The 144,179-nt window shown below is 41.0% G+C and overlaps 2 protein-coding genes and 1 pseudogene across 3 annotated transcripts; all 3 read left to right on the top strand.

Moving 5' to 3' along the window:
- Window positions 1-11,758: 11,758 nt before the first annotated feature.
- LOC147905581 (BTB/POZ and MATH domain-containing protein 2 pseudogene) lies at window positions 11,759-12,928 on the top strand (annotated as a pseudogene).
- Window positions 12,929-42,868: 29,940 nt separating this feature from the next.
- Window positions 42,869-44,363, top strand: LOC147905580 (CASP-like protein 4C1). Its single transcript, XM_087380725.1, has 3 exons — window positions 42,869-43,466; window positions 43,625-43,760; window positions 43,912-44,363. The coding sequence occupies exons 1-3, from the start codon at window positions 43,201-43,203 to the stop codon at window positions 44,137-44,139; spliced, it is 630 nt and encodes a 209-aa protein (XP_087236851.1). The 5' UTR covers window positions 42,869-43,200; the 3' UTR covers window positions 44,140-44,363.
- Window positions 44,364-68,084: 23,721 nt separating this feature from the next.
- LOC147905579 (Peptidyl-tRNA hydrolase II (PTH2) family protein) lies at window positions 68,085-129,938 on the top strand. 2 transcript variants are annotated; one of them, XM_087380713.1, is made up of 9 exons: window positions 68,085-68,273; window positions 68,354-68,572; window positions 80,259-80,319; window positions 92,031-92,067; window positions 127,255-127,332; window positions 127,421-127,493; window positions 127,638-127,677; window positions 129,474-129,532; window positions 129,631-129,934. In XM_087380713.1, exons 1-8 carry the CDS (start codon window positions 68,247-68,249, stop codon window positions 129,521-129,523), a joined length of 585 nt encoding a protein of 194 aa, XP_087236839.1. In that variant the 5' UTR covers window positions 68,085-68,246; the 3' UTR covers window positions 129,524-129,532; window positions 129,631-129,934. The 2 variants fall into 2 exon arrangements, with proteins under 2 accessions (XP_087236839.1, XP_087236830.1); XM_087380704.1 differs by having other exon boundaries at window positions 129,474-129,938.
- The last annotated feature ends 14,241 nt before the right edge of the window (window positions 129,939-144,179 follow it).

The raw sequence follows: 144,179 nt of genomic DNA, 5'->3' as shown, positions 1-144,179 counted from the left end.
TGTTGGTAAATAAATGGGGGCTTCTATCCATTTAGGACACACAAGGCCCCACACTAGTTTTAAAATAGGGCATAAAGCAATTTTAGAAATTGTGAATCCTAAACTCACATTTGTTATGGCAAGAGAAAAATCTACCAGACCCACTAGAAGTCGTATTAGGACTCCAGGTTAGCCTTGTTTCCCAACTCCATGGCATCCTCTGAACACACTTCTAGTGATCCAGGGGGATCCGAAGAGTTCCCCTCAGTAAATCCATGATTCTTCTCCACCATCCCCTAATCTTCATCAGGCATCCCCTAACCCTCATCATCCATCAACAAGTGGTACTTGTGATGATGAGAAATCACACAAGCAAGGGATGATTGAAGGATAGCGATTACATGTCCACATTATCATGTGCACTTCTTGAGTAATTTATGTTTGTGAACACCATTTTCATGAAATCATGCAAAAATGATGACAAAACCTTGTCAATTAAAAAAAAACAAGAAATTGCCTATTAACCATCTGTACTAGTTCCTATACCACTACTACATTAGCCCCTGTTTTGATGCTATTTATCAGTGCTTATTACTTAATTCTTTAATGAAAATGACAGATGTTTAGTGCTAAAATGATGTTATGTTGATGCATCAAAATTTACATTAATAAAAGCATCAAAATTATTATAGTTTGTTCTAGAAGCATCGATATTACCATTGATATTTGTGTTGCAAAGCTCCTAGAAAAAAAAAGCATTGAAATAAATGTAGATAGTTTGAGATGAATAAGACACAACCAAAAATATTTTCTACCAATATTGTCCTCAATTCTTTAATCAATCAAAGCCTCATTAGAATCTTTCTCTCATGAGATTGATACTTCCCTTTAACCATTGTTGAACACAAATCCTAAATGCAACACATGGCATTAAAATATTTGAGCAATGCAATGCAACCACCTTGAAGGAAGAAGATGATAGAATAGGGATGATGTTGGTATAAGGGATGTTGGTAACATCAGGTGTTAACTATTACGTCAACCATAATCACAAAAGATATGGCTTGGTTATGGGAAGGTAGGAAGCCAAAGGACTCAATATCAGTTGCATATATCAGTTGCATTTTAATAGGGCTTCGAAGGTTTGTGTCTAGGTTTATTCTTAGGACTAGGCATCAAGACATAAGTGCAAAAGGCTAGGATGGAGGATGGAGATGGATATGGTAGTGGCTTTGATGGTGATGGTGATGGATATGTCTAGGTTTATTCTTAGGACTAGGCATCAAGATATAAGTGCAAAGAAAGAGGGATATGAGGAGAGGCTAGGATGGAGGATGGAGATGGATATGGTAGTGGCTTTAATGGTGATGGCCAAATTGGTCACCATCGCTACCCTTCCTTCCCCTAGCTAGATTCCAATGCACATTTTGGTTTGTGACGTACTGTTGATGATCTCGAGGCTTAGAGAGAAGGTCATGTCAGTGCATGGATGGGACAAGCCAAAGATATGCTACCTGTTTCGTTCTCTGATGAGCTTGAGTTCTCAAATGAACAAGCTTTTTCTGCTCTCATCAAGGAGCAAAGCCTATCTATTGCTACTGATGCTCGCTTCTTTCATTCATTGCATAAGGGAGAATCATTCTTTGGTAGTCAAGGAGGTAGAGGAGGAGGACTGGCTCGTCCCTCCTACTCCCATGCAGCTTAAAAGGCACAAGTGGCTTCTTTAGCCTCCCCTTGAGAATGCGTTTCACTTGCTAGATCTACCCATCTAGATGGCTCCCTAGCTTCTATACTCTTACACCAAGTCCCACTCACTAGCTCTTCATAATACAAAAGAGGAGATGGTAGCCCCTTTGAAGAGAGAGAACGAACTCTTACAGGAACCTTTGTTAATGCAACTGATGCCTCCCCTGTTGAAGGTCAAGGAGGAGACAGTAGAAGATATAGTTCCCCAGCTAATAGTGGACACCTCCAAAGCACGATGAATGGAAGAAACTATAGCAATAAATAAGGAATCAGAGGAGGGGATAATAGTCAAGGTGGAGTTGGAGGAACCACAACCAGTGGTGCCATGACAAATGATGAATGCATAGGAGAACAAAGAGTCGATTACTGGCTTATTGGGAAGACTCGAATGTGAGCAGGGGGTACCCCTAACTAGCAAAATGAAAGAGAATATGTCAGCACCCCAGGACAATCAAAAAATAGGAGCTCATGCGCAATCAACTACTCAAGGAGCATGCCAAGCTACAAGTGAGGGTGAACAACTTGGTTTTAGTAAGTCAATAATGGCCTTCCTAGATGACAAACGTATCAATGATTTAGTGATGTGGATGTGCACTCATGCACTGTTAGTCTTACTTCTTAGAGTCGGTGGCCTTATTGAGACTTGGATCAAAACAAATTGGGTAAGGAAGGGCATGAATGTATTAAATGTAATATTTTTTAAAGAAAGGATTTTTTTTCTTCTTAATTTAAAGACGGAGATGACAGTAGCAAGGGCCCTCCATCATGGTCTTTGGAGCATTAAAAATCAGCCACTGTACTTGCAATGGTGGTCCAAGTAGTTTTCTCCTGTTGCCCCTAGATCCACTAGGATTTCAATATGGGTAGAGATTGATCTTCCCCTTTATCTGTGCAATCAATTACCTTCCTTATGCTATGGATTAGGAGAAGTCCTTGGGGTTGAATAGGAGAATTTATGAATCCCAAAGGGAACCCCTAAGTGCTTATTGAGATGGACATTGTAGAGGAAATGCCCATGACACTTATAATTCTAAATAAAAATGGTAGTACCTTTGAGGAGCAACCTCTAATGTATAAGGATTTTCCCAATTCTTGTTTCTTGTGTGGACTGTCTACACATGTGATGAAATCCTAGGGCCAAGAAGGGGCAGAAAAACAATGTTAGGTAGCCTCCTTCTTGACCATTAATGTTAGAGGGTTGATGGAACTTGGAAGAGGAGAGGAGATTTATCACTAGTTGAGAGCTAACTCACTCTCCCCTACTTTTATAGCATTACAAGAGGTCAAGGCTTGTAGATTCAATCTAGAGAGTAGATTGAAGACTATAGAGAAAAGAAGAGTCTAGTATTATACTTCCCATGTGGAAGGGAGGGAGGGACTATTGTTGGAGTCCTCTCTCACTTCAATGGAGGTGTCACCTAGATGGTCAAAATAGATGGGTGCTTCTCAAATGCTTCATCAAAGGGAATAAATGTATAGTTATTTTTGTGTATGCCCCAAATGCAGCAGTAGTAGCAGACAAAAAGGTATTATGGGAGCATTTTAAAGAGCACTGGCAGTTTGTGGAGGCATGTTTAAAGGGGGATTTTACTTGGTGCAATAGTCAATTCGGTGATTGTAGGAGAGAAGCCAGGTTAGATAAGTTTTATCTTTCCTAGGGTCTTTTAAGTAATCTTAGCTCTTTTAATACTAAGACTTTCTTCTCTCCAACTATCCAGACGACAAGCTAGTCTTTCTTTGTTGTGCCTTTGGGTTTGCAATGGTAATGGTAGAAGTTAAGGGAGTGAGGGCTGCTTATACCTGTAGAGGAACTTCTTGGTTTAAAATAGACCCAAAACTTTTTGCTTTGAAGAGTGTCCAATCCATGATAAATATAGTTTGGGATAATGCCTTTGTTGAGTGCACTTATGTTGCAGATACTTGGGTTGTTGCAGTTGAGAATACTCAAAAACTTTTCAAGATAGCTAGAAAGAATAGAGCTAGGAGTAGAGCTTAGAGAATGGATAGGATTCAGAGTAGGATTAAGAGTTTAGAGAAGTAGGCTAGATCAAGAGATCTAGATGCCCAAAGTGATTTGCTAACTGCTAAAAAAGAGCCCAAAAACTAGGAGCAAATTAGACTGAATGACACTGAAATGTATTATAGGGACTGGTGGGTAGGTAAGATTGATAGGCCAACCAAGGAGACTTTTAAGCTTATTAGAATGAAAAGATTCGATGAGGACATCCCTTTGTTGAAGAAGGCCGATGGCACTTTGGTCTCATCCACAGAGGAGAATATCAATTTGACACATAGCCATTTCCAGGAAATCCTCTCTTCTATAGTAACTCTAGATGAAGAGGTTCAGAGAGGCAGAGAGTTGTGCCAAGTTGTAAGATGAAAATCTATAGAGAGGTTTGACATAGGTAATTTAGAGAAGCCTTTTACCATTGAAGAGCTAAAGCAAGCAGTTATAGTAATGCCAGATGGAAAAACACCAGGAGAGGATGGTCTTCCCATTGAAGTTTAAAAGGCTTTTTGAGGACATAGTTCGACCCTACTTACTGCTACTGTGGCAAGAAAGTATTTCCATGGGTGCTCTACCCTCTCATGTTGATGGAGGAATCATCAAGCTCATCCCCAAGGAGGTCTCTAAGGATAACCTTAGGAATTGGAGACCTCTCACAATGCTTAACTGTAGATATACGATATTTGCTAAGGTTCTAGCCCTTAGAAATTAAAGAAATATGAAAGACTATATTCTTCAGGAATAGAAAGGCTTCATAAAAGGGCATCACCTTTTGGAGGCAATCACAAATATTTGGGAGGGGTGTGAATATGCTAAGGAAACTAATCAAGATATGTGCTTCCTCAAGATAGACTTTGATAAAGGATACAACAAGCCGGAATGGATATGGAATGGGACTTTTGTATATAATCCTTACAAGATATGGCCCTGGGTTCCTCATGTATTTCTTATGTCAAATTATTGCTCATCCATGCTGCATAAAAAAAGATTGAGGACAACTGTCTTTGTGTAGACTTTGGAGATGGATTGAACATTTAAAGTGGCTTCAAATCTAGCTAACGATTCAATTGAGTATGTTCTAAACCTAAAAGCAAAGTGTCAATATGAAAACTTCCATGCATCGTTGTTTCTTGGGCAATTGATGGATACTACCAATGAAAGATGTTACATTTTTAAAATGTCTATTACCAGCAGGTGTTAATTTGGTGAGGAGGATGCAAAAGGAAGGGGATTTGCAACAATCAAGGGTGTGCTTTGATCATTTGCAAAGGGTGCATGCTTGGTCTACAATGGCAGCTCAAGTGTATGAACCGTGGTATGCAAATTGAGTGCCCTTCAATGAAATTTAATATTAATTATTTGGATGATTCTAAGCAACTCTTTGTTGGTGCAATATTCAAAGTCTACATATAGTAGCCATTTGTGAGATGAAAGTGGAAGATGTCATAGCAAATATTAAATTTGGGAGACATTAAATCTTGAAATGAAAAACCATGGTGTGATGGATGTTCAATTCCATGGATTCATGGTGGCAGATGAGGCCATGGCAATTTGGAATGCAATTTTGCAAGTTTATGGGAAAGGTCAATGTATACCCTTGGTACGTAGGGAAAGAAGCTACTTGTTTCATTTTAAAGATAGTTTAATAAAGCATACCAAACAATTCCTAGTTGTCGAATAAAGAATTAGGCATATAGAATTGTGCGAGTCATGGAGAAAAGTAGAGCATGAACAAGATGCAAAGGCAAATACAATGTTATGAAAGCCTTCTGGCAAACTGGTATTGCATGCCCCCAACGGTTTCCTGCCTTGGATAGTTGGTTGTCATGGTGGCATGTGAGACACTCGCACTAGGGATCATACATAAATGTTGTAAGTATCACTACATATCATGAAGGTTTCTAAGATTACCTTGGTTTAAAATGAGTTACGATGCAAATGTTTCTTTGATCAAAGATGGGAATTTATTTTTGTTTGCAGACTTTGGGAGAAGAGGAGCACACAAACATGCCTATTGTAAACATGGCTAAATCCAAACATGGGAGTTGGTTGGCCTGCTATGTTGAATCATGCTCAGATAGGACTACACGAAGCTTGTGTTGGTAATATGGTTGGTTCAATTCTACAAAGTGCCCATTATGCATCTTACATAAAGGGTAAGCATATTGGGATGGGACCAATCTTGCAAAAACTTGTAAGGTGGGTGGTGTCTGGTAAACTTGATGCAATTTGAGAACAAGGATTTGCAAATATTATTCGTGGTGGCGTATTGGGATGGGACCAATCTTGCAAAAACTTGTAAGGTGGGTGGTGTCTAGTAAACTTGATGCAATTTGAGAACAAGGATCTGCAAATATTATTCGTGGTGTTGTTGATGAAGCTTTCTTAGTTGTGAAAAACAAAGGATTGGGTGGGGATGAGATCACTATAGGAAGAAAAAGACTAGTCAAAGATTTGCTTAAGGCTTCTTTGAACATGGCACATAGACCGGATATTGATTATGTAAATGTGAAAAGGACACCAGAATCAAACATTGGGCATCGTTGAAGATCATCATTACCAAGTAATCATGTCCAATTGGTGCAATTTCTGGTGGAAAAGCATATTCACAAAAGATTTTGGGGAATTACATACATTCTTAGTGGTAGTAAAGTCATATGCATGGGCACAAGCAGTGGCCAAAAAAAATGTGGAAAGGCTATCACCTTGGGTAAGGCAAGGGACTCACATTGTGGCCCCAGGATTCTTTGGAAAGTGGGCTTATAGTGGGGGTAAGGCAATGCAATTCATGTGGTTTTGTACTGATGATGTGACTCATACGTGGCGTCTAAACAAGAACATTGTGAATCCACCCAAAGTGGCACTACAACAATGGCCAATTGATAATGGAACTAACGTGAGGCAAGAGGAAGCGGATGCATTGAAAAAATAAGGGTACATGTTGTAGGCTCACGAAGTGTAGGCCAATAATGTGGTGTTAGATAGTGCTCTAAACATAGGTGAGGTCGCAATAAGGGGAAAAGGAAGACAAAGAAGAACGATTTCTACTACAACAAATGATAGGATCACGAAGGCAATGAATTTGATAGTGGTGGTTGTGCGAGAGCAAGTCATTAACTAGAATAGGAAGGTTGTCTTTCAAATTGAAAACTATGCAACAACTCCTTCACGTAGCACTTACAATGTGACTATAAGTGATTCTCCACAATACACATGTGCATACTTTGTCTAGAGGATTGAGAAAGGAAAGTTCATCGTTTGCAAGCATATGTGCTTTGTTTACATAGTGACATTGGGTCTTGACATAACCCACAACTCTCTCCCACGGAACTCTTCCAAATTTTATCTCGTTCTAGCAACCACAAGGCTATTTGAGGTATCGTGGTGGGAAGTTGGTGAGACAGTTTGATCCATTTTTCTTTTATTGAGAAACATTTTGTTTATATGATAGGAAACGATGCAAATCTTAAATTTTGGCTAATCTAGCATTACACATGGTAGATTTTGGCTTTGAAAATATGAAATTGTTGTTCATATTCTACGTGTCCTTTCAAATATGTTTGGACATCAGCCGGGTTTTTTGGCCTAAGGAGAGCTTGGTTTTATGAGCTTTAGAATTAATCTTTGCAATTGACAGGTCTTGCTATGGGTTATAAATAATTAATGCAAGAAGTCGCAACAAACATTTATGAAATCTTGCTATTTATTGAGATAATGAGGTAGCAAGGGTAGATTATATCTAGGGTGAATATATAGCAAGCCACAAGCTATATATTTATAGGGTTGAAAACTTGCAAAACTCGTTGTAAAAAAACTCGCAAAGTGCTAAGGCCCTAAAAATATGAGGTCCAAATGACGTAGGAAGTCTCATCAATGTGAAAACAATGAATCAGTAGCATTTACATCGACGGCTTCATCTTGAGCCAAGTCTTGCATGCCAAATATGTCTATCTCAAGGTTTACATACAATTGATCACCTACATCATCATCCCCTATTGTATGTCTACCTAAGACTTGATCCTCTAGTTCACCGGTGTCTAGTTCCCCCTCTTCTTCCCCAAAGTCATGATCTCCACCTTCCTCCATTACATTGTCATTATTGTCACCTTCTTCATGGGCCATATCATCATCTTCATCCTCTTCCCTAGATCCATTGGCATCATTATTTGGATCTTCTGTCGGCATCTCTGTATCCACATTCCTACCTTCAAAAATATGTTTGCTTCGAGGAGCAACTTGGACCACATACCATCATCTTCGATCCAAACGATCTGGATGAAAGACCATGTACGTTGAAGATACAAATTAGGTGCTAGTAGTTATATTCATTTATGCTTAAGTAAAAATATATACATATATAAGCATCTACCAACATTTGCTTAAAAACAAAGATATTAGCTTTTAATCAATTCATTTGTCACGTATGGTCCCAAAATAATCTAACTGCAAGGAAAGAAGGATGCATTTTGTAGTGATTGTGATCATAAATACTCAAATAAAGTAAAAAGGTAAAAAACTTACATGTGGCATACATCCGACCACAAGTTTCTGCTCTTGATCAATTACATCCTCTTCATCATCTTCAGCTTCATGAAGAGCTTCTTATAGCCAAGCATGGGACATTGAAGAGGCTATCGATCTTCCATGAGCTTCCTTATTGGGGTCAGTTACAAATCAATCATCTCTTGGATCCCATGCATATCTTCAAGAATGTGGGGGCTACTATTTGGGCACACTTGGTTGGTTTCAAAGACTCGAGAGGAGTGCGAAAAGATTTGCGTGCTATGAATAGGATGTCTCGTTTGTGGCTCCAAGTGCATGCTTCGGGAAAAGTTGTCCTCCCGAAAGCAACGTGGATCCTCTCTACAAGGGAGGAGGCAGTGGTCAAGGTGGACATTGCCTCTTTCCAAACACCGATAGGGTACATGCATTGCTTGAAAGGAGCATTTTCAAAGGACAATAAGCTTAGTGGGCTCAAGTCCCATGATTGGCACAAGTTCTTACAAGTATTCTAAGCTGTAGAATTAGTATACCGATAATCGTGATGCATTAGCATAATTATGATTATGTTATATTATTGACATGACTTCTTTGTTACTTTGATAGTTCATCCTCCCAATTACAATAAAAGGGTGCTTATAAGAAGATGTTAGAAATGCTATATTCAAGATCTATGGTATTGTGAGGTATGCTTACTATCAAATCGCATTAATTGCATTTTCTTCAATTTAAGCTGATTAATCTGTAGACTGATTATGAAAATATCTTACATGGACATGTGAAATAGGTGGATATCTCAAAAAGAGATCTCCATATAGAGAGTCGAGAAGGCTAGGGTGGAATCCATCGAAGCCATATGCTTGCTTGAGAAGCGCTTTTCCTCGAGCATTATGACAACTCAAGTCCACTTGCTTGTGCACATAGTTGATGGGGTGGCTATTGCAGGTACCGTTCATAGTCGATGGATGTTTTTTCTCGAGCGGTTTATGAAAACTTTAAAGGGATTTGTAAGACAAAGAGCAAGACTAGAAGCAAGCATGGTAGAGGGATGGCTTATGCAAGAGTCATTAGTATATATCACGAAGTTTCTTGCATCCACAAATCCCGATATGCCGCAAGCTTGGCATAACAAGGATGATGATTGCATCATTGGCAAGGTTCCCCAAGGAAAAGGGATTGAAAGAAAGATGAGCGAAGAGCAAATGGAGAAATTCAATAAGTTTTGTATCCTCAATAGCCCTGAGATGCAGAAGTGTATTGAGAGATATGAAGTGGCCAAAGCAGAAAGAATAAATGCAAGGACGAGATTCAGAGTAATGTACAGGCGATCGCAACCATATCCACGGGATATGGCTCTTCTCCCAACTCACATGTTACTTGATTGGCTACAACTGGCGCTACGTTAAGCCGAACGCGATGGAGAGACAATAAACGAGCGCGAGCAAGAGTTATCATCTAGATGTAGGGTGCATGTAAGTTTCTTACCTCTTGACATAATTAAGTAATTATTTGTGGCAATATACGTTATAAAATAGATGCATCTTCATTGTTTTAATGATGCTCTTTTATAGTACAAAAAGTACAGTGCATTATGGTCATATGGACAACATTTTCGCATGGAGCGCATCGATTCAAAGAGAGTCACGGTGCATTATGGTCATATGGATGACATTTTCGCGTGGAACGCATCGATTCAAAGAGAGTCATGTATGATTGTGGAGTCATGGCTAACTTCACACAAGATAGCCGAGCAAGTGCTTCTTCTCTCCTCACAGTTGGATTATTGTGGAACCATACGCGAAATCTATGAAGTTGATTTCAGACAATTTAGTATTTTCATTCTTGATGTAAAATGGTTTAGAACTATTTACAACGGTCCCCATGCGACAGTGAGAAAAGATAGTAGCGGTTTCTTTGCAATAGACTCCACCAAACATTAGGCCGATGAAAGTGATACTTTTGTTCTTCCCGAGTACTGTGAGTAGGTGCATACTAATGATTTAATTAATCGAAGCTTTCATTTTTGAAGATCCATTGATACATGTACTTGAGCATAATTTCATGTATATAATTGATGACATTTGGCACCCATCTTCAATATAGGTGGTTTTTCATTCGGATCATTCTGATCCAAGATGGTGGTACGTGATCCAAGTTGCACCACGAAGTAAGCAAAATTTTGAAGATAGAGCTGTGGATATGGAGATGCCACTACCAATGCTGGATCCAATTGATCCCGATGAATCTAGCGAAGAAGATAAAGATCACATTATGAGCCAAGAGGAAGATGCGCATAATGACATCGCACGGGAGGAAGATGGAGATCACAATATTGAGGAAGAAGACAAAAGAATCACCACACTTTATTGAAGAAGATGATCAAGTGTTTTAGGTGAACGTACGATGCTAAAGTACGATGATGATATAGGAGATCAACTCAGTATAGAGTTGGAGATAGACTTGTTTGGCACCTTAGACTTGGCTCAAGATGAAACAGTTGATGTAAATGCTCTTCATTGATTTTTTTCATCTCAAACTTGGACATGAATATACGAGCTTCAAAGGTTTGATGTACATGCTCTCATATTTTTATTCTCTATGAGATCAAACATGTATGAAAATTTAAAAAAATTTATCATTGGAAAAAACGAACTTTTAAGGCCTATATGAGTAAAAAACCTCTCTGAAAAATGTCGCTATAAAATAGTATATCAGTGTCACTATATAGCGACCTTTGTAATAGTCGCTATATAGTGACGTTTGCCTAAAGTCACTATATAGCAACGCTTTATGGGACGCGCTTTTTATACCGACAATTAGCACCCCGCGCACTAAACGTCGGTACGTAAACGTCGCAATAGGATCCGTGTGTAGTAGTGAACCTTATTTCATCTCTTCACAACAAAGAACCATAATACTTGAACCTTACAAAGAGCTTACAAGGAACCTTCACCTCTCAACACTATATCTTGAGCTCCATGAAGCGGAATGGAGAGCTTCCTGCACCAAAACAGAAATGGAGAGGAGCTCTACGATGAGAGCTAGAGAAGGGAGGGCTTGTTCTTTGACGGAACAAGGGCAAGGTCTTTCTCTCTCAAACATAAAACTCTCTCAAAGGATAAACCTCGCTAGAGGATGCCTCGAGGCAGAAGGAGGGCTTGACACTCATGAAGGGAGTGGAGGCACCATCGGCTGTGATACCATGATAAAGTGGGGAGAGAGAGAGAGAGAGAGAGGGGGGGGTGCACACGATATAGCTACATGTAAACTATGTAGTATTGAATATATAAATGAGAACCCCTAAGGCTAGGGTTTGCCTCTACATGCCATTAAGGTATGGTGAGGCAACATTATTTAAGGAGGAGCGTCATTTTAGAATAGTAAGTAGCTATCTTTTGTAAGCCTTTCTTCTTTGAGGGTACATACATACGTAAGTACGTGTATATATATATATATATATAGTACGTACGTGTATATATATATATAAATATATAGGAGAGTTCATCTTCCTCGAGCTCAATTCAAATGGCTTTGGCTAAGCGTAGATGGGCTGCTTTTCGTAAAGCTATTCGTGGAAATTGGCAAGAAGATCCTGGCTTTGTAGCAGAAGAAGATGCAAAGTCGCCTGCCTCAATTTGTTCTTCCTCCTCCTCAGCGTATGACCTGCGGGCTGTCCAAGGCCGCCATGATTTCGAAATCCTTGGATATTCTTTGATTGTCGCCCATGATCAGTATATTTCCAGCGAAGCTTTTATGGTCGGAGGGTACCAGTGGGCAATCCATGTCTATCCGAAGGGTGTACCAACTGACGCTGACTATTTTTCTGTTTCCATCGCCCTTCAAACTGAGAGAGCGGAGGTCCAGGCAGTTTTCGAATTAGCTCTACTCGATCAGAGCGTACTCGATCAGAGCGGCAAAGGCAATCACACAATTTGCGCACGCTCCACTAGCCCTTGCACATTCAAACCCGGAGCTTCCTCTCTTGCTGCTATCAAATTACTCCCTGTAGCTGATCTCCTCCACTCCAATTTCTTGAAGAATGACAGCCTTAAATTAACTTGCACCCTCGGCGTGATTCGTTCTCCTCCCCCCAGACCAAAGCTCTTGTCCATCCGTGTGCCAGAGCCTAATCTAGCGCTTGATTTTGGAGAACTCTTGGACACGGGTGTAAATTACGATATTGAAATTGAAGTAGACTCTCAAATATTCCGTGCGCACAAGGCAATCCTTGCTGCACGGTCTCCTGTGTTCAGAGCGCAGTTTTTTGGTCCCATGGCAGAGAGCGAGTCGTCGAAGATCATTCCGGTCGTAGACATAGCAGCACCTGTTTTCAAGGCAATGCTGCATTATATATACAGGGATGCTTATCCGAACGATGATAGTGGATTGTCAGAATCACCGTTTTCAGATTCATCAATATTGGCTCAGCATTTGTTAGCTGCAGCAGATCGATACGGTTTGGAGCGGCTGAAGCTGCTCTGTGAATCGAAGTTATGCGAACAATTAAGTGTCGACAATGTTGTCATCACTCTTACCTTAGCAGATCAGCATCATTCGTCACAGTTAAAAGCCGCCTGTTTGAGATTTGTGTCTATAAATCTTGCATCGGTGATGGAGAGCGACTGTTTGATCGAACACTTACGAAAGGATTTCCCTTCTGAACTTTTGAAAATTATTCAGGAAAGAATACGTTGAGGAATGCCCGATGGGGTTCATGTCCAATGAAACGGAGTTCTTTAAGTGCAAGGTAGATCTCAATTTTGATAATGTAACTCAAAATTGCAAGACTGCTTCTTCTGAAACTAGTGTAGTTCATGCAATTCTACTTTCTGCTTCTCCTCTTATAATGTGTTGAATCTTCTTTACAACTATGCCTGAATCTCATTGTCTCAATGTCATGGATCCTTTGGAACAATTTTCAGCGTAAATTTTGAGCGATAGTCTCTTTTAAGCAGAGGGAGGTTTAAAAGTTCAATACGTCAATGCTACATCTATCTATTGGTCCAATTGTAGCTTTAAGTAGGAAAGGTATGAAAAAAATTCATCGTAGCTGGTACTTGCCTCGGTGCGTCCTCACAGATCTCTGGAAGAGTCTTTTCGTGCTCCAAAAACATGTCATCAAGAATGGAGTATCGAATACAATTTCTGTAGCTGCATTGATCGGTGCCTTTATTACAACCATCCTTAGGCTCTCTAACGCCCTATGGAAGAAATCGGCAAGCACTAGAGGAGCAATATCAAAGTTCTTTTGGTATGCAGAGATGTCAATTTCTGTTCAAAACTTCACAGACAGCTATTATATCATGTGAACAGGTGATCATCTTCTCAATGATACGTTGCCATCAATTATGCTCTTTCAAAAGTGTGTATTGCTGTTTAATCATTATTGTTAAGAACATGATTTGTTGACAAGATTAATGCGAAAGACTTTGAAGACAACATAGAAATGTACTGAGTTCTTTGAAAAGATATGAATATGTTAGGAATTCATTTTTGTTTGTTCACTTAGTTTGGTGGAAGGGGCTAAGCGGCAAGTTCAGATTTTTGAAGGTGCTCATTAGCTCGAAAATATGAGCTGCCCACCTTCATATGCTTACTCATGCAAATTTGGGCACAAAAGAGCAGCCTTAAGCGAAAGTGTGTTGCCATCTCCTTGTGCTGCCCCCCCCCCCCCCTCTCTCTCTCTCACTCTCTCTCTCTCTCTCTCTCTCTCTCTCTCTCTCGCGTTTCTATGCCCTCCCCTTCCCCCTTTCCTCAACCCCCTCTCTTCCTCTCTCTCAGCCGCTTAGATCCACCATATTCCTATCCCTCTCCCTCCCTTACCATCATGTTGTTAGTTGCTTGACCCCCTCTCCCTCCCTCATCAGTCCATTTAGCCTCCCCTCTCTGACCTTGCCATCCACTCTTCTTCATCAACCCCTCTCTCAACATCTCCCTCTCCCTCCCTCACTCTCACTCTCAGCTTCCCCCTCTCCTCACGTCATTGTTCACCCTCATAATGGCACTCCTGTTGATGCCTCCACCTTGCTCTTGCCATGTCGTTAGCTTAACCTACATTAAAATAAAGTAGGTTGAGTTAAATTAGGTTAGTTTACATTAGTTAAGGTTGGGTTAGATGTGGTAGGCTTAGCCTTAGACTACAGTGGCTAGGGTAGGTTAGACTAGTTTAGGTTACGTTAGACTACATCAACTATCGCTTTGTCTGTGAGAGGGGAGGGGTCTCATAAATAGAGTGACATCTTTACTCTCCTCTTTACCCCTCTCTTTGCCTTTCCACCCCTTCCCTTCTCCCTTTTCAACTAATTAACACACTTGTGAGTTCATCCAATTAAAAGCACCTATTGATCATCACTAAGGTAGTTCTCTTTCTTCAAACAATGCAAATCTTTGAATAGGCTGTGCTCAAACTAGGTTGTATATGCTGGGTGACCCTCCAATCGAAGCCATACATATGCTATGTCAAATAGGAATACATTTCTTCAAAATCCTATAGCTCAAATTTTTGAAGTATTAACCTTGTACCGAATGGTTTTAAATAACCTTTCAAAAGAATCCTACAACTCAAACTTTGGAAGTATTAACCTTGTACTCAATACTTTTAACTAAACCTTGTATAAAGAATCATCCAAAATAATTGTGTTGATTGTGGTTAAGTGCTTGCACCGATCCCAAATTCTCTACACATCCTTGAAATTAAATAGCTTGTCACCTAATGAACTTCACCAAAAGGCCATTTCAGATTAACACAATTACTCTTCATTTTTTGTGGATAGGAGTTGGTACCCATTCTATGAATCTAGTCCCATCTACATACTCAAGCCTTAATTACCTTGATCGATTGGTCACGATGACTTTCTTTTAGGCATGCTTCCATAGATTTCCCTCCTTCTCAATGTGTACTAAATCAATTGCATGAGCATGTGGATTTTGCACTAGAACTTCCTCTTGGGTTCTTCTTGAGTGCAATCTAACTATCAATGACCCCCATAGTGAAAGAAATTTACATGCTCTCTTTGCAGAGGCTAACAACTATAGAGGCCACTTCATAGGAGGTTTTGTGCAAAATTCTTAGATCTTTCACTTCATGATCTTTCTATGTTCTGTGTATTCACATTTTGGGGGATTTGCTACACTCAAGGTCATGACATCAAGGAGCCTACCAAACGTTCCTGGGAGCCAATATCTCATCGATGGCTATGGAGATAAATAGGACAAAAACCAACTTGCTACTCATGATTTCTAGTTCTCGAAAATGTTGTTGTGGTTGTAGACATTGTCCACTCTGGGAACTTCAATGATTATCTTTTCAAGTTAAAAGTTGAACTACAAGAGGGCTATGGCATTATATGTTGCATGCTTGAGCAATTCATTCTGTAGCTATTATCTCTCCTTCTAGAAGAAGAAATCAATTCTAGACTCATAAATCTTATACAATTCTTCCATCATGAAAACATTCAAGCAAATCGTCACCATCTTGTTGGAGTAAAAATACATTTTCCTAAGATGAGCTCTCTCTCTAGAAATCTTCGCTGAACCCAAAGCTTGGTGCCATGTGTCCCAAAGGGACCTTACAGTAGCTGAAGCCCTTTCATAGCTAATTAAGCCCTCTAGGCTCCCCTTTGCACCTCTCATTAATGCCTAAGCCTAGGTACGAACCTAGACTAAAGCTCTGGAAGCCACACCAAAATGCAACTGTTGTCAAGCACTCTGGCTTCCTACCTCACCACCAAAACCAACCCATAGCTTCCATGATTATGGTTGATGTAATAGGTGTTAAGCATGAGCAAGGGTTTGGGGTGCAGTAGGCCCCCCCTAATAGTAGGGGTATCGAGGGGTGGAAGCCCCCCGAGAACAGGGGGTACAGGGATCGGAATCCCCCAAGGGGGTCTGGGAGCATCGCCCCTAGTGGCACAATCTAGGGGGCCATGATGGTAAGACAAATTTGTAATTTGTTGTTTGTTTGGTTGGTCCACACCCCTTGAATTTGATGTCCAACATCATGTTAAAGCTTCATTTTAAGGTTAAACATCAAGTTGAACCTTGAAGTTGATGTCCCCAATGTTGACTTGAAGGCTCAACTTGATGTCCAACATTGAATTAAAGGCTCAACTTGATGTTGAACATCAAATTAATTGATTCTCATACATCAAGTGTGCCAAGGGGATGGCCTCAAGGGGGCCAAGGGGATGTGCTTATGCAAAACTTGGTTGCAAAAGCACTTTATTTTTTACTTTTGCATTTAAAAAATATCAAGTTGGAGGTTAGCTTGATGCAAAAGTGAAAAATAAAGTATTTTCACACTCGATTTTTTCTTTAGGACATAGGTTTTTGCATGCTTTTTGTCTCACTTAAGGATACTTGATTTCTATCTTTCTTATTCAAAACCCCACCCTCCTTACCATCTTCTTTGTGCTTCCATTTGCTCGCCATACCTCCTCCCGCACATTGCCAAGCATCCCCAAATCCTTGTCTTGGTTGCACCTTCAAGTCATGCTACCCTCCATTGTATCAACTTCATTGCCTCTACCTACACTCCTCCCTTGCAACATCTTCTTCACTGTGCTACATCTTCTCCGACCCACACTTCTCAGGGAGCATCTTCTATGTGACGGCTATCCAATGATGCATCTCCATTGCACCTCTCTAACAACACCTCTCCAACTCTCTCCAAGCCATGCTTCTCTTGGTCTAGCGCTCCCGTGTTCTCCACCTTGGCTCGCCTCTTTGCTGTACTTCTTTAGGTTCTCCTTCATGTGCTCTTACTAAGCCCATGCCTACCTTAGGTGCTCCTTCATCTCGATGCACAGAGTGCCATTTTTTTCTAGACTAGAATTAAAAAACTGCTCTTTTTATCATAATCGTGTTAAATTTTTATGTGGAATCGAATTTTAAAAACCCTCCTTTCAAATGCACATGGTACACCAACCTTCTATGAGGTGAACCCCCCTAGGTGCTAGTTCCTTTCAGATATGCATGATATTTCACATCCAAAGGACTACCATGGAAATATCCACACTTGTAGCCTCAAACAAAGAGTTTTGGTCTTTATATCCCACACTAGCTGTCATGCTTGTGTGCTTAGCCTCAAAAGGATTCGTGGTAGGGATAAACACACTAGCTCTCATTGTGTGCTTAGCCTCAAAAAGATTTGTGGTATGGATGAACACACCAAATGCATCTTGTCAAACAAACCAAGAATACCAACAAAAATCTCTTGCATCTGACCAAGACAACCATGTTTATGCTGCCTAAATCTCGCATTGCATTGCATGGCCTACATGCAGAATTTCCTAATCTCATTTTTGCAATCTTGGGTAGCAATTTCGAATGAAGTTTTTCTCCATTTTCTACATAGTGATTTATGTTCTTCCTAAGAAAATGGACGAATACATTTGTGAGAATGACACACCATGATTTGTTTCCAATCAAAAGACAAGTCCTTTCTTTATCAAGCACCCTCAAGCACCTCTTTCTTTGCACCTACAAAATACACAGTGCGCACTGCAATCTAAATAGCACTAGCCTTGTTAGCCATAAAAACCCCTAAGCTCAGGTTTTAGAAATCCCTTTCTTTTATCCACATCATTAAGCAATCTCTAGAATTTGTTTTGTGTAAACCTATATATTCAATCTTGAATTCAAAACTAGAAATACTCAAAAGTTCACACATATAAGGGTCAATACACATGTGCTGACATTATCACACATTTATTGGAGACCCTTGCACATCCATACAAGTTGGATTATGATTTACAATTTAATAGTTTGTTTTGGGAGGGAGTAATGAAGATTGAGTATTATAGATTGAGCAAGTTGGATATAAGTCCCACAAAGGTAGCACAAAGCATAAGCCCCATAGAGGCAGCTTGACTTTCTTAGCATTGAACACATGCTCAAGTTTATGGATGCTCACAAATCGGTATTCCTTGTTTCCACATTCAATAGCTTCCCATAGTGAAGCATCTTAGTGTTCTCGTGTGTAGACACTCTTGAAAGAATATGATTGAGCCTATATCATAGGACACCAGAAGTCTCCAGCAATGATAGAGCTATTCACATTCAAATCATAGTGATGATATTCTAGTCACGACTCTATACTAAATCCATGAGTAGAAAGTGTGACTACTTTGATCTTTGCTACCAAATGGTATGTACTAGTATATAATACTAGTTCAAGCCTCATAGATCTTAAGAAAATGGAAACTGATTCATCATGCTCGCATTGGTCAAATGCCACTTTTCGATCATGTGCATTTGCAAGTAAGCTCGAGGTAAGCCTTCAGCATGAGGCCATTCCATCTACATTAGTATAGTCAAAACACTTATTTCATTAATTTTGGACTCATATATCTAATTTTGGACTATTCCTTAAAATCCTTCCCAAATGAAAAGTTTACTTTCTGGCACTGTCATTTCCACATAATATATTTCAAAATATCTCTCTACAATGTTGCACTAATAATGCAAAAACTACTATTAAATCCTAAATTTGTATTTCTTATTTTTAAGAATTGTATTCTTAAATTTAAAAATCCGAGTTATTAGTTTAAATCCATGAAAGACCATGCAAAATTTAAAAAATGTATACACGAGAGACCTGTAAGACTCTTTTTACTTTCAATGCAGAAAACTATAGCACTCTTGAATATTCAAGAAAGTAAAAGGTTTATATAGACATGAGACATGATGGAAGCCTCTTTTGTACTCCAAAAAATAGCAATAGCTATGCTTGCAATTTTACATTATCATAAGTTTACAAGAAATATTGCTCTGGATGAGTCTTTGTACAAAGGATTTGCCATGGTCTTTTCAATAATTTATTTTTTTCTTTACAGTGAGTTAAGTACAAATGGGCGATCCAAACATTTGCTTCTTTGAATGTCCTTTTCTATCATCACAAAAATGAGCGATCCAAACATTTGCTTGTTCAAATGTCCTTTCTGGTCACTTGTCACTTGGGTGCCATCTTCATTCACTCTCATCTAACCACCACCACCACCTTCACTCTTTCTCGATATTTGAATGGTGTTATCATGGGCATTCTTCATTTGTGCTATCTCCTTCTACTTCCTTATGGGCGAGCATCTTTATGAACTCTATAATGTGCAAAATAATTGGTTGCGGTAATTTTATTTTGTTTTCTACATCATACCCCATGTGCTTCTTTGTTTTCTTTGACCTTGATTTCCAAGATACTATGACTATCTCTGTGGAAAGTCTTGAAATTGCATCATGGTTTCGGACCCATTCCTTTTTCAGACAACTACTATACAATGTATTGTTATCCTAGTTCTCCTTCCTACCCCTTGGCTCATACCATACCGCTGTAAATGTTGTAGCTCTCCCCTAGTCATCCATGCTCATGTCAACTACTTTCGCAAACCCAAACTTCACGTTTTCATGTTCAGTATCCACTGGTCGAACTACAACAAAACAATGGACGACTATGTCTATTTGTGGCATGAACTCTCTCTTATTGGGTCCATAATATGGACATGGGAGTAGCGATTCAAACTCATTTTCAAAGAGACCACATGCTGGGCGCAAGTCATTACCAACATTTAGCCAAAATAAAGGCCATTCTGCCTTAATATCATCTTCTCGCATTTTTGCAAGGTCCTTTATCAATTGGTAGCTCTTGCTAATTACAACAGTAGTGTGTTCCTTCCAAGAGGGCTTCCAATCAGGAAATCTCTGGAGCATTTCCTCTTGGTGTGTAATAAAAGCTTTTAAGCCTTCTATTTCACCTTTGGATTTCTCGCTGAATTCTTTTATAGGAGCCCATGTTGGATGCATTTCTTTGCTCGGGATTGAAGTTAAGAGAGAGTAAGGTTCTTCAAGTTCCCATTTTGTATCAAGAGAATAGTGTTGCCACTGCATCACTGGTTTTTCATCCTTTAAGAAAAAGTGAAAATAGTGTGGAGCGCTATGACCTATCACGGCATCACTACCTTTTTGTATGAAAGGTAGAATAAAACCCTTCTAATCATACATCCTCTCAACCATTGAGCATACCATTCCTTCCTTATGGCCACCAACTTGCCACCCACATTTTCTTATCAAGTCATCCACCGTCTCCATGTCCTTATGTTTTAGTTCTCTTGAAACCATGCTAAATACCTGATCGATATCCTCATGTGTGTGCCCAACCAACAAAAACCCAACTTCAATCTCATTGAAGATTCTATGAGCGATTAGCATTGAGCAAAATGCAAAGAAGAGTACATTCTTATTCTCTCATCCGCAATTGACTGCTTGTACTCTCAAAGTTACTGGTAGGCAACCTTTTTCTGCATGTACATTGTGAATTGCCTTCATAACGGATGTTACAACTTGATTGCTATCGTGTAGATGCAAGGAATCAATCCATATGTCTGCAAAAAACTTAAATCCATGCACTAACACTCCACATAGATGTGTCTTTAAAAAGCATTTTCCTTGTAGCTTAGGTGGAGTGTTAACGAATCGAGGTAATATTATTGTATTTTGATCCATACCATCTACAATAACGCACATGTACTCATTTGGGTGAGAAATAGCTTGCTCCTTCCAAAATGCGTATTTTATTAGAATGTCGAACAAGTCCATGATGAAATTCTCTCTTTTCTTTGTAAGCTTCTTTTTGTTCTAAAGATGTTGCACTCTCAAGTGCTCGCTTTAGATCATCACAGTCGTTGCACTTTGACATTTTTTGACTCTTTGGGATTTTAACATGTCCAAAGCTTTTTTTCCAAAGAGTATACAAAGTATGAAAAGATGTCGGTGCATGCCCTCATTGCCTCTATGTTTCTCCAATAGAGTTAAATACTTCTTTTTTAGTCAAACCTGTTGGAAGATGCATTTCTAATAGATGGGGTTGCAGTAAAGCATTTTCATGAATGTAATCTTTCAAAATCATTGAGGCTCTTGTTTTGGGCCTTCCTATGTTTCCATGGATGTTAAATTTAACTCCATACTTTGCTTTATTAGGCCAAATTCCAATATGTGCCATGTGATAATCCTGTAATAATGCGATATGCATTATTGCAAATACTTTTTCCATTTATAAAAGGCCTTATCTGTTGTCCTGAACTTCACCTTCTCTTATTGTTTACAAGAAAGAAAGATAGTCTCGTGAGTAGGTATTCATTTCTTCTACTCCCTTTCCTTTTCCACACATGTTCTCTACAGCCCTTGATGTCATGTAAGTTAATGGATCGCATACATCTATGCTTACAGCATGTAGATCGCATTGCTTTTAGAATAACATCTTCATTCATTACTCTTATTCTCTTCGGTTGCTTTTTTGGATTTGCCTAGACTCGCTGTCGTTTCATGCATCTGTATGTCCGTTTTGGGACCTTCTGTACATTCTTATTTGGATTTGTGCAGTTCTCCTTGTAAGATTTATTTGTCACGTTATTTTCATGGGATGTTGCATCCTTGATCTTATCACTCTGACAGTCAAATACTGAATAGTCCTTTGTTGATGTCATCCCTGCTTTTGATAAATTCATCAAACCATTTGTAACATTAAGTGTTTCTCAATCAAAGTCAAATACCGAATAGTCCTTTGTTGATCTCATCCTTACTTTTGATACAATCGTAGAACCACTTGTCACAGTGGCAATAGAGTGTCTAGAATGATCTTCAAACTCATCTATTCCTGAGAGAACATCACTCATTGATGTACTTTCTATGGATTTCATAACTCCATAGTCAGTGGGGCAATAGAGTGTCCAGAATGATCTTCAAACTCATCAATTCCTGAGAGAACATCACTCATTGATGCACTTTCTATGGATTTCATAGCTCCATAGTCTTGAATATCCTCTACTCCTGAGAGAACATCACTCATTATATCATCGTGCATGATTTCCATAATTCCATAGTTACTTTGTTTGACTCCAAGAACTTTATCAGTATCCATGAAACCATCCATGCTTGATAAGATATCACTTTTGACATCTTTGCCCAAGTTCTCAATGTGCATGAACTCATCCACCCCGGATGAGGAATCACTTGTGAAATCTTTTTCTTTCTTGGTACCAATGAACTTATCGATCCTGATAAGATGTCAGTGCTATAGTTGAGTGCATTGGAATCATCCATCTCTGAATGAATAGAGCTTGGTACATTGGCATATTCTTTCAATTTGTTGTGTATACATTATGTTTATCATTAAAAACCACATGCCGAGTCTTTCCAATCTTTAAAAATTGCATGCTCCATCTCAAATCCTTACCTACCTCATATTAGGGACCATCCAATGAGATTGAGTTATCATCCATACCATCATCAGTAACTTTTTGAATTCTCATCTACGCAAATGTCCAGTGTTCCACTTGTTCAAATCCCAAGACTTAACCTTCTGCTACATTCTTATTTATGCAAATGATAACATTTGTAAAATATCTGCCACTTTAAAATCCAAAGATATGCACTTTGTATTCCTGATGACATGTGTTGGATAAGTCTCATCTCTATCCCATGCAATAAATGCTTTGTTGGAAGTATTATAGGGCATAACATCCCCAATGATTTCCATATCCCCACACTTATGCTTTAGCTCAACATGTGCACTAAGAATCCTTGATACGATAACCGCCACCTTATCTTCGCCAAGTCTTCTAAAGTGACAAATAGAATTTGGATCACTTTCACGGATTGTAGCAAATGCAACTACTCTTTTGCAACATAGAATTACCTCCATCCCCGGAATAAATTTTGTAGCCATCTCCTTTGTGAGTTTCCTTTGCAAACAAGCTGTAACAACCATTATAAAGAACATTAGTCTCTTCTTAATAATTTACTTTATTAATTATTTAGAAATCTAGATCTTGTTCAAAAAATTAATTAAACCCTAAACCGTAATTCTAGCCCTCAAAACCATAAACCCTAATCCCTAAGCCTTAAACCCTAAATCTTAAATCCTAACCCCTAATTTCTAAACCCTAAATCCTAATCCTAACCCTTAAAACCCTAATCCCTGATTCCTAAACTCTAACCCTTAAACCCTAAGCCCTAAACCCAAACCCTAATCCCTAAACCTAAATCCTAAACCCCTAAATTCTAATCCGTAAACCCTAACCCCTAATCCCTAATCCTAAAACCCTAATCCTAAAACCCTAATTTCTAAACCCTAACCCTTAAGCCCTAGATCCTAATTCCTAAACCTAAATCCTAAACCCCTAAATGCTAATTCGTAAACCCTAACCCCTAATCCCTAATCCCAAAACCCTAACCAAATACGCATGTGGACTTATTTGTTGGTGGGCATGAAAATTTGCACAGGCCTTAGGCTACCCTAGACCTACATCCATGCAAGATTTGGTTGCCAATGGATTTGGTATGTGCCGCGTGGAAGGTATAATGTGTACATTTTGCATGCACTTCCTACTAGTGACTACGTATGAAAAATGACGCACGTACTAACTAAATAGACATGTGGACTTATCTGTTGGGGATGAAACTTTGCACGGCCCTTAGGCTACCCTAGACCTACATCCATGCAAGATTTGGTTGCCAATCAATTTGGTATGTGTCACGTAGAAGGTATAATGCATACATTTTTTCATGCACTCACTACTAGTGACTACGTATGAAAAATGGTGCACGTACTAACCAAATATGCATGTGAACTTATCTATTGGGGATGAAACTTTGAACGGCTCTTAGGCTACCCTAGATATACATCCCTACAAGATTTGGTTGGCCCAAGAGAGAATTATTATACACGTATTATATGATTGTGGACGAATTGTACATAATCATGTATTAATGTTTGACACATGTTACTACCATTGAGCACCATTCCATGCTAAACATTGACATTTTTTTTCTTAATCTACAATTTACAAAAATTAGTGACAATATTGGTGTAATAATTGCAAGCATTCATATATACGAAATTCAATATGATATTCAAAGTGATAAAGTTCATAGCAAGAGAGAGAGAGAGAGAGACCTTATACTTAAACACCTTTTCAATGCTTAATGTTTAGAATTACTTTAGACGGCATTATTTTTAAAATACCTTATATATTGGATGTGTGAATTGAGATATTTGAAATTCAAAATGATACTCCTAATTTTAAATGTTTATGTTAGATTTGAACAAAAACTATAAACTGAGATAAACAAAGTAAGAACAACATCATAAAAGTACCAAAATGCTCATACATCATAAAAGTAAGAACAACATCGTGAAAGTACCAAAATGAATGTGTACATCATCATCATCATCATTGTGTAGAAGTGCATCCCTAAACAAGATATGTGTGAAGCATGAATAATCATCCTGAATCAGAATCTGATAACTCGACTCCCAAAGTCGTGCATCTGCAAATACCCGTGCCTCAAATCTAGCTTGAGTAATCGTCTCTACATGCAGAAGATGCTAGTCTCAGCCCCACCCAAGATGTTGCTCCATCCACTACTACAATGATATTTGAAGCTCTGCCTCTCACTCAATACGATGTGCCTCCTCTGCGTGTGCCTCATCACCTGGCATGAAATCACCATACGAGAAGCATCGCAGAACACACGATGTAACCACTAAAGTATCAGCATCCTCCTACTGCAGCAAAGCTCTCTATGCCTCCTCCCTATAGTGCTTTGTCAAGACCCCATAGGCAAATGGATCAATGGCCTGACGATGACCAGGATAAAATCATCCATGCCTAGTTCTCTGTATGTGGCCACATCAATGTCAGCAAAGCATACAAGGCACACTGATCGTGCCACCATGTGGCAGGTCATGCAATGGAGATGTGCAATGTGGCCGCACCCTAGTCCAAACCACCCTACAGTGTTAAAATACTCATGGAAAAGGATGCAAGTGGCCATAGGAAGCCTGGCTATGACTGGTGCATCTATGGGTGTCCTAGTCGACACATCTACAGGAGGGGCGAGGTACAGGGCCACACTGGGGTGGATCCTGCAGTCTGACGCTCCTAACGCCCCATCCTACCATGTCCTGCTCCTGATCTTGGACGGGTACTAAGGTAGTCTACCCGATGACCAAGCACAAACTTGGCATATAGCTGCATGGCAAATGACCTGGCTATCTAATAGTTGCTAGGCAATCGACCACCATTCGTAGTGAGATATCTCGGATAAATGTGCGCTACCATGCGGGGTGCCTACAACGTAAAATATAAAAGGGCTGCCTTGATCGTGGTCACATCGCCTCAGTGTGACCATCCCAAAACATATCCTCTAAGGCCTACCTGTGAGGTGACTCGCACTCAAACAACTCTCGAATGGCTCTCCAATCCAAGCCATACCACCAATCTCAGCCTGTGCTTGAAAGGTATCCAAAATGTCCTCAAATGTGTCTAATCAATCTAGAGCATCGATGACTGAATCGAGACTCACGACCAAGTGAGGAGGTGCCCCAGCATCCTGCAGTGCCCTCATCTCAGTTCTCAAAATCGCTATCTGCATATGAACAGTGGTGCCAAAACCTACGCGCTGGCTAGAGCATGCACAAAAAAACACATGGAAATTAATATTCTATTTGGGTAATGAAAATTAATACTCTATTCAATGGGACTTAATATTCTATTTGGGTAATGAAAACTTTTAGCTAGCCAATTTTGATTGAATTTTTGCAAAAGCTCATGACAAGGTTTCATGGAATCACATAAGTCTTTGTATTTGTATATGTAACTATATCCATACATAGATCTACAACCCTCCCTAGTTCCCTATTTCTATAATTTCACGTGCCGGCTAAAGGGATTGCTAGCCACATGATCTACCCTCTCCTTACATCAACCTCTCGCACCATATGATTTGAAAATGATGTGTATGCGAATGTGTTGTTCAAATCATCCTATTTGTTTAATTGATTACACTTAGTCAAGTACTCCTTGTTGATAAGGTAGGATGTTGTTGGGATCATCCTATGCACCTAAAGGTAGATGGGCCAAATGTGTGGCTGTGCCTACAATAGTGCTATGTTGCAAGTGCAACACATGCACTCTTGCATGCTCCAAGTTGCTTCACTCTTCAATGGAAGATGCACACACGATAGCTATTGAACGGTGTTATTGACAAAGGGATTTAGATGTACATCCTTGGTCTTATTTCATTTTCAAAGAAATTTCAAACTCTATGTTAAAGATGCTACACTTTCTATTGTATAGTTAGTGGTCACGTACATGGTGATAATATATGCTAAGAAAACAACCATTTTGGCAAATACATTAGAAGGACAAGTTTAGTAGAGCTATGTTCTTTGAAGTTGAACACTTCATCTACAATGTGATTTTGTTGACACAAAAAGAACACAAGTGATGCATTTGTTGGCAACTCAATAATTATTACACATTGAGTTTCCCATTAATACATTTAAAGTTGCATGGCTTGGTAATAGTCCTTTAAGGTACTAGCTTCTATATGAATTTCAATCACGTATTGCTTGGTTCTCTTACAACCCTACACATCGATCGATCGCTCGCATGATGGTTGTAGACTACATGCGATGATTTCTATATGATCAATCGCATGATGGTTGTAGACTAGATCTTTTAAGTATAGAGTCTAAAACCTCACCCTTTGAAAAATAATATAAAAACTACATTAAACTCTTGTTTTCTCTTTTTTTTAACATATGATTTTTAAAAACAAACTATATATGTTTTTACAATTAAATGAAAACTTCCCTAGTTTAAAAAATAATATAAAAACTACTTTAATCTCTTGTTTTTTATTTAAAAAATAGATGATTTTAAAATATAAAATATATACGTTTTGACATTTAATTTAAAACTTCACTAACTTGAAAAATAATATAAAAACTACTTTAAACTCTTGTTTTCGTTTTTTTAATAGATGATTTTAAAAATAAAATTTAAACATTTTTGTATTTAAATAAAAACTTCACTAATTTCAAAAATAACATAAAAACTACTTCAATCTCTTTTCTTTTAAATAGATGATTTTAAAAAACAAAATGTATACCTTTTGACATTTAAATAAAAACTTCACTAACTTGAAAAATAATATAAAAACTACTTTAAACTCTTGTTTACTTTTTTTAAAAAGATGGTTTTAAAAAATAAAATCTAAACGTTTTTTTATTTAAATAAAAACTTCACTAATTTGAAAAATAACGTAAAAACTATTTTAATCTCTCTTTTTTTAATAGATGATTTTAAAAAATAAAATATATACGTTTTGACATTTAAATAAAAACTTCACTAATCTAAAAAATAATATAAAAACTACTTTAAACTCTAGTTTTCTTTTTTTTTTTAAATATGACTTTTAAAAATAAAATTTAAACGTTTTCATATTTAAATAAAAACTTCACTAATTTAAAAAACTACTTTATTTTTTAATACATGATTTTAAAAAATAAAATATATACATTTTGACATTTAAATAAAAATTTCACTAATTTGAAAAATAATATAAAAACTTCTTTAAACTCTAGTTTTCTCTTTTTTTCATAGATGATTTTAAAATACAAAATATATACTTTTTGACATTTAATTTAAAACTTCACTAACTAGAAAAATAATATAAAAACTACTTTAAACTCTCTCTTTTTTTTTTAATAGATGATTTTTAAAAACAAAATTTAAATGTTTTTATATTTAATTAAAAACTTCACTAATTTAAAAAATAACATCCAAACTACTTTAATCTCTCTTTTTTTAAATAGATGATTTTAAAAAACAAAATATATACGTTTTGACATTTAAATAAAAACTTCACTAACTTGAAAAATATTATAAAAATTACTTTATACTCTTATTTTCTTTTTTTTATAGATGATTTTCAAAAACAAAATTTAAACGTTTTTATATTTAAATAAAAACTTCACTAATTTGAAAAATAACATAAAAACTACTTTAATCTCTTCTTTTTTTTAATAGATGATTTTTAAAAATAAAATATATATGTTTTGACATTTAAATAAAAACTTCACTAATTTGAAAAATAATATAAAAACTACTTTAAACTCTTATTTTCTTTTTTTTTGAAAGATGATTTTTAAAAATAAAATTTAAACATTTTTATATTTCAATAAAAACTTCACTAATTTGAAAAATAACGTAAAAATTACTTTAATCTTTTTTTTAAAATAGATGATTTTAAAAAATAAAATATATACATTTTGACATTTAAATAAAAACTTCAGTAATTAAAAAAATAATATTAAAAAACTTTAAAATGCATTTTAAATGTTCAAATATTCTATAATTAAATTACATTTTCCCATAAACTAAAATTTAAATAAATTTTTGTAAAAAAAAATCCTACACTTAAAAAAACCTTACCTGGAATCTCCTGCTCCATCCATCTCCGTTTGTCGATCTCCGTTGCTCCAGCAATTCCGTCGATCTGCCTCCGTCATTCTCCGTTGCTCTAGCAATTCCGTCAATTTAGATCGAGGTTTCAACAATGAGGGGCTCGATCGAGGTCCCTCTCTTTATATAGGAAATTTTAGAATTTCATAATACCACAATCGTGGTATTTCACACGAACATATCATGCCATGCATACTAAGTCTATACATGCATATGTGGCTGTCCATGTGCATTACCACGATTGTGGTATTTGTGCCATGTATAATCCTGGATGTTTCTCCACATAAGGAAATTGTTCCGCATCAAGTTAAGCCACTGGCCACGTAGGATGCTGAAAACCTTGATCATGGTATTTGCCATGCGTACGTGTCAATAGTTCCACATACCTCGATCATGGTATGTCAGCTGCCAGCACGCTACACTAAATACCATGTTGGATGCCACATACCTCGATCGTGGTATTTGCCACGCCTCCATGTCATCATCAGTCCTGCACACCACGATCGAGGTATGTGGACTTGCCATGATACCTCGATCGAGGTATTGTTGTGGTGCCACGACACCACGATCGAGGTATAGGCTCGATTCGGTTGATTAAAATGCAAGACCTCGATCGAGGTATTAGGTCGCTTTGGTTGTCCACATGTGCCAATTTCATTGGACACAATACCTCGATCAAGGTATTGAACACGGAAGCAAAACCTTTGTATTTTCACTCGAGGGGGTGTCACACTCCCCTACGAGTGGTTCGGAAGTGGACACCCTTAGCTTGCTACCTCCCTCAAGCATACTCCTTCCATCTTGCCTTACCTCCTCTAGTTACCTTCCTCGCTCTTGTTACCTTCCTCCTCTCGTTTCCATGGATCTTTTTGAAGTAATCGATTCTGTCGAGCAAGCCATTAGCAACACCAAACTATGGATTGCCGAGAATTAGGGAAAGAGAGAGGAGAGAAAGCGCAATCCAGCTCCGTTAACCTAGTATGAGAAGGATGACTTTGCTTGTCAGAAGGGCTTAGAGAAGGAGGAGAAAAGAAAAATAAGTATGACTACTAGTGAAATAGATAAATTGCAGTCATATAGGAGAGAGCTGACAGACTTTCAAAGTGAGATATATTCACGTGTGGCTCGTTATGGAAGATTTCCATCCCAGGAAGTGCAAGCCATTTGGAATAAACAAAGTGTTATACAGGAGAAAATTCATCAATCCTTCTCTTCTATAATTTTAACTACATCGATGAGGATGAGATGAGCTTAGCTCTTGAATGGGTTGAGTTTAGGATAGAGAGAGAAAATAGATATGCCTTCCAGTGAGAGGCTTATTGTAACTTTTGGTGTTTTTCAACACCTTTATAAATATTGTGAGAGTGTGCTACTTCTACTTGTAACTTTTGAAAGTGTTTCCTAAACACCATTATAAATATTAAGAGAGTTTACAATTATTGAATCTTATTTTTTTGTGTAACTTATCTCAAGCTTATTATAACTTTTGGTGTTTGTCAACACCTTTATAAATATTGTGAGAGTTTCCTTAATACTATAACTTTTGAAGGTGTCTATTAACACCATTAAATATTAAGAGAGTTTACAAGTGCCGAATCTTATTTTTTCATGTAACTTATCTACGCTGCGTTAAATTTTATAATTTTAGTTTCATCTCCTTTAAAAATATTTAAAAAAAAGCTTGTTTTTATAAATTTTATCCGAAAACTAGTCCAAAAGTATATGACATTGTAAAAATGAATTTGTACACTGACAAGTCCAAAATAAATGAAATAAGTGTTAGCTAACATTTGTGATATATAGACATCATATGTTACATGGATAAGACTTCACTTTCTAATCATGTAGACATACAGATAGCTTCCTCAACATTTACATTTCCACAGATTTTGGGGATTAATTCCATTATATAATATTGTTTATAGATTCAAATTCCATGGTTTTACAAGCATCTAGAGGCCAAGTCCAAGATGATTGCCCCACCAATGGAAAAGCCCACTACTAATGCAACTCTTTCACAAAATGTGCAGATAGGCATCCCCCTTCTTCCTTTTTTGGACAAACGAGAATCCCTCATTCGTGTGCAGCCTCTTCATCTCACCTAGATCTCCTCACTCCCTAATCGTATCACCCACCAAATCCCCGTAATCATAGCCATGGTAGGCTCCACCACATCTTTTTGGCAAGAGATTCTACCATGCTAAAGATGGTATTTGGGTGGTTGATTTTTTTGGCTTGCCCTGGTGGGGGAACCTTAGCATCGGTGAGATTTCAAGAAGGCAAAAAATACCTAATTTATTTTTAACGAATTGGTTATTTCTGTGATTGGCTACACGTGGTAGAAAAGCAACGTTGAGTGAGTGTGATTCTTTGCATGCATTGCTAAAATTTGCATGCATTCATTGTCTTTCTTTGTCCTCATTGATTTTGCAGACCTGAATTCGCCTCACGATTTTGGATCGCAAACATGAATTTGTTTGCTGCCCTCCGGACTTGCGCTTCGTCGTCGTGTGCTGGTGTGTCACTGCAGACCTCAATTCATCTTCTGCCCTCCCGAACTTGTGTGTCATCCTGCTCTGGTTCTGCCCCATTTTCCTATTGGCTAGGATATTCGCTTCAGGCACACAACTTTGTCATCTGTTTGTAGGAATATCTTGTAGAATTTTGTGTTTTTGATGTTCTGAGGTTTGGCCTGGTTGTCTCTGGCTTTGTAGTTCTGGCTTGGCGGCTTGCAATTATGTGGTTCATAAATGAAACACATAAGCTGGTGTATCATTAACGAAAAAATATTCGATTCATAGAATTAGCTGAGCAGGTTACAATGCATTTTTGTCTATTGCGTGTTAATTTTTTGTACAGCATTATACCTGCGGTTGCACGAGGTTTCTATGCAAGTTTGGAGGAGATATGTGTGACGAGGACCATCAATACATACGCATTGGAGATGGTTCTGAACAGCGTTGGAGATGGTTCTGAACAGTGTCTTTGAATTCTATAAATTGTGCAAGCATGCACGATGGTTTGCAGATTGCATCATTCGTTTTGCTGTGTATTTGCTTTCAAAATGGCTGGAGTAGATCATTTTGTTGACTACATGGAGACTGACAGTGGGACTTTTGAGAGAGGTCTTCTACAAACATACAATATCTTACTTCTCTTCCTTCCTTCATTCTTTTGTTGATTCATCAGCGAGTTTTATATTCATCGGCGAGTTTTCAAGATCTTCCTTTGGTATTGAATTGACACTGCTTCCTTTTTGTTTTTGTCAAGTATTGATCACCTTGTTAAACTGTTTGCTTCAACTAGGATTGGCAAAGGTTCTTCACGCACCACTGCCTGGGAAGACTGCCCCCTCTGCGTATGAAACTCCGGTGATTGCATGCTCTTTGAAGGCAAATGGTGTGGCTAATACAGGAGTTAACGCTGCTTCTGACCTCCGAAGTAAGTTGCTGTTCAATTTTGTTTAAGTTCGTGAAATGCTTGCAAACTGTCTTACTCTATTCTGTGTTGTAATATTTGTTTGATTAATAGATGCTGCATGCACCTGCGTAGTGTCTTACGTGCTGATTACTTTGTCTCTTCTCTCTTTTTCCCAATGTCCTCTGCTGCTACTCTTATTCCCCCTTCCACTCCTACTTTCCTTGTCCTTTCTTTGTTTGTACTTCGTACTCCATGAACAGAGACTGGGATGTTGTGCCATTGCACCTGACTATGCCAGTGATTAAAACTTCCACACAGAAGCATTTTAGTATATAGACAGTGTCTTCTTCCCCTTTGTTTCTCTGTTCTTCATACTCCATGAACAGGACTGAGCTTTTGTGCCATCGCACCTGAGTATGAACATCGTCAAACACAAGCATTTTAGTACGTATCTATGTAAAAGCTCTGCCGTAGTGTGTTGTCACTCTGCCATAGTCCATCAACTTTTGTCAACAGTATGTTAGGCTATTTAGACTTTGGGATAATTTAATGGTATTAGACTTTTGTTTCGCCAATTGTAGACACTGTGGCATACTAAAATAGCGAGTTGCAGACACTTTGGAATTTTCACATAGTAGACTTTTGGAATTCTAATGCTATGTATTATTTGCTTGCATATAGAGATACCAAAATTCAAAAAACTTTTTCTTTGTTGATATTTTTTATGTGCTTACACATATTTTCATTTGCTATAAAATATTAGGCCCATCTCCTCCTAGGTTTGCATGTTCTTTCATGGAAAATTCAGCTTCCCCACCTAGCCTTGCATCGACACCTTTGTCAATTATTTCTCCAAGCAAGGCCCCAAAAGAAAGTTTGCTCAAATCCTCTGCGATTAGGAAGGCTTCTTCCAAATGATCTTTAAGAGGATCATTCCAAGCTATTGCAGAAGAGGCGTACGCCCAAGGTGCAGAAATCCAACCTATGCCTTTTTTTGGTTTCCACCACCTACAACTCATAATAGTTTTCTTTTTTATTTTCCTCAATGAAGAAGCTTGTGTGAAGACATCCGAAGTATGTGGACTTTAGGTGTAAGATTAGCACCCATGTTGTTTGCTCCAAAAAAAATGAAACTCCTAAAAGTGGCTTGTGCAATATGAAGCCTACTGTTGTTGATGTCATTAATATTGACTCAGACTAAGTAGTTATTGAGCTTTAAATTTATAGTATTGCAACTTCTAGTACTAAGAAATTATTACATGGAAACCCTATCCATTATGCTTGAGAGTTTGTAATATTTTTAAGTTATAATTGAAATAGTAAGACTTTTGTTTTGAGTGATAAGCAAACACTTCTATTCTTGTAATATGAGACATATAGTTGCAAAAATAAGTATTGAATAAATGTATTTTGCAATCGTGGAGTTTCAGTAAAACAAAATAAAGAAGTAAACATGCATTGTTCTGCTGTAATGGCCAAAAAAATTTTGCTACAAAAGTGTTGTAATAAAATTGTTGATTTCTTGTACAATGTATGCAAATTCTCTCCTTTAAAATAGTTGTACTTGTAAATGCAGTTAGCAAACAAATTGTCGTAAAACAAGATGGAGAAGAGGTAAATTCTTACAATGGAGGCAATTACAACAACAACTATCGAGCAACTTCTCATGGCTTTTCTCCAAACACAAAAGCAATTATTCCTACAAAAGAGAATTTTGTAGGAGGTGGCAATACATTGGTGTCACTAGGAATGACCCAATTATTTGAATGTGTGCCACATAGCTTTGTCTTTGAAGGCAAATTATTATGCAAGTATGGAACATACAAGGTTCCAAATCCAAAATATCATGTCTTGTTGAAGGGGGACTTGACCAACAAGCATTGTTCTCATACTATTACATTGCTTATACCCTCTGCATACATTCATCAATTTGTAAACTTCTTACAAATTGGAGAATCCTATAGAATAGAGGGAGCAAGTGTAGTTCCAAGAGGTGTAAGTGAGGGAGGAACATCCAAGTTGTCCTTGCTTGTTGATGCAGCCACTTGCATTATTAGAGGAGAGCCTTTTGATGGCAACCCTCAATTGCTTCCAGATCATCCTCTTTGCACTTACGTCCCTTGGGCTGTTGAAATGGTCAATCTTTGCAACCTCAATGTTGCAAACGTAGTTGGCACAATTGGCATTGTCATCATCAAGGTTAGCAACGACGACGGCAATGTTGATCAAATCATTGTGGCGGATGGGCCAAGAGATCAAGATAGAGCTGTAGTAAGTTCAAATACCACCTTTTTTTACTTTTATAAATTAAGAGAAATAGCAAAGGCTTCAACATGATGATTTCTTTGCATATGACAGTTGTCTTTTGTCATGGAACGCAAGCCTACTCTCACATCCTTGATCCAAGAATTCAATGAGGAAGGAGTTGTTATGTATGTTCTCAAACATGTCTCCTTCCTCAAAGCCAAAGGTACAATATGTGTCTTTGATTTCACCATATTAGCAGAGATTCGAGAAGGTCTAATCAAAGATGCATTGAAGGCAGCATTTTCAAGCCAAGTTGCTCGTTTGGGCTATGAAACAAAGGTACAATGTCCTTCCTCAACAATAAATTGTTACTTGGACAAAGGCAACCACTCACTATTTTTTCTTGTATGTACAGGTCCAAGGAGTGTTGCATTTCACCAACATTAATGCAGACTTGCTAGAGTATGAATGTGACTCTTGCAGTGGCCTACGCGTGAGTCATGATGAGCTTCGACCTTATTGCTATGCATGCAAGAGTGTCCAAACAATTGTTCATGTTCCTTGTTTGACTAGCGATATTTATCAGCGCAATGGAGACCAGGATTCCAGTTCAACTCAGGGGCCCATATGTTGACACTGTGCTGCAATTAAATGTTCCTTTTCTCGACTTCTACAAGGCAAATATCATGTTGGCACGTGACAAGCTCAAGACAACAAACCAAGCGGAAGTTTCACTATCAACAGCTCTGGTTTTGTTATTGCCTTCCAAAACAATTTGTGATTATTGCTTTCATTATCCTTGTACTTTCAATTCATTGTGACAATGAAATAGCTTCCAAAAGACTCTTGGTTTATTATTGCTTTTTGGTTGGGATAGTAAGTGGATCAACTTTGAATCAATGGAGTTAGATAATGCACTTCAATCTAAAAACTTCATTGTTGACCTTGCCTTCTTGCAAAAATACCCTTCAAATGAAGATTTTTTTTTGTGCCTATTGCATTTCTTTCCTTCTTTTACATATCAACAATTGTTGAATACTATGTTCAATAACATTATGGCCATTACATTTTTAGGCAACAATCCATGGCAAATGTTGAGTGTGAAATCAATCAATTGTCCTTTTGATATTAATAACATGCAAGGAATCCTCAATAAATCTTCCTCATCATACACAATTATTGTTGACGTTTTGAAACGTCTCCATAACTTATTTGGACATTCTTTTAATTTGCTACGCTCCAATGGATCAAAAATAACAAAGATGGCCTTGATAGGCAAAGTTGGACAAGCAAGAAGACACTCTCTATTAGTAGATGAGTCCACACCAACTTGGTTGATTTGTCCTTTTCTTGAAGTGATGTCAGGTCGAACATATTGTAAGTGGTCCAAAAAAGATTGGAACTTGCTCAATGAACTTATATTAAAACATTTTGACTTCTCAACAAAAGACATTGCTACAATACATCAATCACTTGAACTTGAGAGGAAGTACACTATGCAAAGCACAATAAACAAAATATACAAAATGAGAAGAACAACGTTCGATGTCAATCAAGTTCCACCTCCAAACAATTTTATAGCCCATATTACAACAATGCAAGAAACAAAAAATCAAAGTTTATGGGCACAAACTCAACAAGAAAAAGCACCCACCAAAAAGAGAAAGAGAAAACATTTTTCATTGCAAGCAAAATATGAAGAAAGAATTAATGACACTCCAAGTTTTGCTTGTGTTTGTTGTGGTTCACTAAAATCTCGTCGAGCATTGAATAAATTGACCCCATCAATGGCCATATTTCTTGAATCAAATGAAATCAAAGTATCAAACATTGACTCTTCGAAGAAGTTATTGTGTTCGATTTGTTCCAAACATGTGAAACAAATGAAAATACCATTGTTTTCTAAAAAGAACATGAAAATGTCTCAAACAAGAAATACACATTAGCATTGAACAACATAGAAGAGCGTTTGATCTCCATTAGAATACCATTTGCACAAATTAGAGAATTATCATTTGATGGGCAATATGGACTCCACAGTAGCATTGTTAATGTCTTTGCAAGTGTGGAAAGAGCACAGCATCTCCTCCCCAGGTTTCTAAGTGAGCAAGACACTATTGCTACAGCCATTAAACGAAAGCTTCCTTACAAGCATAACTACATGAGTTGCATTGTTCGACCTACAATGACAATGCTTGCTCTAAAAGAAATGTTGTTTTCTCCATTATACAAGTTATTCAAAGTCAACATAAATCCATTGTGGGAAATGCACATTGGTATGATACAAGAACAAGAGAAAGAACTCCTTGAAGAAGACACCATACAACAAAATGTTGATGTGATGACGACCAACCAATAACTGACACATTAGTTCATGGAATCTACAATAGCCAACAAGTTGTAGATTTTGAGGACCATACTATCGTGGTTGCACCTTTTGAAGGTTACTCCCCTTTGAGCATGCAAGACAAGTACTGTGAGGAATTGGCATTTCCTAAACTTTTCTATGGCAATGAAAGACAATACAACCTTCCTAAATGCACATCTTACGAAGACATTGCAAAGTGGGAGCTCATAAATGTTGATCGATGATTTGCTCTTTGTAGAGAGAACATTTTCTTCAAGACTATGAAAATCCTAGTACAACAAGTCCTCTCCTCTACATGAGTTCAAATGCGAAAAGGTCAAAACAAAGGACAAACATTGAAAGTGAAAGATGCTCTACTTGACACAAACATAGAGAAGTTATTGCACTCAAACATAGGTTATAGGGACTTCACACATCTACGTAGCTCTGCTGATTACAAGTATCAACTAAAGAAAAATGTATTTGCAATTTTGCGCCAACTTGATCCACCAACTTTTTTTGTAACACTGTCCATAGCAGAAAAACTATGGCAACCACTCCTTCACTGCCTCCACCAACTACAAGGAGAAGGCCAAGAAGAGATGCATGTAAATGAAAAATAGCCACTCATAATCTTATTCACTGTGATCCTATTACAACTGCACAATACTATGTTCATAAGTTCTGATGTCTAAAAACATTGTTGCGCAAAGACACTACTAATTTAGGTAAGTTGACAGATTTCTTCTTTGTTATACGAAATTCAAAAATAAAGGTAGCCAACATGATCATGGGCTTCTATGGATTGAAGATGCTCCTATCCCTAGAATAGCATCAAACAGCGACATAGAATCATTTGTGGAAAAATATATCTCGGCAGACATCTCGTTGTTTCCACTTCAACAAATTGAGATTCAAACACACAAGCACAAAAAAACATGCTTCAAGCACAAGAAAAAATTTAGATTTGGCTTTCCAAGAGCACCAATGCAAAAAACAACTATATTATCACCATTACGAGAAGAACAAAAAACACAAAAAATAAAACAAAACATGAAACGCATAAAGTTAACTCTAGAAGATGAAAGAATGCTAGATATGACATACGAAAATTTTCTTCAAGCAACTTGCCTAACAGAGAATGAATACATCAAAAGCTTGTGCTCAACAATCTCTCAACCTACATTGTTTCTTAAAAGAAGTCCTAACAACATGTTCACTAACAACTTCAACCCTACTATTTCAAAACTATGGTGCGCAAATATAGATATACAATTTATCCTAAACCCACATGGGGCAGCATCATATTGCACATCATACATCACAAAAATAGATAAGGAAACATCGGATGCAAGGCAGCATACAATGAAAGCATTGTGTCAAAAGCCCCACCCAATGAACGTATCAAAAAAGTGGGAAATGCTATTCTCAATACACAACACATTAGCTCACAACAAGCAGTGTACCTGTTATTGTCCTTGCCGCTAACTAGCTCTAGCAAACAATTTCAATACATCAACACAAACATTGTTGCGAACAGAACACTTCTACTAAAAAGAAGAGCACAATTGGAAAAGATGCATCCTGATAGTACCGACATCTTTTTCGATGACATCATTGCAAAATACCATAAGCGACGCCCAACTCTTTCATCGGTTTGCTTAGCTGAGTTTGTCAGTGAATACACAATCAATGGCAATAAAGTAACAAAGAGAAAAAAACCAAAAATCATTAGGTTTAACAACTACAGCGAACACAAGGATCCAGAAAACTATTTCATAGAATTATGTACTCTTTACCTACCTTTTCACAACAAAGAACCTACTCTACAAAGAACTGACCAAACATGGCATGATTTGTACATACAATACAAGCACATAATTGACATACAAAGAAACAAGTTTAACAAGCTCATTCCCAAAAATACCTCGTCCTCTTGTACTACAAATAATACTTCCACCATGACAAAGACAAGCACAAGCATTCCCCATTGTGAAAGATACGATCTTACACTTGACATCCCAAAGCAAATAAGAGCAAACCAATTCCTAAACAATTCTTCAAAAAATTCAAAAATGCTTTCCAATCAAGTATACTACAACACAATTAGACAAATGAATCAGGAACAACGCTTGCTCTTAGATGACATAATGTTAAGAAAAAGAATTGACAAAGAAAACAAATTCCACATTTTTCTCACTGGAAATGCAGGAACTCGAAAAACATTCACCTTGCTGGCCATTGTGCAAGCTCTAATGAGACATTATTCACACAAAGAATCTTCTAACATCGATCTTCCAAAGGTTCTTTTGCTAGCCTACACAGGAAAAGCAACATTCAACATTGGCGGGACAACAATTCACTCAGCCCTGCACTTACCACTCATGGCAAGTCATTACACAAGCTTGTCAGCCGAGAAACTTCAAGAACTATCTCTTCTCTACCAAGATTTGCAACTAATTGTAATTGATGAAATTTCACTCGTTGGACATAGCACACTAGTGGGAGCAGGCATGCATCTAAGAGAGATCAAGCACAATCACTCGCAACCTTTTGGAGGAGTTGATGTACTCTTGTGTGGGGACTTGTGCAAAGCAAGCCCAACAAAAGACTCATGGATATTTGTGAACAATTCCAATACTACATCTTCATTTCATCATATTGGGAGAGTAATGTAAGGCAATATGAATTGCTTACTCCAATGCGACAAACCAACATTCAATATCTCAACATCCTCAATAAAATTAGAAGCGGAGGGACTTCCACCAATCGTAGGCACGGATAAAGTCTGCTAGGCTTGCTTGTAGGGCAAGCATCACCACCGGGAGACATTCACACGAGGCTACATAGAGGGCTAAGGGACCATTGGAGCTGTCTACTTTGACATTTGTAGAAAAATGTTAACCAACTCGTTTGTTCTACACAAACAATGCAAAAGATATTCACAATGAAGAAAATTTCCATTTGTTGCAGGGCGATGAACATGTTCTACTTGCAATAGATAAGAGGCACAAAACATGCAACAAAACATTAACTATCCCAAACAACTCAAAAAACACAGCAAGATTGAACAAAGAATTGCAATTGAAAAAAAATATGATAGTCGAGCTTTGCTCAGGTAACTTAAACATATTGGATGGCCTAGTAAATGGTGCAGACGAAATTTTCAAAGATGCAAACATTCAAGAGTCCCCTCCTTGTGTGTGGATCCTTTTCAATAGTCCTAACACAAGAAAGCAAACTCGACTAGAAAACATAAACCTCTACAAAGAAAACATCCCATCCAACTAGACACCAATTCATCAAATCACAAGAGAATTCCAAGTCCGTAAAAACAGGATAAACACTATTACACGAGTACAATTCCCTATTCAACCAGCTGTTGCAAGAATAATACATCGTTCTCAAGGGTTGACAATGGATGCACTAGCATTCGACCCCTCCAACATCAAATCACATGGCCTTGTCTATACAGCACTATCACGAGTGAGGGATCCAAACAATCTATACCTTATTAACAAGTTGGAAAGTAAACACATAAAAGTAGACAAAATCATTTTGCAAGAGATGGATTGCTTGAGAACATCGCATCAATGGTTGCCAAAGCAAATCAACTTCAATAAACAACACTTATATAAGGTCGCTTAACACTCACATGGATGACATCCTCGCAGATAAAAGCCTACTCAGTGCAACAATTTTGTGCCTCCAAGAGCTTCACACAAGCAATTCCATCCAAAATAAAATTCCTAATTTCAACACAGTAGAAGACATATCTCAAGCTGGAATAACAACATGCTACACAAACAAAATTGTGCTACAAGACACAAAATCAATTGTTCAACAAAAATGCCAAGTACTTCTCACACCATTCTATGACAAATTCAGGAACACTTTTGCAATAATCAATGTATACAAGCACCCAACAACTCCAACTACAACATTGATAGAAATGTTGAACGTCCTCTTACAAAAATTGGACACAAATGCAATTGCAACTATTATCGATGACTTCAACATAGACTACAACTCCAACAATACAAACAATCAAAAAATTCAGGACTTCATGAACCATTACAAAATGATACAAATCCATGGAACAAATTACATATACTGGTTTGACCACTCCATTGTTTACACAACACTATATCTACCCAGTTGGCAGGCCTTTTGAATGAAATTCACCTTGTTTCTCTAAAGCGAGGTTGTTGCACCTGCTTGCATGTTTGTGGAAGCAACCCACCCGTCCACTCATTTTTTTGAGCCACGAAAGTTATACATGGGGACACAAGCTGTTCGGATGCTTGTGAAACCCCCTAATGACATTTGTATGATGAAGAATTCCCTAAGAGGGTTGATCTGCATGCTTGCTACTGACACTTACCCAACCCCACTAGTAGGTAAGATCCCAAGCCCCATGCTAGTCCAATGCCAACCCAACACGGACTCTCATAGTCAAACAATAGTCTGGCTTGTTGAAAATGGACGGATTCAGGCCCAACATTCCATCAGTAGACTGCGATATCTAGTAGTTGGCCAGGTTAGAGACCTTAAAGTGTGTCTCTTGTACCGGTGCAACTCTTGTAGTTAGGACAGGGTGGTGGCTATGTATGAACTCATGACATGTAGGGAAGCAATTTGCCCCCATGCTTCTTCTATGTAGTTCAACACCAATAGAATGGACACTTTTACATCAGCTTTCAAAGGGGCCGAGCATTGAATGAAGGCCATCCACATAGTTGTGTATTCTAGACCGTTGCTCGGGGATGCCATTCTCAAGAAGGTGGCTAGGGGTGCTCCATTAGGGAGGAGGAGGGTGACATGGTGGTCAACACCGCGCTGACACATGAATACTAGCGACATCCTAGGTATACACGCATGAATGCTATGGGGGCTTTTTTATGTAGAGTATGTTCCCTTGTACCTTCAGCTCATAGCACCTGTTAAGAAGGTGTTTCTGCTCAGTTCTTGCATAGTGGGCACTAGCAAGCAATTGCATTTTTGCTCTCCACACATAATCTATATTCCCACTCATCCAGGAGACCTCCATTGTCAGGGATTGGGACCCACTTCAGACCTCTCAAGCAGCTGGAATGGATGAGCAGCCAATGCCAAACTGCCACCATGAGCTCTAAATGAATTAATGTCATCAGTAAGCACTGAAATGCCTGGGCAACTACAAAAAATTTATGTCTCCATGTTCATTTCCAGTACCTGAAATTATGAAGCGCTAGGTGAGAACCAAGGGCAAGCATTTCGTGGCATTTTCGCTCAACATGCGAAACATCGAAGTGGAATGGCATCTAAGAGCTCCCACCACGAGAGACCAAATGGGCATTTTTTTTACTTTCTGCCGATGCCTGAGCAGTTCCCACGGCAGGTCCCTTTGTTCTTAGTGCCAAAAACAAGCATTTCTATAGCTTAATGGAGACGAGAAATATCCCTCTCCTTCGTAATTTGGAGCCAATCCTCTCCTTTCGTTTTCGAACGCAAGCTATGAGCATTAGGTCAATTTCATGGGAATGTTTGCCATGCTTTCCTACTCACAATCGAGAGTAGTATTTTTGCATGTAGCTAGTTGCTTAGAGGGTCCGCTCCTTTGGAACTGAGCATTAGGCAAATTTCATGGCAATGCTAGTTCTTCTCTACATTGGAAAGCGCTCTAAGGGAGATTCCCTGTGTATGCTAGTGGGGCTATCCCAACTCCACTAGCACCCAAGTCTCAAGATTCTAGCTTCAAATGCCCAAACATTCTCAATACAGATATCGATTTGATTTTAGAGATCCACATGGGCTTGGTTGTGAGATCCTGCAAAAGTTGAGTTGAGCCTCATCAAATGAGAGGTTGGAAAAAGGCAAGCCTTCATGGCGCTGCATGTTTTGCTGGGCAGAGGGCTGTTGCGATCTTAGTAGTGGCGGTAGCAGCAGTGCAGGGAAGCACTCTGATGCATCCTCGCAAGCAAGGTCTCCAAGGGCAAATTCAGAAGCACTTGGGTGCACGAACCAAGTTGCTCGTCTGGTGGCCAACCGAATCCGCGGAGGCTCTAATAGGCCGCAGCTTCACACCATCGTACGGGAAGGGCCCTAAAGGTGCCAAGTGGCAGCCAGGTTGGAGAAGCCGAAATTAGCAGGTGGACTTGGGCGCCAACTTTAGAGGGACGAGTGACTCCTCAACTACTTGGCGTAGACTTTAGCTGTCAAGCCCGTGTCCTTCAATCTATCTGACATAGACACAGGTGAGCTGTGGTGTCATCTTTTGCATCAGATTTTACTGCATTTGCTCTCTTCCTCATCATCTCTTCCTACGTATTCGTTTCGCGTCGTCGTTATTGCTCTCATCTTCTCCGGCAATTTCGCAGCGCAATTCAAGCGCAGTAATTGTTTCCGTACCAGAATTGCGCGCCTCTTCTTCACCGCGCGGCAAACTCGACATCGCAGCCAGCTCGAGGTGCGGAAAATTCGAGGCGGGGCGCCGTTTGCCTCGGCTGAGAGGTCAATCGTGTGCTTGATGAGCTCCCAGCGGGTTGCAGCATCTAAGAGCACCCAACTTGCAGTTCGATTAAGCGAGAAATCGCGAACCGTTGAGGAATTCGAAATTAGGTTGGAGGTTGGACCTTGCGAAGTGTGCCGAAGAATCGTAGACGTCGAGCATGGACTCGCCTGAATATTCAGATCGAGTCCTCAACCGCTCAGAGCTTCAGATGTCTACTGAACTTGGCAATAGTAAAGACGTCCACTACTATGGCGATCATCATCCTGACCCCGGAAGGAACTCTGCAGACGCTCGCCTCCTCCTTTTCCGCCTGCTCACCTTGGCCTTCTCGTGTGCATCTTTGATCATTATGGTTACAGACAACCACCCCATCAAGGTCACAAGCGCCGGTAAAATTCGGTGGTTCGATTTTGACGCCTACAGGTGCACCCCCAAAGCTCCCACCAACGCTTCTTTCCATCCTACTATTGCCAGTTGCAGCCACCGTAGATGATAGGACACATCCCCTGACAGTGGAAACGAGCGGTCACCGTGCTGGATTCTTGCTTGACCTCTTTCTCAGGTGTCTGCTGGATTTTCAGGTTTGTCTTTGCTGCCAGTTGCATCGTTTGCATCTATTCGCTCGCGGAAATCGGTTTGGGCATCTGGTATCTGTTTGTTGGGGCAACTCTGATGCCTGATGGTTTGGCCCATTGGTTCGATTACGGGCATGACCAGGTTGGGCTCCTTTCTTTGTGTGACAAAACCACCGAGCTTCCTGAGATAGAGTAGGGATCTTGAATATCCTCAGCGAGGGCTGTATCACGATCGCGTTCACCAGCAAACCTATGTGACTAATTAACGAAGGTTCTTGCGGTGGTTGTTACAGGGGTTTGCGTATCTGATATTCTCAGCCTGCTCAGCGGGCACGGCCGTCGCTCATGGCATGAGGAATGGCCTCATTCTTATCGAGTCCAAGTACACTTGCAAGGAAGTTTCTCCGTTCTGTACCCAAGCAGAAATTGCCATAGGGATGGGCTACGCTGCGTTTCTCTTCATTGCTCTATCGTCTCTGCTTTCCGGTTTGCGGCTAGCGAGATGGGTTATGCACGCTTGAGTTTTATGTTTCGAGCTTCTGCCCAGTAACGAAAAAGATTTTGTTTGAAGTTTTGTTCTTGGCAAGAATCAGGATATGCCCGTTTCTGCCCGAATAGGTAAGCCTTTTAGTAATCGTTTGGCCTCTAAAGAGAAAAATCAAGTATTTAGTTATTTTGATGTTCACTTTCTTTTGGTTGGAGGATTGGAGGAGCATGTGAGTACCCATGAAATTCTCCACCTTTTTGGCTTTTGGGGGGGGAAGGCTATAGAGAATGGTTGGTTTTGGTGGAAATTATAAATTTCTATTTTTGGTCTGCTCGAGTGGCAATATTTGATTGGTTTTGGGGTTGGTTGCGTGGAACCATTGGATTGGTTATTGATTATTGCTATTTTCATCCCATTTTTTTCTACCCCTTTCTCTCTCTTCCTTCTCTCTCTTTCTCTTCCCATCTTTTTCTCCCCCCTCCTCTCTCTCTCTCTCTCTCTCTCTCTCTCTCTCTCTCTCTTCTTCTTTCTCTTCCTCTTCCCATCTTTTTCTTCCCCCCCCCCCCCCCCCTCTCTCTCTCTCTCTCTCTCTCTCTCTCTCTCTCTCTCTCTCTCTCTCCTCTTCTTCTTCTTCATCTCTTGAAATCCTCCACTTTTTTCTCCCCCCTTTCTCTCTCTCTCTCTCTCTCTCTCTCTCACACACACACACACAGAGTTTGCAATTTACCCCCTTTCATCTAGGGCAGGCCACATGAATGAAATTCATCTTGTTAAAGATGCTTCAGTTTGAAGGTTACGTGTTTTGTTCATAGTAGCTTAGCTCATTTTATTAGTCCCCTCATCGCAGTTTTTTTCAGCCAATCAAATTAGGATAATTTCCAAGTCACGCCAGTTTTTTAGTCTCAAAACATATATATTTTACCAGTTTTACACTAAAATATTCAAAATCTCAGTTGGTATTCCTTCCAAAGGCACAGTAAAATTTTAGACGATTTTTTGCAAATTTAGCCAATGCAAAATACACTAAAGGGCAAGTTTTTTCTAGCATTGATTCACACTTTTCACTCCTATTGCACCTCTCTTTGTAGATTTTGTTGCCTCATGAGATAGACTAGACTCTTAGATTTGAGCCTAGCATGCAATTACTTGGAGGCTCACATCTGATGATATAAAAAATTTTCGAAGCTCATGGATTAGAAGTACAAAATGCAGGTAATGTTTCAAGTTCATAAAGTTTAGTAATATCTTTTGAATGCATTGTTCAGGTAGTTTATAATATAACTCAATGTGGTTGAATGATATATATGTATGGTGTATTGCTCTCTTGTATCTACATGAGGATGATATACTATTTGCGTTGATGACTCAGGATCTTGCTTTGAGTTTGATTGAATCATCTATGGGTTGTAAGAGGTGCCTTTAGAACATTTTTCTTCTACTAAAATAGATTCAAAAGGTGTAGCTAAAAAATTATGCTGGGCCCCTCCTAGTTTATTAGGTGTAGTACAAGTGATGGGTTAGTGCAAAGTCCACAGGAACTTGATTTGTAGAACAACAAACATTTGAATTTGTACAAATGAATATATTCTACTCTTCCAAAGGTATATATGGTGCAAAGTCCATGGGAACTTGATTTGTAAACTAGACCTCATACTAAAGTTTCTTAACCAAGGTATGATGTACCGCAAGAGGTCATGTATTTTCAAATCCTTTCAAGAAAATTCAACCTCGTGCTATCATAGGAATAATATATCATCCCCCTTGTTAATGCCACCTCTCGTTGAGAATCTCTCTCCCTTTCTTGGCCCAATAGCCCTAGAGGTTGAATCGTTTAGAAGTCAAATAATATTTTCCTCATAAGAGATGACACCTAGAGAAGGGGGTAGAGGGGTTCTTTCTAAAGTTTGAGGATTTTGTGAGCATCAACTCCCGAATGTAGTGGAAAGTGATGGAAGCTTTTATACATTACACCATGTCATTGATTTTCATAAAAAGTGAGAAGAAATTGAATGTGGCCTTGAGAGGACTTCCCAAGGAGAAGCGATTTAGATTATTTGACATGTGATAGTCTTGGCATTGGAGCAACATATTACGTTGATTTGACGTTGCAAAGGTTATGAATGTTAGACTAATGTCACCATGCAAATCACTACAAATATCACTCCCTTTTGAATGGCCTTGGGATTGGAAGTTGTTGTCCAAGTGAAATTTCTTGTTTTGAGATTGCACGTGGTTGCAAAATATCGCCTTGGTGAACGTAAAGTAGTTCATCTCTATTTGGAGCAACTCAATAAATTGGATGAATTGTGTTTATGAGCTGTGTGGACACAACAAGGAATTCCAAGGAGAGGAAGGCATGGCATGGTAGTTATATTGTGCCCAAAAATTTGAAAAGATATGCTTGTGTTGTACATAAGCAAGGGATGGTATGATGAAGCCTAGTTTCAAAGTTGGATGGGATGGTCCATACAAACTGATAGTGGTTCATGATAATGGTATAGTTGAACTAGATGATCTAGAAGGGAAGGTGAATCCCGAATTGATTAACGAGAGCCAAGTTAATCCATACAAAAGAGTCATAGCAAGTTTGATCATAGTAGACAATTCACAATGACATGACAAAGTGCCACATGGCATTGAGTCTCTTAAACTCACTATTTCTGTTACTAACCATGAGAACTATAGCAAGGGGGTTCTGGTTGAGAAGTCACATGGGATGTTGAAACTAGCAGCAAATCATTAGCAAAATGAGCCATTGTCTCATGCAACATCTCACACTCATTCATCTCTATACAATCTACTCCTCGCCTTCGTTTTACAACTATCCTCACAGACTCAGCTGCCATCCTATTTGCATTCTCGTTGCCTTCATGATTCCCATCCAAGCCATGGCTTCTTTTGTGTCTGGTAGAGGGGAAAGAGCCACAAAATGATACAGTGTCTTCTCTCAATGGCAATAAAGATGATTAAGTGCAACAAGTTGCTAGACGTGGCAAATCTACCATGGTTTGACATGTGGAGACTTGAGGTGGTGTAGGAGCTCCTCAACTCATACAAGGCCAATGCACACATCATTGAACGTGCAATCTAAGTGGTTAAATGAAAAAACTTCACATTGGAGTCGATGCCCATTGACCATTCTAAAAGGAGTAGCATGCAACCGTGCCCCACTATGATAGGCAGTTCAAAGTCAATACCTTCCATCAGTCACAGGGATACCTTATCAGCAAGGAAAAGGACGTGGATTCACAACCCTTCTTTAGATTCTTCCTAGAGTATATTGGGTTGAACAAGAGTCTTGAGTATATCCCACTTGGAAAAGTTCATGACTAAAGCCCTAGCAGCATACGACGACAAGGTACAGATTTCTTGGCTAGAGATCTTTACGATTAGGCACCATCTCAATTAAGATCACTAGGATGGTTAGCCAACCTTTGAATGGATACAGCAGGTGGATGGATGAGTCTTTGACTGAAATAGAGAAAGAAGTGAAGGAGGTGGTTTGGGTACAATAGTTGGAGCACCTACTCTATGACAAGTGACTCGTAGGTCATTATTGTTGAATCCTGCTCAGGGCCTCCACCTCATTTAGTCTCGAGTTTTATTCAAAAAAATCGGTCTACCATAGCCTATCTTCATAGATAGACCCTAACTCCTATCCCAGTGAATCCACTTCCCCCTCCCTCCACTACTGTGATAGCCTCTTCCCTAGATGCTGACTCTGAACAAGCTCCTCTCACTCCTTTTAACTTTCTTCAACAACCCTGACACTCATCCTTCTCCACCCCATACCCAAGGCTCACCACATGGCCAGGAGACCATAGCACAAGAGAGAGATGGTATGTCTAATATGCACTTGGGTGATCAGATGGCAAGGGGAAACTAATAAATAAGTCACAGAGGAGTCTGCCAAGGAAAGTGCAAAGAAGCAACCCACCCTTGAGCTAGATACAACAAAGAATCAACCCAACGAGACTTCCTAGGACATGGAGGGAGTGCCACCATCAAGTCAAAGCTTGACTCCATCAGTTAAGAGTATGGAAGAGGTGAGACCTATCACCTAGCCCAACATAGAGACCACTCAAGCCAAGGCACCTGTTGCACCCACAAGATTGGGGGAGACTATAGTTGAGATCTGAAGGATAGCAACTGACATGGCAACAGAGAACGTGGGAATCTATTGTAACTGCAAACTCTGTCGATGGGACCCACCCAATCTTTTCTCTGTTCTCCCGTTGTGTTTCTATTTGTCTCACAATTTGAAGCTGTTGCAATCTTATGTCTTGTATCTCTTGTTGTCTCTCTGAACCTCGATAATAATCTTCTATGCTTCTTGTCTGCACATCCTTTTCTCTGCCCAAGCACAATATGGAACCACCCGTCAATCTTCCCTACAACCATGGCCCCGTTGATGAGGTATGCATAGTTTCTAATATGTAATGTGTAAGATTTTATGGTATCTTCCCCTCTCTCACAGTCTTCTACATCTATTCTTGCCTGTGCACCTGTAACTCACATGGTTTATGGAACCTAGTAACATTCTAATGTATATTGTTCATTGCAATCCGAGCCTTGTCGAAGATATCTCGCCAGAATCATAGATTATACGAAAATATGAATGTGGCAGGAGATGGGAGCAAAAGAAAAGAAAACTAGCAGCACAAATCAATGACCTTTCAATGGACATTGAAGCAAAGAAGAAAGAAACTTCAGGCAAAATAGCCAATAGTATTTTGTAGTTGTCACTTGCTTTTGGTAGGAGAGACAGGTCAGAAATCATTCAATCAGTGATGAATGACGAACACATTCGGAAATGTCTTGGTGACCAACACGTTGATAATTTCACACTTCTATCAACATTAAAGAGGTCCTTACAAGAACTAAAGAATCCCATATTAGACATAGAACTCTTTGTGAAGCGAAGCATACAAACCACCATGGTAGTGGCATCATTAAATGAGGATGAGATTTCTATTTCAAGAGCTTCAAGAGTGCTGAACATAGACCCTATGAATTTATACTTACCACTTAATAGGTTTTCAAATGATGAGAATGGAAGAAAGCTGTCTTTCTATCTTTGCAAACGCGTGTTGAGCTTTGAAGTAAGGGAACTCGTCGTCAAATTTTGGACAAAACAAACAACGGTGACACCAAACAAGGACATTTGTTGCATCGAATTGCAAAAAATGAATATGAGAAGGACCCAATACATTTCCTTGATGATTCCCAGGCTATGTGCTATATAGGTGGGAAACAAACTTCTTCAGGGTGTTCAAAGTTGCATATCCAAGTATTTGTATAGGGCTGAGGTCCTTTGAGAAGCTGAAACCTTACTTTGTACGCAAGCTTAAGGATAGAAACACATGTTGCTACTTATATCACATTCAAATGATATACTTGAAGGAAGCTCTTCGCCTTGTTCGCAAGGCTATATTTGGTTTACATGGAGTGTCATGCTCATCTTTGTAGTATATGCCTTTCATCAGTAGGAGTAGGCAAATGTGGTGCAAAGGAGCATGCCTTTAGTGGGGTCACACAATTGTGGGAATCTTGTGTTTGTGCTAAAGGCAAAGATTCAACATTCCATGATTATGAGTACCTCATGGGAGAATGTGAAAGGTGTGGTGTACAAAAACTTGCAATCTGCCCAAATGAAGTAGCACATGAGCAAAAAAACATGATGGTTTAGGTGTTTGAGGACGTCGATGCTAGGCTGAACAAGAAAGGAAAAAGCACAAAGTTTTATCGGTTAAGGAGATGCCAGTCAATGGCATGTTATCCCATGTTAAAGAAACACACAACCACTTTCATCAGACACAACTTCATATCCAAATGGTAGGTGGACCACTTTAGGGAGTGTTTGAAGAATTTCCCTTTAGATGTCATTGTGTCTGTTATAGATTTTGCAAAGAATTACTCGTTCAAAGTCCAAAATGAAATTCAATTCATGCATTCGCATTCGGATCAGTGTACAATCCTTGTTCATATTACTTATCACTGCAACTTTGTGGATGACCAAATTATCAAGAAATTTCATTTCTACGTTTTTAATGATAAAACGCACGATACTCTTTTTGTACAGCATTGTCAAGTTTGCTTCACTGCAAGTGGCTTGAAGAACAAGGGGTACAATTCAAAAGACACAGGGTGTGGTCCGATGGAGTAGCATCTCAGTTTAAGGCAACAAGACCCATTTACTTTGTTGCCAGATTTTTTTTGCACTGACCAATGTTGAGATGACCTGGAACTTCTTTGGATCAGGCTATGGCAAAGGAGAATATGATGGTGTAGGTGCATTGATTAAAAAGGCCCTTACACATGAGCATCTCAAGACTGATGGTGTGGTATTGAAGCAGGCAGCTGATGTAGTGCAATTTTTAACAAATTTGTTGAGTACTACTGCATCTACTAGTTCCAAGCATAAGGAAGCACCATCCAAAAGAGTTTTTGGGGGTTCAAGTTGGGTGAAGTGGATAGAGCTAAGACATGGGGTTGTGCAAGGGTCTTGAGGATTGCATAGCATTTAAGGATTTTGCAAGCATGATGCAACACAATTCAAGAAAAGGGAATTGCCTTACTATTTCCATGCATGCATGCACAAAAGGTGGAGATCGTGTGAGAACAAGTCCTATGTTCAAGCTTGGGCATCGGGCATTCTTTCTCCAACTGATGAGGTATCAAGTGAATACAACATAGTTGAAGAACCTATCTATGTGGGCTGTGAGGACTTGCTAAGTGATCTACTTGTAGAGGGAGAAAATTTTGCAGTGAATGCTAAGGAGGGAAAAGACGAGGGTGTAGACTTCTTCATTTTGAAATGCAGCCATGCAAAGCAAATAGTCGGGAAAGTTACTATTGACAAGTGGGGCACTAAGTGTGGCAAGGGCTCACACTATGTTATTGGATGGTATTATGAAAAACACAGTGACCATCAATATTGTTTGCTCGAAAACAAGTTAGCCTCTATTATCTTTCTCATCTTGTTAGAGCCATGAAATTTGACATGGAATTGGTGGATCCCAAAAGTAACATAACCTATCCTCGCAGGTGCACAAATCGATCTAAAATGCATTACCCTACGAGGCCTAAATGTGAGGCAAATATGGCCTGTGAACTCCGAAACATTTCATCAACCTTTTTAGTAACAACCAATCCAAACCTTTTTTTGTGCATGATTCATAGGGTTGTGCAAAATACTGTCAAAAGATGATCTATTGTGTTTTATTTTAGACCTATTTTGTTCTACTATTATGTTCCATCTCTTCTACTCAATGCACAAGCAGCCAAAAAAAATAACAGAGCCAATGTAAAAAAACCAACAATATTGTCATCCTCCAATTTCATTGCTCTTCTTTTCTAAAGACAACCATCTACACAATAGCCGTGAACTTATCTTAGTCTACATGATCATAAGGTCAATCAACATGAACAGGAGAATTACTCCCAAAGTCCCTCATGAACAACCGGTAAAATAGCAGAGTCTACAACTCAGCACATGGGTATCCTTAAAGAAAAAATACCAACCCAACCCACTATTGCAACCAAAATTTTTGGGCTTCTTATATTTGATTATGGGTTCAATATGTTTGGGCACAAAGGAAGAAAGTGTTTTAATCGTGGTGCAACATAATCATGAAATCAAATAGTCAAATAGGCAGCAACAAATTCAGTGCTATATAGCACATATACTAACTAATTTGTTGCTATATAGCTGATCTATTGACAAATAGTAACCAATTTTGTGCTATATGGCATAGACAATAACCAATTTAGTGCTATCTAGAAGATATACTAACTATTTTAGTGCCATATAGATGATATATTGATAGACAATAACCGATTTAGTGCTATATAGCACACACAGTAACTTTTATCCATGTGAAAGAGAATTCATACAACTGCATAACATTAAGAGAGAACTTGTGTATGTGTAATGTGCTTTATAGCATAGACAAACAACATCAGAAGATCACAATTGAATATATGTTTAATTATAAAAAATTACTTGGTAGGTGCACTGGTCTTACAAAAGCTCCTTCACAATATAGTTTTTTACATCATATGAACCATAATATATGTACAAGACTGATGACGAGAGTGCCCCTCAGGTTGTGTACTCACAAAATGGTGATAATATTGCTTTGTGGGCATGGATATCTCATCCTTTGGATTTCTTAACTTGTTCATTCTACAAATAAAAGGGATCCTATTGATTTTCTTCGGGTTCTCAAGACAAATGCATACATCAGGGTCATTCAAGATGGACTTGTATCACGTCATCAACAAGCAGCGTGTCAGGGTTGAATTCAATATAGAGCCTCCAAATGTATTCAAGATTCTTGAAGAAAATGAGTTTCTGCCAGTTACTTGTAGGAACGCCAGGCACATCCCTAAACTAAAGGGGCTGACGTCCCCCTTTTAATATAAGTCGGCTCAGTCTATTATATACATATTTAAAGCTCTTTATAGTTTACCCCAAAGCTTGATGATTATATATTCCATAATTGGTAAAATCCTTGCTACTAATGAAGGAACTATACATTGGTTCTTCATTATTTTGGGAAATGTATGATCCCCATTGTTTAAGGAGTAAGGGTCCCCCCTTTTTTTCAAAATCCATATCAAAAGATATCAAGGCAAGGGGAGGTGTGTGCGTGCATGCGTGTTTAATAATCCCATCAGTAAATGAACCATACAATCGATTCAGTCATAGAATAGCTTAACAACATTAACTAGAAATAATTCAGATATGGGGAATAAATACTTGAATAACTCAAATTAAGTTTAATTACAAATGCATTATTACAAACAAACTCTTGGTAGGGTTACATAAAATGAGTAAATAAGTGTCAAATCCGTCAGTTAATCCAGGCTCCAAGGTCAGTGTCCACTTACCTACCACCATCTAAATAAACCATATGTTAGAACAATATAGCTTAATTTGGGTAGACAAGTAATGTATGTGTCCCCTAGCTTGTTATTGTTGGAAAGGTCACCTCCCCATCTGTAAGCCCCCATATAAGGAGAGCATGGGGGAGGGAGACCTAGGACAGTACCCAACAGGAAAAGAGAGAAAGGGGCTGCCACATAGACAGCATCATGGCTGGCATGTGGGCAGCACATCTAGAACTGTTAAGGGCAGGACAGAGGGCCAGGAAAGTACAGAGCAGAAGCAAGACAGTCTGGGACAGATTACGGAGGATCTAGGACATGGAGGCGCACTGTTTGCAGAGGCGTAGACATGGCAGGGAGTGCAGGCTCAGATCTACAGCAAGGAATGTGACTGTCAGTGGGTAGGTTGCAGGCCTTTTATAGGCTGCATATTTGCCTTGAATGGAGGGCCAAAAGCCCTGGAAGTTTGGGCCATAAAAGGCCTGACTTGTGAGCCCTTTAAGGGGGGTTTTTACAGACTGGTCGGTTTTTGGGTGCAGGACTTGGGGCCTATATAAAGAGGCCATTCAGGCCTCATTTCAACATCATCTGGAGCAGCAATTCCACTAGCAGAAGGAGCAGCAGCAGGGCTATCTTTAGGCCTACAGTCAGGAGGAGAAAGTAGTACCTTGTGCTGTAGACTTAGCTATCAGGAAGCTGCCCACCTAGACTGGTTTCCAGACAGCATGGTGGAGAAGATCATTCTAGACGGAAAGTCTACTCACGCTCGAGGTGGAGCACGCGGACTCTAGTCTAGAGATAGCCAGCAGATAGGAGAAGGACTTTGTGGTAAGATCAGAGGACCACACCATTGGTGGGACTCTGGATCTGTCTCTTTTGTATTGTGTCCATAGTTGTGGACGGAAATATATATTTTGGTGGTTTCTCTATCTGATTGGTTCATTGTCTATTGATGAGTCTGCACACCTATTGAATGCACATAAGTAAAGAAGTTTGTGATTCCACACCCACACCGCACACTGTGTGAGCTCCTGGGCATTATTTCCGTTGCGTGTACCCTCTGTTGGGTATTTTCTAACATGGTATCAGAGCCCAAGTAGGAGGCTCACAGGTGTGGGAGCCTGAAGGCAGGGACCTTGCTGAAGGACGACCCTGATTCAGAAGCTCTAGGGAATCGACTTCCACGACTGGAGGATTGTGCCCTTGCGAGAAGGAGGGTGACTCAGGTTTAGTTAGGTGCGTTCAGACTTCTGGTTTACTGCATTTGAGTTTGGTTGACTTTGCTGTGCGGTATATACAGCAGAGATGTCGACAGCCTCTTCAGCCCCTGCCATCCCTTCCTCCTCCTCTAGTTTTCTCTCTTTCACTATCCCTAACTTTGGAGAGTCTGGGAACCTGGATGGGGCTAATTACCCGATCTGGAAAGTGAAGATCCAGAGTCATTTAGTGGCTCGGAAGTTGTGGAAGCTGACCACGGGAGAGGAGTCGAAGCCGGCAGACATGGTGGACAGTAAAGGGAAGGTACTCATGGCAGTAGACAGAGAGGAGCTTGAAGCTTGGGAAGAAAGAGATGCCCATGCCCATAGGGACTACGGTGGACTCTGTTCTTCTGCATATCCAGTTGGCCGAGACGTCAGTAGAGGCGTGTACGAGATAGATAATACATCCCGGATCGTGTTTCTTCAGCATCAACTCTACAATCTTGATATGGAAGAAGGCGATACGGTACATAGCCATTTGACAAAGGTCAAGGTGGTGTGGGATCAGTTAGCAGCGATTGGTCAGAAGATAGACTCATGCCATCTGGCCTTGATGGTACTGAGGAGATTGCCTCGGAGTTTCAAGAGCTTTGTTATGGCTGTGACAGCAGGACAGCGGACCAAACCTCTGACATTTGAGGAGTTGTGTCCATTACTACTACAGGAGGAAGCTCGGGAGAAGCTCTACAACGAGGACAAAGACGATAAGGCGATGCTGGTGAAGGATTCCGCAGGTAAGGGAAAGGGCAAGCCTAACAATGGCAAGTCCAATAATGACTCTGATGACGAGGGGAGTTCGAAGAGGAAACACAAGAAGTGTTTCTATTGTGATACACCTGGACATTTTGCAAAGGATTGCAGAAAGAAAAAGGCGGATCTGAAAAACAAACAGGAGTCTGACCCAGATTCAGAGGGAAAGGCCAAAGCTAATGTGGTAATTGAAGAATTGTTCCTGGTGACATCACCGAGTGTTACCGAGGTCAGGTATGTTGATCCCGAAATCACAGTAAGGATGTCTGACATAGAGATGTGGGTCGACGAGGAGTCAGATGCCTTTGTGAAGGTGAAGGACAGTATGGAGCGCTTGGTACCTTCCAGGGGTGTAGCTGTTGACACTGACACGAGGGTGGATTCCATGGAAAGCCCTAGGGTCTCATGGTCAGATGAATGCTGGACTTCAGAAGGGGACAGTACAGGATTACACAAGATCTTGGCAGGTGCCTCATTGAGGTACAGGGTTTGCTTTCAGAGCGAACATTCAGGCAATACAACAGTCTGGTATGTATTTGATATTCTGCATTTGAGCCTTTATAGCATGCTGTGGAGAGATTCTGCTCTTCATTTGTCTCAGGTGATAAGAGATTGGAAGGAATTGGCCTTCTTCGAAGGCAGAAGGGGAAGTATTGGTGCCTCTTCAAATCTCAGACGCAGATTGCTAGAAGGTGGTGGACAAAGAGTACTGAAGCCAGAAGAGTACCTGCTTGAGAACTCAGCGAGAGTTCATGGTCTAGGTTATCTGGAAATATTCATTGGTTGCAGACCTTGCCAAAAGAAGGACAGGTTGAAACAGACCCTCAGAGCATGGTGCCTAGAAGACTCCAGGTTGTTCACTCATTATGAGGGGGATGACTGGAAGATCGTGATGGCTGGATTGCTCGAGTTTAGAGGCGGGAATGCGACTGAAGGAGGTGGTACCAAGAGGTGCTACCAGAGATGGACCTATGTACCAGGATGGTGTGCAGAAGCGGAACCGGACCTGGTGGAGCAGGAGCCACTGGATGAAAAGCCAGGAAAAGATTTCGACACCGAAAGGTTCCAAAGGACTACGACCAGGGAGTTACTGGAGCATCTTCATTGACGTATTGGCATTGGGCTGAGATGTGTCGGTGAGAGGGGGTGTTGGAAAGGTCACCTCCCCATCTGTAAGCCCCCATATGAGGAGAGCATGGGGGAGGGAGACCTAGGGTAGTACCCAACAGGAAAAGAGAGAAAGGGGCTGCCACATAGACAGCATCATGGCTGGCATGTGGGCAGCACATCTAGAACTGTTAAGGGCAGGACAGAGGGCCAGGAAAGTACAGAGCAGAAGCAAGACAGTCTAGGACAGATTGCAGAGGATCTAGGACATGGAGGCGCACTGTTTGCAGAGGCGCAGACATGGCAGGGAGTGCAGGCTCAGATCTGCAGCAAGGAATGTGACTGTCAGTGGGCAGGTGGCAGGCCTTCTATAGGCTGCATATTTGCCTTGAATGGAGGGCCAAAAGCCCTGGAAGTTTGGGCCATAAAAGGCCTGACTTGTGAACCCTTTAAGGGCGGTTTTTACAGACTGAGTCGGTTTTTACAGACTGGTCGGTTTTTTGGTGCAGGCCTTGGGGCCTATATAAGGAGGCCATTCAGGCCTCATTTCAACATCATCTGGAGCAGCAATTCCACCAGCAGAAGGAGCAGCAGCAGGGCTATCTTTGGGCCTACACTTAGGAGGAGAAAGTAGTACCTTGTGCTGCAGACTTAGTTATCAGGAAGCTGCCCACCTAGACTGGTTTCCAGATAACAAGGTGGAGAAGATCATTCTAGACGGAAAGTCTACTCACGCTCGAGGTGGAGCACGCGGACTCTAGTCTAGAGATAGCTAGCAGATAGGAGAAGGACTTTGTGGTAAGATCAGAGGACCACACCATTGGTGGGACTCTGGATCTGTCTCTTTTGTATTGTGTCCATAGTTGTGGACGGAAATATATATTTTGGTGGTTTCTCTATCTGATTGGTTCATTGTCTATTGATGAGTTTGCACACCTATTGAATGCACGTAAGTAAAGAAGTTTGTGATTCCACACCCACACCGCACACTGTGTGAGCTCCTGGGCATTATTTCCGCTGCGTGTACCCTCTGTTGGGTATTTTCTAACAGTTATTGCTTTACCTAGAAACAAGAACATCCCTCTAGCTTCTAACGTATAAAAGTATAATGATTTCACAAGGAAAGCACTAATAATAATGCATTAACTCAGTTTTAAAGGAAATGTACCAATAGACTAAAGTTTCATTCAAAGAATGAGGAAATTAAGTAAAGAAGAAATTAATTTTTTAAAAATTGTGTGTGTGTGTGTGTGTGTCCCATCCCCAACCCAGAGGGTAAGACCCCATGGTGGGGAGTAAGCCCACCATGTGGAACTTACTCCCCACCTTATATAATGATAAGTGACTTCTATACGATAGAAATGGATACGTATGATAAGTGTGAAAAGTGTTTTTATAAGTAGTTGCATACTCCAAATTCACAAGAGGTTGGATCCAGTGTTTTTGCAAAAAAAACCAATAGTTGGAAATCAAAGGAAAGAGTATCCATTACTAAACTAAAAACCAATTGTATGGTATTAGCCCAACCAAGGGCTAGTTGGGAGATCAATGTATGTGTTTAGATTTAATAATCCCATCAATAAATGAACCATACAATCAATTTAGTTGTAGAATAACTTAATAACATCAATTAGAAATAATTCAGATATGGGGAATAAATACTTGAAGGACTCAAATCAATTTTAATTTCATTTTTTTAATTACAACCAAACCTCAATAGGGTTACAAAAAATGAGTAAATAAGTGTCAAATCCGTCAGGTAGTCCAGGCTCCAAGGTCAGGGTCCACTTACCTACCACCATCCAAATAAACCATATGTTAGAACGGTATAGCTTAATTTGGGTAGACACATAATGCAAGCACTAATAATAATGCATTAACTCAGTTTTAAAGGAAATGTACCAATAGACTAAAGTTGCATTTAAAGACAGAGTAAATTAATTAAAGAAGAAATTAACTAAAGACAATATCAATTAAAAAAGTTTGTGTGTGTGTGTGTGTGTGTGTGTGTGAGAGAGAGAGAGAGAGAGAGAGGGAGTTTTGCGAGAGATAAAGAGAGAGGTTGGAGAGAAAAAAGGAGGAAAGGTTTCTCAATTTCGGTAAAGAGAGGGATGACAAAATAGGAATTGAGAGGGGGAGAATAGAGATGAGGGAGCACACCACAAGTGACTAACTGTAAATTAGGTTAGTTGTCAATAATGTTTATATATTAGGATTTCCAACTCTTTCTCCTTTTTAGCATGCATTGTCTATAGCGTATGAGATGATGTTGAGAGTCCTCGACACCCTTCCCTAAGCTCAACATCATGAAGTAGGCCTTTCCTTAAGAGGCAACTAAGAGACTTCCCATGGCCTATAAAGAGGTCTTGGTTTTGCCTCAACAAGATGAGCATGGTGCCCCAAGCCAATAGAAAATTAAAAGATACATTTATTAGTCCTCATTCCAGCTAAAAACTTAATCCAACAACCTAAGTTATGAGGGTCTCCAAACTATTAAGCTGGAATTAAGTAAGTTAATTAGCCTCCCTCCCAGAAAAATTGCTTCGCTCTTCATGCCCCCCCCCCCCTTCAGCTAAAAGATTTATCTCCGCTCTTCTACCTCACCCGTTTTTCCTTGCCTCTTTGGCCATTTTTTTACCTCCACCTCCTTCCATCTACCTCCTTCCATCTTCCCTTCTATCTACAAGGAAAAGCTTCCCTATTAGAAACATATCCAAAAGGGAAAGAGAGAGAGACTTGTAGATAAAACTAGAGAAGCCAAGTTCAAGCACCAACTCAAACCATGCATCTCCCAGTACTCTAAAAAAATTGGACATACAATAAAATAGGTGGACTTCAACATTCACCTCAACATCTCTCTTCCACCTTCTCTAACATCCACTTGCAAGTGGACTGCTATTAACCGATTTCATTAATAATATGCCACCACCGGTTGATAATGTCATTTAATTAATAGTGGCAAGTCCGTAGAGCTAGGATTGTGCCTTAGAGGTAGATGGGCCCAAGATGATTGTAAAAGAATGAGGAAGAGAGTGGTAGAGACAATAGGGTTGGCCCTCCCTTCAAAAGGTGGCATGTATAAAAAGGCAGAATGGTTGACTTTGGTCTTCACTTGTTGGTTGCACACATTGGATACAAGCTCTCTTTCTCCTCTATGGAGTTATCTCATGTTCCCTCATAGTGCCTTTTGAGAATGCCATGTTCTCTTCTCCTCTCCCCTTCTTCTCCCCTCCTCCCTTTTCCACTCCCCTCTTCGAGAAGCCTCAAGGAGTTGTTGTCCTTCACCCCACGTTGAAGTAGAATCAACCTAACATTGGGCCTCAAAACTGGCCGTACAACCCCGAGGGGTCCACTAGGGTTTATCGTATGGTACCACGTGAGTGTAAGGGAGGGGGGTTATATAAGGGAAGGAAGGTACATTTTATAAGGTAAGGTCCTGTAAATAGGGGGTAGATAAGGGGAATTTTCATAAATTTATTGTACGCAGGTGACGTCTCCTTATTACTACTAGTGAATCCCCCGTTCGTACAACACATGCACTTGAGATTAGGAAGAATCCTAGGAGCTAGCCCTAAGCCTGAGTTAGTGCCTCAAATACCCTCTTATCGACCTTTACACCTAGCTTTGCATCCTTAGGGACAACAAGCTCAAAAGTTGGTTCTTACGCCATGCATGAACCACCACAAGGTGACTTGTCTAGCTCAAAAGAGTCCATGAGCCTAGACGGAGACATGGGAGAATAGTCCAATGTTAGAGTCTCAATGGCTCCAAACACAAGCTTTAATGTTTCTCAATCTCCTACCCCTTCTACAACAGCTAGATTAAGGGAAACCTTCTCCAACATGATGGAAATGACTGAACTAATTGAACCTATGGGCATGTTAAACACATTTGCTAGGCAGAACAGGGTGCCAGTAGAACATCAAGTGTTAGCCAAACCATTGGTGTCAAAAGCAATCTTTAATGAACCAAGTCCCATTGTATCTTTTGGCAATCAATCGCCTCCATATCCATCCTTTGATGAGAGCCAATTATATACGGGTGAATTTGTTCCTAGACTCCCTCAGAGCTCCCTCAAGAGTTTCAAATGTCAAAACATAGTGGACAAAGGAGTAATCCAGATGGTCCACAATGAAATCCCCCTACATCCAAAGTTACATCATTTCCTACTTGGCCACAAAACATGAGAGGTATGCCATATCCAACAACTGCCCCTTAAGGTCTATGCTTGGAGTAAGCTGCCACTTCCCAGAAAGCCTCCAACCCAAACTGTTAGGCCCAATAGACCTCAAGTCAAAATACAAAATGCCTAATGGGTCAAAGTCATCAAATCCTACATTTCTACAGCCACCAATAATTGGAACCCTCCATCGGGACCACCAATATATATATAGCAGGGTCACTGTATCTTCAAGTTTCTCCTACTCCGCAAACGATACTTACGATGAGGCAATGAGGATCCTAGTGCAAACACTAGGAAAGGGGCTCATGCCTCCAATATCTTTGGGAAGAGACCAAAACCCCTCTAGAAGTAAACCCATCACAATCTCCAAGTTAATCACAAAGTTCCTAAGAGAAGAAGACCCAGTCTCCCATGTACTGTGAGACCTTTGGTGACATTAGTGATTTAGACAAGGTCAATGCTTTGGCTTAAGCCTTGATGGCAAGGATGGACAATGGTTTAGAGGACTAAATTTGGAGGAGAAAATCAATTGGGATACACTACGTAAGTCATTTATAGTGGGATTTGCCCCTAGTGGACCAAAATAGAGTCCTATCGACTAGCCATATGAGGTTAAGCAAAAGGAGATAGCGTCTCTTAGAGACTACATTGCCAATACTAAACACTAAAAAGCACGATGTGAACCTGATGAGAGAATGAGTGATGCACAATTGTTGCCACGCTTCCTCATAGGTCTATGCCACGATCATCTGCTTGCAATGAATTTCACATCGTTTCAGCTATGCAAGAAGACTGCAATATGTCTAGGCAATAATATGAAGGAAAAGACACAAGAAAAAAAGCCTTCATCAACATCATTTGAGGCATCACAAACTTTGTAGGCCACCAATCTAGGTCAAGACAAGGAGACATCCATGACTGCTAAAGGAATGATCATGGAGGACTTGGCCACTAACCTGTTAAATTAGCTAAGCCAATAGTTAAACGGCAAAGCCCCTAGTAATCCTAATCTATTTCCAAGGCGCAATAATGTTTGGTGTGAAATTTGTATAGGAAAATACCCCACAAATGAGTGCCATTGCCTTAGGCAAGGCCGGTACTCTATTGCGACATCACAATGTCAATATCCTAAGAACACTACCCAACCCATGTACCAACCAAGGCCACCATTGACACCGTTCGTGCCTCCAAATCCTTTCAACTAGGGATAATTAGTGATACAAGAGCTAGTCCTACTATCCAAGGGTGATTCAGGGGTCAAAATCTCCCACCTATACTGTGACCTCAACCACCTCCACCACGAATCACTCCTATGAACCAAGTGTTAGTGGAGGAGCTACCTACTAATTAGGAAGAACCGAATCATGCCCTTAGTGGAAATGCTTATTCTCAATCCAGTAATACTATGGGTCAGTCCAACTATATAATTCATTATGTCATGTAGGACAACAAATATATCCCCATCTACGATATATCCCCATCTACGAAGGGGCTCTTATCCCTCAACCGATGAGAGATATGAACACCTTGACAAGGACATTGTTGATTTAATGCAATGCATGTCAAATACCCCATAGGGCTAGTGAGTGACCATACAAGATGACAACTAATTATTAAGTGTTGTGTTACAAGTGCCAAGGACCTCACTTCTTGAAGGATTGCCCATACAAGGATGACCAAGCCATACCAATTGAAACTGCCTCTAGTGCGGGTACACCATTGTGTGTGTGTGCTTTCTGGCTGTGGAATGGATCACCGTTACAAGGACTGTCCAATGCGAAGGCCACATAGAACTACCAATGACCCTAATGCCAACACTAACTTGTTGAGTGTAGACAAAGACCAATTATATTTGGTGTCCTTGAATGTGATAACTAGAGCCTTTAGCAAAGAGGTCTGCAAGAAGGCCAAAAGAGATGAAGCTAGTACATCCCAGCCTAAAGAGGCACACAAAGAGGGTGCAATTAAGGTGGAAAATGGTTCCAACAAGGTGATTATCCAAAATGAGTCCAATGAGGACAACCACCTTCTCCACCTCATCCTCCTCTAGTCATATTCGCCCAGTTGAACCACCCAAAAGGGATGATACTTGGGGAGTGTTGACTTATAGGAAACCTATGACCCCTAAGGTCTAAGGAGAATACCCAAACCCTGTCATTGAGATAACAATGCCTTGTCGAGGCACAATAGCTGGTGCATGACTATCAGGAAAGATTTGACCAATGGCTCAAGGCCAGCAAGGGATTAGACACCATCCATCCTAATACTAGACTTTTAGTAGAGTCCCTAAAGCCTCTCCTATACTTGAAAGAGTGGACGAGGAAGAATCACACGGTTCATTAGCAGGGCATTCACTCCTCAGGCATAAGATGTTTGAGGGGGGGACCAAGCAAGAGAAGATGACAACATGTCCTTTATGGGTTTGAAGAGCCATAGTCAGTGAGCTGCAAACCAATCATACAACCCAACCCAAAATGTGGCTGGACTTCCTATCCACTGAGGTCAAAATGCCCATTGCAACTCTTGCGGGGAAATCCCACTATGGAGGAACCTCTATTGGATGAATGAGAAAATAGTAGCTCTTTACCCCACTAATCTTGAGATGGTCAAACCCCCAAATGACCCCCAACAATTTCCCAAGATACCCATTAAAAAATTGGGCTAGTACTTCAAAAATGACAACACCAATGCAATACTTCCCATCTCCTACCAAGGTAAGAGTGTGACTACAATTTTGGATGGGGGAGTGGGTGTAAGCATAGTCACACTAAGCAGTGCTGAGCCAAGTGGGGATGACCTAACATGGATAACAAAAACCTTTTAGTCAAATTGGTTGATGGAGAAATAGCCCAGCTGGTAGGAGTTCTAGGAGACATCAAGATTAAGACCTTTGATCTAACCTACCAAATGTGGTTTGTAGTAATGGACTTCCCCAACCAACCAAACGGTTATGACATCATATTGGGTAGACCTTTCATGAGTACTGCAAGATTGGTCCACAACTAGAGCTCAAATAGAATATATTTACGTTAGGACGAGCAAGTCATGAGGGTGGATCTCCAAACTTGAAAGGCTCACCCTATGTCCGAAAATCTATTTGTAGTTAAATCTAATAGCACCAATAGGTCAACATCAGTAAATGTGTTAAAAGCTTATAAGAAAGAGGACAACGGGAAGATTCTTGAAGACTCTTAGTGTACTCCCTTGCTCGAGTTAGAAGACTCACTAATTTGGATACATACTGCTAAAGGAACTTAGATTATGCACCTTGATAATGACAAACCTACCGCCATTACACTTTTTTATACCATAAGAGCGGTACTACCTAACAAAATTAAAGCTAAATTTGCTAAATCAATTGATACTAAGGAGATAGATACTACTCCATCTCAAATTTGGGTAGAGCTGATATCAACAGGGGCAACATGTCGCATACATGCCTTGGAAGATAGTCGAGCAAGCAACAACCTCATCTTCTGGGAAACATTAAAACATCTCGGCTAGGTACTCCTTGAAGTGTGTGATTCTAATATTCAATGCATAGGAGGTGCCTCAATTGAGGTTGTTGATTCTTTAATGCTGAATGTTTCCATGGACAAACACGTGGTGCCTTGCAAGTTTTTTGTAACTCTGACAGGTACCTTAATAAAAGCAAAATTTCTTGGATCCAAGACACTTACAAAGGGTTGTTTGGTGAGTACCAATTGACCCGAAATTCAAGAATCAACATCAACTCTACTTCCACCTCCCAACCTCTACAAGAGCCTCACTAACAAAGACGACAAAGCAAAAGAGCAACCAAGCAAGTGTGGGCTTGAAAGGATCTACTAGAGGCCCAAGGTACTTTGAAGGTGAAAATACACCCCATCATGAAATGATAAGCCTCAACGTCAAAGAAAAAAATGATGCCATCCAACAAGGAAGGGACAACACCGTTGGGTTCCCACAAGACTCCTAGAGGCCAAGGGATATTACCTTGGGAATAGTTATATTTGGGTAGCCAAGGTATTATGTGTAACATGATCAACTCCATCATCGTCAAGAAGCAATGACAACGTGCTCAATAAAGAGAAAAAGAAAGAATGGAGGCCAAAGCCTCTAAAATCGTCATCTTCAACAAATGAGAGGCAACCATCAAATTTAAGCCTACCGATTATATGAAAAATCAAGGCAAAGATTGGAGAGCAGAACCACAAGAACCTATTCGAAAAGCATCAATAAAGGAGGATCACACACAAAGACCATCCTCTAACTTGTCTCAAAAAGAGAGACTGTAACACAAAAACGCACTCGACCAAATGTCCATCGAAATGCCATTGAACTTACTATATCATCTTCAAGGCAAACGGCATTTACTCAAGGACTTGTCTCCAAAAATAGACACTAACACAAGAACCTTTGGGAACTGCACAAGAACCTTCCTTAGTAAAAAGTTTAGCATTAATCATCATGGCAACTACACAAGAACTTGTCACACCAACCATGCTACACACAATGGAAGTCACACAAGAACCTTCCAATGTGAATGACGAATTATTTTCACTAGCAACTTTCTCAAAAGCAACTTGGGCTCAACAAAAGCAGAAGATCTTTGAGACATTACAATCCTACTCACATTTGCTACAGAGAACATAGATCACTTTATTATGGTGATACAATGGGAGATGATGTACTTGATAAAGGCATAAGAAAATTGAGATTAGGTAAACTACTGCAAGCTCAAGGATAAGTGTAATCCATACAATAGGCCACCTTCTCTTGCTTGCCTCAAGGGCAATGTCACCCCTCTATATCCACAATAGTCAAAGTGGAGACCCTAAAAGTTTGAGCCTATAACATCAACAACAACGAATACGCCGGCAAGTAGCTACACAAGAACCTACTCCTAAAAATGGTGTAGTGATACAAGAACCAACTCCAAGGTCCACAAAGGGCAAGGCAACGATATTTCAAGGCCGTGATGGGTTTTCTCAGGAGGAAATACAAAACCACTCCTTTAATGCAGCATACAATCCAACTCCATAGTAGTAGACCCACAAGAATCTCCTCCTAACAATGGAGTAGATCCACAAGAACCTGTTGCAACGGATGATACTAGAAGCCTTAACGAAATGTTGCTATCATAGAAAGAAACTCCTCACCAATCCTAATTACTTCATCAAGGTCTAGGGCTAGTAAAGATATATCAACCCCCCGGTGCCCCAAGGCATTTCTCCACATACGAAACAACAACTGGTCCTATGCCAACAACTCCAAGGGATGAGTTGGATTGAAGAGTGAATTTGATGACATCAAAATGGGTATGGATGGGTCTCTTGTGATCCTCAAAGCTTTTGTCACTTTCATTTACTAACCCTTCATTAGCTAACTCCAAATCTTTCGCCTCTTTTATTTTTGTCTTACCTTTTTCTTTTTTCTTTTTGCTGCATAATACTAGTACCCACTTAACCATTTGAGCTTCCCACTATAATATCAGATTTAACTCAGAGGATTCATAGAACCCAAGATGCTATAAGTTTCTTCAACCATAGTCCTCATTTTAGGAGTTTGAATGGTGTATTATCAGACTCCTCTAGATTTGATGAGTCAGATAGGTGAAGCTCCAAACCGCACCACAACCTTCTTAGGCTTAAAAAACTTCCAAGCAAAGCGCTCAAGGAAATGTATCCATAAAATGGATTTCAAAGAACTTCTTTGTAGAGAAGCAAGAGCAAATGTCGTGCACAACTCCAGACCTCCAAATATGGCATATCAAAGACATAGTCTGATGAAGATGATCCCATAAAGGACCCACTCAAAGCAAATATGGGACTTAAGGAGGAGCATGATATTACACTATACTTTCTAACACTAACACCACTAGGATCTTACATCAACCCCTATGAACACCTTCCTCCTACTAACTTACACCTTAGGTTTTTTTTTTCATTTTCATTTTCTTCGTTTTTCTTTGAAAGGTTGCAAGTACTCAGCTTCAATCCCATCCACCTAATGTCTAGCCATTGCAATCAAAATCTGGTGCTCAAACCAAAACATCACTATACGAATATCCATCCTACTAGCAATAATTCCACAAGATCCACTGAAGCCCTATGAAGCAATGCAACCAAGGAAGGTTCCACAAGGATACAAAAGGAATGATCTTCATCCGACAATACTCTAACAACCATGACCCTTGCATGATCCATGGAACTGGATCAAGTACAGGAAGGAGGGCTGCTAACCGAGGTTAACAATAAGCCACCGCCGGTTGGCAATGTTACTTAATGGATAGTGGCACGTACGTAGAGCTGTAGATGGGCCCAAGATGATTGTAAAAGAATGAGGAAAGAGAGTGGTAGAGATAATAGCATTGGCCCTCCCTTCAAAAGGTGGCATGTATAAAAGGCTAAATGGTTGACTTTGGTCTTCAGTTGTTGGCTGCACACATTGGAATACAAGCTCTCTTTCTCCTCTACAGAGTTATCTCTTGTTCCTTCAGAGTGCCTTTCATGAATGCCATGTTCTCTTCTCCTCTCCCCTTCTTCTCCCCCTCTCCCTTGTCCACTCCCCTCTCCTCTCCCTCTTCTTCTTCTTATGGATTCACAATCACAACAAGCTGGGAGTCACTAGAGTGACACTAGTGGATGGCATTTGCATGCATTGCTCTCAACCCAGAGTAGCTTGGAGGAGTCGGCGTTCCTACAAGATCCCCGCGACCTGTGAGTCACCACAAGACGACACAAAAGCCCCTCATAATGTTAAGATGCCCCTCCTATGATACTACTCCTATGTTAAAGATATCATCCCTATGTGCTTAACTCCACCATCCTTCAACTTTATGCCTAACTAATGGACATAGAGGTATGTTTCCTACATTGTTTCAACATCCAATACGCTTTCATAATTTAACAACATACACAAATTTGATGCACTTTGGGATAAATTCCAAGACAACGTCACTCATGCACTTGAGTAGTATACACAAAGAGGCATATTTGTATGCAAATCAAGGATGCTTTATTGAGCGACTCCACTAGTTAGATGCCCCCATTGCTGCACATTCCGAAATGTTTTGTGCATGCATGAAGCAACCAAGTGAAAGGACCTACTATTTGAGGCCGGAGAGAGTGATGAATGCTCGGAGATATGCCAGCATTGCCTTGAGGATGGATCTGACACCATCAAGGCTGATGGTGCATGTCGGCAAGCGTAGCCAAGAAATGTCGTCTGGTGCCCCTAACCTAGCATGTCCACAACATCTCTTCCGCGGTTGATGATGATCTCTTCTATGATATGGAGGATGAGTACCTTGCCTCGACCGATATGGGAGATATTTTTTTAGACATTTCGATCGCCTCTAGCTTCACATCGGATTCACCCCTAGTTGTGCTGATGCCCTTGTATTCCAGATGATTCAAAAGACCATATTGTACCCCTCTTGCCCCCTGACGCTCAGTTTCCCCTACCCTACCCACTAGGTTATCACATGCATTACGATGCTTTCTCCATCATTTCGGCATCCTTGGGTATGGCCCTATTTTCATTACTTAGACATAGAGCGTTTCGGGAAAAAACCCAACACATTGCTTGAAAATCATCAAAACTCAGTCGATGAAACTGTGCGCAAGGGTCACATTGAATTAGTCTTAATGTAGCGCAATTACTAATTCAGGGCAAATTGAATTAGCTCTGGCACTTTGAATTACTAATTCTGAGTTAGCTTTGACACATTGCAGGCTCTGTCTGCGGCGCTACGCACACCGGTGTAAATACACGGGTGTACAGCGGCGCTACGCACACCGGTGTAATTACATTGGTGTATGTACACCAGAGTAGACCGTTTGCATCCGTCAGGCATCCGATTGCCTTCATCACACATCCAATGATTGCCTTGCTTGCTTGAACTAGAAAAAGCAGGCTCTCAAAACAAAACATTTGAACATAGACAAGAGGAAGAGGTGTCATGTAATGGCGAGCTTTGCAGCACCATCCAAGGTCACCATAAGCTCCCTTCTCACTTTCTTCATCTTCCCCCACACTTCTTTGCTTGTTCTCATAACCGGTTTTCTTTGCAGGGTAAAGCTCTGTCCAACTGGTCGGCTTCTGGTCTCCGTCCAGAGAATTTCCTTCCAGGTTTCATCGTCGGTTTCCTCCTTGGTCTCCTCTTAGAGTTGCCAAAACGTAGCGGTAGGACTGCTAACCCCAACCTCAGCATTCATAATACCTCCAAAAAACGACGAGCTGGACAGTCGAGAGCTGACTTGGCGCCAGCAAATGGTGAAGAACTGAAAATGGTGAAGCATCTCTAACCTCCCCTATAAGGACACTCTTCAGTATGATTGAAGAGAGTCGTTATGTCCAAGTGAAAAATGATACAACATGGGTGTTTTATTTGGCAACAAAGTTCAGCTCTTCATCTTTCATTGAGAGGGCAACTAGCACTTTCCAGGTGCATTTAGAAGTTGCACGACATGTTTCATACCTTTGAAATAATTTGCGAGCGGAATATGCATAAGGAAACTGAGAGGGCTCGATTACGAATGGAGAAGTTCTTACAACGGATCTCTTCTTTAAGGTTCCGAACTCACCTTCGTTCAGACATCCAACCAGTGAATTCGATTTCATCCTCGAGCATTCAACCTTTGCAACAATAGAACCAAGGTTATGAAGCTTGAGAAGCGAGCTGTAAATTCGTCATTCCATTTACTGCCTCTACGCGTCTGACAAAATTACGGGCACAGCCTCGTATACCGACTAGTTTGATTTTCAACAATAACTATGAACTAACCGATGCAATATAATTTCATATGGGCCAATTGTTGGTTATGAATCATTTCTAAAAAGGTTCTAGCAAAATTTTAAAACCGGATTTTCACCAAATTGATTTGCCTTTTGTGATATATCTCAAGGGGCCATCTTGTAAGTAAAGAAGGCTTAAGGGAACCATTCCTCACTTGTTGCATATTGCTAACTACTTGGAACATCGTGGCTAATTGGCTTAAGGATGCGTCTGTGTGTCTTGGGGGTGAGCCAGATACATGAAAACATAATGGAAAGACAAGGCAATATAAAAGGCCGCAAGTTAATGGCCTGGCTCACTTTAGGGCATCACAAAGTGGGCAATAGCCGGCTACTTGTTGTATATTGCTAAGTATGTACCAACTTGAAATCGTCGTGGCTAATTGGCTTAAGGATGCATGTGTGTGTCTTGGGGGTGGCCTAAGGATGCATAGCTATGTCTTGGGGGTGAGCCAGATACAAGAAGAAATATGGAAAGACGAGGCAAAATATAAGTCCACGAGTTAATGGCCTAGCTTAGTTTAGGCCATCACAAAGTGGGCAACGGTTTTGACAGCCAGGATAGTTCAAGTGAGACCTTCATGTTGATTTTTGAATGTGGTTTAGATTGATATTGGGCTAAAACAGTCTAACTCAATTCGAGGAAATGGATGAATAAACTGCATGGTTTTTGGGCTGACTGTGACTTAAGAATTTTTGTAACTTACAGGTGGCTGATAAGGATTCACCTTCCTAGGGTGCCCTCTTCTCAACTTATAAAGCAGCCGTTCTGGCTCACTTTTTCCTGACTTCCAAAGCTCCACTATACTTCAAACTTTAACAATGCTTAGTTGAAAGGGAATGCTTGGAATTTACAAGCACTGAATGCAACTGCCCACTCACCTTCATCCTTTCTGTAAAGAGTAAAGTCTTATGTGAGCTCATGCCCGGTCTCTGCTGCTTCTAATTGCCCTGTGCTAGTCAGCCAAATGGCTGCTGTAATGCCCAACCTGTTAGGCTCTTTCGAGCCCCCTTACGTGGCATTTCTGGGATTGCTGCTTTTACCCGTTTTGGCAGCGTTGGGCTGCCCCTGCTTTGCTGCCCTGGTCAATGGCCGATCATCAGATGCTCACAGCTACGAATGCGTGTGACATCTCCTTTTGCTGAAGCTGAAATGCTACCAAAGTTGAAGGCCTCTTTATAATCTTGAAGGTGATTTAGATAACCAGTCAAGAAATCCTCATCCAACGTGCTGCGCTTCATAGGTGCCACGATGCTTGAACTTCCTTGAGTACAATCTTTGTTGGTTGCCATAGACCCTTCTGAAAATGTGCAACAGGATCTGCTCTGGTTCATGACCAGCTCGTATGGTGTTGCTAGAACTACATTGCTCATGGGTTGTGTACATGTATATAGAATGCTAGGTGTGTGTGTTACACCTTCACTGAGTTTAACATGGTATCAGAGTTCAGTCGCTCACACAGATTTTACAGCCTTGCAAAGCTCGTTGGGTGCGGCTTCCTGTCCAACTAAATTTGCATTTGGATTTTGGGGGGGGAGAGAGAGGTCTCCTCTTTGGAAGATCTTGCTTCTGTGTGAGCTTACAATCTCCTTATATGTTGGTTGATCTCCTTATGCAAGAAGAGCAATGGAATGAGAATTGGTGAAGGGTGCTGACAAATGCAATGATGGATCAAAAGAGTTTTTCAAGGGAAGGTTTCTTAGGTAGTACAAGTAGAAGAGGTCGGATTGGATGCTAAGCTGAAGCACCCCTTACAGGTTAGCCAAAGCTAACCTACAGGTTCAAAATAATCCTCTATCCAAAAGCTATCTGCAAACCCAACAGGAGTTAGAACAGAAACACAAGGACACACTTGGTGTAGATTAGCGTGTCACCACCCAACCATAGATCCTCGCAAGGATCACCCCCGAGCTAGGGGTGAGGCAACCCTAGACCAGTGATCTTCCAGGTAAGACTACACGCCCATACCATGCAGCCCCATTTGCGCACAGATGTTGATAAGGATCATTGGCTTGGACTGGCTCCATCCTAGCTGGGTATTCTCAGGAGGCTGCCCACTCCCAAGAATGTCTAAAATGAGCTGAGGTTCACACTTATATAGGCATAGGGTGTCCTAGGTGTCTCGATTCTAAGGCCACCCTAACTGTTCGGTCACGTCCTAATTGCTGCAATGTTAGGTGACACGACCCTAGGTTGGCGACCTCCATAATACTAGCCATGTTATGTCCAGACATGGACTAACATTCTCTGTGAGACATAAACTTTGGAAATTAGCACCAAAGAGGATCAACAGTTTCCCAAGTACTATCCTCTTTTGAGCGATCTTTCCACATAACTTTGAGATAGTTGTTGGTCCCTATAATCGAAAGGGCATTCCTGTTCATGGGACACATAAGTGGTTAGACCTCGAGTTGTACAAATTCTTCCTCAGAGACTTATCTTCAGCACCCAACTTCTATTCATTCTGCTGACATGAAAGGTTGGTCTCCTCGAACACCACCACATAAATGCAATTTGTAAGACAATTCATTGATCTTTTTAAGAATCAAGAAAGGACCACCAAAACATGAATATATTTTATGGAGTGACCAGTATGCATTACTCTGGAATCTATAGGGATTTTCAAGTAAACCCAATGGCCCTTTGAGAGAACTCGTGGTGCATAAAACTGCACTTTATTTTGATCAATTCTTAAGCTTTCCCTTGCAAAGTGCAGCATACATCAACATAAACGCACTGATTTGGGTGGCTGAATGCTTAGTACTATTGTAAGCAAACTCCAGTAAAGGAAGACACTCTTCCCAAACAGATTGCCTTTTGGGAGACATAATCTCTCAACATATCTTCTAGAGTCTAATTCATCCTCTCAGTTTGTCCATTTGCTTCAAGATGATCAGCCAAACTTATGCCAAGCTGAGTGTTCAATTACGGTGAACATAACTCTCCAAAAATGCTCACTAAACTTAGCATCTTTGTCACTAACTATTTCAGCCGATAAGCCATATAGACTATACAACTTTTCCACAAACAGGTGGGCAAGCTTCGTAGCTGAAATGTTCTCTCTTGTATGAATTAACGATGACAATTTGGTGAGTTGATTAATGATCACCCAAAATTATAACTTTACAAAGATGAGCTTGAGACCTTTATTGGGACCTTGGGAGGGATTGGTTACTCTCTAGCTGGATCCTTGCTTCAGATGCTCCTATACACAGATGATGTGGTCCTACTATCTTCCTTTGCAGAGGGACTCCAGCGACACCTAGATGCACTGCAGGCCTTATGTGAGACACATGACTTGAGGTCAACCTTGGTAAAACCAAGGTCATGATCATCAACACATCCGGGGCAGCCATGCACAGAGAGCAGTTTACCTTGGATGGATTGCAAGTGGAGCTAGTTGCATCTTCACATACTTGGGGGTCCTGTTCTACGGCCCGGTTTTCACGATGCGACTAGCACTACAGGCTCAACTAAGCAGGGGGTACGCCACGTTGGCCAGACTTGAGTGACAATGGTTTCATTGTCACTTCGAAAACCCTTAGACAAAGACTCTTCTCTTCGACTCCTTGGTTCGACCAACAGATATGTATGGCAGCCCTTGCAGGGGACTTGACCTATCAGAGACAGAATGGGCTCGAGTTGAGAGGCTTGAGGCTCTCATGGTTTCATGGATGATCTGCAGTAAGCCTCCTGTACCACATTAGATAGTTCTTGCAGAGTTCGGGGCATCCCCACTACAGCTTGACGCAACATTCTAGGTCACCACATATCTCTTCCGCACTTAGTATGGGTCTTGCTCCACAAGGCGACACAAACTTTCTTGGTTGTCCTCCTCCATGGAACCGGCAGCAGAGGGTTACCAGAAGTGTTGGTATGCACATACTTGCAGATAGTTTTGAGAGTCATGGGTTCCACATAGATAGGTTACCTCCCTTCCAGTATAGTGTTGAGGTCCCCTCTATCCTGCTCACATATCACGAGGTTAACCAGGTCATCCAAGATGATCTCCTATAGCTACACACATTCAGGGCTTGGTTGGCACCTCGTGAGCTCCCTGTGAAGCTTAGCTTCTATAGAGACCACTGCCTATGGATTTCAGAGGGCTTCATCGACCCACTAGGATACACACATATCCACCTCCCCCATTCCATGAGGATTGCAATCGGGCAGTTTCGGATCTCATCACACCGTCTCCGTATAGAGAGTGGCCGAGCAGAGGGCATACCTAGGGAGGGTCGCATTTGCACCTTGTGCGATTCCTAGGAGATCGATTCAGAGGGGCATTTCGCTTTTAGATGCCCGGTATACTACGAGATCAGAGGTCGATACCCAAGCCTTTTCAGAGATAGCTTTGGGTCCCTACCTAGCTTCATGTATCCAGATTGGAGATGCTTGGCATGAATCATTCCCATGATCCGTGTGACATAGGGTGCGGCTGCTTAGGGCACGTAGGGGAGATCATGACACACAGCTAGACTCCACACAGAGCATGATCACCGAGCTTTTCCAGCTAGACAGTACTGGCCCAGCAGGACTCATGGAGGCGGCAACATATGCGATTGAAGGTTGCTAGCATCCTCCTAAAAGCAAAGGGCATAACAATGAACTCCTTGTGTGCCTTCTCCGTGCGAAAGGCTGACCTTGGAATATCCAGCTCATGATTCTTGATTTGATGGTATCCACTTTTCAAATCAATTTTGGAGAACATCTTGGTCCCATTCAGGGGCTCCAAAATGTAATCAATCCGCAGCATGGGAGATCGGCTCTTCATTGTTAGTTTCTTGAGTGCACTGTAATCCACACACATCCTGGCAGTGCTATCCTTCTTCTTAACAAAGAGGATCAGGGTTGCATATAGAGTATTACTAGGTCTAATTAAACTACTCCACAATCCTCCAACTATTTTTCAAGATCCTCCTCCATCTTCTTGCTGAGACGGTAAGGATGCTTGCTCGGGGTTGATGAGCCATGAGCTCAATCTAATGATCCTTCGATTGAACTGGTGGTAAGGATCGAGGGAGACTCGACATGAGGAATATGTGCTGCTGTAAGAATGCTTCCGGGTGGGCTATTGTGATTGGAGTGGATGCGGTCGAGTTGATGTAACCACATACATGTAGCCACCTTGGTGGATCTCTCGATACATGTGTATTACTGAAATCAATGGTTGAGGAAGAGTATCCCGGAGCCAAAGAATAAAATTTCCCCTGTATAATAGTCCAACTGAGAGCACCCTCTACATCAAGAAGGATGGGGGGGATATTTTAGTCATCATTCTTTTTGTAGATGACATGCTGCTCACAGGGTCAAATGAGGAAATAATTGCAGATTTCAAGGCTGAATTGAAAGCTGAATTTGACATGACAGATTTGGGCATGTTAAATTTCTATTTGGGGATCCAGTTCATACAAGACAAGCGTGGCATCGTTATGTCTCAATCCAAGTATGTGCAAAAGCTCTTGGATAGATTCAACATGCAAGATTGTTGGGCGCTAATGACGTCAGTGGGGATGTCATAGTAGCTAGTCCGTGCTATGCGTGATGGAGTTTATGGTTTTCAATCTTATGAGTGACTCTCGTGAGATTGAAACTGCACTATGTTGTGTTTTTAGAGGATGAGTTTGGGAATGTTCCTGGATTCATCTAGGTATATGCAAGATTGTAAGCCCACAGTCTTGGAGTTACATTGTGCCCTTTGTATGTCCTTAGTAACTCAGAAGGGATAGCTCCAACGAAACTCAAGGTTGGGCTTCTTGGGGTCTTGTTGAGAACACTTTTCCAGATGTTTCTGTAAGATTTGTTGGTCATGCCATGCTTTCCTTGTTTTAGAATCTCTGTATTACATGTGTGACCAAGCAGCTTGGTCACGTACTCCATTGAGTTGGATGTTGGTGTATTCCTTTTGGTCTCACTGAGGTCATGCTTGGTTGCTACCCTTAAACTTGGCACCACGAATTCGAGGTGTACCATACTAGCCCACAATTTTGCATTCACTTTGTGATTCCAATGTGTACGACTATTGTTTACCATCTTGGTTAGTATTGCCTTCAATGTTTTGTTCATCAACCTGCTTACCAATTGCAGTGGGCATAATATGTAGTAGGTGTTTTGTGGATGATCATCAATATAAAAACATTACTCATGAAATGAATTCCTTCATCTCTTAAATTTGATTTGACTATTGAAGAAAATAAATTTGATGGTGCTCTGTGCAGAGTTGTCTAGGAGTGCTTTCACATTGGCCCATTTGGTTTGAACTTCTTCCAATGACGGACTCGGTTGAAGGGCATACGATCTTGTGGTACGGGCTGATCCATTCGTTGTTGCGCACACCACATTGCTGGTCGTACTTGGCAGAATCGTGGAATAAGTTGGCCCACCATAAGCAAGCTTTCTTGACTGTTAGATTGGCTCTAGAACGTTCTCCTTCTCTTGTTTCACCTTGGTGTGTTGCCTCGAAGACCAATCGCCTGTGAAACATAGCCAGTGGCAAATATTGCGTCAACCTTTGTGCTTGGTGTTTACTACTTTAACCTCAAATACCGATTGTTGGGTAACTCACCTTTCTCAGGATTAGGTAAGAAGAATTGCACTGACATGTACATGAACACAGAAGGGGTAGCAAGAAGAGCTTGCAGAAGGAAATTCCGTGTGAGTATCAAAGTTCCAATGGCAAAGGAAGCACTGAAACGCAAAAGGACCTTGCAAATAGGATAAGAATGCTTATTACGGGCGACTAAGAAGGGAATGAATAGGATGCTTTTGCCCATATGCATGGGAACAATTCAAGGAACTCAAGGTTTTGTTGAGCATAGGATACATATTGCAGAGAGTTTTTCAAAGAACGATTCCAAGAAGGAACATAGATTGTCAATAGCTTGGGCACTATACCAGTCATCGAGACACCTTTGGTATATGATGTTATACATGATACTTGGTCAAAGTAAAATATACCACTATTAAGGGAGTAATCGTCCGAGTTGATATAATCTCAAAAGAGCTGGCCATCAACTACAGTTGAAGCCACTGTCTACACCCAGTGTTGGGCGCTGATGACGTCAGTGGGGATGTCATAGTAGCTAGTCCTTGCTATGCATGATGGAGTTTATGGTTCTCAATCTTATGAGTGACTCTCGTGAGATTGAAACTACACTATGTTGTGTTTTTAGAGGATGAGTTTGGGAATGTTCCTAGGTATATACAGTTGAAGCCCTTGAAGCCATCACCCTTTCTAGTTCAATTGGTAGATCAACTGATCATCCTAAAGGAGATGTGTGCATCAGCATCAGTGGGTGTAGTACATCGTCAACCTCATAGTAACAACCATAGAGGAGATTGGATCCTTTGCAACTGCGTAACGGCTATTGACCCAAGGAGATGGAATTGGAGGACTAGTTTCCTCAAAACATTAAGTCATGACTCATGGAGGTGACTATCATCTCCATGAGTCATGACTCAGAACATTAAGTCATGACTCATGGAGATGAATATCATCCTTGTAAAGGAGATAGATTTGTTCCAAGCAGTGGCTGAGCTGATAGAAGTACGGAAGGCTGAGAAAATAAGCAAGCAGTAAAGTATGTTTCCACCCAAGTTCACTGAGGATTGAGAAGGAAAGTGCACAATGCAAGGAAGGCTGTGCATCCAAATCTATCGATTGGGAATCTATTCTTGAAGTAGTGCATAACATATGGGAACTGAGGAAAAGCCTCACATAATAAAGATAAGTCAAATTCTATCAGCCGACTTTTGCACCAAGCTTGAATATTGTTCTTGCAACGATGCGTACAATACTAAGACGTGTATTCTAAACTGAGCTTTAAATTGTGGAACCTGATATTTGCCAGCAGTGTATTCCTTTGATACCCGATGCCAAACCCCTGATATTTTCTTTGATACCCAATACGAAACCCATCTAGACATTTAGTCACTAAATGTCCGGACTTGGAGCAATTATTGCACCATTGCTTAGTTGAATTGGGCTTCTCTTGTATGTCGAGTTCTTGAGCGCTTTCTTTATCTCCAAGCCTAAGCGGCTCTTTTTTGTGTGTGGGAGGTATCACACTCAGTTTTTCCTTCCGGCTTCTCTTTTTCTTGTTTGTGGTGTGGTCTACTCTTACAATTGGTGGGTTGTCTTGGTTCTCCTTGTGGATGTGCAATTCGAACCTGTGTCCTTGTCATGCAATTGCTTCTATAATCTAGCTATTGCAAAGGAGTCATCAAGAGCTCATGGGGATGTTGCACTGACTTCCAATTCTCCTTGGGACCATCTCATGTTCACCAGAGCGGGGGACCGACCCATAGAAGTCACAGTAGCACTTGTTCGTCGCAGGGCTATAGCTAGCAGAACACAACGGACCACATGTGTTGATAGTCGCCAACGACCTATCACAAGCTATATGCCACCACATCAGCTTCACACATGGACTCCCCCCTCCCAGAGTTGATGCCCCTATTGGCTCCCACTCCGAGAGGCTAGAGAGTTAGGTTCTATGCATCGATGCTATTATGTTCAGGGCTTTGGGTTTCCATTTGTATTCATCACGGGTGTTGATGCTCGTCTAGTGGCTCCCTCAACTCATTGTATCATTCCCTTTTTTAGTCTCATAGACCCTTTGGTCTCCCAAAGAAATTTCTTTCATGCCCTCTTCTTGGGGTTGTGCGTGGATCTGTTTCTTGCTCTTGTTGGTTCCTCTAGCGACCTTGGGGACATCTTGAAATTCTTGGTCATCCAAAGGGGCTCGTCCGTTCTCCAGCCACTCAGCATGTGGAGTGTGCACATTTGCCTTCTTTTTGTATGCTCATCGCTCATGGGTAAGAAGGGCTAGCAAGCTCGAAAAAGTGCCAGTATGCATGTCCATCCATACTCTGTCTTCTTGAAGAAAGCTACAAGGATTTTGAATGTCACAAGTGACAATAGGTAAGCAACGCCCACAATCTTGAGTTAATGTGTCAAATTTTCCCTATAGGCACCATCAATCACATAGCTCATATTTCACTCGTGATTGCCAAGTGCTTTTCATCCACCCATTTCGTTCGATTTGGCCTAGTGATATATGGTCCGAAGCTTGCCACATTCACCTTGGCCTTTGGGTTGTTGGGTTGTGTGTGGGACTGTTTCTTGCTCTCTTTGGTTTCTAGTGAGACTACATCCTGGGAGAAATCTTGAAACTCGTGGTCATCCATAGGGGTTCCCAGCCACTCAGCATGTTGAGCAGCATATTTTTACCTTCTTTATGTACACTCACAACTCATGGTAAGAAGGGCTAGCAATCTCGAATCAGCACCGGTATGCATTTTCATCTATTCTCCATCCTTCAAGAAAGATACAAGCATTTGGACGTTGTGAGTCACATAAGGCAACCGACACTCGTAATAATCCATAATCCTGAGTAAATGTGTTAGTTCTTCCCTTGTAGGCACTATCAATCACAAAGCTCATAGTCCACCTGTGATTTCCAAACGTTGATGTGTTTTTTATCCACCTAACTTGTTTGGCTTTGCCTAGTGATACACGGCCCAAGCTCCCACAATTGTCTCATTCTTGGAAAGGCATAGAATCAACATATTAATAGTTCATGTTGTTGGATAAGCTCGATTACATTGTGCCCTTTGGTTGAACGCACTTCGGGAGAGGGACCATACTCACTATGATACACAAGTGTAATACGGCCTGGTGTTTGGGTCTCATTATTGCATCTCATGGTTGTGGTATCCATGTAACCTTGTAGGCAATCAAGATTACAGATCAACGTACATAATAAAGGCCTATAACACTATTGTGGAGAACATGAGTGAGATTGTGTTCTAATTGTTATTTTACCAAGAATTGCTAGTTGGCTTGAATCAGGTTTTACTCCTAACTTAGAAAAGACACTCATTTCATCAAAGAGTAGCTCAATACAACAACACAAGAACCTGTGGCAAGCCATTGATTTTGAGCACAGTTTCCATTCTGATAATCTGAAACACATATACACATGGTTACTAGTACCAAAATTCCAAACTCCTTCAGCTCACAATAAAACCTGTGCTCAAGATGTTTGGAGCTTGTATAACGTTTTTATTGTGAGTTGTATGCCTTCAACAAGCTGTTAAACACATTTTAAATTACATGCGCTAGTACCAAAACTCGTTGAAGTCAGCTTTTGCTTGGTCGTTAGTGGGACTTTTGGGCACATGCTACCCTTGCAATGCCTTGTCCATCTTTGGGGTGGAGGGGTCTCCATGTGACAACAAGAGCTATATCATTTTTCCAAGAATCTTGTGTTTCATGCTCAGAACAAACATACTGGAATAGATCTGGGAGGCAGTTAATATCTTAAGTTGACATTTTCGCAAAGGCTTTAAGTAAGGACAAGAAGTTTCAGTACTTCAGATATGCATACGGTTAGTTCCATGTTGATTAAGAATTGAGAAGTGATTAATGAGTATGTTAGTATGACAATCTAGTAGAGTTTCTATACTTGCATCACATTGTGGATGATGTTAGTCGTAGTTAGTACATGCTTGTGTGGTCTACTTCCTTACCCCTTTCTCGTGTTCATTAACCTGACCATTGTCACTTAGTTTGACATTTCTGCTGACATCCTGTCTGTTTCATAGACTTTCTGTGAGGCTGAAGGCTGCTTTGTATGCTTGAAGAACATACATGGTTGAAGGTCTCATTTACCAAAGGAGATACCGCTCTTATGAAGCCTTTGACTCACATATTATGGGTTGTCAAAATTTAATGAGCTCCTCTGGCCTCAATCCGGTGAAGTTCATTTCCTTTTGAAAACAGTGCAGCCTTTTCCTTTTGCTTAAAGCGGAGTACAAGGTTTTATCAACATATTTAATCTTCAGTGTTCTAGATTGAGGTTGCATGCATAAAGATACTAAGATCTCCAGTAAGGGCCTTTGGTAATTTAGAACTACCTTACAGCTGCTCAACAGGTTCTCAAGTTGGGCATCCCATATTGTCTCTAAAGTCTGCGTTAATGAAGAATCTTAATTTGTTGACAATCACAGATGTAGATCTACAATGGAAATTGGTATGATTGATAAGCTGTGAAGCAGAATCACTTTTGAAATATTGAATTCTAGTGGCGGAGATCATGATGCATGACTGTATTACTTTATAGAGTGGTCTGAAATAAGGTGAGTGTTCTTATAGGATATATGCATCTTGTATACAGGTTTTTATTGTGCGCCAAGATCTCAAGATGGGTGGAGGGAAAATAGCTTCACAGTGTGCACGTAAGCTTATGTCTGGAATTGTTTATTATTCCTGCAATTGCTTCATTGAATGTAGATGCATTATATGCAAACTTTTTTCTTTACATATCATCCTGTTTATTGTACAGGTATTTTTGAATAAAAGAAATAGAAAATGTAAAAGATATATTTTCTTCCCATACATTGGATGTTTTCATATTAGAAAGGTGGGACCTTATTTGATTAGCTCCTGTTGGTGCTAGCACTGTTGTTAAGTCTGTCTTTTTATCTGGACAATTGATAAACACTCTATTTTTGGTCTGTTCTTGGGTGTCTTAATGGGAAGTTTTTATATATGCTGAGCACCTATTTATGGGTGCTGATAAAGGGTCTGTGATAGCAACATAACTCACAGAATGGATTGCAACCCAAGTGGTAGAAAGCTTTGCGAGTGGACTCTTTGCCGTTGAGCTGTACGTGAAACTTGAGTGTACCATTATGATAGCTCTGTCCAGATATTGTTTGGGCACGCTCATTTGTGTGTATCAATGCACGAGGGTATGTGTTAAGGTCAGGTTGTGATGTCAGCGCAGCAAAGCACATGTATATAGTACTATTATTATGATGTGCTTGAAGTGTAAGTTGGTCTGGACTACTCAATTGTCAGTACTGGATTTGTTTTGGTGGAGTTATAAGGGTTCTTCATGTAGACTATTCTAGGGTTTCTGTGTGGCTTTTCTGGAGACTTACGCCGTATACAATTTGTTTACTTTATAGTAGGCTATGTGAAAATGCCATATGCCTTTCATGATTTTTCCTCATTTACATAAATGTAGTTGACAGCCAGTTCTGGGACTGTTAAAGCTAATGTTTTTCCATTATTTAGTGACCTTTTACTCTTTAGTCCAAGACATTTCAAGCTGCACTTGGATGGTGACCTTTAACTCTTTAATCCAAGACATTTCAAGATGTCCCATTGCCCAAGCTTCTAGTACATGAAGGATACACTTCCAGCCTGTGCATGTGTGGAGAATCCCATCTTCCTGTGTAATACAGTCCATGAATCAAGTGTGTACACTGCAACAAGGTGCCTTTGTTTCTGACTCAGCCTATTCTGTATGCTTTTTTTGGTTCCATAATTCATTCGGCTCTAGGCTTAGGTGTGTATGAGATCCCTATATTACATGGCTATAGTAGTATCCTTTTCTAGTTAGTGGTGCTGCCACTGTTGCATTGGTTTTAGTGAGCATCGACTCTTTAATGCAAGACATTTCAACCTGAGCTATGCCAACTTCCAGTACAAAAAAGCAGATGCTCCACCTTATGCTTGTCAGTCCATCCACTATTCCTGCCTATGAATTAAGTGTCTGCACATTAACAAGTGGCCTTTATTTCTAATGCAGCCTACTCTATGCTTTTAGCTCTAGGATTGGTGGTTGTATGAGACCCTAGATCAAACTATCAATTTATAGGATAAAACAGGAGCCATTTCCATTTAGTAGTGCTGCTATTATGTCAGTACCTAAAATCATAGGCATTGTGGGAAATATTTATCCATTTGATTTGAAACTTTGTGCATTTACTACTGAGTCTTTTGGCTAGTTAAGCTGTAGCCATAAGTATCCTTGTAGGAGGCTTGAAAATTGAAGCTGGTCCAGACTGGCTTTTGACAGCATCTTTGGAATCATAATCTCATTCAGGATTTATATCTGTGCTTATTTTGAAGAATATATAGAAATGGTGTTAAATCTGGCCATCTCAAGCAGCCTGTTTCTCCCTGAAGTCTCTTAACAAATTGAAAACTATCGGAGAGTTTGATGTTGAAATTGATGAAGGCCTGCAATGTGGAAATTTTGGAGAAATGGAGCACATTAGGTCTTATGATAGGCTTTGTCAACATGTCCCAAGCTAGTATATTTGCTCAGTCAATTATCAAATAAGTTTCCACTTAATGCTATTCGCTTAGACACATACAAAGGCATTTACTCCACATAGTCCACCACCATAATCATGACATACGCATGTAATCACATGAATTTTAAGATTCATGAGAATATAAAGATATAGTCGTGTCGCCTTGCTTTGGTCGCTCAATCCTAGGATCTTTCTATCTTTTTTAAAAAAAATAGGAGATATCCTATACATATACATATATATGACTCTTGGGCATAATTTTAAGACCCTTACTCTCTCAGAGTCTGGAGTGTCAGTGGAGATCCAGATTCAAGCACAACAGATCCATTGTAATAGACCAGTAGGGGCTCCCAAAAAGAGTGTCCAGGTTGTCTGAGAATCCTCCAACATCTAAAGAGGTTCATTCAAAACTGTAGAAAATGCACATAGGGTCAGGACAAGTTAAAACATCAAATAATAAAGAAGCGCAGCTATTTATATGGGTGCAGGTCTAATTTGATACGTAACTCTAGAGGAGAAGCTGAGAATAAACACCCTGCAACTTAACTTGACAATTGACACACTTGTTTGAATGTGAATCACATTTCTTCTTGCAAAGGTATTTGTCCTTTAGATGTTACAGTGCATCTTTAGATCCTTGGTTGAATTGAAGTCACCTTTCTCTCAAACAAAGGCCTTTACCTGCAATCAATGATCTCCAGTGTCAATCACTTGGACTTGGATACCTCTAGCTGAATTGAAGTCACCTTTTTCTCAAGCAAAGGCTTTCTCTTTCAATCAAAGATCTCTAGTGTCTATCACTTGGGCTCTGATACCATGTTAAAGAGTTGCTAGGGACTTGCTGTGGCATCACCATAGAATGGTGATACTAGAGACCAAAAAAAGGTTTATGTTCATCCTGTCGGATGACAATGTATGCATACATGCAATATCTGCATGAGGACCCTCTAGCGAATGATCACCATGTGCAAGCCTTGTCACACAAAGGGCTCATCATACTGGGATTTAACCAAATTTGGCAATTTTGGGGTTCTAATAATTAAGTATACTGTTTAGTGTGTTCGATCTGATCAGTAGGGTCTACACTGACCAGAGTGTGAGAAGCATCTATACACATAACTAGATATGGCTTTCTTTCTATGAAAACACTTTATACTCTTTGTTGTTTAGGTCACAATGCCTAATAAGAGAGGGGGGAATGAGTTCACGAAGCAGGGACCAAGAGGATGGTAGATCCTTATAATATTATGATGACAGAAAGCTCTTAGCTTTTGACAAATTTAGCAGAGCTTGCTGAGTATTGTAAAAGGACAAACACAATTGAGGAGCAGGCTGAAGGTTGTAATAAGGGGCAGGACAGGAGGCAACATTTCTGTAGAATTGGAAAGGGCCTGTAATGACTTAATCCATCTTAGAAGCGGACTCTTAATTGATGTTTGTGACCTTTATATCTCCTTTTATATGGATCAGTACACATGCAGATGGCATGAACTCTCACAGCAGGATAAAAGCAGGGTGAGTTTATTCATGGTTCCCACCCCCAATTATTTGTCCTCATGTATTGGTTTGACTCTAGATCTTGCTAATCTACTCAAGCTCCTTCTAGCGCCATTGCTAGGAGACCACAGCGGACCACACATATTGACAGCCATCAGCATCTCATCACAGGTTTTATACCGCCACAGCAGCCTCACACATTGCGGACCGCCGCTTTCTCCACCAGCCCTCCCAAGATGGTGATCACAGTGCCACCAGTCCTCACCCTCTCTATGAGCTCAGAGAGTTCTCTCTCTTTATGTATCTCAGACATATCCTATCTCTTTGACATGGGGAGACAGACCACTGGAGTGACGACAGCACTTGTTGGATAGCTGGCCAAATCACGGACACTACAGAGGAGGACCCAGACAGACACCGAGCGACAGCAACGTTCTATCCCTGATTTTCTCCCTCGATGCAAGCCTTTGCCAGATCTTGAGCCATTGTCAAACGAGCTCTCTCCTTAGTCGTCCAGTCATGTTGGTCCTGCAGGCATCATACATAGGTCCAGCCACTCATGGATAGGTGATGGATTGATAAACGACGAGGGGATTTTTCTTGGTGTTTGCTCCCCCATTGTGGGTTTCTCTGGCAGTGATAGTGCGATGTACTATTATTTTCTCGTCACATGCATCAGCCTTGGGTAGAGGTGCCCATTTTAGTGGCCCCCATTCTTAGGTTTCATTGTATTTGGTTTCTTTTCAGACTCCTAGACCCTTTGGTCTTTTGTAGACATTAATAGACTTTCTTTCTTTCTTCCTCTTTCCCTTCACTTTCAATGTTTCTCGGTCTGTCTGTCTGTATTGTTTCCTCCCTCTTCATGCCTCTCTTCCTCAATTCCTCTACCTTCTCCTAAGCTACCCTACTTCCTTTTCCCCCTTGAAAAAACCAGAGAGGGCCAAGCCCTACTCATGAAAAAATCCCGTGAAAATATTGCCGTTAGTGAACTCTGAAAAGACAACCTTTGGAGTCCCTGAGGAGGAAAGTACTCCTGTTGGCAGAGGCAGCCCTAGAAGACCCCTGCATACTCAACCAAATGAGCATTAAAGTGTGTACAATGTCTGTCCGAATACTGGCCAAGGTGTGAGAGAGGTGGACTTGTATGCCTGTGGGTCTCCATATATGCCAGGCTGAAATGCTCTTCCAATATGTGTCCACCGATGTGTGTTGGAGATTTATATGGAGAGGGGGGAATAACATCGAGCATGGCTCAATGAAATGATGTTGAACCGAAAAAGTCCTAGAGGAGTTATGCAGCTCATAAAACACCTGAGGTCTGACAGATAGAGCTTTGTCATTGAATCTCAGGTGATGAAGAAAGGCGAGGGAGCGAATCTACCCAAAATCCTGCAATTCCTTCCAGATAAATGTGGCCCGTCTGCAATCCCATAAAACACAAAGAGGCAATGCAGGCAAGTAGTAGGTGCTCAAACTTGGACCTCGGCTGGTTTACTGCAATCCCTTCATGAGTAGCAAGCCAATTTTTTAATTCTTGAGAGACTTTCAGTGCCTTCTCTAAGAAAATTATGCAAATCTGCTTAAATTTGAAACTTCTCCCAGTGAGAGGGCTTCTAGCCCCTAACACTGAGTGGAAACATCATGGCATTGCTATCAGGACCACATTGAATCTAACTTTGAAGTCCTCTTCAATTGATGCTGCAACTCTACATCGATGAGCTTGAGGAAGTGATGCAGACACTAGGGGGAGCTGGCTGCTCTCTTGCTGGCACTCTGATTCAGATATTGCTTTATGCAAATGATGTGGTATTCCTATCGTCTTCAGCAGAGGGGCTCTAGAGGCACTTAGATGCACTACAGTCTTTTTGTGAGTCGCATTTGTAGGTCAACCTTGGCAAAACCAAGGTCATGATCTTCAATACAATTTCAGACAAAGGGTGGGACAGTCATTGATAGTTATACAGATAGGTTCTGATAGTGTAGTCGAATTCTTGCAACAAAAGGATCCACCCTGCCAATCGCCCCATCGGCTGGGGTTTGTTGACTAAATACACTAGTGCCTGATGTTCGACATGAAAAATAATCTTGTTACACATTAAGTAGTGTTGGAACTTTCCAATGGAATAGTTCATCCTGACGCATTCTCTTTCTATCACTGAGTAATTCCACTTTGCTTGTGGCTGAGTGCGGCTTGCATAATATACCGATTGGTACCATGATTTCTCACTTTTTTGCATCAATATAGCTCTAATGGCAATGTCTTCCGGTGGTTGCAGTATTGGAGCTACCTCTTCTAAAGGCTTGGGGTAGTGTTGTTGACAATTTCAGCCCGCAGGTTCCTCTCACAACTTTATCACACCAAAATTAGCTTCATCACTCCGTATAGTGCAACAAGAAGCTCCAGAGATATGCCTAGTTCTTCGCTTCTTCCGATTGGGAGCAAGCTGAGAGTTCATTTATAGGGGCATGTGGACCATTTGGATTTTTTGGTGGGTCCAATGGTTGATGTGGATGTCATTTTGGGACAACCATGGCATTATCAGACACATTTGATGTATGATTATCGAAAAGAGACGGATGTCGTGGACGTGACGTAACCATTACAATTGGAGTGATGGGAAGTCTTATTCCTATGATGAGCCATGTTCAAGTAGTGAAAGTTTTTAAGAATGCTATTTGTTCTTGATATACATAAGGGAATCATATGAGGAAGGAAACGAAGATAGCCTGACAACAAAGACGAGACGATTCCCAGAGGAATATGATGATTGCTTTCTAAGGAATCTGTATAAGACTTTACCATGCGAGAGACCTGATGACTTATCCATAGATCTCATTACATGGAGCACAACACCTAAGAGACCTTTGTATAGGGTGAATAAAGCACAACAAGACAAAATTTAGAAGCAAGTGGGAGAATGGCTTGATAAGACCTAGTAGTTCATCTTTTGTTCACTAGTTTTTCTACCTTTGAAGAAAGACGGGTCTTGGTGTATGCGTGTGAACTGCAGAGCTCTAAGCAAGATTACTATCAAGAATATGTTTCCAATCCCGCAGATTGATGATATTCTTGAAAGCTTAAGGGAGCACGTGTTTTCAGCCGCATTGATTCGAAGAGTGGTTATCCTTAAGTAAGGATAGCACCCGAAGATATTCATAAAACTGCCTCTTGAACATCACAGGGTTTGTATCAATATCTAGTAGTATCTTTTGGCTTAAGTAATCGGATGTTGAGCTGATTGTTTCAGAAACATAGGTATTTTGTAATGACATTCTTGATGATATCATTGTTTTCAGCAAGGATGAAGAGGAACATACAGGGCATTTGAAGGTTGTTTCTGATCTCTTGAAAGAGAATCAAATTACTCATAAATTCTAAGAAGAGTGGTTTTTTTCTATTTGAGATATGGTTTCTTGGACTTATAGTGTTGATGGAGAAATTAAGATGGATCTAGAGAAGAAGATGAATGGCCATAATTAAATGAAGTGAGATCTTTCCTAGGATTTTGTTCATTTTACAAGAGCTTCATCCATCACGTCATGAAGCTTCACCTTTGCATGATTTGACACGAAATACTAGGCTTTTGCTTGAAAAGAGAGAAAATGCAGCTTTTGAAGAGTGGAAGAAGGATCTTACTTCATCCCCAATCTTTCGAAGAAGGTCATGCTGTAGCATATGAAAGTAGATGGTTGAATGATGTTGAGCTCAATTATAATGTCTATGAAAAAGAATTACTTGCAGTGATATATGTACTTCGAGTTTGGAAGCATTATCTTTTGGGAGCTGGTTTCCTTATTCGGATCAACCATCAGAGTGTGCTTTACTTTCTTACACAACCATTTGTAAGGGAGAAACACATGAGTTGGGCAAATTTTCTTGCTGCATTTAATTTTCAGATTCAGCATGCGTCTGGTAAAAATAATGTTGTAGTAGATGCTCTATATCGAAGACCACAAGTTAATGCCATCTTGGAAGCTCATCATGAAGAATTGGCTGCCATGAAAGATGCAGACAAAGATCTAGATTTCTCTCGTGTATGGACAGATTTCAGTGAAGGCAATGGGCATAAAGATTATTATTTTGCGTGATGGATATCTTTTGGATCAAAATCATATCTGTGTTAACAGAAACAGCAAGGAGAAGGTAATGGAGGAATGCCATAATCCACCCTTGCGCTCAACGTGGATGTTACTTATATTGGCCTCAGATCTGGAAAGACGTTTTTCGGTATGTGATCTCTTGTCCAATTTGGCATAAGGCTAAGTATGATTGGATAAAACTTCAAAGGTTATTACAACCATTGCCAGTTCCAGAAGTGCCTTGAGCGGACATTGCGATGGACTTTGTCACATGTTTTTCATGACCTCCCCAGGGACATGGCATGATATGGACTATTATTGACAGGTTCACTAAGCAAGATCAATTCATTTCATGTAAGAAATCTCTAAAAGCTATTTTTATACATAGTTTTGTAGATCATGGAGTTCCGAAGGCCGTAGTTTCTGATCGTGACAGTAGGTTTACCAGTAACTTTTGGCAAGCATTATTTGAGAACTTGTGGACAAAGCTAGAACGTTCTTCTCCTTCTCATCCTAAGACTGATGGACAAAGTGAGGCAGCAAATAAAGCGTTATTAGACTTAAGTAGCTATGTTATGATCATCCATAATTATGGGGGAAGTGCTTGCTCATGGTTGAGTTTGCTTACAAGAATACACTAAATTTGACTACAAGCAAAGCACCTTTTAAAACTATCTCCATGGTCCTCATGTCGTCTTTAGCAGAGGGTGTACAAAGGCATTTGGAGGCTTTAGAAGTGTTTTGTGACAGTATTTGCTGTTGATCAGCTTTTTGAAGATCAGAAATCAGCTTATGATTATATGAGACAGCATATTCTCTAGTCATCATAGGAATGCCAAAGGGAGTCCACTAATAAGCGACGGTGATTGGGTTTTGTGAGATTCAACAAAGCAAGGCTAAAATTAAAGAGGGATAACCGTATCGTTTATGTAAAGCTTGCTCTGTGGTGTTATGGTCCTTTCCGAATTGAGTACAGGACCAATGAAGTTTTATTTCGTTTGTATCCTCCTCCCCATTGGAAGATACATAATGCTTTTCATGTTAGGTTATTAAAGCATTTTGAGGGATCTACACTCACTTCTTTTGTTGATGAGGTTCAGCTAGAAGTGGTCAAGATGAGGTTGTCATACCGGAACAAATCCTATGCGAAGAGGATGGTTTGGGCGCAAATATCTTCTAAAATTTCTGAACTACCTTACTACGGATGCAAAGTGGATAGACCTAACACACCTACACACTTTCCTATGGACATTATTACTGGAATTTCTATTTGTAGCTAAGGTTTATTTGTTTCTTGTGCACATGTTATTGATCAAATGTGTGAGTTCTTTCTTTAACAGGAATTACACTTTCAGCTAGACACCATCTACAAATCCATGGGATTGGTCTTCATCAGTTCAGTGATATCAGTATATCCATGGTTCCATTTTGACATGGTAGTGGCAGCTTTTTGCAGTAGGATCGGCCACAGTTGAGTACATCCAGTCACATTACGGTGACAGGATGATGGAGCTAGTGCATGGGTTGGACTTGAGAGTTATTGCCACAACCCATAGGGTTGCCTTGGTCCTTATGACTCGATGATCATCTATCAGATCACCCTCCAGCTGCTCACGAGATTGGGCCTCATCAAGCAGTAATGATAAGTCTTACGAGGCCAGAATGGAATTACATAGGTTTAAACTTGTGAGCAGGATGTAATTGCTGGAACCACTAATCTTTGATTGTAATCATCTATACCTTGATCACTTACATGCAGATGTACACTACAAGCCGTAACTGTTGGTCTCAATTTGGGTAAATTTTGGTAAGTCTAGCTTAAGTTATGGCCTTAGCAAGCCTAGGATACAATTAAACATTCTAGGTCTAACTGTGCATTAATTATGTGCATGAGTAGAGGGGTCATGGAGGTTGGAGAAAAACTTTAAAAAGATAATTTAAATTTATTGAAGCTGTTTCCGACAATTCAGGTTAGGAATATTTGGTTGAATGAATATAATTATATTTTAAATTATATAATTATAATTTCGTTAAAAAAAAAGATTTTTATAGCTATTTATTAGTTTTAGGGTTAGACCCAGCCATATCAAGCGTTGGTTACTTTTCTCACCTCATTCTTGCATGCTTGATGTTGACATCTTGGCTGCTCCCTCCGAGCCATGAAGGAAGGCGGTGGACCTCCCAATGCCTGTGGGATGTGAGAGCAATGACACACCGAACGGTCGTGATGTGAGAAGTGGGAGCGAATGTCTCCTCAAAGTCAATGCCATGTTGTTGCACAACCTTTTGCAACAAGGTGGGCTTTGCTTATTTGGCCCCTAGAATGGCACCAACATGAACACACAAACCACGCCTTGGCCAATGGAACTCTGTTGACCAAGAAGCAAGGTCAAGTTTGGTTGAGCTCTAAAACGAGTTTTCTTGCACGGAGGCTGACACTCTCGCTTCCATTTGGGCGCAGATTATCTTCACTCTCAAGAGTCAGTGGGAACGGTGTAGAGGCACCTCTTTGGCAGCTCGTGGGAGACTTATATCCTTCATGAGGACATGGGACTGCTCATTATTTTTTCATTTGACCCCTTTTGGGATGTCGTGGCATTTTAGACCACCTCCATGGCCTTTTTGCCACATTGTTGAGGCTAGGGATAGAGTACTTTCTCTCCCACCTGTTGTATGATTTGTTTTGAATGGAATATATCACTCTTTCTTTTTCAAAACGAGTTTTCTCCTAATAATCTCCAATACTGGGGCAAATTGTTGTGAATGAGATGCCCACACTGACCTCACGGCCCAAATATCTTACAAATAGACTCCTCTAAATCCAAGCAAACACCAAAATCATCTCCCCAGGATGGGGTGTCCTCATTATTGATTCAGCTGATGAAACCTAAAACAACAACCTCGCATTGAATTCTTGCCTCCTATTGACCCCTAGGCTCCTGTTGCAATCACTAGGCACCTCTAGATAAATTGTGATCTATTTTACAGCTTGCTGCTGCTATGCTGGTGTCTTAATTCAGTTTGAATTGAGAGAACACAGCATGGACGATGTTTGCATGCAATTTTCTTCCTCTAGATTAATTATGATTTGAGAAAGAGACTCTTTTGCTTGACGTTTTTGGCAGTTTCCTGCAGTTTTCAGTTTCAGTGTTGATCTCTTGCTTTCACTGGAATCAGTTTCGTTCCAGTTTCTCAAAGACAAGTGGAGTTAGAACAAGTTTCATTATTTTTCTGGAAAGTTTGGCACCTTTTGAAGGCGAATTGGGATTGATATGAATGGGTCCCTGATCGATTGTAATTTGAATTAGAGAATTGTTAAAGAGTTTTGAATGATGAATGACCTTTTTTCCAATTTCGGGCACAGTTTTCTGCTAGGATCGAGTTAGGAGGATGATGGAAGCATGAAGACTTCGATTTCAGATCTATTGGCTTAGTTTTAGGAATCTAACAGAGATTCCAGGGTTATCACTAAGTTTTGGCTACTTGTTGTTTGTCTACTTCTGGAAGCATTGCAACACCCTCCTACATCTATAAAGGAGTGGTTTTTAGTTTCACGTACTTCTAGAATTTTAGATGTTTGATCCTAAAATCTGAAATAGTTTTGTATTAAGATTCAGCATTCAAAAATATGTTAGATGCTTGCTTTGGCAGGGGGTGATCTTCGTTCGCATTCCACACGGCCTCGCTTTTCCTGTGTTTCATTGTTTTAGTTATTTTCAATTTAGTACTGTGTGATGGCATTAATTTTCAATTTATGGTTACAAGTTTCTTATTCTAATGCATAAGCAGGTCTCTGACAAAAGTCATGGAATCCTATTGTGGTTAAATAACTTGTCCCTTATGTTAAACTAGAGGCAAAAAATGGAAGCTAGTTTGAGTCGGTAGTAAGGCTATTGCTATAATCAGGCTTAATGGAACATATAGTTCTGTGTACAGATGTGTTGGAGAGATATAGAGCAGGTATATCAAACTATACTTATCTTAAGTGTACACAAGTCTTAAATAGTTGTCAAAGTAGGTGGGGTGCTTTCGATTTGGATAAGGTCTGCTATTAGTGAGCGAAGAATCTTTTGCCTATTTTGAAGTTTGCTGGAATATTTTTTGTCTGTAAACAGGGTCACGTAATTGTAATTCTTATTGCCAATTGATGAATAGCTTCATTAGTTTTTGTGAGTCCCTATGGTTTTGGTTGTGGGTCCGCTTTTTGTACGAGAATTGGTTACCTCCATATCAACTTATTGATAAAATATTTGTAATTGCAGATGCAGCTGTTGGTATTTACAACGAACTTATAAAAAGGTAGATGCTTGAAGCTACGATGCTCATTTGAAAATCTCAAAACCCTTCCAAGGAACATTGAAAAGGAATGGACCAAGACAAGTTTATAATAAAGTAGAAAGATTTGTATGGCATAATCCAGACTTCGAGAAGCTGATATGCTTCAATATATCAACAAAGGTAAGAGTGTGTTTTCTTTGGAGCTTGACATGGCACATCCAACATGTATATATGTATATATGTATGTACGTATACATACATACATATACATATACATATGTACATGTACATGCACATGCACAAGAACTAGTATATGTACACACACACACTCTTTTTTGGGGGGTGAAATTCATGTATGATTATATTACAAAAAGCAGTCTCCAAAGAGCAGATATGCAATTACACACACTTTTTTTTTTGGGGGAGGGGGGGGGGGTTTAAAACCTTTCATTTAGAAAAATTTACATTCATAGCTGTCTCAAAGAAAGACAACTACTTATATTTCTTTGCAAAAAAAGTCAACTACTAATATGCTAAAAAAACTGAAAAGAAAGCATATTGTAGCTGCTCCAGTAAAGAACAGCTAGTACAAGAAAACTAAAAGCAGTGAAAGAACACTTGTAGTTAGGCCGCAGGAAGATCTCCCATGAAATGCACATCCTTCAGGGAGCAAAGCAAGTAGGAACGGAAGGAATGATAAGCATCCACAGTGGATTGTCCATAGAGCTGAGAGTTATGGACATGATATAAATACCATAGAGCCCAATAACGACACACACACCCAAGTGAAAAATAATAAATCAAACTCCTATCTAGGTGGGTGAATCCCAAAAATCCAGAAAAACTTCCCAAAAGTAGCATCTGGAAATCTGGTTCTCAAATGCTACCCAAGGAAGCCCAAGAAATCACGAGTGTGGGAGCAATGCCAAAGAAGATGAGGCATTGATTACTGTGGAGCCAAACATCAGTGGCAAACAGCTGGAGCAATATGTCTACGTGCCAAAAGCTGCCGTGACGGAAGAACCCCTAGCAAAACTCTCCACAAAAAAACCTGTTGTCGAAGGGGAATTTTAGAATTCCAAATCACTCGCAGTTTCTTTCGCTACCACTTTGCAGGACGATTCATTTGCCAAATATGATTTGCCCTATGTGAAACCCAGGGCGAGGGTAAAAAATTTTTAAATAAAGAAGATATAGTATTGTGGGACAGCCTCAAAGGATGGCATGTCGACCCTGGCGAATGAAGAGTCCAATCTTGAAGCTGGTCCTCCATCTCTGGTGGCGGTACTGGTTGAAAATGTTGAAGCATATGAGTAATAGTGTGCCATATAGGATGATAATGCATGCCAAGACCATATTTTGCAGCAGCCAAAGGAAAAGAAAGAAGGGCTCCATGATCATGAATGACATCCGAAACCGAGTGGATCCCTTTCAAACTAAGGAAGTATGAACGTCTAGGCTCCTGCAAAGCCAACGAAGGGGCAAAAACCCCTAAGAGAATTTCCCTGCAAGGAATCCCGGCCATGGCATTCCAAATGCGAGAGGATATGCTTGCAATCCATCAACATGTTGGAGATCAGCGGATAGCCGTTGATCTTATTATCAATACAACCCAGTAGAAAATCCCAATGAGTGGGCTGCTAGTAGCCAAAGGCAGGGGTCGTGAGTTGTAAAAGCAAATGGCGCATCATGGCAGCCCAAGGCTGAGAACCCTACATGAATTCCTGCATTATTTTCCCTTTATGAGCAAGAATATGCACATGAATGTTAAGAATATTCAAACCCCCATGCATCTTTGGCGAATAGAGATGCTGCACTGAAAGAAATCTCAAACTTTTCTTGCCATGTTTGGAGCGCCAGAAGGTTTCCATAACTATAGACATGCCTTAGCAATGTCAACCTGTAGTAATAGAACATCCTGCTCTGTATAGTTGGCATATTATATTCCAACATAAGCATTTGCAATATTATCTGTGATATGCTTGTGAGGAACAAACCCATATTGTGCGGGATGAAGGCCATCATGTAAGTACCCTTTGATACGATCAACCACCATTTCAGTGATGATCTTGTAAATATTTGGCATGAGAGTGATAGGCCTCCAATCAGCCAAGGATTCACATATTTGCTTCTTGGGAAGAAGTTTCACAAGCCCTTTTTTCCAAGAATCCAGCATGTGTTGATTTTCCTAAGCAGAATTTTTCATACGCAACAAAGTTGATTTAAGGATATCCCAGAATACAAGAAATAATTCAACAGTGAGACCATCCCATCTTGGAGATTTCCATTTGCCACAGGATCGCATTAAATAATTCTCTATCAGTGAAAGGACTTTCTAGCTCCAGAGCTTGTGCAGGAGGGACAATGGGAGAGACATGCTGTAACAATTGGCGCTGTGCTACGAGAACCTCTTGTGAAGGGAGATCTGCAATCCTAAATTGTCTAAGATTGCCTAAGTGACATCAAGGAATAGTGAAACATGCAAAAAGTAGAATCTCCAAAGACTCTATGATGTCTTTCCACAGAGTCCAGAGAGTCCAATATCGAACCCAAGTGAAAAAAAGGTCGAACTCAGGCTTCCATGGGTAAATGCCAAAGAGCAACTTCTACTAAAAAACACACACAGTCACTTTTTTTGTGGGGTGAAATCCATGTATTTTTAGATTACAAGAGGCTGTCCCCAAAGTGGAGACCAGCAAATACAAGTTCATAAAATTTCACTGTAAGACAAGTAGACATTGTAATTTATCTATTTGACGAATAGACAAGCAATCATTAAAGGATTGCCTGCGAAAATGAAAGAAGTATGCTCTTGAAAGACTCGGTGGTTCCTGTCTTTCCACAGAGTCCATAGTAGTTGGTTGGCCTTTGTTGACTGTGAACCAGCTAGCTTGTTGATTGGTTGGATGTAACAAGTGTGCTGGTTGAACAGTTAAAGTGGAGAGTTGCCTTGTGTGTGCGGAGAAGCTAGTGTGTGGATTTAGGCTGAATGGAAAACCGGCAAGCTTGCTGAATATAAGTAGCTTACTGGTCGTTAGGTAAGGTAGTTCTATGTGAAGAGCATCAAAAGATGTATTGTAGGAGTCTTGCGGGACTGTGACAAGCTGGCTTGTTGCTGAAAACGAATTAAATTGCCATTCAGACCGGCTAGCTTGGGGGCTTAAGATACTGTCTGAGCTGCAGTTTCATTGTGCCTAAATGAATTGGTTTTACAACAATCTAGCATTGGAAAGGCTTTGTGAGTATTTTATGCTTCATGGCAGCTCTTTTCATGTCCATGTGGAAGCTTTCTCAATCTCTTGTATCTAGGTGTCTTGTTCCTTTGTGCTCAATTTTAGGCTCACAAGTAGGGCAATGACCCTCTTATCCCAACTTTGTGTGTGCATATAGAGTGGGTTATTTTACTCTAGTAGTTTCCAAGGCCTTCTCATGGTTTGTAATATCGTTTTTCTTAGTTCATGTTTCAAGCTTCCACTATCTATTTGTCATGATAAGTTGCGAGAGAACAAATGACATATGAATACTGCTCTTATGCTACTTGGCTTGCAAGGGGCATGATAGTCTATTTTATAATATCTTTGAAATTTTAGATGGACTTGTTTTTGTTACATCACTAGCTCAATGGATTTGGTGATTGGATGAGAAGAGTGCATTGCAATTCAAGAGTGACACTATGGGGAACATGTGTTTGTATTGGATTCACGGTATGTACCATAGTAAGCCTTTCAATGTGCAAAGACTTTTGGGGTTGATGTGGGGCATTGTTATTTATAGCCCACCATGTCCGCTACTTGAGCTTGAGATTCTCAATAAATGGGATTTTACGTTTGTGTTTTGTGAAGTTTATATATCACTCTCATCATCGCATATGGCTGTAACATAAAGCAAGTTCTTTTTGGGATTTTCAAAAACTTCACACCTTTTTTATGCAGAGGCAACATTGGAATTGTGTTATTTCCAGCTTGGGACTGATTTGATGATTTAAACCAATCCCCTTAACCTATCATGAGTTTGCCAGCACTTGAGTTTAGCAATCATTTGTTTGAAGTAGTAGTGTTTGACAGTAAATGACTCTCATTTGCTACCATAAGATCATCGTGCACAGGCTGCTTTTGAGGAGCAAGTCGATTACCAAAAGCTTTGACTTCATCAACTTGATAGCCACAACTTGCAAATTTTGTGGTAGGTCATGTGTGGACTGCTCATCACATTCAAGAGTATCAAATGGAGAGTGCATCAAAGCTATTACATGGTTGTACATCAAATTACAGCATAGAACATTCATTTGAAAAAAGCATCATAGCTTGTGACTGCAAATAAATATTAGTATCTTAAGGTGCATATTCATCACGAGCTTCCTATGATCACATTGGGATCATTGCCCATCTATAGGCTCAATAATCTCTATTATGAAGGGACCTTCTGAACACATTATTGTTGTTTTCAGCATAACTTTCTCTCTCTGAGGACCGCACCCCCAAACAGCAAGAAGCAAGAAGGAAACAATATGCAGAACGGTTGGCAAGACAAGGCAAAACACTTCTTCTCGGGAGGACACTCAATAGGGAAGCGAGACCCATGGGACATACACGCCTTTGCAAGTAATGTTTTGGAACTGTAGAGGTTTCCCTTGGAATAAGGGAGTCAGCATTAATGCTTTCATATAGGGAGCAGACATAGTTTTTTTGGGAGAAACATGGGAAAGCGAGATATGCCGAATCCCAGAAATACCAGGATATGTTGTACACACAGTGTACCAAAAACAAATCGGAAAGAGAGGGCAAGGAGGAGCAGCATGCATGATCCAAGAATACTTAGCAGGAAAAATTAGCTTGTACAAAGCTGCTGATAAATACAAGAGGTTTATGTGGTTGAAAGTGGAATTTGGTGAAAGCCCCCTCTTCCTTGTAGGATGCTATATACCTCACCATAAATCCCGTTTCTATGCCCGGAATGCCTAGACATTGCAGAACTGAAAGAACTAGGTAAGGTAATAATCATGGGAGACCTCAATGCTAGAATTGGATAGCTGCAATTTCAACCTATCATGCATGATGAATTGGACAAAGAAGATGCAATTGAGATAGATGCCTTATGGCACAGGACTTCGGAAGATGATACCATCAATGCACAAGGAAGAGCACTCAAATGTATGATGAATGGACTGCACATGCCAGTTCTGAATGGGATGCAACTCTTTCCACGGACTAACAGGATGACATGTTTCTCCGCTAGCGGGGGAAACAGTGTCCTAGAGTATGCCCTTGCACATGTCAGCAACAAAAATAGGACCAACAGTAGCAAAAGTAGAGGGAACTTTGCTTGTAGAAGCTTGAGGTGTTGAAACTGGGGAGGAGGGAAGGAGTTCACCAGACCTTCTTTGAAGAAAGGGAGGAATCTTCGCACGCTCATCTGAAATAAAACAGGAAAGCTTGTGTCCAGCAATATCTGCACTTAGTCTTTAATGCTCAAGATTGGATGCACTAATGATGAAGTCAATTCTCCTTTTTTTCTGTTCCACCATGCAGCAAGCATAGCATCAGTAGCAAAATCTTTATGATTAAATTAGAAATCATTTCTAGATATCCATATGAACTAGAGTGCATGGGCCCTGATGATAAACCAAGGCTCATGCCTTATCCTACAAGCATCTCCTAATAGAATGGCTTTCCAATTAACAGCTTCACCACATTCCATTTGGATAAATTTCCATACTTTCCTAGCATGAGGACAGGCAACAAACAAGTGGAAGACATCTTCAACAAGGTTAATGCATCTCATACATTTGCCTTTCCCTTTGCCAATGCTGAGATCTCTTGAGTTAGACCATACAGATTTATGCAGTATTAGCCATGCCAGACAAGACATTTTCTCAGGCACATTTTTAGTCCAAATTCTATGGAATCTGTAGTACCATTGGGTTCTATCATCATTCAACTTCCATCTACTGTTGAGAGTTTTGAATAGATCCTCCATATTAGTAGTAGGAGTTGGGATGGTTAATAAAGAAGAGCAACCCACCCAGCTGAACTCCTTGTGTATGCACAGTACTGAACCCCCCTTCCAAGACACCTCCCCTTGCCAGAGTTGCAATCTTGTCATAATCAATCCTTGCTGTTGGTTAGATAGAGAAAACTATCTTCTGATTTCAAGCCAGGTTTTCCATCTGATATGTTCTCTACTCCACAGCTGGCCCCAAGTTTGAAGCCCTTTCTTGAACAGCTTAGTTGCAATTGTAAATTGCTCATCTGTCAAAGTAGCACATCTTAAAACGGAGGACACCTAGATAGAGTCAAGCAACATGAAGTTGCCCTTGCGAGTGAAGAGAATGTAGGCTTTTATCTCTTCAAAGGCACCCCAAATGGACTTCCATAGGGGACTCCCCTTGGGTTTACAAGGTTCGAGGTTAAAAAGAGCAAAAACAAAGGGATACTTTTTTCAATTGGGTGGTGTGTAGGGTCTGATGTAATTCATGTATCTCAAGAGAAGTTGTGCCCAATCTTCCTCAGGATGAAGAGCAGCTTTGATGATGCAAGGTGGCAGACAGTTTTTTTGCAGCAGAGGAGATGTCAATCATCCCTAACCCCCCCTCCTCTTAAGGTTTAATACAATAATCCCATCTAACCTTAGAAATCTTAGTGGAACCCCCCCATAAGAAAGATCTACATAATTTGATAAATCTGTCCAAGGCATTCTTGGATGGAGACCAACAAGATAAATAGAAAATGATAATAGGATAGAGAAAGTGATTAAGAACCATTTTCCTTCCTGCCAAATTTGCTTGGAAGCTTCTCCATTTATCTAGTTTCTTTTGGAATCTGTCCAGTATCCAGTTCCACCTCTGCTTCATTGTGACATCAAATCCCATTGGTATCCCCAAGAGTCTATATACTGTACCTTTTTGTAGCTTCTTGCATCTTAGCTGTTGAAGGATCCCCTGATTTTTCCCACTGAGTGTGACATACCCTGTCTTGGAGTGGTTAATAGATGAGCTTGAGGCTTGACAGAACATCTCTAGGCAGTCCATTACACAAATGACATCTTGATCAGTGTTTCTAGGAGTCAAGGTAGTGTCATCATCAAACTGCTGGCATAGCAATTGTTTACCATTACTGAGTTCAATCCCTTTAAGAGCTCCCTCTTGTATCTGACTTTTAAGGAGCCAACCTAGAGAGTCTGCAGCAATTGCAAATAAAAGAGAGCTAGAGGACACCCTTGTTTGATTAACGTTTTGAGAAAAAAAGAGTCACTCATAATGCCATTAACATTGACCCTAGGAGTAGCATTGGTAACAGCTTAACACTAGAAACATATGAGGGGCTCATACCCATATCTTGCAAAGATTGTATGATAAAATCCCATTCCAACCTGTCATAAGCTTTATCAAAGTCCACCTTAAGAAAACATATATCCTATTTGGTCTCTTTAGCATACTCACACCCTTTCCAAATGTTGATGATAGCTTCCAAAAGGTGACGTCCCTTGATGAACCCTTTTTGTTATGGTAGTATCCAATCCTTCATTTTGCTTTGAATCCTTAAAGATAAAGCTTTGGCAAAAATCTTGTAGCTGCAGTTTAACATTGTGAGGGGTCTCCAATTTTTTAGTTCATCCTTAGAGTCTTTCTTAAGGGATCAGCTTTATAATTCCTCCATTTATATGAAGAGGAAGACAACCTTCCCTGACACTTTCCTACCATAGGAGTAAAAGATAAGGCCCAATTATTTCCCAAAAGGATTTGTAAAACTCAATGGGAAGACCATCTTCCCCTGGAGTCTTCCCATCAGCCATAATATTTACAGCTTCTTTCAGCTCTTCAAGATTGAAGGGTCTTACTAAATAGGGGAGGTCAAAGGATTGAACAGCTTTATCCCTTATTATTTGGCAGAGTTGCCTTGCCCTCTGGGTGTCCTCATTGGGAGGGGAGGTGTTAGAAAGTAAATCCTTGAAGTGATTCTGAATATACTCAATATTTTTCTTGGGTTGCTTAGATGAGAGCCATTTGGTCCTTTAAGAAGAATCTCCTCTTGACACCTTTTTCTTTTGATAATTTTGAAAGTTTCCTTGGTAGGCCTGTCAATCTTTCCTGCCCACCAGTCTTTGTAGTACACTTTAGACTCGTTAAGTCTAATTTGTTCCTGTTTTCTGAGCTCTCTTTTGGCCTTATTCAATTCTTCATGAGCTTATTCATTACCCTCTCTGGCTTTCTGCTCTAAGATGCTGATGTTATTTTGGATATAATCCATTCTTTGAGCCCTTATCTGTGCCCTTTTTTTTCTGGCTGATTTTAAAATAATCTGAGAGTCCTTGACTGCCAATTCCCAAGCTTGAGATGCTGTTGTGTGCTGAGAGAAAGCCCTATGCTAGGCCACCTTAATTAGTTTTTGAACACTCTTAAGATGAAAGAGTTTGGGGTCAGCTTTGAACCAGGAAGAGCTCCTCTCCCCAGTTCCAAAATCACATCTCAGTGAGACAGGCTTGTGGTCAGACAAGCTGAGAGAGGAGTATGTTACAATTCTTAGAGAAAGCTGTCTGTTCAAGAGATTTTGGGAAATATAGAATTTGTCAAGTCTAGCCTCCCTTCTGCAATCCCCTATCTGACTGTTGCACCAAGTAAACTCTCTATTATTATTGACATCCACCATCTGGCAATGCTCTTTACATTCTTCCCAAGCAAGTAATTCAGAGCCTCTAATGCATGTGCCCATTCCCTTCCATTTGTCTGACTTGCTCTCGACCATATTGAAATCTCCCATTATTATGCAATTGCCATCTAGGTATTGAAAGGATTCCCATAACTCCCTCCTCTCTGGAGCTGAGTTGGGAGCATAGACAGAAATGACAAAAAAGTCAATTTCTTTAACACAGTACTGCAGCATTAACTATCTGTTGTGAGCATGTGTAATGACTTGAGAAATACAATCCTTATAGTGAGACAAAATTCCTACAGCTGTCCCTTCTTTGCCATCCTCATGAGCAGTAAAAAACCAAGTCCTTCTATCTATGACTTGAAGCCTGTCTTCAAGAATAGACCTACTTGCCTTGACTTCTTGCAATGCTAAAAAGAGAGGTGAAAGTGAATTAGCTCTTAGTCAAAAAGCTAATTCTTCACTCCTACCTGGATCCATTAAACCTCTGACATTGAGAGTCAAGAAAGTTACTGATTTATCTGACATTCTTCTTCTGCCCCTTTTTAGCCCTGGGGTTGGGGCTGTTCACTGGCATTGAGGTTAACGTAGATTGTCTTCTCTTATGTTGAACTACTGTGAAGGACTTGTCTTGATTAGTGACTTCCTGAGAAGGTATAGTATCTTGAGTTGCCTTTCCTGGCTCATCCTCTAAGTGTTCTTCACTAGCTTCTGCCTCTTCCATGGCATCTTCCCTATTAACATCAGGGAGACAGAGGTTGCCATGGTTGGCTCTCGATTCCTCCATGAGGTTGGCAGCAGAGGGAGACGAGCGATGCTGGTATGCACGGACTCACAGATGGTTTGTGAGACTAGGGTTTCACATCGATAGGATACCTCCTTTTCAGTACAGTCTAGATGCCCCTCCGGTACTCCCATCCACCATACCGATCGGGCCACACACCAACCAGGTCATTCGAGAGGATCTCCTGCAGCTACACACCTTCAGGACCTGGTTGAAGCCGAGGGAGCTCCCAATGAAGCTGAGTTTCTACAAAGATTACTGTCTTCGTATTTCGGAGGAGGGATTTATCACACCACCGCCGAGGTACACTGAGCTTCATATGCCTCACTCACTATGGATCTCCATCGGATAGTTTCGGGTATCATCACACCGCCTCCGCATAGAGAGCGGCAGAGCAGAGGGGATCCTGAGGGAGCATCGCATATGCATATTGTGCGACTATCAGGAGGTTGAGTTGGAGGAGCATTTTATTTTCAGGTGCCAAGTGTACTACGAGATCCGAGGTCGCTACCACTGTCTCTTCAGAGACAGCTCCGGGCTCCTTTCCAGATTCCTAGCCTACCTAGATCAGAGATGTCTCGCGGCATTCATTCACGAGGGGGTTTGACACAGAGAGTACTTACTCAGGCGACGGGGCTTGGCCACACCATCAGACACCTCTCAGAGCAAGATCACAGAGTTCTTCCCATCGAGTGACATTGATCGTCCAGTGTCTAGCTGCAGACGTGATAGAGACCCCGACCCGACGACCGCAACATGACACACGAGACATCAAGGGGACACACAGATCACTCTGGGGGACCTCTCGTCATTGTTTAGACCCGGGATACACCCCACGGGAGTCACGGTAGCTCTGGTCTTACGTTGAGCCTTCTCCAGGAGATCGAGACGCACGGGATCCCTTGACGGACGCCAATGTCTCATCACTAGCTATGCACCAGTTAGGGCGACATGACATATGGAGGATCTCGCTCCGCTCCAGTCCTTTTTCTTTTCATTGTCATACCTAGATGTATTTAATTATGTATGATCAGACTTAGGATTCAGCACGGGTGATGATGCTCGTTTCAGTAGCTTTACCCTTACTGTGATTTGTATTAGGTTTTCTTTCAGTCTCATAGATCCATCGGTCTTCTGAAGACTTTAATAAAATTTTTTTATTTTCTTTCTTTGACCAACCAGACTCTATGACCATGTTGTCCTCTTGATTGACAGTGGCTTCCTTATCCACACTTTCTTCTTGCTCCTTGAGTGGATCAAATAAATTTTTGCTAGATATTTTTGTCTGTTTGTTGTCCCTTTCACTCCTCTTGTCAGAAACCTGTCTAGTAGTACAACCGTAATTGACGAAACAGCCGTAATTGACGAAACAGCACTGAGAGTGGAAAAACAGCAATAGCTTCACGTGTACGACGGAATTACATGCTCCAAAGGCTCTCCCTCACTCCCTCTCTCTGAACATACACTAGGGCCCAGGACAAATTGTCGGGCTGGACCCCCCGGAAGGTCTTTATTCATTTCAGAAAATCTATTACAGAAGTTCAGCTTCAAGCTGTCTCGTAAGTCTCTCTCCTTACAACCGTAATTGAAAAGAATTCTTCTTTTACAAGAGCTTCAAGCCCCCTTTCAAATTGGCAACATGCCACTTGTCTAAAATCTAGACTAAAACCCTATTACAAGCCTCTAAGGGCCATTCTGGAGTCTTCAAAGCTCTCGGTCACACGAACCGCCTCCTAGATGCTTGTCAGGCTCCCATTTCGCTTAGGAAAAATAATCCTTCCTAGTACCTGCAACAATTAATTAAAAGCGCACCACCATGGTACCCATTAATTGTTAGCACTTTGCATGCAAATAACACACTGTGGACTAATCCTAGTCACGGTGGGCGTCCCCACTGAACACATGTGCACATCAAAACAAATATATATATATATATAAATAAATATATATATATTTTCTTTGATTGACCGGAGTCAACACTCTTGATTATAATTAAAGAGCTTCGACCCAAGGTCAAGGCGCCTTAATTATAGCCAAGTCTCTCCAACCGAGGTTGGCACATCTTGGTTAACCGGGGTTAACCCCTCTTGGCGCATGCCAAGTCTTGTTGACCGAAGTCAACACTCTCTGACCGTAGTCAGGTTTACTTGACTAGAGTCAAGTATCTTTGACCATTAAAATAACTCTTTGACCGTAATTAACACATATAAAACTCTTTAATTATGATCAAATAAATGGTGAACTGTACTTTGACTTAGGATATTTACATTGTGGTGACATCCCCTCGGCTTCTATTCAGTTGACCTCAACTGAAAAGCTTCCTTGTAAACATCCAAAAGCTGTGGATGATCGGATAACATGTCTTCGTCCATCCACTTGGCATCTAATGCCGTATAATTCTTGAATTTTACAAGATACCTGCAAAATTCCTTACCCTGAGGGCCTTTACGTACAGTATGGTACACAATTTGCTCTGGCTGAAGGACTTCCTCTAGCTCATCCACTTCTGGTGGATCTTCTGATACTGGTTCTGTAGGCTCTGGTCCCTGAAATTTCTTTAGAAGACTCACATGGAATGCATTGTGAATCCTCCAATGCTCTGGCAATGCTAATCTGTATGCAACCTCATTTATTCTTTCTGTAACCCTGAAAGGGCCATAATATCTGGGAGATAACTTTGCATACACTTTCTGTTTGCCTTTAAACTTGCGGAGCCTAGCTTTTTCAAACCTCAAAAGTATCCAGTCCCCTTCCTTGAGATCTAGCTGTCTCCTATGTTTATCTGCAGCCCTTTTATGTTTCTCTTGAGACCTTTCAATTGCTGTCCGGACTTGGCTGTAAGCTGTCTGGAGGTCTCTTACAAACTGATCAGCTGCAAATATTTCATCTTTAGTCCTCAATATAGGTGGCAAAATCACCTTCCCATATATGACTTCGAAAGGGGCTTTCCCTGTAGAGCTATGTACTGTATTATTGTAAGCAAACTCTACTAAGGGTAGGTACTTTTCCCAGTCTGAACTCTGGTCACCCACGTAGCATTTCAGCATATCCAAAATGGTAGAATTTGCTACTTCACTTTGACCATCTGTCTGGGGATGGAAAGAAGAAGAAAAATTCAGATTCGTCCCCATGTTATCAAATAAAGCTCTCCAGAATAGACTGGTCATTCTGGGATCTCGATCACTAACAATGGACTTAGGCATACCATGATGTTTAAAGATCTGTGCCATGAACAGCTTAGCCATATGATCTGCCTTTATGGTTTTGCGAACCGGAATGAAATGAGTTTGCTTGCTGAATCTATCAATGATAGTCCAAATCCCATCATTCCCTGACTTTGATCTCGGCAAATCAAAAATAAAGTCCATTGTAATATTTTCCCATGGTGCCTGAGGCACGGGAAGAGGCATAAGTAGGCCAGGTGCCTTCTGTCTATCATACTTCATTTTCTGACACGTAAGGCATTCAGTAACAAACTGATGTATATCTTTCCGCATTCCTGGCCAAAAGAAATACCTCTCTAGTGCTAGAGTTGTTGCTGTAATTCCTTTGTGTCCAGCATAGGGAGGTGCATGGCATTCCCCCAAAATCTTTTTCCTGATCTCCTGGGTGATGCATAGGCAATCATCTTTCATTAAATACCCATCTTTCAGGGAATAGTGACTGGTAGATTGTCCTTCTTGCATCTGCTGTAAAATTTCACCAAAATCAGAATCATGAGCATATTGTTCCCTCATGCCTTCCAGGTCCTGATGATATGCAATAGTTACATTATTGACCTGGGGTCTTCGGGACAAGGCATCTGCCACTCTGTTCCGAATTCCTGGAGTATGGACAATCTGAAAATGATACATTGACAGCATGTTTGCCCATTTCATATGCTTCTCTGAAAGCTTGGTCTGAGTCAAAAAGTATTTCAGACTTTGGTGATCTGTTTTGACAGTAAAATCTGCACCCAAAAGATAATGTTTCCATGTATGGATGGCATGAATTACAGCCAATAACTCTTTCTCATAGATTCCTAAATATCTTTCCGCATCCCGAAGTCGTCTGCTTTCATAGGCTACTACATGACCATTCTGATGCAATGCAGCCCCAACACATTCTCCACAAGCATCACAATCAACATCAAAAGACTGATAAAGATCCGGGACTACCAGAATAGGCTCTGTAGTCAACTTTTCCTTGAGTGTGTTGAATGCTTTCTTCTGTGATAATCCCCAGGTGAAGGCTGTATTTTTCTTAGTAAGGTCATGTAATGGAGCTGCGATATCAGCAAAATGTCTGATAAATCTTCTGTAGTAAGAACACAAGCCTAAAAAGCTTCGAACTTCATGCATAGTTTTCAGCTCTGGCCATTCCTGGATGGCACGGATCTTCGCTGGATCCATTTGTATCCCATTCTTGGATATTATATGCCCCAGATAGTGGATTTCTTTCAGGAAGAATTCACTTTTCTTGCTGTTTGCATAGAGCTGATGATTTCTCAGCTCTTGAAACACTATAGCAAGATGTTCTCTGTGCTCTTCCTCTGTCTTAGAAAAAACTAAGATATCATCAAAGAAAGTACCAGTAAAATGCCTGTACTTCCGGAAGATGCGATCCATCATTCTATTGAATGTGGCTGGAGCATTTGTCAATCCAAAAGGCATCACTAAGTATTCATACAACCCGAATGTAGTACGGAATGCTGTCTTGTGCACATCCTGAGGCTGTATCCTCACTTGGTGGTAGCCACTCTTTAAGTCTATCCTGCTGAAAACTGAAGCTCCATTTAACTGATCCAGGACATCATCAATGCGCGGAATAGGGAATCTATTCTTGATGGTCATTTTGTTCAGTGCGCGATAATCGACGCACATACGGAATGAACCATCTTTCTTCTGTACTAACAGTACAGGGGAACAAAAAGGAGACGAGCTGGGCTGAATCAACCCTTTGGACAGCAAGTCTTGTACCTGAGCCATAATCTCCTCTCTCTGAGTCGCACTGACTCTATAAGGGGGTCTGTTTGGTGGCTCACTACCAGGCATTAACTCTATCTGATGATTTTCTGGTCTCTCTGGGGGTAACTCCCCTGGCAAAACATAAGAAAAGCAATCTTTAAAGTTTACAAGAAACTGGAACTTATTTTTGTCTGCATCATTCTTTTCAGCATGCATATCATTCTCTTTTTCTTTTACAAAAACCATGTACGCAGAAATTGCAGACTTTATTGCTTTACCGCATGAAACATCAGATACAATGGGGATAGTGTCCCCTTTATTCATGGCAATTACACGCTGATTTTTCCCCCTATGCACAAATTCCAGCACTCTTTCAGGAAGAGTCAACTTCACTGCCTTGCGGTGAAACCAAGGCATCCCCAAAACTACATCATAATGTTTCAGTGGAGAAATGAAGAAGTCTTCCTGATCCACATAACTCTGAATATGAAGACGGAGCTTCCCTATCAAGGGAGTAACTGGCACAGGATTCCCACAAAACATTTGATCAGCATCCAAAGCCCTGCCTAACTCTTCTGTCTTAATTCCCAGCCTCAGGGCTAGATCCTCTGATATGAAATTATCAGTAGCCCCTGGATCAAATAAAATTAGCGCTTGCTGGTCTCTAACTTTGCCCCATGATAGCAGCAATTCTCGTTCTTCTGGGTTCAAAGCATGACCCAGTATATCAGGAATACCCCCCGCCATTGGCTTTTGCGGTCCTCGTGGCTTCTCTGCCTCTTTTCCCTTCGATGATGAAGGCTTTTCTGGGCACTGGGCAGCCACATGCCCCTCTTTACCGCACCTGAAGCATTTCCCATCTCTACGGAATTCCGCTATCTGTTCAGGGGTGAATAGAGATTTGCCCTTATAGGTCTTTGAGAACTGAGTACCCCTCGGCTTCTGAGGCTGAAACCCTTTCTTTTCAGCCTTAGGGGACTCTTTCTTTTCTGATTTTTGAAAATCAGTTTTCTTTTTATTAGCACGTCCTGCATGCAAGGATGGCACTGTAGATGGATCTTGTAGCGGCACAAGACTCGCTACTGAGGCTGAATGCATAAGATCTTGAATATTCTTTGCCCCCAAAGCATTCACTACTGCCTGAATTCTTGGAGTGAGACCTGCTATGTACTTCCTCATCTGGGTACCTTTGGAGATCTTTTTGAACGGTGCAACCTGCAAATAAGCATCCCAAAACTTTTGGTTGTACCCATCCACTGTATCTCCTGCATCCATGTGCAAGCTGTCCCAGTCTTGAAGAACATGGTCTCTAAACTGTTTAGGCATGAACTGCTGGTAGAAGGCTTTCTTGAAGCCCTTCCACTTTCTTGGGGCTGATCCATCTGTGGTCAGTGCACTCCACCATGCACTAGCCGTTGCTGTTAAGTGTAGGCTGACCATTCTTAACTTGGAGGATTCTGAAAATTTCTCAGTACCGAATGCAGCATCAAACTGTCTGATAAACTGCAATGCTTTGTCTGTATGACCATACTGTCCATTGTAGGTCATAAACTTAACAGATTTTCCTCCCTCTTTAAATTCCCTGGTCGCTTTGGAAGACTTTCTCTTCCCAGACTTCTCGTGTTTCCTTCTTTTCTTGGATGGTTTATCTGATAAGGAAGAAGAAGACACAGAAATCGAACTCGAGGTAGACGGTGATGGACTAGGAGATCGGCGATGACGCCTCGATCTCTTTTTACTATGGGACCGTCTCCTATGAGATCTATGAGATCTCTCTCTCTCAGACTGTACACGAGAGTGTGCCTCTGGCATTGGCACGTCATATACTGGATTAGGCATAGCTTCTGCTGGAAACAAATGCTGAGCCCTGGGATCCCTTTTAAGATTTTCCAGCTCTTGTATACGAGTGCGTACCATTTGTTCAAATTCTTGTTGAGTTTGTGGCACATTCCTCTGTCTTGGATGCACATCCCTATCTTGAGAATCCCACTGGATAGGTGATTGATCCATATTCTGAGATCTGCAGATTTTCTCACACAGTGCGGGTAACTGATGCACACTACTTTTGCTTTTCCAACAGAAAAAAAAAAAGTACCTCAACAAGAGGTGTTTTGCATTCACAATCTATGCCAGTACTGGCTGTCTGTTCAAGGCATATACCCACACAATTTCCAAAGCATCAACAATTTATATTCCCCTTTTTCTGGCTGCTGCAGATGGCTTCAAAAGGCATCTGTTTCCCCTTTTCTGTGCACAAAGGCATGCATCTCTTTTTTCTGCAAATCTCTGTTTTCTCTGCTTTTCTCTGGTTTTCTGCTACTTTTCTGACAGTAAAAGTCTGACAGGCAGGAGAAAATTGATAGCCAAAACTGTCTCTGCAACTGTCTCTTTTTTTTTTTTTTTTTGAAAGAACAGTAACCAGATGGAGTAACTGCTAGTTAGTCTAACCAGACTAACTGGTTCTGGTCTGGTTAGTCTGTGACTGAATAGTTACTGTCTGGTCAAACTGACCAGACTGGTTCTGCTCTGGTCTGGTTTGGTTGGGCCAACTAACTGGACATCTGATCAAAGTCCAGCTAACCAGACTTACACTAACCACAGTTTTTACCACCTGTCTGCCACGTGTCAGTGCTATGTCAGCTCTGGCTGCCTTGCCTGCCACATCACCCTTGCCAGGTCATCTGCCATGTTAGCTTACACTCTGTCACTTGCCTAACATTTCCTCTTAGGCCGCGCTTGCGTGAAAGCCTCGATGATCTCTGTTGGCGTCTCTGTCAGACAATGAGCCTGCGCCTTCGTGAAAAAGTCGCTACCCATGAAGGTGTCTTCCTCTGCGTTAAAATCACCAACTCTATCCTCCGTCAGACGCACGATTCTCTCAGGGACTTAGCACATAGGTTGCTGCACAGAGTATTGAGGTCGGTGGGTGGTCTCCGGTCGCTGAGATCACGAAAACTGGTTACTGAGGTTAAACACTAGGTGGGATCGTAGAAAATAAGGGAACTGCGCTTCAACGCAACTTTCCAATGCCCCCTCGTTTCTACACCTTGGGGTCAATGAAGCCTCGGCGCCTATGCAACTGGCTCAACTCCTGGTTGACGCTACTTTGACAATAGAGAAATCAAAGGCGTCCATCTTCGGAGCGGCACCATTAACCGGTCTATTCTCACGTCGCCAATTTTGTGCACAAACTATTTCCACGTCAATTGCTTGCGATCGCACGAAAACAGGAAGCGCTCCTTCCAGTGCACCGGTCCTTAGCATAATTCGTAACTCCTATACTCACAGCGTCAAGTGACGCGTCATCTGGAAATCTCTATCAGAGGCGTCACGTAGGCATTTTCTTCGTCGTTAGCACGGCCTTCGTGCAAACTTTTGGAACGGAATTCATTGCTGTTGCTTCAGCCTGTTCTCACGTTTTCCTCGGATTGTCACTGCCATGAAAGACAGCGAGCCAAGGCTCTGATACCAATACAGCCGTAATTGACGAAACAGCCGTAATTGACGAAACAGCACTGAGAGTGGAAAAACAGCAATAGCTTCACGTGTACGACGGAATTACATGCTCCAAAGGCTCTCCCTCACTCCCTCTCTCTGAACATACACTAGGGCCCAGGACAAATTGTCGGGCTGGACCCCCCCGAAGGTCTTTATTCATTTCAGAAAATCTATTACAGAAGTTCAGCTTCAAGCTGTCTCGTAAGTCTCTCTCCTTACAACCGTAATTGAAAAGAATTCTTCTTTTACAAGAGCTTCAAGCCCCCTTTCAAATTGGCAACATGCCACTTGTCTAAAATCTAGACTAAAACCCTATTACAAGCCTCTAAGGGCCATTCTGGAGTCTTCAAAGCTCTCGGTCACACGAACCGCCTCCTAGATGCTTGTCAGGCTCCCATTTCGCTTAGGAAAAATAATCCTTCCTAGTACCTGCAACAATTAATTAAAAGCGCACCACCATGGTACCCATTAATTGTTAGCACTTTGCATGCAAATAACACACTGTGGACTAATCCTAGTCACGGTGGGCGTCCCCACTGAACACATGTGCACATCAAAACAAATATATATATATATATAAATAAAAATATATATATTTTCTCTGATTGACCGGAGTCAACACTCTTGATTTTAATTAAAGAGCTTCGACCCAAGGTCAAGGCGCCTTAATTATAGCCAAGTCTCTCCAACCGAGGTTGGCACATCTTGGTTAACCGGGGTTAACCCCTCTTGGCGCATGCCAAGTCTTGTTGACCGAAGTCAACACTCTCTGACCGTAGTCAGGTTTATTTGACTAGAGTCAAGTATCTTTGACCATTAAAATAACTCTTTGACCGTAATTAACACATATAAAACTCTTTAATTATGATCAAATAAATGGTCAACTGTACTTTGACTTAGGATATTTACATTGTGGTGACAAGTAGACTGGCCCTTAGAAGGAGGGTTCTGTGTTTTAGAGACCCACTTTTCAGTAGGGGAGTGCTGTTTTGTAGTATTAGCTTCTGGCTCCTTAGCCTTGGGTCTCTTTAAAGGACACTGCTTGACCACATGTGTGGATAGACCACACAAAAAGTAAGAATGAGGGAGATTTTTATAGGAAAGGGGTTGCTCCCTGAATATCCTACCATTTCTATTAAGAATGGTAAGTGTACCTGGCATCTCTTCTGCTATGTCCATTTTGATGCAGATCTGAGGATTCCCCGTGGGGTTAATAAAGTTTTCCTGTTCTACTCCAAGAACTTCACCTAGCCCACTACATAGGGAGGGGAGCTGGTTACATAAGTACAAAGGCAAGTCTGGGAGCTCTACCCATACAAGAATTTTAGTAGATCTAGGAGAGTCAGGAGAAAAGTCTTTGGACCACCACTCAAGATATAAGGGCTGATTTCTAATAGTCCAAAGGCTGTTTTGCATGGCTTTGGAAGCCATTTCTGGTTCTCAAAAAGAAAGACAAAAAAGCCTTTCTTGAGGAATCTTACATTTAAAACATTTATACCTTTCCTAATTCAGTTCATCCTGATCCAGGATTCAATGAAAGTGAGAGGGGGCCTTACTCCATGCAGAAAGCCTACTTATGCATGAGTTCTAAGCCAGACTAGGCAATCTTGAAGAAGATTGTCATCTAAGAAAGCTTTAACTGACTTACCTTCTCCATATGCTGTATCCTCCCCATTAGGATGTTATGCTCCGTCCTCATCTGGTTGTGCAGCATGTCGGGGTTCTGAGATGCCCGATGACAGGTGGTCTTCAACTTCTTTCTCATAGGCTGAGGGTAGCCTCTTGCCTCCCGTAATCTGCTCAAAATCTTTTCTATCTCCTCTTGTGTCCTGGGCTGAGGAGCCTCCACTAAGAGAGGTAGCTTTGTCTGCTGTCTTTGGTCGGGATCCGTTATCTCTTGTTTTATCATTTCGCACGGTTCGAGTTTCACGTGCATGCTTAGAGGAAGAGCTGGTACCGGTGTTTGTAGCTCCTCCTTCACCTTTATCATCAGCTCACTTCGTTGGAGGGACTACATGAGATGCTCTTTGTGTATACCTCTGGCCACCAAGGGCCCGTCTGCACTGGAAGGGCCAGCAGAAGAACGTGTTCCGGGGGGGGACTGAAGAAGCCACTCCGTGGCTTTTGAGCTGCATGCGCATAAGAGGGGCGCACAGCTCCTCCTTGTCCTCGTCTTCGCGGACAGCCGAGCTAGTTCCATATCACAAAGGTGGCATCTCTCATTCCGGAGTCTGTTTGACAACAAGCGCAGGGAAGCGGGTATCATCAGCTAGATTGAAGCGTTCTGGCAGATGAGGTAAGCGACTGTCTACGTCTGCAAAATCCGACAAGAAGTCACTCTCAAAAGGTCAATGAGGTAAGTCGAAAGCGACATTTAGAGGGTTGATGGAAGTGGAGGCGTACGGGCGGAAAGATCTAACATCCCCCTCATGGCCTCTATCGTTGTCTCCATCTTCCTCTGTCTCCATCGCTCCCTCGAACTCTTTAAGTTTTTCTTTGGCCTTCCATCCACAAACCATGGACAAATAGAAGTTACCAACAACACCCTTCTGGATTTGCTTAAAATTTATGTTCAAAACATTTGGGAAAAGTTTCTCCCAATTGTAGAGTTTTCTTACAATTATACATTCATTTTTCCACAAGAAAGACCTCCCCTTTTGAGATTATTTATGGAAGATCCTTACCGATTTCTCTGATGCAAGGTAAAGAGAAAATGGAGTATGACTCTGCTTATACCACGGTCCGTTCAGCCATTCAGAAAGCCCAAGAAAAACAAAGGGCTGCTGCCCAAAAGAAATAGAGAGCTTTTGAAGTCAAAGAGGCCAATGGGTATTTTTGAAGTTTCGAGAAAGCCAAGTTGAAAACAAAGGTGGGACATAAAAGAATCTATTATAAACTCTCTTTCAGGCATTATGGCCCTTTCCAAGTGTTGCAGGTGATCAACAACGTCACAGTTTGGTTGAGCCTTCCACCTTATTGGAAGATACACAATGCTTTTCATATTAGCCCTATGTTGGGGATCCACCTCAAGAGCCGAGTCTTGAAGATCTGCCTCAAGTTTAAGACAATGAGATCCTTTTGATCTAGGAGCAGATTATCTTCCATAACTTCATCACGGGAAGATGCAGAAAGACTCGAAAGATGTATCTTCTTAAGTAAGGGATTGCCATCCACAGGACGGATAGAGCTATGTTTCAAGCATTTCCTAAAATCTTGGATGCTTATGAAGAAGCATTCCAGTTGAGGACAACAGAAGGAAAGACGGAGGGAATGTCACTCCTCAGCAAACTTTTATCCACTTGCTTGGTAATTTTTCTTTCACATTTCAATTTTAATAGCATGTTTTGCAAATGTGATGAAAGTTTTCCTGTAGTTTCAGTTAGGTCATGGGGGCTAGGTCTAGCATTTGAGAGTGGACCCCCTTGCTTGGGGTTATGGGCATTAGTGACCCACAAGAGTGATGCCTTCTCTTTGAGAAAGGACATCGGGAAATCACACCTGATCTGAGTACCCATCTTTGGGACCAATCAAATGCACAGATTGTAGACCGATCTAGCAACCCTCCAAGAGAATGTCTTAGGGCTTTGGGGGTGAGCCAGGAAGCATTCTAAGAGGCATGGGGATACAAGATAAGATGACAAACAAATAAACCTCTTACCTGAGGTCAATTAACTTCAAACATGACTTTAGAATAGGTCAATGTGTAAGACTACTTGTTAGGAACCCATTTGTGAAGTCAGAATTTAATTCTGACTACTTTGAATTTTTAGGGCTTTAGGTGACATGTGGAGGTTGCAGGCTGAGCTGGCAGCAGGGCCAGCTGGCCTAGCCACTTGGCAATGGGAGGGGACAAGTGGCACGAGAGAGGGGGACAAGTGTGGGGGCCAGCCCACCTCAAAAAGAGTATCATGGAAAACTTCACAATAAAGCTTCAAAGAATCTAAGAATTGAGTGGTTCTTCTCTTGACTTGATTGTGTATGCAGCCTACCATTTGGAAAAGCTTGCCACCATTTGGTGGGCTGGAAAAGCTTGCCTCTTTGAGACAAGTGTGGGGGCCAGCCCACCATTTGGTGGGCTGGAAAAGCTTGCCTCTTTGAGACAGCCAGCCCCCAAAAACCTGCCATTTTGGGCAGAGGGTGGGCTCTACAGTAGACTTTCTCTCTCTACAGTTTCAGCCTTCTCTCTCTGCAGAAATCTCTTCTTTTCTTCACCTTTGGAGCAGCATCAGTACCCGTTTCTCTTCCCCTTACCTTGGAACAGCTTCAACACTCTCGCTCTACATCATTACTCTATTCCAAGGCTTTCTCTCTCTTCCTTGCATCACTCTTTCTGAGTTTTTCTCTACAGCCCCAAGATCTCACTTACGCAAGCAAGAGGGGCTGCAAGTGCGCACCAAGAGCTCCATAACCAAGGGAGCAAGAGCAGAAGGGGAGTTTAAAATCTGAGTTTTGTCTACATTTTACATTGTAAAGTTCTCTTTTTCTAGTGATCTAGTGCATGCAACTAATGTGGGATGGAATTTGTGATTATGCAGGCATCTTCCTTGTGGGTTGAGTTGCCCACGGAGTTCAGCTTCCACTAGTTCTCAGCTTTTGAGTCATGCTTTGTCTATAGCTCAGTTTGAGCACACTTGCTCTGCAATTGTAAATATGTTCTTGTCTATACCTTGGTCAAGGGTTTGAGTCCAGGTTTGTAAGGGGCATTGCACCTTGGACTTGTATCTCCATTTTGAGAAATTAAAAGAGCCTGGATAAGGGGGGAGCCCCATCTTAGCCCCTTAACCCAAATGCAAATGTAAATGGTTCTGCAAATGGCAAATAGTGTATTTCTCTTTGTTGCTACTCTCTATTTATCCAGTTATGTAAGCTCTTATTCATGCAATCTCCATTCCAACATGCATCCATGAGCATTTGAAAAAGTCTGCAAATCTATAAATTCCTTGGTCAAAAGTTGTTGAAAAAGCACAGAGGGGTTTCATCAGAGGCTCAAGTGTGAGCATGGTTCAGAGGTTGAACTGAGGGCTCTTATGGCTTGATGTTCAAACGTGACCAGAGGCTCAAGTGTAAGCATAGATGCATGACCGGCTCATAGGTCTAGGGAACAAATGCACCAGCATCTTGAGACTTGGTCAGGCGTGATATGGGAGAACGATGAATACTAAAAATCGGTTTCTCCATGATAAACCCCTTGGCTTCTAACTGGGTACAAGAAATGATAGAGCCTTTTATGAAACAACACACAAACACACTCAATTTCTTACAATCATTTCCCCCAAGACATTTACCCAATTGAAACACACATAAAAACATAATAATATAGATCTCTCAAGGTGAGGGATGTTTCCCTTGCAACTGTTGCACATATATGCACATTCATGCTCTTTCGATGATGTGACAATGAAGCGTTCAACAAGAAGGCCCTTGAACATGATGTCAATGAAGTCTACGGGGATAGGTGCTTAGGGCATTTAGTGGAAGACTTGGAAGACTCGGTAGGTAGACTCTCAAAGCTGTAAGCTTAAAGCCTTCAATGTCAAATTGGAGGCTCTAGGTGTGACCAATTTGTTAGAAACATGGTGGAGAGAGAGAGAGAGAGAGAGAGAGAGAAAGAAAGAAAGAAAGTGTATTATTGTCCACTAAAGGCCAAAATGGGCCCATGGGACATCAAGAACTCTGCATACAAGATAGCACAAAATTAACGTGCCACAAAGAAGAGGCATCGTCGAATATCATCTAAGTGCTACGCAATACAATGCAAGTGAAAGTACATAATGTCAAATGTGAGCCTAAATATAAAGTAAACTAGATGCAAGGAAACCGCCCCTGGGTGCAAAATGGGGGGATGAGTACAATATGCCAATGCAAAGATACAAGTCCAGGTGTCACGGAGTCTGAGAACCAAAATAATACTGGAAATCCTGTCCATCGACTCTGCCTCCTGCTATGAGAGTACAAATCTGAGCAAAGGTGAGGTGAGCGGCTTTCGTTCATTCATCAATTATGACAAGATAAGTGAAGTACAAGCCTTATGTAGGCTACTCACTCACACACTAGCACCTAGTGCGTATGGGATAAGTCCCATAATGACACGTGGCAGTCATACATGACTCACACACATGAACTAGTACTAGATTACCTAGTACTACACACCAACACATCACACCAACACACTCTTTGGCTATGATATCTCCCACACCCCCCTTCAGAGCAAAGAGTGGGAGACCCAACACGGACCGATCCCCCCTCCACCGCAATACTGCAAAGAGCAAGTCCAACTATCCAACACCTCTCGTGTGATAGGGACTTCTCAGTCAGCTTGCGACCGACAAGGACAAATAATCACTCGTCACCTCCTTTACTGGATGGTCAATACCATCAAACCAAAGTAAAAGACAATACATTCATTTTTGGGGGACAACCCAGGGCATAATACCTCTTATTGACTCCAAATACATTCAATCTAGAGGGACAACTCAAGGCTGAGTACCTTTATTGACTCAACACAAACACACATAGCATAGGGGCCTAAAATGTCCAACCCTTGTCGTAAGGGTCCTCGTCCTCAAGAGAGAGGCCGTGAACCTCTGCTGTAGCTGCATGTATCTCCTCCAAGGGCTCTTCAGGCTCAGCTTGTTCTTCAGCAAGGAGATTGGCATGGTGCTTCTCTTGTTCTTGTTCCTTCTTCTTGAAGCAGTGAGCTTCAATGTGTCCTTTTCTCGTGCAAAACGTGCAAATAATATTCATGTTGGTCTTCCATTTGCTTATGGAAGCAAATGCTTGATCAACTAGGAGAGGCAAGAGAGGCTCCCTTTTTGCGACGGTCCTTCTCATGAGGAGTGCCACCATATCATCAAATGTGGTAGTGGCAAGGTGAAGAACTTCAAGAGTTTACTCAAAGCGAGAAAATTCCATGCATACTCTTCATAAGGACAACCATCTTATCTTCATCGTTGGGCACACTTTTCAAACTTGAGAATTGTTGAACAAGAGATTGAAACCGGGCTAGATGATCACTCGACTCATCTTAGGGTTTTGAATTAGGGTTAGGGCTAGGATGACATGGCTATCGGACCTGGCTCTGATACAATGTTAGAAACATGGTGGAGAGAGAGACAGAGATAGAAAGTTAGGGTGTGAGGAAATGATGCTCAAATGAAGACATGAAGAAGGCTTTCATTCATTCATCAAGTATGACAAGATAAGTGAAGTACAAGCCTTATATAGGCTACTCACTCACACACTAGCACTGCTATATGGGATAAGTCCCATAATGACACGTGGCACTCACACATGACTCACACATGGTTTGGCCGTGAGGGTCTGGCTAGAGGAAGTGCACACTTCCTAGAAGTTCCTAAGGGCAAAGTCTAGGTGCACCACTAGGTCCTAGGGGCAAGCAAAGGCTTTAAAAGAGAGGTCTAAAAGTTGGGTCCAAGGACAACCAACGTTGTCCTTGGTATGGGGGTTAGGACTTTAATGAAGGGGCAAATGGCAAGGAGGAGATGCCATTTGTCATGCATGTGTATGCATGCCCTTCCCCCACCTTCCATCTCTCTCCCCTCACTCTTCCAGAGGTGTTGGACGTTTTCACTTGTTCTTGTGCAGTTTTTGAGTTGTTTGAGCTGTTTCAAGCCTGTTTTCAGCAGATTTTTGATTTGGGTTATGAACACCTCCGCTGTCTCTCCTTCATTAAACTCCTCTGCTGCGAGCTGATTCTCTAGGTTCTGGATCCTTGTCTGATTCCGCGTCTCATACTGACTCTTCAATATGTTCCAGGCCACAATTGCCTTAGATGTATGTTGAATCAAGGTCAAAACACTATCAGTAGTACTTGTAACCAAGGCACATAGAGCATGTGCGTTCCTGTGTTTCCAAGCTCGTAGAAGGTCGGCATTAGGAGGTATCATACTCCCCGGATTTGCTGGGTTGGGGGTTCCTTGTTGTTCTGGGTCAGTCCCCAGTATTGTCTCCGGAAGCTCATATGAATCTAGAATAGCAGTAATTTTAAACTTCCACCGAGTGTAGTTCGTACCATCTAGCTTGCCTTCAGTAAAGGCTGGTGGGCGAATTCTCAACGCCTGGATTGTTGGTGCAGCAGCAGTTGCTGAACTCGAGCCGCTTCCTGTTACCATCACTCCGTATGTTGTTGAAGCCCTCGCCTCTTTTTTATTCTTTGATCCTTAGAGCCGCTTGGGGCTTTGATACCATGTTAAATTACACGGCGCAACGGAACAGAAACTGAACAAAGAATAGAGAGTACACAACAAACTGGAGAGGAACAAACTTTTCCTTCAATACTGATGTAGTACAGATGATGGCTCCGTCCACTGGTGTGCTCCCACAGTGGAGCTTAGATGGCAATCTAGACAGATACTAGGTGAAGAGCTACTAGCTGGAAGATCTGATCTGATCTGAACTGGTCTGATACAATGGATTGGGGAGGTCGCCTCTTTATAACTATGAGGGTGGTAGTCGGATCAACGTAGTCGGTGGAGTCGACCAGTCGACCTAGTCGGTTGAGCCGACCAGTCAACCTAGTCGGTGGAACCGACTAGTCGTCCATGGAATATTCATGAAATATTCCCTATACCGTCGCTTCGGGGGCTTCCGTCCCCGAACACCCACCAGGGGGGCCGTTGGCCTCCCTGGGATCCCCCAGGCCCCAGCAAGAATAAGGGGCTCCCACACAATCACCTTTCTACCATCAACAGTCTCACTGATAGACCTCATCTGACATGCAAGTCAGGATCCATCCAGTGTCCCGGGCTCACACACGGCTTCTCCTCATATGGGGGCCTTACAACTTGAGCACCTTGGACCACCGGTGGTTACTAGGAGGGTGGGGCATTGAGCATATCTAACATATAAGACAAGTTAAAAGGAGAAAAAAGGTAGGACAAACATACATAGAGGATGGTTTGCAAAAGCAACAAGTGTTTGAAGAGCATTTGAGATGGATGATCCTAGTACTACACATCACACCGACATACTCTTTGGCTATGATATCTCCAACAGAATTTTGCCTAAATTGGCAAACAAACCCCCCCCCAAAATTTTTATGGGTTTACAGGAAAATAAATTTGATGAAGGACATGAGCGATTTCTAGGTGCCAATAAACATTTAAACCATTTGAACTGACACGATAGTGGTCATTGGTAGAAAGTTCTTCTACAACCCACATCTCTGCTGTCCTTTGATTCCGTCACTAAGAATTTTGTTCACTGCAAGTCGCTAACAAATAACAAACTCTTTCATCCCATTTGTTCTTGCAAATACAATAGGTACTTCGGGTTTGCGGCAAGTGCATGGCTACATTTGTGGACGAAGAGAACCCTCAGTGTTTCGACGTATTGTGCCTGGTTCGAGCTCTCTGGACAAGAGATTAGACTATCGTGAATGCAACGATAGAGTCGACAGTAGAGTCCTAGAAATATGGCGACAAATTTAGATGGGGCAAGCAATGCATCTTCTGCATGATCGTTCTTTTGCTGAGCGACGATGTCCAATTCTTGTTTCTGTATAGGGCGTTATTTTGAAAACAATGATGACCTGTGTTGAACGAATTCAGAACAAGCAGCTTACTTCCTCTAGGATGCATAGATTTGGCAGCATGAAAAAATTCAATTTCAACATTGTAGCAGCGATTTAGTATAGGCAGCCAAGAACTCCTCCAAAAGTGTGGCAATGCCTCTAAAAATAAAGGGGCTATAGCGGCATCAAGGATAAGAAGTATAGAGTGCCAGGAGCACCAGGGTCCGATACCATGATAGAAATCATGGTGGGAGAGGATGAGAGCCACAATCATTCGCTTGCTTGCCTTCACTTGGTTGCTTGCTTAGCTTGAACTTGTTGGAATGCTTGCTTGCTTGGATGTTTTGGTAGGGGTGAGGGTGACGAGCATCCAAAGCATGAGAAGTTGTAAAAGCTTTTTGAAACTCAAACCAGACTCTGAGGCGATGCAAAATTCGGTGGGAAGGGTTAAGGCGGTGGCATGTTTAAAAGCATGTCAAAATTCTGCTAGATGCGCTTATACACACGGTTATCATGCACATAGATGCATTTTAACACAGGGTAACCACGCTTTTAGATGCGTTTTTACATAGGGTAACCGTGCTCATTTCTTTGTGGAAAGAACAAATAAGGGATGTGCTTATTCAAAAGAAGCAGATTAAACCCTTGGCAGGGATTGAAGCTAAGCCTGCAAATATGTCTGAGGATGATTGGAATGAGTTGGATGCATTAGCAAAGTCTACTATTAGACTTCATCTTGCAGAGTCAGTTTATTTCACAGTAGTAAATGAGCAGACTATGGAAGATTTGTGGAAGAAACTGTGTGCCACTTATGAAAAGGAAACTGCCTCTAATAAAGTTTACCTCATGAAGAGGTTGTTTGAGCTGCAAATGAAGGAAGGGGTCTCCATTGCTTCTCACTTGAATGAATTCAATATTATTTTCAGCCAGCTTCAGGCTCAGAAAATGAATTTTGATGCGGAGACTAAGGCAATATTTCTCTTATGTTCATTGCCATCCTCATGGGATACCTTCCGTACAGCTGTCAGTAACTCTGCACCTGGTGGAGTACTGAAATTTGATGATGTTGTGGGTAGCTTGTTGGCCGAGGAGATTAGACGGAAGTCTATGGATGGCAACAAGCAGGATGCAGCCTTAAATGTGCAAAGGGGCAGATCACAGTTCAGGGGGAAGTCCCAAGAAAGAGGGAAGTCTCGTAGCAAATCCAGGGCACGGAACATTGAGTGTTACCATTGTGGCAAGAAGGGCCATATGAAAAAGGATTGCTACAAGCTGAAAAGAGAGCAAAAGGATAAGAAAAAGAATGCAAATTGGGGTGCAAATCAAAAGGAAGAGAGTCCAAGGGAGGACAAAGGAAAAGTGAAGATCGAGGAGATCAATGCAGTCACACATGATAGTGACAATGACGTTCTCTTCATGTCTAGTTTATCTGCAGAGTTGCTTGCCACTTCAGATGATGCATATTCCCAGGATTGGATTTTGGATTCTGGTGCTTCCTTCCATGTTACTCCCCATAGGGAACAAAATCCTCTTCTGATGATGGTAGAGGTAACCAAGATTCAAAGGCATCAAACATGTCAATATCTGGCTTTGCTTTGTAGTCCACAAGAGGAGAAGCTGAATGTTCAGCAAAGATCACATCTCTACTGACAATAATCTTCCTAGTATTTGGTTGATATAACCGATACCCTCTGCTCTCTTGGCTGTAACCAATGAATATGCATTTGATTACCTTGTCATCAAGCTTATGTCTCAGTTGAGATGGTACATGAACATATGCAAGAGACCCAAAAACTTTCATGTGTGAAAGTGAAGGCTTCCTGCCTTTCCATGCTTCATAAGGTGTAATAGTCTTTAATGCCCGTGTAGGTGATCTATTCAGCACATAGTTGGCACACATTACTGCACACATTCATCTGGCCATCTCCATTGTGGACCTGTTTTTCCTTTCAGAAACAGGATTCTGCTGAGGAGTGTAAGGAGTAGTGCATGAGTGAATAATGCCCCGTGAGGATAGAAATGCATCAAACTTCTTTGACATATACTCACCCCCCCTATCTGTGTTGAGGGTGACAAGCTTGCACCCTGATTCATTCTCAACCATATTCAGCCATCTCTGAAAGCATAAGAAAACTTCAGATTTGGCCTTTAAAGGATATACCCAGCAATACCTTGTGAAATCATCAATGAGAGTCATGAAATACTTGTATCCTCCAATGGCATTTGTCCTCGTTGGGCCACAGACATCACTGTTTACTAGCTGCAATTTCCTTTGTGAGAGTTTTGGACAATTCTTTTGAAAAGGAAATCGATGCATCTTACCCAAAAGACAACCCTCACACACATGTTTAGAAACTGTGTGAGTTTGAGGTACATCATTTGCCATCTGCTATGAATGTAGCTTTGCAAGAGCTCTATAATTGAGATGGCCCATTCTCTCATGCCAAAGATGAGTTTCAACAAGCTGTGAATCTGAAATAGCCAATGCTTCAGTAGAAAGTGCAGCTGAATGATGATGAAGGTGATAAAGCCCTTTTTGCAAAGTGCCAGTGAGAACTATGACATTGTCATCACGAAGATCATATACTAGGCATCTGTAGCCATCAAAAATTACTCTGAAACCTGAAGTAGCAATTGCTGAAATTGAAATCAAGTTGACTTCAATGCCAGGCACAAAAAGAACATTTGTCAGAGTGATAGGATGATTGGAAATGGATGTGAGCTGCACATCTCCAACTCCTTTTACAGCATATGAAGCATTATTGGCACATGTAACAGTCCCCCCTCGAGGTGCATCAGCTAGAGAATGAAACAACTGTCTGCAAGATGTGACATGCTTGGAAGCACCACTATCAAAGTACCAGGACTGAGCATCATTAGCAGTAAAAAGTGCATCAGCTTTGGAGGGATCAAATGAGCAACGGACAGCCCATGCCCAATCATTCTGAAGAGCATGTGCATGTGAAGCATCTGCTGGCTCATGGGATTCAATGGCATGTGAGGCATTAACTGTCAATCCTGCTTTCTTTTTCTCCGAAGCAATGCGCTTCTTGCATTCTGTCATGTCCAGGCTTGCGACAATAGTTGCATCTTTTCTTCTTTTTCTTATTTGCTGTATTTTTAGACGCATGGGAGGAATTGCAGTTGCTATGCATAGAGGAATTGCAGCTGCTGTGCGCAGATTTTGGCTTGCCCATAGGCTTGGAAGCCTTGCCTCTTCCTGTCTATTGTGAAGCAAATGCATGATCAGGAATAATGGCTTGTCTGTTAGCTCTACTTTGCTCTTTCTGCAAAAGCAAAGTAACTAGCTGATCAAAAGAATAGTGGTCTGGATTACCCATGGCCACTAATCGAAGGGTTGTAGCAAACCCTTGATATGTATCTGGTAGTCCATTCAATGTAGTACTGACAAGCTGTGAATTTGGCACCACCTCATCAATGTTGGCAAGCTGTTCCATGAGGTCCTTGACCTTTGTCAAATATGCATCCATTGACTCACCTTCATTCATATTCACTTCCTGTAATTGCCTTCTCAAATATGCAACACGAGCTTCATTGCGAATCTGATATAGAGAAGCCAATTTATCCCAAGCATCCTTTGCTGTCTTGCAAGACCGGATGTGTGGAATAATGATTCTCTTGCATGATAAAGCAATGCATGAATGTGCATTTGCATCTCTTGCATCCCATCTAGACTGTTCTTGAGTTGGAAGAGCAGCAGCAGGAGTGCTAGAGGAAGAGGCATCAAGAGGAGTACCACCTGCAGAAGGTGCAGCAGTAGAACCAACCACTATAGCATTGGCTGGCCTCAGATCAGACCTAGAAACAATATTCCACAAATGCTTTGCAACAAGAATATGTTTCATGAGATAAGACCACATCGGATAGTTGGTGCCATCCAACTTATCATCTTCACGAAGAAGTCCAAATAAATCTTGATTGTTCCCAGCCATAGCAACTGTGATAACCTGTAAAAGACTTGAAAACCCAAAAACCTCAAGGCTATCACTGCAAAAAGCTGGCTGTCCCAAAAATGACAGCAAATATCTGCAAATTTCTGACCCAAATCAAAGGGCAAATGCAGATCTGACCCAAATGTGATTGTGACAGGCAATGTTCACTGCAAAAACAGCAAATTTGGCAAAAGCCCCAAATTTATTGAGGGCAAATAGGCCAAAAAGAGGGAAAATTCAGAAAAGCCCCAAATTTTGCTGAAATTTTGCAAATGTGACCCAATGTATGCAAATCTGACTCAATGTCTTGCAAATGTAACTGAATGTCTGCAATCTGACCCAATGTACTGCAATCTAAACAAGAAGTTGCTGAACAAATCCCAAAACTCTAATTTCTTGCAAGAAATTGCAATTAAAGGAGGTGAAAGGAAATGAAAACCCTAAATTTTCCAATGTCCTGCAAAAGCCCCAAATCTGCAAATGTCTGTAGATGACTGCAGTGAGACCAAGGACCTGATTCCAGCGAAGGTACGAAACGGCGTACGGTACAGTACGATGTACGGATGGAGTACAACGCAGCGTACGGTACGGCGCAGGTACAGTTGACGATTGAAGGTACAGTCGACGACGGATGTACGGCGTAGGTCTGCTCACGTACTGTACAGTACGACGGCGCAGGTCTAGGTGCAGAGTACGGCGATGCAACGGCTAGAGTATGGCGTCGAACCAGATCTGGGAATGTGTCGGCCAGCAGGGTAGAAAACTCTCCAATGAGCAATGGAGGACTCGGGGCTGAGGAGGGCTGGAAGGCTAGAGCAATACCTGCTCTGATACCACTGAAGGTACGGATCAAAGAGAGAGAGAGAGTGCAGGTACAAGACGAGTCGAAAGAGAGGTCACGTTAAACTTAGATAAGGTTGAAAAACACAAGTACAAAGTACTTGTACCTAGGCCTAGGACTAAGTGTCCTAGGTGTCACATAGGACTAAGTGTCCTATGTGGCATAGAAGGCACTAACACTATAAGTGCCTACACTTATGCCTACAAGGCACATACCATGGCCTATAGGGCATCACTAGAACCACCAAAAGATGGCCTACAGGCATCTGGACAAATATGCAACCATTGGTGCAGTATTAGCATAGATTAGACAACTAAAAACTGTGATTTGGTTGCATCCTATTTACTTGGCAGCCCACATCACAGATTTCCATCCTATTGCCACCCCCCAGAGCGACCATACCTATTTGTTTTTAGCTTGTCTATTGCACAGAATTGGTCCTATGCAATAGCTGGTATAATGATGAATGTAAGGCATTGCACCACCAACTACAGTCAGGACATAATGTGGGCAATCATGACACTCTACGAGCAGGTATCAAGCATGGCAACTAGGTGGACGGAGGAGGTCATGAGTACAATTGAAGTGGAGCAAGGATCTTCCAATACTCTCTCAAGTATTAATTGTTGTGAACCAATAGTGAGGTGCTGGACCTTCCTGTCCTTTGTAAAGGTTTTTAAGGTGACGCGAGTAGAGAAACACTAAGGTAAATCTCCCCTTTTCAGATTTCCTTCAGACACTGTGATGTGGGCTGCCAAGTAGCAAATGTGTCCAACACTATGCAAATGAGTTGCAACCAAATCACAGTTTTTAGTTGTCTAATCTATGCTATTACTGCATCAAATGTTGCAGTTTTGTTGAGACCCCTATCAGCTAATGTTGCATGACTGAACATGCAATGCTTATCCCCTTCAAAATAGAACCTAATGGAGCTTTGCTTTGAGCTATGCTGGAGCAAATTTATGTAAATATTTTATGGGAGCATTTGGCTGTTGATCTTGTCCATGCTTCCATCACTGAATAGTGATTTCATATTAAAACTCATGCGGGTGTCTTGGTGTGAGCATAGTATACTCACATGAAAACCCGTTTCGTCCTCTTCAAAACCTTGAAACGTGAAACAGACGAAACGTTTTGAAATAGGATGAAACACTCTCAATGAAACCTTTGTTTCGCCCAAATCAAAATATTTTTGCCCCTGTTTTTTCTAGAATCCAAGGTGTTTATGTTTTGAATTTCCTTTTAGTATCTTGACTTATATTTCTCTTTGTTCACTCTAACTTAAATATAACATATCTTTTTGTCCCTATAAGGGTATATATTAAGTATCAATTCGAAACCTATCCATTTCGTATGAAAAGCCGAAACGAAACAAAGCGAAACTTGTCGAAACGACGAAACAATGAAACAGATGAAACGTTTCTTGTGACTATGGGTGTGAGTACATATTTTGGTGACATATTGGTGGCTCAAGATGGACCCTACTTCCAACACTCTCTCAGGTATTAATTGTTGCGAATCAATACTGAGGTAACTTGTAAGCTGGACCTTCCTGTCCTTGTAAAGGGTTTTAAGGTGACGTGAGTGGAGAAACACTAAGGTAAGCCCCCCCTTTTAGATTTCCTTCGGACGGAGTTATACTGAACCTGGCTGTGTCTAGATATGGGAAACATGGTGTTTCTTGGCAAATGCAAAGCAACTTTGTTGGAGAAGATCAGGCTGCTGATTTTATGTGTGATTTTTTCTTCGTCTGCCAAAATTGTCTCACCGAAACTGCCTCATACATAGGTGCTATGACTGCTTTGTACTGTTCCTTGTCAAAAGAAAGCCAAAAGGGGCTGCTGCTTTTCTGCTTCAGGAGAGAGCTGGCACACAGTGAGAAACTGTCTCCTGTGGTCAACTTTTGGGCATTCTGATCTTCATAGAGTCACCACACCCCTCAAGTCTCACCATGTCGCATCGACCATAATTGAGGTAGAAATCTATTCGGCCAAGAAAGGCAACGAATCCTAGTGGGCTCTGCATTGTGACTCAAGGACTCCGCTGAGCCTTGGCTAATAAGTTCTATTATCAAGCTGATGTGTGACCATGCGATTGGTAAATGGATATACAAAATTTTATACAATATGGTGTGAGAAAGTGCGAGTTGTTCTGTTATGACAACTTTTGCAATCCTCCATCTGTAACTTCTTGGGAACCACCATAGCATACTTCACCAGAGAAAAGAGTAGTCTGTCATCTCTGAGTCAGCAGATTTTGATGCTTAGGAAAAGGTAGGAAGCCCAGGTCTGCTATTTTGAAGTGCTGTACTTCACCTTGATCTTTCTACTGGCCTCCTTGATGAGATTATGAAGGAGGCCTTTAAAATCACATCGACCATAATTGAGGTAGAAATCTATTTGGCCACGAACAGCAATGAATTCTTGCATGCTCTATATTGTGACTCAAGGCTCTACTAAGACTTGGCTAATAAGTTCTACTATCAAGCTGATGTATCACCATGTGTGATTGGTAAATGGATATACGGAATTTGATGCAATATGGTGTGAGAAAGTGTGAGCTGTCGTGTTATGACAACTGTTGGAACCCTCCATCTGTCACCTTAGCTTACTTAACCAGAGAAAAGAGTAAGCTTATCATCTCTGAGTCAGAAGATTTTGATGCATAGGAAAAGGTAGGAAGCCAGGGTCCTTTATTTCAAGTGTTGTACTTCACCTTGATCTTGGTACTGGCCTCCTTAATGAGATTATCTATATCATCTTCCCTTCATGTGAGTAGAAGTAAGAGTTCGATGTCTATCTCACATCTGGTCAACCCTATGTCATGAAAACTATCCCTCATAACCAACATATCGCATGTCTCTGTTGTAATTCTGTGCAAGTGTAGAAATGAGAAAATTTGAAAGCCTAGAACTGGAATGAGGATTTTTGTATGCATGACAATTTGTTCCCAAATGGATTTCAAAAATTCCTGTTATGCTTTATAATTTCTTTGTTGCTTTCGCAGTCAACACCAGCTTCTACACAAATGGGTGCAGTGTGGACAGCCTAAAATTGTGGTGACCTGCAAAAACCAGCAAGAGATGTGAGTTATTAAACCAAGCTATTGATTTAGAGTGCTGACGGAAGGGAGCTATAATGGGATCAAATGGTGTGTCTGTGTTTGTTTCCAGGAATGATATAAGAACAAAGGCAGATAGGGCTGGCCTTCCCACTTTCACTGTAGCAGATGCAGGACGCACACAGGTTTGTAGTCATGACACCTTTAATTGGTAACACATATTCTTCCTTTTGTTGGTCTGTGGAATGAAGTTCTGCTTAATAACCCAGTCCTATTTAGTTTATATAAATCAAGGTCACAAGATCATGGGTTTTGATTGACTTTCTCAGGTCGCAGCTGGCTCAAAGACTGTGCTCGTTGTTGGCCCAGGTAATTTAGATAGCTCCATGCAAGCAAACTTGTACGAAAAGTTCAGATTTCTTTTTTTCCCCCAGAAAATTAAAATTTTGAGAATAATACCTAAGGTTCATATCTGTGAGTGCTGACGAAGAAATGCTGGCTGTCCTGCAGCCTTCTTCTAAGGGTCCCAGCTCAGTGCCTAGGTACCTTAGAAGTAGACATCACAGCCAGTGTGGAGGAATATTCAACCAACGAGTCCCTCGATCTGTGAATGTATCAAAGATGCTGCAGGCCAGGCCTCGTAAAAAGTTGAAACAGACGTACTCTTTGTGTGGCTGGGAACATGTAAATGTAAATGATGCGCCGTGCCAAATGTTGATAAGGGTTTCCACAGGCCGAACGTGCTGTCCCTTGTTCCAGCATTGATGCTGGCAATGGTCTCCCTGACAATGTTCCCCTGTGAAGTCTGTGGGTGATGTTGGAAAGGAGGCAATGACTCTTGGATATTTTGACTGTTGGCCCCCTCTCCATCTCTGGTAGGACAGGGAGGTTATATCTATGGAACGGACATATTGGCCCTCTGTAAGCCAGGCCGCCATACCCCAAATGACTACCTGTCGGATCCTCCACGTCATGGCAAAAACCTTGAGGGCACACTGCCATATCCTCTGAACTCCAGGGGCAGCGCACACTCGTCTTTGGCCCCTTGCCTCACACTACTGGCATGCCCCGTCTCTCTTTGTGTGCTCCAGCCACTGGCCAACACAAATGCATCTGGGGGCCAAGAAGGATGATATCTTTGTTGAGCTAGTCCCAAGGCAAGACCAAAATCTGGTGAGGACCTCATGTGGTACCTGTTGCTCCAACTACTGGTGCTCTCCTGAAGACTCCGGGATGAGGCATCCAGCTGTAAATGTCTATCAATGCGGGTGGTGTTGGAGAAGAAAGGTACTCCATTGTCGTCTCCAGCTGCTCCACCAGAGATGGAATAAATCAGTCTCGTGCATCCCACTGCACCTCTCTCAGTGGTCAGATCATAGCCTCCACTATGTGTACTTCTTGCTGTATGGCCTGGTTTCTATGGCCGAGTGCCTCTTCCAGTCATCCCACCACTGTAATCCTTTGCCACTTGAGGGAATCTAAGGCATTTTGGGTCCCTGTTCTCTGATGCTAACTCAAACTGCAGTGACCCTCCAGTGCCTATACTAAAGAAGATGGGTAGAGTAGATCGAGGTGGTATGCCATGAATAAATCGTTGAGTGGAACTCTGGTCCGGGAAAATTGACCTAGCTAACGGGGGACATTTATGGCATATTACCTCAGACCCTCTCGTTAAGCCTCCTGGATGCATACATCACTCTCCTCCGTCATGCAGCCAGCCCTCCTCAAATGTGCCAGTGCTCATACTTGCTCCTCAAACTGTGAGGATGTCGGCTCCAAGCCCCTGTACATTATTTGGATTCACTATCCCACTGTGCCCAGCTGATAGGCACCCAGTGCCCTAGCATACAGCCCTCTTGGTCATGTACCTTTGGATGCCAAATCAAGCATCAGAATTCTATACTTCAAAATGGTTGGTTTCATGGATTTTTTTGGGTGGTCTGCACTCGTAAATTTTTAACATAAGAGCTGCTTATGAGGCCATGGAGCTCCTTGTTTAACATAAAGGCCTTTGAGACTCTGCTTTCAATTTGGGACAAGCCATGCATCTTGAAGCAACTAGTTGACAAGTTTGTGAATTTTGGAACTTGGGTGTGAATGTAGGTCAGAATCACGTATTGCACACTTGCAAATAATTACTGTTCTTAATTATATTGGTATGACAGGCACCAAGACTGCAGTTGATTCTATAACTCGCCATCTTCGGCTATTATAAAAACTCAATGTGAGTCCAGCTTTTCCAGCATAAGACACTGGATAACTTGTTGCCTTTCGGTTTTGATAAAGGTCTACCATGTTTCTAAACCAGCTGCCTCTTTCTAGGTCTAAGCTGAAAATGTGAAGTCTTCTGCATGCAAATTTGTTAAAAGTTCCAGGTACTTTGCTTCAAGGTTTCGTTTATTAATCTGGAAGTAAATCTAAGGTCCGGATATTGGGCAGACAACATGTGGATTTGTGAAAAGGCATCCCATTTCAGTTTGGATCCTTTCTGAAAGTCAGGGAGGGGTGTTGATTTGTGATGCTTGTGGAATCTGCCAAGTATATGCTCCTGTAATGAGTCATTTAAATTTATAAAAAGGTGTTGCTTGAGATTTTCAAAAATCTGCTTGGCAAGGTTTTCTGTGGATTTCCATTTATGTGTCAGAGCAATGACAGGTACAATTGCTGTTTGAATTGTGGTGGCATCCATCTCACCATACTTGCATCTGTACTCCCTACCATGTGAAATTAGAAGCCTATCTATAAATTGTTTTGATAATAAAGGTGGTTGTTAGAAGCTGGAGCTTGTTCTTCACATGGTGGATGACACTAGAAGCACGTGTGATATGTGTTTTGCAGAGTGATTGTGTGTGGCTAATGATAAATCTTACAATGGAAATCACAACATGCTAGAAGCACTTGTGATATGTGTTTTGCAGAGTGAGGTTGTGCAATTGTGGGTGGGCAACTTTGCAAAGCTTAGAATGCGAATCCAATGAGATATTATGTGGGAGAGGACCTTATGTGGAAGCATGACTGCTTGTACTGTTTAAGACGCCCTAGACACTTGATGGCATGTGGTGTTAAGTGTTATGCTCTAGACATGCTCCTCCTATTGAGTGGTCTGTTTGCTACTTAAAGATGAACGGTTTAATTGTTCGAGTGCTAGACCAACATATTGATAGAATGTATTTAGAGATTTGGCTACGTCACACCACTAATAGTATTTACTCTCTATGAATTCTTCACATGCATGCATGGTGAAACATAAACTGAAATTGAAATCTGTTCTAACATTGTTAGCTCCGCCATTATGTGTTCGAATCATCTTGAGAGACCTGCCTTCTGTATTTCATGTCTGTTGTTGTTTACTCCCATGGCCTTAGTGTGGATTTACCATGTTACCTCGTGTGCAACATATCCGTCATACAAAGACGTAACCTTATGAATAAGTAGTGTGACCTCTTGATTGTGATGTCCCTTCTCATGGAAGAATGTGGTTCTCTAATTCAAGCTAGATCACAGCAACAAGAAATAATCATACGAAGTTCCTTCTTATGCTCTATCCTTCCTCCATGCAATTACTAGATTAGGGGTAGTTCCTTGTGATATTAAAGCATTGCCAGTCATGCTCAAATGGAGGCTTTTTAGTATTTGATTTTTTCCCCCATCTATGTAGCCATCTTTTCACATTATCGTATGCTTGAATGCTTATTGCAACAACAGTACCAAAGGTATTGCCATTTTCTTCTTTGCATCAATAATGGACTTCTATATATTTAGTTGCTAGCAAGCTATTCTTTCACGATATTTAACGCATCATGACCATTTCGTTTCCCTCAAAGGGGTACACAAACTTTCAAGTACTAGTAGAATATATAAACATAAATACCCTTGAATGAGTGCAGAAAAGTGTGCATCTATTAGTATCAACATATCGTTATTAGCACTGCCTTGTGATTAAAGCAACAGCTTCATGCACTACAACATGTAGAACAGCAACTCAAGGAAATGGCCGACGAGGTAGTGCTCTCCTTACTCTTTTTCTAGTTATTTTAGGTAACGTTTTAGACTTTCTATTCTTAGTGACATCTCTCTCTCTCTCTCTCTCTCCCCTTCCCTCCCTCTTTTCTCTCCCCTATCCAAATCAATGCCTCCCTCCCCCCCTTCCCCTCCCCCCCCCCCCCCCCCCTCTCTCTCTCTCTCTCTCTCTCTCTTCTCAAATCAACTCGTCCCTCTAAGGGTAGTGCTCACGAGTACTTGTACTCTTGTTTTTTAATGGTGGCTATAGCGAGACATCACAACACCTCCAATGGGTGTATCGATGGATTGTTATTTCTCTATTCAAGTACATTGTGACATTTTTTTCGTTTTACGGGCAATAATTATATGACAGTTACCTCCTTGTTGCTTATACAGCATTCTCAATATGCTAGATATACAGAACTCCAATAAATAGCCACTCACTAATTTTAGGCTACATAAACTTATGTTTGCAATTGTGGGTTCTTGAAATTGGCAATTCTAAAAGTACTTTTTACCACAAGTATTGTAGTGCATGACTATTTTTTCCTCCTTGACGTCACAACGATAGAGTACATCAAGTACAAGCACCCAAATGAATCTCTTTGTAATAGGATGAAACTCATCAAAGACGGGAGAATTGTTTATTGTGACTTCATCTCTCTCTAGTGGGTGTCTCATTGTTTGCATTGTAATTTGGTTGGAACATTCTTGTTTGCTACTCATGGTTGTCAGCTCTAAACTTCTTGGATAACATGCACATAATTGGCCTCCTTTGTCTATTAGTGTATTATGGGCATTGTATTTGGGGGATCCTTGATTGGAAGCCTCAAATAATACTATTTCATCCCTATGGAAATGGAAGAACTAAAGCACGTGGAAATCAAGGCAATGGTTAATAGATCCACAATTTGAAGAAACATTAGGCACTCGTGGTTACGAAGATATCGAAGCAGATTAAGCAATTTTCATTTCTTGACTTTGTGGACGAAAGGGCTAAGCCCACTTGTGAAGCATGTAGTATTAGCAATAAAATAGATTCCTCATCCAACACATTTTTGGAAATTTTCTCCTGTTTTGGACTTTCTTTACAAACCAATCACCTTGGCATAGTAGACTTAAAAAAAATGAGTCTTTTTGCAACACTACAGACATTCCTCTCCAGACAATTGTGGCTTGCAGAAACAGAATAGAGGGATGGTTGGGGAAGAGAATGTGAGAGAAAGGAAAAATCCTTTTTAATATATTATTCTACACATTTGATACCAAATAAAAGTCTTGATAAAAAAAGAGGAAGGTGCCTCCCACATGTGGTGCATGCCTTATATAGGCACATAAGGCTTGAGACTTATGTGCCCACATAAGGTGTGCATCTTAAGTGGCCCTTTCTATTTCTAATTGATAATTCATTCTTTAATAATTTATTTCTATTATTTTTAATTAATTTCTTCATTATTAATTAATTTTAATTACTAACTAATTCTTTGATTAAGTAACAAGTAAGTACAAGTAGCCTTAGGTTGTGCTGGATGCAAACGATTGTCAAGATGAATGGATGATTAATTTGCAACACCTATGATGGAAGCTTGTGAGTGGAACCATTGGAAAGTTTGTATGCTATAATGCAACCTCTTACAAACGCCCATTTGCAAACTCTGTGTGTGTGTGTGTGAGAGAGAGAGAGAGAGAGAGAGAGAAGGGGGCCACTTGTTAAGAAATGGTGTGGGATACCTTTTTCACAAAAGTGTTAATATAGGGTTGCTTGGAAGGCAATGCTAACAATTAATACCTTAATTATTAATTGAGTAGTAAATAAAATTACTTGAGGTAAATATGATAATTCAAGAGTTATTGATATTAACATAGAGGTGGTGTAAAGGTGCACCATCTTTGAAAATGATGCATAAGATATCCTTAGGTATTCTTCCAAATCTCTTTTTGAGTCATCAGACCTATATGCAACCACTTCATTTCTCCCATACGATACCATATCTGAATCCTCTTTTAGAGTGAAATCGTGTAACATTAGAAAGAAAGATTAGTAATGAAATTGGAAAATAGAATTTAATTGCTTTCAAAATTTACTTGGTTAAGATGTAAACCCTAATGCTAAACCCTAATGGATAAAATAATATACTTAGTTAAGATCTAAACCCTAAATCCTAATTTTATGGTATAAAATAAGGGAAAAATGAAAATCTACAAGCACTTTTTGAAAAACCTTCTGTTGGTATTAATTTGTTAAAAAAAATCAAAATGTAAAGGCATGTTTTGAAAAACTTTCAATTTTTATATAATATTGAAAAAACTCCCAAATGTAAAAATTTATTTTAAAAAAAACCCTCATTTAAATTAGGGTTTACATATATTTATTTAGAATATAATAGGATTGTAATATATTAGGATTTAAAATATATATGAGGATTTATTGATTTAGTATTAAATTATAATATATTAAGATTTAGAATATATATCAGAATTTACATTAGAATATAAATTATAAGTATATTTAATTTTAAATATATTAAATTATTTAGTTTTTGCATTACAATATAAGTATGTAAATTAGAATTAGAATATACTAGGATCACTTTAGTATTAAGTTAGGGTTAAAATATAAGCACTTAAATTAGGATTAAAACATATTTGGGTAGTATTTGATTACGATTAAAATATTTCAGTTAGAAATAGATTAGGATTGCATAAGTATATTTAATTTAAAATAATTTAATATTTAAATGACTTATTATTAGGATTTGGAATATATTAGGATATACATTGAGATGAAGCACAAAATATATATTCACCAGATGAAGCACAATTCATAAAAAACCAAGAAAGAGCTTTGTGAGAAGAATCTCTAGTTGCTTGCTTCCCTTTAATCATTGTGGCTATATTGGAGCAAAGGACTCCGTTGCTTTTCACGTAGAGAGTACTAATACACATGTCTTCTAGACTTGTAACAATTATTGGAGGTTCTTGTTTGCTTTTCAAAATAGTGAAGAAGAAAAGAGAGGCTTTCATATATGTAAATACTATTGTGAAATAAAGATATCATTTCGATTTTCTCAATTATGTGTAACTGTTTTATTGGATAGTTTGTTGTAATGTTGTAGTGGTTAATATTAACACTAAGATGGTGTCTATGTTAAATAGTATTTTATGAGTATGTTAGATAATTTGTTTTAATATTTTAAGGTGATTTTAAAAAAAATAAACATGCCGAATATATTAAAGGGTGGTCAGCTCTAGACAAAAGTCCAAAGTACAAGACAAAACTTAATCGACTTGTGGGCTAACTGCCCACAGTCTATGCTGCATGTAGCAAAAGCTAACCCAACAAGGAGGTCAACTTCCAAAGACACAACTCACCAAGGACTCTTGTTGGGTTATGACCCAACTGAAATCTCAGAGGCATGACCTCAAACATCCCAAAATGGGAGAGGCCCTAAATGCCAGCACGACGAAACAACATACAGTTTCTAGTTTCCCTCATAGAAAGCATGACCACTGCCCTAATGAAAGGCCAACGAGAAGCAAGAATAGATGGCAAGGAAGTCACATCCCTAATAGGGGAAGCTTCTAGTTTGATCCAATACAAAATTGTGACATGAGACTTGCATTGTGGATTGCACCCTCAACTCTATGCTCATGGGTCAATTCACAGTTCCATAGGAGGTGTTTGACTAGCTCTTTGGATTTGCCACATAGAGGGCAGATAGGAGGAACTAGAATCTACTTGGTTAATTTCCTTCGCACAGGTCAAGGGACTTCCAAAGAAGAGAACTAGTTGTGCCCATTAACTTTTCCTTCCACACCCCCAAAATCTTTATGTCCACCAACTATGCTTGCACCTTAACCCCCACTTTCAGTTAGCATAGATACTAGGGAATCCACCTTCACCTTTTAAGGTTGAATATTAACATGCAAGACTCTAAAATAATTTACTTGGTTAAGATCTAAACCCTAAACCCTAATTTTATGGTATAAAATTAAAATAAAAATCAAAATCTACAATGATTTTTTGAAAAAACCCTCATTGGTTAATACTGATTTGATAAAAGAATTAAAGTAGGAAGACACGTTTTGAAAAACTCCCATTTTTGGTTTAAAATCAAAAAACAATTCCAAATGTGAAAATATGTTTTTTGTTATGAAATTGAAAAAATATTCCAAATCTAGAAACGTGTTTTTAAAAACCCTCATTTTTTGGTTTTTAAAAACCCTTAGTTTTTTGTTTTAATTTGGGGAAAATTTTAAAATGTAAAAACATGTTTTGAAGACTCATTTTTTGTCTAGATTAATTCCTTCCAGTCCAAGTCAATATGACCTCGTGGATCTTTCTATTGAACATAGTCATAATGGCCTGACAGGCTGGTGAAGGGGCCGATAGCGGGTCCTCATAACCAAGTTTGGTTAGGTCTTAGAACCAGGAAGTAGCTTGAAAGAGAAAATCATGCCAGTTTGACAAGTTAGGATCTTTGATATTCACATCGAACTTGCAAGTGTGTGTTATACCTATCAATTCCATATCTTTCTCTTCTACTCTTTTTCCTTTTTCCTTTTTTTGTTTTTTTCTAATCCTCCTTTATTCAGTTCCACTATGATCTCATGCACCTAGCTCCCCTACACAAATACAAACTATTTGCAAGCTTTATAATAATGAAAACTTCAAGTACCATCTAGACAAGGCTCGACTGAGGCCCATACCACTTTGTCATTAGCACATTATAGTATTTCCTTTCATAACCATACGATATATGGACGTAGCTAAGACCACCTAGCAGATTCTCAGCAAGAATATCAAACGTCATCAAGGTAGTGAACTTGCAAGAAGTTCGTGAAGGTGGCGACCGAGTGTTTTTGCCTGGTAGCTCAAAGGCGATGGTGCCTCATCATAAGTGCCTGAGCAGACGGAGTTGTAATAGTCATTTCTAATTGGGAGAAGCCTGCATAATAAGGTGTTTGAGGGGCCTAAGCTCATAGGTCACCAAGTGTGAAAGGGGCCCATGCTCATAGGTCTCGTTGACAGATCCCATCTTTTGCATGAGACTACAAGGATGTAAGGAGTCGTGCATTTCCAGGGGAGCTACAGGCCGACGCAGCTCATGAATACCATGGAGTGGGTCACGTCTATTCCAAGAGATGTTAGAGACTGGTGATCAAGCATGCATTATTAATACAACTCACAGAGCTTCTAAGTAGTTGCAAAGATTTGAAACTATAAGTAGAAGTGATCGGGATAGTGTCCCTCTCCTAACCATGCAGCATGCAAAGGTTCCTAAGCATCGAAGGCTACACAACAAAGAAGATCAATGAGATTGAAGCAGCTCCTTGCAGATTTCATGAAGAAAAGGATAACAAATTTGTAAATCTAACTACAAGGCATAGAATGTGTTCGAAATGATGACTTAGGGCGCTGGTCTTTCGCAAGCAGGGAGGTATCCTCACAAGCCTTCACCGTGCTCCCTTGAGCACTCAGACTCCTTGTCGTGAGGGAGAGCATAAACACACTATTCAAAATTTTTGGACTTTCTCTCTTGGTTTGGACTTTTTTTGGGAGCATATCCTCTCCACTCAACTTCACTTAGTGAGCTAAAAAATTGGGTTTTTTTGAGCACTAAATGGGTCACTTATATACAAATATGGCCTTATTAAGCTAAAAAGTCAAGTGGTAACCTCTAATTTTAAAAAAAATGGCTCAGTGAAGCTATAATTCCCAAACTCGTGCATGGTGCCCCCATCCAATAACTATAATAATAATAATAGTAGTCTCCTAACTCAAGTTCAATTTTAACACTATGAAGTGAAAATATGACACCATATGAAAAGAGTTTGTTGAATTCAATATATAAGTGGTGTATAGATACACCATTTTTTTGAAAAAAAAAGAGTTTGTTGAATTCAATATATAAGTGGTGTATAGATACACCCTTTTTTTGAAAAACAAACCATACAATAAATTATCTTATTGGTGGTGTATAGATACACCATTTGTATGGAAAAAAGCATACAAAACATTATCTTATGCATCTGAATCTCGTTCAGAGTCATCAGATTCATGTAATGTATTTGAGCTTGATGGGTCAAGTCTTGCCAAATGATGTTTAATATGGACATGACTTGGATCAGGGATTGTGATACATTTTTCAACATTGTATCCATTCTTCTTTTTAAAACTTCGTGTCCTCGATTTCCAGCAATGAATAATGCTACTGACCTCCACCCTCATTATTTGGAACCCATTTCACGTTTCTTTTGCAAGCATCCCTCATAGAGTTGTTTTATTGTATATCTTCTTGGGAGATTTTTCAATGGCTTTGGTTCATACCATAAAGCTATAAATGTTATAGGAGTTCCTTGTCATCCCTTTCTATCTTAGCAACCTTTGCAACCCAAATTGGGCCACCTTGGTCATCCAACTCTGAACCTAGATCAGATTGCCCAAACTGCAACAAATAGACCCTCTTCAATCTCATTAGATGGTATAAACTCTGGTAAGGGTTTGTCTCCCTTCCTACCACAATATTTTTGAGGTAAAAGGCATTCCTCTGCTTCCTCCATATCTACTAACATATTTATATCCAAAGGAAAACTTGGTGACCTAGCTTGTTCCGGCCAAAAGGATTCAGAGTATTCAATGCTCATTAAGTTTTCTTGTCTTTCTAAAGATTGGATAAGTGCTTCACTTGATTTAATTGTCTCCAATTCTTAGTTGATTGCTCGGGATATTTCTGCATCATACTTTGAAGAGTTTAATGAAGGCTTTCAAGCTTTCATTTCATCTATGTCAAGTGATTTGTTTTTTGCAAGAACAAATCTAGTTTCCTCCAATGATTTATTCGTTTTAATAAAGCATATGACTCACTCCATAAATGATCTCCATCTACTGAGTAGTGCTTCCATTGCATCACTGGAATATTGTTATGCATGTGAAACCGAAAGTAGTGTGGATTTGTGTGTCCTATTAGGGCATCATTCCTATTTGTAAATGTGGCTCTATGAATGCTCTTTAATCTACCATCCTCTCTAAGATAGCCACTTCTGATTCTTTCCTTGCGAGAACCTCCAATTTTTTTCCCATTTGAAATAGCATATCCTCCATTGTCAAAACATCCATTGCCTTCAACTCACCAGAGGTAACACTGATGATTTGATCTATGTCTTCATGTATGGCTGACAAGAAGAAAGCCGACTTCCACTTCTTCAAATATTTTCAAACCAACCAGCATAGATCATAAAGCAAATATATATTTATTCTTGTTCTCTCTCCAACAATTATCAACTTGTATTCGCAATGTGTTAGGCAAACATCCGTGAGCATCTCTGACCTTTCTTATTGCTTTCATGATTAATGTAACAACCTGGTTACTATCATGGTCATGCAAACTATCAATCCATACATCACAAAAGATTCGGTATCCATGTACTAATACTCCACACAAGTGTGTTTTTAGTCCACGTTTGCCCTCCAATGCCGGTGGGATACGTCTATATCATGGCAAAGTGGTTGTATTCTGGTCCATGCCATTAATGGTGATGCACATGGACTTATCGACATGTGAAATAGCTTCCTCTCTCCAAGAAGCATACAACCTTTCGAGCAACCTGCACATGATGTAAATGGATTGATCGCCATTTAATATATCTTCCTCGCTGGCTGAACATTTACTATGTTTAATGGCATTTTTTAATTCATCACATGTCTTACATTTTGACATCCTTTTCTTTGATGGTGTCTTGCGTTGTCTTACTCCAAATACCAAGGCGTATGGGTGCACAATCATCTTTTCCAACTTTTCTAATGCAAAGTCTCTTGCAACAAACTTGCATAAGCATCCTTTCCATATTCTCCTCGGATAGCATCACATGTCTCTTTGGTTCTGGAATTGATGCCATGATTCTTCGCCTCTTCACACTCACATACTTTCTTTTTGTAAATAGTGTCTTGCGTTTTCTAGTTGTAAGACCATCAAACCTCGAATCCATTTCCCTTGAATCTTCATCTTTATATCAAATGCTGTGGGCTTGAGAATTATTTGATACCTTATAATATCTTGGAAATGGCAATCTGGTCGACATGTTCATTGATGTCAATTTGTTGCCAATGCCTCTTGAATTTTGTGGTTGAACTGTTTCTCCTTCGTAACTCAAGATTCTCCCATCTATATTCTCTGGCATGCTAGCAACAATATTACGAACAACATGATAAGTCTCATATTCTCTGCCCCTTTTGCCTTGTATTCGAGTGGTAACATCATGATCATTGTCACTAATATCATCAATTCTTGTTATTGCATCACTTATCCCATCGATCTTTGCGTGTATTTTTCTTTGTGGTCCCATCTTATTATTCTCAACACAAGACAAGTCTTTTATATCAATAAGCATGTTTGAGTCACTTGCAGCACAAGACAAGTTTTCTATACCAGTGAGCCTGTTCAAGTCACTTGCAACACAGGACAAGTCTATACCAGTGAGCCTGTTCGAGTCACTTGGTTCGAGTCACTTGCAACACATGACAAGTCTTCTATACCAGTGAGCTTGTTCGAGTCACTTGCAACACAAGACAAGTCTTCTATACCAGTGAGTATATTGAGTCACTTGCAACACAAGAAACCTTTTCTACATCAACATCTGTTACTATAATGTCCTCAATACCTGTGAGCATGCCACTATGATACTCTTGATTACTACTATAGCTTCTTATCAATTTGGATCCCATTTGTGTTATAGTCTTTTTCTTCTGATAATATTCCGTTGTGTCTTCCATGACATTGAAGGAAATTGTCTTGGGCAAACTTGATTTCAAGAAAGCTAACCCCCATTTACAAGTACTATGAACTTGTAGTTGAGACGTAGTATTATGGACGTCTGATTGTGAAGTACTATCCATTGCATTTTGAATGACACCTGCACTAGTCAACTTAATTATCTCCACTATACAGAGAAAACTCTGAGCATGGCCCTTAAAGTTGCCAATTGCTAAAACTTCTTCGGAGCAAGATAACATCTCTACTTTTTCCCCCTGAAAATAAGTTTTCTTGATATCTTGAAAGTATGTCTTTGGAACAATTTCATCTTGGTCCCAGAGTGTTCTGTGTGCTTGCATATCAAATATGTCACATTGTAAAATATCTCCCAATGTTTCAAAGTCTCCATGTGGATATTTTAAATGTACTTTAGGATTTACAACGTTGGTGATTATCACTACACATCTTCTCTCACCACAAGTTGGAAATGACACACATTCATAAGATCAAGACTATGAATTCGTCCAAAAGCCACCACTTCATTCTTCTTATATAACACCACATCCATACCCTCTGTTAGGGTGAATACCTGTTTTATGTATAAAAGTAGAATAGCAACCCCCCCCCTCCCCATCGAGCCGACGGGGAGGGGGGGGAAGGGGCAGGGGAAGGGGGCGGGCGCGGGGGAGGGGGGCTCGACGGGGAGGGGGGGAGGGGGAAGGGAAGGGGGCGGGTGCGGGGGAGGGGAAGGGGGCAGGGCGGGCGGGGAAGGGGGCGGGGCGGGCACGGGGGAGGGGGGCTCGATGGGGAGGGGGGGGGAACAGCAGAGGGGGAGGAGGGGAAGGGGGCGGGGCGGGTGGGGGGGCAAGGGGGAGGGGGTGGGGGTGGGGAGGGGGAGGGGGGGCATCGCCCCCCTCACATGTTGCGTGCACAACAGGTGAGGGGGGCGATGCCCCCCCTCCCCCTCCCCGCCCCCGCTCCCTCCCCGCCCCCTCCCCCTCCCCCTTGCCCCCTGCCCGCCCTGTCCCCTTGCCCGCCCCGCCCGCCCCGCCCCCTTCCCCTCCCCCGCACCCGCCCCCTTCTCCTCCCCCTTCCCCCTCGTCCCCGCCGGCTCGACGGGGAGGGGGGGGAAGGGGGAGGGGAAGGGGGCGGGCGTGGGGGAGGGGGCTCGACGGGGAGGGGGGGAAAGGGGAGGGGAAGGGGGCGGTTGGCGGGGGAGGGGAAGGGGGCGGTTGGTGGGGGAGGGGAAGGGGGCGAGGTGGGCGCGGGGGAAGGGGGCTCGACGGGGAGGGGGGGGAAGAGCAGACGGGGAGGGGAGGGAAGGGGGCGGGGCAAGGGGGGCAAGGGGGAGGGGAAGGGGGAGGGGGGGCGGGGGGGAGGGGGCGGGGCCGGGGAGGGGGAGGGGGGCGATGCCCCCCCTCACCTGTTACGTGCGCAACAGGTGAGGGGGGGGAAGGGGGAGGGGAAGGGGGCGGGCGCGGGGGAGGGGGCTCGACGGGGAAGGGGGGGAAAGGGGAGGGGAAGGGGGCGGGCACGGGGAGGGGAAGGGGGGGGGTGGGGGGGGCAAGGGGGAGGGGAAGGGGGCAAGGGAGGGGGGGAGGGGGAGCGACAGGGGGGCGAGGGGAGGGGGCGGGGCAGGGGAGGGGAGGGGCAGTGGCAGGGGAAGGGGAGGGGGCGGGGGCGGGGAGGGGAGGGGAGGGGATCCCCACTTGTTGCGTGCGCAACAGGGGCCCCCTCCCCTGTCGTCGCCCTGTCCCCTCCCGCTCCCCCTTCCCGCGTCCTCCCCCTCCCTCACCCCTTTCCCTCCCCGCGCCCTGTCCCCTCAAAATTAAAAAGTTAAAATAAATAAAACTTAAAAAAAATTAAAAAATTAAATTAAATTTTAAATATAAAAATAAACTAATTAATTAAAATAAAATAATTAAAAAAGAAAAAAAATTATTTTATTTTAAAAATTAAAAATAAATAAAACTTAAAATAATATTTAATTAAAAATTTATTTAATATTTTGAGTTTGAAAATCATTGTAATTCTCATTTTTTATTTTTGATTGTTTTTCAGAAAAATATGGCTTCCAGTTTTGGCTCCAAGGTGTCTTTCAAATACCTTGAACATGCTTGGTATTTTATGGAGCGCAAATCAAAGTATTTTTTGGTGATCACTGTAGAGAATATATCAAGCGCGAAATATTCTACAGAGGCAGTAAGAAATGGTGGCATGGTCTCAAACATCAACATTAAAGAAAACAATTTGATAGAAGTTGTGTGCAAAGGAAAGAATGACGAGGTGGTTTACAAGTTACGAGTTACTACAAAGCACTTCTTGAAGCTGTTACCAAATTCAATTGAGGGATCCCAAGAATTACTTAGTGCCTTAGAAGCATTAAAGAAAATGTGGGATGCATTTCCAAGTGGTGGTGTTGTACCTTCAGTAGCAGTAAGTACGCCATCGATAACATAAAACCCTCAAGTACCGTCAATATCTGTGGTGGTAACTCCGATAACTCCGGCAAGTGTAACTACAGTATCTCCAACTGTACCTACACCATCGACTACTGCAACTACAGGAACAAGAAGGAGTGATCGTGGAGCAGATTCAAGTTCTACAGCTATTCCCAGAAAGAGAGCAAAAATAACTCCTACTCCACGTGCAGATCGTTCAAGTGCAGGCTATTTAAAACCAGGCGAAAAATTGGATAGCGATGAAGAGGAGGATCCGCAAGAAGAAGATACAAGTCTCGAAGACTTTTCAATAAGTGTGGCAGACTTACATCCTCCAGAGGATGAGGGATACATTTGGGGATTTTCACAATTCAGCGTGGCCACAATGCTTATTGATTGAGCTTCGTTGTTCACAAATCAAAGAAAGCTCGATAAGATATTTGCACGCAAATTGTATGAAGATACGAGGAAAACAAGAACTCCAGTTGCCACTAATATCACTCTTCGTCCTATGGCATTTAAGAGACTTCAAGAAGATGATCCTACATTGCCTGATGTCACATTTCAAAAGCGCGTGGACTTTCTTGATGCTTTTGAGAACTTTAGAAGGAGTGACTTTGTTCGTGGAGAGGCTTTGTACCAAAGCCGATATGGGAGTGACATTGAGAAGAGATACATGCTGGCAAAGAATAGATTCTTGGAAAGATGCAGGTTTGAGCCCATTGATGGGCAACACTTTTGCGAAGCTTGCAGGATCGCCCTTGATGAGGGAAGAAAAAGGAAACTTGCCACAGATTGAGTGGATGGAAAAGTTTCAATGAGTCGTTTGTCATATATGCATATTTAAGGATGACTCGAAGTACATTCTAGAATCAGAAAGGCTGAATTCTGCTCCATTTAGGTTGAAAAAAAGCTCTTCTCTTTCTGAGATCTTGATAAAGGCAAGGGAGTTATGGATGGGCTGTGGAAAGCCACAAACAGTGAAGGGCAGGAGACCTACATCTGAGTACATGGCAAAGAGGACTCAGTTCTATAGATGCTTGAAAGGTGTTGTAAGCAATACACAAGGCATACCAGGTAATAAGGTTGAGGCAAAGGATTTGAACACCGCCGTTGCAAGATACAGGGATGTTACTTGCATTGTCTTCCATGAGGACTCAGTGTTTCAGAGCATCGTGGATGTTTGCCAAGCATATGAAACAGGGAAGATATCCTTTGAGGCACCAGAGCACATTGCAACTCAGAGGAAATAAATAAAGAAACCGATGTCTATTGTTTGGTGGAGAGCATTAAGGTTTGTTCTAGATGCAATAACATAAGAAGTATGCAAGAAGATCCTAAGTGGTGACTGCTTCTTTGGAAAGAAGAGCAAGCATAGCAACTTAGATGAAGTGGTCACCCGAATGATTCAAAGTGATGCTGCTCTCTCGGCACTATTATTTTTATTGAAATCTAATGATGAATTAGCTGGCAAGTCAATTGATGTGGATAAGAAGAAAGCACTTAGCCTAGGTCAACTCCTTGATAAGACATGGGCTAGAAAGTGGTTGGCTTCAATGGATGCACATGCCACACCAACAAAGGATCTAAGAGCTAAAATGCCAAAGGTTGTTGAGACAGAATATATGGACATCAAGAAAAAGGCCTTGAAGTCCACTACCCAAGGTAGAGCAAT

This window comes from Dipteris shenzhenensis, chromosome 1 (assembly GCF_047967505.1).
Source record: "Dipteris shenzhenensis isolate YYH24624 ecotype China chromosome 1, Dip_SZ_1.0, whole genome shotgun sequence".
Classification (NCBI taxonomy): Eukaryota; Viridiplantae; Streptophyta; class Polypodiopsida; order Gleicheniales; family Dipteridaceae; genus Dipteris; species Dipteris shenzhenensis.
The sequence above is the reverse complement of the archived record's forward strand: the minus strand, read 5'-3'. Positions and strand labels throughout refer to the sequence as shown.

Coding starts and splice junctions, on each gene's coding strand:
- LOC147905580 (XM_087380725.1), top strand. CDS start 43,201: ATGGACTCGCCTGAATATTCAGATCGAGTCCTCAACCGCTCAGAGCTT. Junction 43,467..43,624: donor TTCGATTTTGACGCCTACAG/GTGCACCCCCAA, acceptor CTGGATTTTCAG/GTTTGTCTTTGCTGCCAGTT. Junction 43,761..43,911: donor TCGATTACGGGCATGACCAG/GTTGGGCTCCTT, acceptor TGGTTGTTACAG/GGGTTTGCGTATCTGATATT.
- LOC147905579 (XM_087380704.1), top strand. CDS start 68,247: ATGGCGAGCTTTGCAGCACCATCCAAG. Junction 68,274..68,353: donor GCTTTGCAGCACCATCCAAG/GTCACCATAAGC, acceptor TTTTCTTTGCAG/GGTAAAGCTCTGTCCAACTG. Junction 127,678..129,473: donor TGTGCTCGTTGTTGGCCCAG/GTAATTTAGATA, acceptor TTGGTATGACAG/GCACCAAGACTGCAGTTGAT.